A 144,179-nucleotide genomic window follows, 5' to 3' on the forward strand; every position below is an offset into this window, starting at 1 on the left:
AGAAGGCAGGCAATCAGACCTGACAGCAAAGAATCATGGGAGATCAGGGAAGGTTAAATGAGGCTGACAGTTGTGATAATGATGATTATACTATAAATTAAGATATGATGATAAAGGAGAATAAAAGACACAATCTGAAGCAATATTTGGTTTAACATGTCTCTCTTTTTCGGTACTGTTAAATGGCCATAACATTTATCACGCCGAACAAGAATGGACATTTAACTACCATGATAAAATAGGACAGCATCAGATTGAAAACCCAACAAGTTGTGATTATTGTGTCAGGCACTTTTACACTGGTTGAAAAAACTAGAGATAGAGCATATGTTATAATCATTCATGCATTATTCTGTGGACTGAAAAGAAAATAGATCTATTTTGGAAATGTCTTTCAGCCTTCTAGGTTAAAAAAAAAAAGAATCCAACGGAAACAGTTAATATATTCTTCTGCTTCCGAGATAATTTTTATCAATGAAACAATAGGAAGTTAAGTGATAGTTCCTCCCTGTCGCCTCCTAATAACAAATATGTATGTTTATTAGGAGCTAATTCAGAGCATCTATAAAACCTTATTCCGCGTCAGTTCCATATTGTATGAAACAAGAACAATCAAAGTAATGAAATATTAATATGTTATTTTTCTTAGGTTTCATTTCTTAGTATCAATAAAATTAAATGGGCTTCCAAACAGCTAGAAACAAATCAGAATCAGTATACTCTGACTGTATGGCACAATATATGTCATAGACTCTCCTTAAACCTTTTATGATAAGTAATACAGGCATTTTTAGACTAGATTTGCCTTTGTCCCATGGGTGTATATATATAAAAGCATTTTTTATTGTTAAAATGAGAATGACCAGTGTTTAGTGTGTGGCCCATGTGCTCTGCATGCAGGTTCACCTATACAGGTCTCTGAATACTCTATCCTTCTGAATAGAGAATGCTCTGTGCATGGATAAACTTGCCACATGGCAAAAGAATGGAGAGGTTTGGAAGAGGAAGTGTCAAACCTTTTTGTAAACTCATATGCTGTAGAATTAAGTTGAACCTGATTCATAATCTCTTGCATTTCTATTGATATATAATCGTATTTCCTACAGATATCCAATTTTGCTGCTATTATTACAATTCTATGTGGAGGGACATATGTATATGTATACAGTGGGTGTACATATTATGGGCCTGACACTGCGTCCATTGCCGTTGATGGCAAAACTCCCATTGATTCATTGATCCAAAATTATGCTCTCTGTGTGTATGTGTACATGTGCGTTTTATATTCATGTGTATATATAATATACATGTACATAACACACATATACTATGGATACTTATAATGTACTCGCATGTATGCACACATTGACAATGTGCACATAGTAAAGTTGACTTTGGGAGATTGGGAGATTGGGGAGATTATTTGCTAAATGACCCTTTCCAAATTAAAGCTCTCCTTTTCGCTCAAGGATAAAAAAAATTCTCTAATTTCTACACATTATTTTAAAACAAAATTCAAAAAATGTTGGAGACCATAACAGACATTTTAAACGTTCCCGGATTCCCTGTTCTCCAACTCTCCTGCATAGTCTCAGATACTAAACCATCCCCACAGTGGAAGTTGATCATTAGTGGTATAAGTGAGACTGATGACTGTGAAACTTCTCCAGTGCAAGCAGTGTAGTTGTAGCCATGATGGTTCCAGGGTACTAGGTGGGTGAGGTAATATCTGTGATTGGACCAATTTCTGTTTGTGAGAGGCACAAGCTTTTAAGCTAACATGGAGCTCTTCTTCAAGTCTTAACTCTTGAATGCAGCAATTTGCATAACAAATTAAACAAAGTTTGTATGTATCAAACCTAACATTAAGTGCTCATGCTCTGGAAGTTACTCAGACACAGCGGTGATGGGAGCCATGTAAATGCCTAGACAAATGGAAATCTTTGCTGTGACTACAGCAATTGCCTTTTCTGCCGTAACTGATTCAGTGGAAATAAAATCGGAGCTATTCTGTAGCATACATAAACAACCCAGATGACTGCTATAGTATTTTTTTTGACTGGAAATGACCTATTCTCTAATGCACTTCAAAACAGTATTTTTATTATTTGATCAGTACTATTTACCACAGAGTACTGAAAATTGCATATATTCCTCTCATACAGATGTAAATGGAAGGTATATAGATTAGTTTATAAACCTGTCAGTCTGTCATGGAAATGCTTATGCAACCAGCACTGTCTGGCACTACAGTTTGCTCTTCAGCAAGACCAAAAGGCATTCATTATTAGAGGACAATGGACGAGGGTGGAAAAAATACATCAGAGCATTTGAAAGAAATGGAATCAGATGGACTAACCTACTGCAGTATATTATGGACAGTATATTTGAATTTCTTGTTGGAATGATACATAAACACTTCAGTTTGTTTCACTGTTACTGCCTAAGAATAAAATCACTAGTGTCTTTATGGAGATAGTGATTTTGTTTTGCTATTTATCCTCTCTAAGATCAGGTTTTTTATGAGGTTTTTATTAAACAAGCTCAGCAGTACTGCTTCACTGACTTTCTTACTTGCTTGCTCCATCAGTTCAGGTGCATGCTGAGGATTCAGTCAGATGATGACAGTCCAAGAAGCTGCTGGGTTTTAGTTATTTTTCGATGGTATCTTTCTTTTAAGAGATGGAGAGGGAATAAACCCTTTGAGATCAGAAGGGAGGGCATATGGTAGAGCAGGGACTCTGGTTGTATGTTTTGGGGGGCTTGTTTTGCTGGAATCAAGTCACTGTGCAGAAGCAGCAGCTCAGCCTGTTACTGAAAGATAATAAAATACAGCGGATTCCCCTCCCCATCCCTTGCCCAAACATCAACATGTAGCCCTCCTGAAAGGAAAGCACAGTGATGCAATGTATACAGGTTTCAGAGTAGCAGCCGTGTTAGTCTGTATTCGCAAAAAGAAAAGGAGTACTTGTGGCACCTTAGAGACTAACAAATTTATTAGAGCATAAGCTTTCGTGAGCTACTGAGCTGTAGCTCACGAAAGCTTATGCTCTAATAAATTTGTTAGTCTCTAAGGTGCCACAAGTACTTTTTCTTTTTGCAATGTATACAGTATGTTTGCATGTTACAAAACAACAACCAACAAAACAAGCCTACAAAAGTTGCTTTGCAAAATTTTCTATGACTTGACCTCATTGTTGTACCATTGGGCCTGCTGAGCTGGAAGGCTATCTGGACCAATCCTGCTAGCTTGACTCACAGGAGCAGTCCCATTGGAACCAATGGCAGAACTGAAACCTGATACTGAAGTCAGTTGCAAAATTCCGAAGGTGAAATCCTAGCTTCACTGAAATCAGTGGGAATTTTACCATTGACATCGATGTAGCCAGGATTTCACACAATTTTAATAGAAACAGGCATGGCACCGTTAGCTCTTAGTCTGTAAGCTCCATGGGGCAGGGATTTTGTCTTCCACCAAGATTTTTTTTTGACAGCTCCAAGCAGATAGATTGTACCCAATAAAGAAATGATGCTAATTGTTCTGGTGAAATCTGAAATACTTAACTGAGTCTCATTAGACCATTTATAGAAATGCAATTGGATGTGAGGTTTATCATTCTGAGCTAAGGTTCTAATTTTGGCACATAGGAGGCTACAGGGAAGAAAATATCTTGTACTTATTCCATTTTATTAACTTTGTTTTGTTCACTTGAGCCTAGTACTGTGTTAGACTTTGAATAATCACAGCTGTACAGGTAGCTCCAGTGGAGTGAATGAGAGGCTTTTTTCAAGGGCTCTGCTCCCTGCAGAAATGATTTGTACCTCTGGCTGATTGTCACTAACAGAAAATGAGAAATAGGAACATTCAATGCAAAGTAATGTGTTCTGTACAATTACTGGATTAATAATTTTATTCCATTACTGTGTGGGGAGAGAGGACATCAGGTTGAAGATCTGCAATTCTAGTATATTTCTAAGCGTCCTGTTAAGAGAGTGAGCAAGGGTCAGGAAACTTAATTATGCCATAACTAGATAGAAATTGCCAAGTGATAAAAAGAAACATCCAGCCAGATTCAGCAGGAAATTACAGCTTTAATAATATAGCATAATGCCTACTTCTATACAATTATTGGAGAGACCCTGAATGATTTTAAATAATAGGCTTGGGTTTCTAGTAACGACAGAAAAAAAAAACCCACTCAGAAAATGACATTTTACATTTTGCTATAAATATTTTTCTATTTAAAAAAGCATTATTAAATTACCAAAAATCTTATATTTACCCACATTATCTGTCCTGGAGTTTGTTAATATTTTTAAATGAGGAACAGGAGATACGTTTATTGTAATTTACATTTGTCAAAATTAAGCCTGAAAAATCCTACTTTCAGTCCACTATGCTTCTGTATTTAATTTGTAATTTGGGAATGGGAAAAAATACATTGAAATATTCTATATTATAACGTAGCACTGAGGAATGTTGGTGCATTCTGAACCCATTCCCCACTCCAACCCCCCGACCCCGCAATGTGACCATGTTTGTGGCTGATGTATCTCTGAACTGTATTCTTTCAGTACAAGCACTTATGAACGGATTAAAGACGCACTTTCATGCTGACATACAGGATTGCTTTATAATCCTGTGGAGTCCTCACAGAAGATAAAAAAATAATACTTTTTTTAAAATAAACAAAATCATCCTAATGAAAAGTAGCTCTTTTTTTTCCAGATGTAATAGGATATTTAAAATATTAAACTATTATCGCTTATGATGTAAAGGCCCTTCGCAATTTATATGTGCATGTGTTTGTCCATTTATTTCTAATGGAAGAAGGAAAAGTCATTTCTAGTGCTAACCCATGAGAGCCCAGCATTTCATTTGGTATTCTGAGGATGCAGATTAATCAACCTGACTCTCCTACCCAAGGCTAGCCATTCCGCCTTGAAATCTGCATATCTGCATATTACTGTTCTTCCCTGAATTTAATTTCCTACAGGAGCTGATATTAATCACCCTGTTTAAACAGAGGGGATTTGGAGTCTATACAAATATGACATTTTTTGTGGAAGTTGTAGAATATTTTTCCTTTTTTATTTGAAGAGACAATAGCTCTGTGGTTTAATTCTAACTATAGTAGATTATTTTTGTTTATTAGATCTGATATATATTTGTTTATATTTTAATCATAAAATGTGCTGCACCATCAAAAATGTTTTTATATTTTCCCTTCTACTATGGCGCCAAATTCGGCTCTCAGTTACATCCTTGCAAACCGTGAGTAACTCCACTGGCATCAAGGACATTTTTCTGGATTTAAATGGGTGTAACAGAGCAGGATTTGACCCCTTGTGTGTCAGATGTTTCCTAATTGAGAAGTGTAAATCTCTCTATTTAGGTATTTATATGGCCCTCATCACCATAATACCTGAGCATCTCACAAACATTAATATATGTCTTCTTGCAATACCCCTGTGAGGTAGATATGTGCTATTATGCCCATTTTACAGATGAGAAACTGAGGCACGGAGAAATCGGTTAGGAAGCCTTGACTCAAACCCAGATTTTCAGAATCCTAGTCCATCATCTTTATGAAAGACCATTCTTTCTCCCACTGTCCTGCATCTAGTAAAGGAGAAAGGGAAGTCAAAAAATTAGGCCAAGCTGTGAGTTCACTTCATTGCAAGATTCTTTGGCCTCTAAAACAAGGACAATTTTATAGCAACACCAGCAGAAATTTCTTCTGCTTCCCCTCCCTAAATAAATCTTTCCTCATTTTGTGTTCAGAAGTAGAGAATAATGGCTTGAAACAATCCCTCGTGTAACTCCATTGATGTCAGTGGAGTTGCACAAGATATGAATTTGGCCCAATCTATCTGTCCCTCAGCCAGTGTTACTTGGCATATTTTATTTGGCTGCCTAAACTACAGTTATGGCCCAAGCACAAACAGGAATCAGAAGAACAACATGCTTGGAAATATGTGCTATATACCCTAGGAATCTTTGCCAGCTGGAAAAACGGAACATGCGTCAGTTACTGACTAGATATAGTGCCCTTGTTAAAACCAAAGCTTGCCATCCAGGTTTCTGTTTAGCATTATACCCGGGCCTCTAGTGGCACTGAAAGTTAATTTGGATTGTCATTTTTTTTGCAGAGCTATGTGATATAGCCTAGAAAAAGATGGGGCTTTTTGCAAGAATGTTCTACTTCAGAGGAAACCATGGACCTATGTTACAATGCATCTTTTCACTGCGACTGCTGTCTCTCATTTACATACTCCAAAACTTAATGAGAACAAATCTACGCTAACTATGTATTGAATCCTGCTTGTTTTCTATAGTGAGCTGTAGCTCATGAAAGCTTATGCTCCAATAAATTTGTTAGTCTCTAAGGTGCCACAAGTACTCCTTTTCTTTTTGCGAATATAGACTAACACGGCTGCTACTCTGAAATCTATAAAGATGTACACAGAAGCTTTGAACTTGTGCCATTCTGTTGGCAAAATCCAAAGTTACCTTATTTGTTGACTGTAAGCACATAAAAGTTAGGGGACATTGAGGCAATACCAGAAGGGAGGAAAATTAGATGTAACCTGTGACGATGAGAGATGTTCATTTATTTGTGCAAAGCTAAATTACAGATTTCAACCGGAGATTCACCTGTCCCTAATTTGGGCTCTGAACCTGCCAACAATTTGGGACAGGGGGTGAGTAACTTTACTCATGAGAGTTGTTCTACTGAAGATGTCAGTGGAGCTATTTATGTGAATAAAGGTACATACAGTGTTTGCAGGATTGAGTCATTGGAACGTAAGATGCTAGTCAGCTGCTTGCAATAGTTTTATCAAGATCATAGCGAATTTTCTCTACTAAGTTATCAAACTGAATGTGAGATTGACCTAAATAATATTTTGTTCTTTCTAAAATTATCAAATCTTGGAAATGATTATTATATTAAATAAGATTCAAACTAGCAACCGCCACTCCCTCCCCCCCAAAAAAACCTGAACAACAACAACAACAACAACAACAACAACAAAACCCAGTTGTTTTGACTATCTCGTTTCCTGGAGGATTTATTATCAAAGGCCTTGTCATCACTATGAAGAGATTACTGGTATTCATATCATTCTTCTTGAACACCTAGGCTGCTATATTTTCATTGCCTTCATTGTAAATCATTAGAGTATCACCCCAGGCAAATCACAGCTTAGCATGTTTATCTGTCTGTGCTAATAGCATTTTATTTGAAGTCTTAAAAGTAAAAGGGCGCTATTATATGACTTCACGCTTTATTGCAAAATGACGAGGTCCAGTTTCATTTGTTTTGCTTTGAAGTCTTAATGTCCCTTGGTGGTCGGATTGCAGTGTTTCCCATTTCCAACTTTGAGCAGGATCTTAAAGCAAGATCCTGTCTTCTATAGACAACAGGGAGTACTTGTAAAAATACTGTTTTCAAGATTAGCAGTGTGGTTTCCATGGGTGGACTACTTTTTACCATTATTTGTTTTTTTTCCTGCTTGCCTGAAAAGGAAGAGATTAGGTTAAATTGCAGTTTTGCAATTAACTTAGGCTACTTGTCTCAAGTTATTCAGAAGCTATGCGTGAACATTATTTAAGAGCATTAAAGAAAAATCAAACAAGGTTGGCCAAGAACTCAAACCAGTATACTCTGTCATTGCAGAAAAATGCAGCAATGTTTAACAGTTATCTTCTAGTCTGAATTCATGCATCGTGTAATTTTATTGACCTCAGTTTAGTTACACCACCATAGACAGGAACTCTGTTGCTTGGTCTTCAGACTGCAAGGGATTTCTGAGACATTACAAATGTTAAAAGGGGCCCCTATCAGTATATGCTGGTGGGAAAAATCATGTATGTTATTGTTAGAGAGAAATAATAACAGCAAGCCCTTTCCAATGCAGGGCTTAATTGTCTTCAGCACAGTTACACCAGCAGAAAATTTGGCCCATAATGTTTTTGATGCTATCTGGACAGGTTAGAGATACCTGACTTTTGGCTCTTTACCTGTAAGTACTACAGGCTGATTTGGAACTGAAAGGTGTTTAAATTGTGTGAACTCTGGGATAATTATGTAGGCTGAAATCCTAAGGATGCTTAGAGGGGACTTCTCTCTCAACATGTGTTTGTTGAAGGAAACGTTATTGCAAATGGATCAATAGGTAGAAGAATTAAAACATTGAGTGGGCAAAAGAACTTTCATTTTGGAAAAAAAAATGTTTTAGATCCAAAATTAACTTGAAGAAAGTATAGGTAGCTGGAAAACCCTCAAATATAATATGTGTGTTTGTGCACATGTCCATGCATACATGAATACATTTGTGTTTTCACACACAGAGTTCTACAGCAAAAAATGGTCATTTGAAAATATGCATTAGTTTAATAAACCTAAACTACAATTTTTGTGATAGCATATACTTGATTTTCTGTAAATAAATCCATCAAAAAGTAAAAAGGAAGCTGTGATGAAGCAAATGACTACATCTATAAACCTTGTAACAAAAATATATCCTAAACCTCTTAAAGAAACAAGAGGAAATGAGACATATGACAATGATATTTCTTTGATTTGGGTCTTATTCTACAACAAGATTCCTAATTTTTTTACTGGGAGGCAAGAAGAGAGCCCAATCTGCAGGAATCTGAGTAGAGGAGATGCATGTCAGAAAAAAAGATAATTGATGGTAAACGTCAAATATTAAATCTTGATCTGGTTATTACCCAGCATATTAGCTATGTAAGTAGCTTAACAATTACAGCTGTGATTGACTAGGTGGGATCCAAAATCCTAAATATCAACTGCCAGAAGGGATAATTATAACACATTAGCACCTGCATGCTTAGACAAGATTGACAGCTCCAGTCTAACATCTGCTTAATATCACTTTCATACTTTTCATAATTTTTCTTTCCTTTTTGAAAGGAGTAACAAAGATTTTCTTGAAGGATAACAATAACCCAGCATCCATGTTACACATTCAGTTGATTATTGTTGTTTGTTGTGTTTGGTCATGTTGTGAACTGACATATTTAAAATTATATAAAGAGCATTAAAATATTTTTTTGGGATTAGGCAGTCACAGTTGTGGTATACTTTTGACAAAATATACCTGTCAGCTAGAATCATCTGAAGAAATCCCATCATGTAGGCTGCTCTTCCAATGGCTGAATGGGGCAATGCAATTTTTTTTCTAATCAGATTGATTTGAATAAGAAAGATCTGCTAATCCCATAATTAACACAACTGAGAAAAGAATATTTTGTATACTGGGTGAGCACAGTGGTGGACTATCTCTGTGAGAGCTTCACAGATCCTTGGTAAAATTTACTCCTCTCTGCACACATTCTAATTACTTGGGTTGTGTGCATGCAAAATAATGTGTAACAGGATTCACACATCTCACACAGGGCTAGCCTATCAGCTGCAATGGTGGCTGCTCACACTTTGTACCTTCCACTGGGTCTACACAGTACAGATTCTATGAACCCCTCCACTGGTTCATTTCCAGTCCATTCTTCCAAACCATTTTATGAGCCATTCTATTTTGGTGTATCCATTTTGGTTCATGGGAGATGCAAATGCCCTGCTGCATGATGGCTCTGCCTGTGCTCCACAGTCCCCCTGCCCACCAATGGGATTTAAATGGTGCAGAAGACCTTGTGCTGGGCTAGGATATGAAGCAATGTTACTTTTGCTAATAATCATTCTTAGGTAAGCAGCATTTATCTAAGTGATAATATCACTGCCCTATGTTTCACAAGGCACTAATGCAATTCCTGAGTGGAAAACTAAGAGGGAATTGATTATTGCCTAATAAAAGAGGGTGGGCAATGATAGTATTGCTATTATAAAGTAAGTTCAGGTAAGCAATGACATCATTGCCCCTGTGTTTTACAAGCAATAGCCCAACCCCTGAGTGGATAAATTACAAGTCCTCTTGGTAGTGTCCTTGGTTCTGTGTCAGGGGAGTGGCGATAGCTGAGGCCACTTGAACTGTTCAGGAATTTGATGTCACGCCAGTCATCTTATCTGGGATGGAGGAAATGTGTCACAGAAGAAATGACTGCTACAGTAAACTGCACTCTGATGGGATAAATAATATTTTATATAACTGTCTCCTAAGCCAACTGATCACATAAGAAGTTTTTTAATCATAATTAAATGGTCAGTTATAACAGAACATTGGCTAATTTTGTTTTAAAACATTGAAAGAATGTGAATAGTTTTATTAGGAGGTGATCCTGTATGATTCTAGTCTAATATCTGTATTACCTTCTTTACTATTTGGGACCTGATCGTCCCTTTCTCTTTTAAGTGTATGAAAGAGCTGGATCTGATGCCATTGTTGGGATATGTCCTTGATTTTAACTGGCTATTCTGTCATTCTGATCAATAAAATACATAGCCATGGATCTCCTTGCTCTTACTAATACATAGGTCAAGGGTGGATTAAAGGAGGAGCTTCCCCAACACCAATCAGTTTGTATAGCATATATTGGGCAGATTAGAGTCACACAGCACTCAGCCAATGCCTATGCCCTTCTGTGATGTGGTAAATTGAGGCTATGGTGCATCTCCTTCTCCCTGGGTTCCCACTACTGAGTCAGAAACATGAATCCTGAATCACAAGAACCTTGACTTTCTCTTCCTCCCACATAATTTTTATGCTGCCCTCAATTTGCAGCTGAATTTGTCAATTTATTCTAACTGTGTATTTGCAGACATTTATAACTACTAAAATGAACATTGGTAATAGTGGGGAAGGGAGCAAGTGGGCAGCCTGATACTGGGCCAAGTTCCTCCTATATTCTCTGTAATCCTTCTCCACTTTGGTAAACCATATCCCGCATAGTCCATGTCCCAGATAGCAGGATTCACATTTTTATGATCACTTATTTGAAAATATTTATTTAAGGTTCTCCTCATGCAAGCTACTATGAAAAATTCCAATACATTCCACCTGCTAGAGGGTAAGAAAAATTCTTCCTTTGAATGCTTGTCTTATTCCACTCCTATAGTGTGACTTATTTCTTAATCTTAAAGTATACCATAGAGGAAACTTGGTATCATATAAGTGTTATACTAAAGTATTAAGATGATTGCAGAAATACCTACTACATTTTGGTACTACTGCATAAAAGTGATTTGCCAGTGATAATGCTTTCAGCAGATCTCTCCTTCAGAAGATGCTTAAAACTCCATTTTCACCCAGAAAGCCTTAGGAATATTCTGATTCACAAAACCCCTCTATCCCCTGAACACTGCTATTTATTTATTTGATTTGATTTGATTTACAGACTACCGAGGAATATATGCAAGAAAATTGACTTTGGAAATGTTTATTGTATGCATCATCTTTTCTAGTTATAAGCATAGCATTAGCACTATCAGGTCTGGTCTACAGTAATGAGATAAATCAATCTAAATTACGCTAGTTAAGTTACGTCAGTTACGTAATTTAAGTCAAAGTAGCTTATATCAATTTACAGTGGTGTCTACATCATGCTATGTTGACGGGAGACGCTCTCCCATCGACATAGCTTCTGCCTCTTGGGGAGGTGGAGTACTGAAGCTGACGGGAGAGCACTCTGCCATCGACTTATTCTGTCTTCACTAGACCCACTAAATTGACGTTTAAAGCGCTGATTTAGCCAGTAGTAAAAACAAGCCCACAGTTTAAAGGACTCTTAGTTTAAGATGTGACCCAATTTAAAATTGTTTTTTATCTTCTTTTGGATTTTAAAAAAAAAAACATTGTCACCAAAGAAGTTGCCTAAAACAATAAGACATAATTGTTGGGCTTAAAATGGTTCATGCTTTCTGGCCGCAGAAGTAACAGAGGAAGCATAAGTCAGTTGATAAATCCTCTTCTGTGGATAAAATTATGAGTAGTCTTGGAAGGATTAGATTTTTATCAGTAATAGCAGTAAATGGTGATTACACCACATACAAAACCGACAAAAAAAATTATAATCAAAATATGTAGATAGGCAAAGTCAGAAAAGTGCTGCTTGAGAACTGCTTGAGAGTTTGATTTAAGGATATTTACTTTTTATATTTTGATGTGATGAGAGTTTGTTTTTTAACAGTTATAAAGCTTTAACTCGTTGAATCTGAACGTCTATTGTCATTAAATAATTATTGTTTGACTCTTCCCATAATTTCCAGCAACTGTGACAATTTAAATCAACAAAAAGAAAAATGCTTAAAACCCATAATGCTGCACAACTGTGCAACTATAAAGAGAGAAACATCAAAAATGCTTAAAAATAAACCTGGATATAATCCATCAAAATGATAAAATAATAGAATTCTGCCAAGCCTAAATAGGAGTGCTCATTTATGGCTCATCTTAGAGGACCTCTCCAGCACCACAATGCTGCCAGGCTCCATGCTGAGGTATTTTTCAGTATTGACTAGAAGGGAAGAGTGCCACCTATAGAAGCATTAACAATTTGACCTGCAGTGCTTGGGTTTTCCTGAGAAGTCCACCATCCAAGTACTAATTCACCCTGACCCTAATTACTTTGTGAAATCTGATGAGATAATAATAATAATACTTAGCATTTATATAGTGTTGTACTCAACTGAAGTGCTGTGTGATCGTAAGCTAATTAATCTGATCAGTGCTGGCATGGAGGGCACATTGGTGGCTATGCCATTCCCACACTCTCAGAGCCACTGGCTGAGCCAAGGAGGAAAAGGTTGAGACACAGTTGAAGCCTGCCATTCATCTTTTGTGCAGATCCAAACTCCCCCTCTTCCCAGTTAACACTGGGAAAACACTGGATAGAATTACACTTTAAGGTTATAGAGATTGCTATACCCGTTCGGACTAATGATCAATCTAGTTTAATATCCTGGTACAGCGTGGCCATTAACAGATGCTTCAGAGGAAGCTGAGACCCCAATACTAGACCATTATGCAATACATACCAATGTTAGACGAATACATGGTACACAATCACACTCAGATTACATAATGGTTAGGGTCATAAAGAATATATGAGAATTAGGTTAGTTAATTTACCTAAGGAGTGTCACTTGCTCTCCCCCTGGCAATTAATGGTTGTCTTACCTCCTGGTGCATTATATGACATGCTATGTACATTTCTATCCCAGCTACTTTACATGTGAGTAAAATCTTTATTATTTATGTAAATTCAATGTCTAATTCTGTTTTTGAATCTTACTATTCAGTTAGTCTCCATAAAACCTTGTGGTAATGCGTTCTTTCGCATAATTATGTATATGTTTCATTTTATCTGTTTTCAATTTGTTACCTTTTTTATTTCATTGGATGTCATCAAGTTATTGTATTCTGAGAAAGGGTCAATAGAAGTGCATCTCTAAATATTCATTAACCTTCACTGTTTCATCCATTATTTTATGTGCCTCTATTTTGTTTTCTGTCAGAATGAAACAACCTCAATCTTTTTAATTTTATTAGTTTTTCATGCCATTAATCATTTCAGTTGACCTTTTCTACATAACTTTTAGATGGGGTGGGCAAACTTTTTGGCCCGAGGGCCACATCAGGGTTGCAAAATGGTATGGAGGGCCGGGTAGGGAAGGCTGTGCCTCCCCAAACAGCCTGGCCCCACCCTCTCCCACTTCCCACCCTCAGAGGCCCCAACCCATCCAACCCCCCTGCTCTTTGTTCCCTGGCTGCCCCTCCCAGGACCCCTCACCCCTGACCGCCCCCCCCAGACCCTGCCCCCATCAATTCCCCCCCCCCCCCCGCAGCTCCCTGTCCCCTGACTGACATGACCCCTATCCACACTGCCGCCCCCTGACAGGCCCCCCGGGACTCCCACGCCTATCCAACCCCCCCATTCCCCAGCCCCTTACCATGCCGCTCAGAGCGGCAGGACTGGCTTATTAGAAAGCCTGGGAGCTGGGCGGGCACAAGCCATGCTGCCCAGCAGGAGTGCCGGGCCAGAGCGCTCCCCACGTGGCAGTGTGGCTGTGGGGGAGGAGGGACAGCGGCAGAGGGGCTGGGGGTAGCTTTCCCAGCCGGGAGCTCAGGGGCCAGGCAGGGATGTGGCCCATGGGCTGTAGTTTGCCCACCTCTGTTTTAGATGAATTGACCAAAATTCAACATGGTAATATAATAATATAGTGGCACTGTGATATTTTCAGTATTATTATTTATCCCTTTCTTAAAACAGGCTAGTAACTTTTCTTTTGTGACCACTTGCAGACTGAGCCAGCCTCATTGATGCCTGAATCTTTTATCTTTTTAAAGTTAATTTGGAACCTCATAATATGTATGGGTAGTTTAAAGCATTCCTTCCAGTGTGCATAAACTTGCACTTGTATATACTGAATATCATCTGCCATTATGAAAGTCACCTAGCTTTGTATAATTCTTCTGAAGTTCCTAACAGTTTATATTGGACTTGACACACTGAATAATTGTGTGTCATCTGTGAATGTTATCACCTCATTGATACATTTTAAATAACATTTGTCATGTAAAGGAACTCCGGGGTAGCCCACCATTAATTTTTTATATATTGAAAATTGACTGTTTATTCCTACTCTTTGTGTTCTGTCCCTTAACAAAATCCAATTCACAACTTTACCTCTCATTCTGTGATTATTCAGTTTCTGTAGCCTCTTGTGAAGAATTTTGTCAAGGATTTTATTGAAAGTCCAAATAAATCACATTTTCAGTTCTTTTTTATTCACTACATCACTTTCTCAAAGAATTCTAATAGATTGGAGAGACCTGATTTGTTTTTATAGAAGCCATTCTGTATGACTTTATCATAGCCTGGCACTTGATGGGCAATTTTTATAAACTGAAATAAATAAATATCATGCTCATCTAAATGGTTTGGTTCTGGGTAACCTTCTTCAAGATGCAAGATGATCACAGGTAAAATAGCAGTGTGTGTAAGCTTCCTCACCAATAGGCAGAGCAAAGAATTCACAATGAATATGCATTCAATGAATTTACCCTCTCTGATTGTGGCATATGCATGAGTCAGACAATGATTTTCTGTTTTCTGTTCATGGTTCAAAGCTAGTATACAAGCATGCAGGTCACACTTTGCCTTCCACAGCCCAGTTGCTGTTTGAAGAGTGACACCAACACACTCAAGATCCCACATTTCCCCAAAACTGTCTCCCTGCAGTGTCCAGCTCTCTCCTGAAACACCCACAGAAGTTATTAAGTTCGCTGCTTCTTTAAAAAGACAGAAGCAGCAGCTTGTTAGCTTGGCTGGCATTAATAATCACTTCAATTCATGCAAAGCACTCACTTGGTTTGGGAAAAAGTAAAACAAGTGTAAGCAGAGTCTGGATGAGCTCTCCCTTGACATCTACTAGTGAGCTGTGGAAAAAGACATCAGAAACTGATCTCATTTGCATGGACACACCCACCCTGCCTAGGTGCTCAGCATGATGGGACTCTTTGCCCAAATGATCACTTGTGGCTAGTGTTGGATCCCCAGTCTTCTTGTTATTGGGGCAGGAGTAATAAAGGGTTGTTATCCTTGTTGTGTGAACTGAGGGCAGCAGAACTTATTACCACAAGTGGAGGGACTCACCCTCAACTGAAGAGCACTCGCTAGGCAGGGGACATGGGTTCAAAAGCCCAATGAGTTGAGAGGTGGTGAAGACAGATATGCGGAGCTGAGCTGAGCCTGTTTAGAGGGCCTAGACACCATTTAATCCTTCTTCTATCCATAGTATAATAAAAGAGCTATTTTAGACTCAATTGAGAGTCTTGTTACATGCTGCAGAGCTGAAATTACTGATACCTAGGTCTAAGTATTAAACCTACTTTAGGACAGTGTCTCTATTGCAAGAGATTGTTCAGTATGCACCAGCAATGAGGCTCCCCCACTAACAGCAGAAATCATTAAGAGCTGAAATCATTGAGAGCTGTGTTAAATGTGGGGGAGGTCCTGAAGACATCTTGGCGAGTGGGCAGCTGGCAGAGAGGCATAGCAAGCAGCCAGCAGGGCAGCTGGAAGAGAGGCACAACCAGCACAGTGGTTGGCAGAGAGGCATGAAAAATGGCTAGCAGGCAGCTGGAGGAGAGGTGCGACCAGCAGGGTGGCTGGTGGAGAGGTGTGGCAAGTGGCTAGCAGGGTGGCTGGCAGACAAGCTGGTGGAGAGGGCCAGAACAGATCCACACAGAGGTGTGGCAATCAGCCTTTGGGGAGATGAATGAGTGCCCAAGCAGTGCAGCATGTAAGGTGCCTTCTTCTCCCCCCCTCCCCTCCCTGCCTTCCACACAGGGTGGGAGGTGAACTCTGTGGATGAACCTGTGAACTCCGAGGCTGCACTGGCCAAGGATAGCAACTGTGAGTGGAGTACAGAGAAGTTAAAGGGACTTTTGGGTTGCTGTACTTAAGACCCTGAGGGGAAAAGGACACTGCCCAACTTACTTGTGGGGTGGGTCTTTTTGCTCATGGTTTATGTTTATGAATCCTAGTTGCAATGTTTTCCCAAATTAATGCTGAGTTAATTCCCACCTTTTATTAAAAGGTTTTGCTACATTCAGACTCTGTGCTTGCGAGAGGGGAAGCATTGCCTCTTAGAGGCAGCTAGGGGGTGGTGTGTAATTGTTCCAGGTCACTGGGTGGGAGCTCGAGCCAGTTTTATGTTGTATTGTTGAAAAGGAACCCCTAGATACTGAACCTGGCCCTTGTTGTTGCTGGCTCCACCTGGCAGAAGGGTTACACAAGTTTATTAAACTAAAAGTGATAGGTGTTAAATGAGTTCAAGTATAAGGGATAAAGATAAAAAGGGTTCCAAGCAAAAAAAAATTAAAAAAATGTTTCTAAGACTAAAACTTAACTTCAGCAAGTTACTATCTTTGCCTAAGCAGGTTTCTCACCTCTATTCAGTTCCCTGAGACTTCAACCCCCTGGCTGAAGGATCCACTTTTCTCAGCTGTACAAAAGCCCTCTGCTATCTGTCCAGTAGTGGATAACTATGGGGTTCTCTCCCTCTTCCTTTTGTAGTCTAGTAAACCTTTGGAATGTAGTCTTGAAAAGTAAGTCCAGACAAAGCTCTTTTTCCCAGCTGGCTGTGAATGCCATACTGTCTTGTGTCGACTCAATGCTGTCTTCTCCCCCGCTGGTGATTTTTACAATGCAAATGATCACTTCCTGCAACCTCTGAACCAAATGAATAGCCCATTGAATTTAGCCATATCTGGTCTGATGTGTGTTGGCCTCTTTCTCTTGTCTGGAGAGAACCTGTTTATCAACTCCCCCTGCCATGCGTGGCTTTACCACATTTTAGTCACATGTCTCCAGCATATATCTATAAAGCAAGAATGTGAATGAGCAGTGAGTTACTAGTTTACCACTGATATATTACTTGCCACCTTTTGGGTAAATATCATGACAACAGTGTGTTAGGTGTAGTGAGGATTTTGGGCCTGCCAAGAGTTGCTGACAGAGGGTAGTGAACTATCAGTGGGCCTCTGTGTCACAGCTCCAGTCTGATTCAATCTTTCACCTCCTTACTCCTAACAACAAGAGTTTGAGCTGGGATCTGAGATCCCCTGAGTGCCAACCCATTTCACACAGATAATCAGTCAGCCATCTTATGATAAATGCTTTCATTTATCAGTCTTTCCTAAACTAGGTCAGCACACTATAGTTTGATCGTTGTCATTTGTTTCCACTTGGCACTGAACTCTTTCAATCTCTGGAACACATCTTGTTTTGGCAATTTTTTCCATGAATTCCTTCAGTTAAGAGCTGATCTCTTCGATTTCTTCATTGACCTCAAATATTGTTGGGTTCATCAGTGCTGCTTGAACTAAATGTGTCTGTGGAAAGAATGTATTCCATTATAAATACAGTCATATTCATGTTTAGAACAAATGCATCTCCAATATCTACTGTCTCTTGTTTTGGTCTACAGTGTATTAAATCTCTTTCAGGAGTGCTGAAGTGGTGTTGCTTGCATATCAGACTTCACAGAGGCCTATGATGTCAAGGTTTAACGGATACAGCTCCCCTATTTTGGTGCAGTCATCCCATCTCTTTAAGTGCTTGGAAATTCAGAGTGCCAATTGGCAGGTGTTTAGACCATATTATGTCTCCTTTAGGCCCTTTTCAAACTTGTAATCAGCAATTACTGTGAATCTTTATTTGTACAAGTTCCCTAATAGTGAACGTGTACAAAAATATTGTAGTTATCTGATAACAGTTTATAAGTACCTACATAGGGAACAGAAATTTGATAACAGAGAAGTCTTTAATCTATCAGACAAAAGTATAACAAAATCCAACCTCTGCAAGCAGAAGCTAGACAATTTCAGAAAAAATTAACAGTGAGGGTAATTAACCATTGGAACAACTTACAAAGAATTGTGGTGGATTGTGTTTTGCTGGAAACTTTTAAATCAAGACTGGATGCTTTTATAAAAGTTATGCTCTAGTTCAAAGAGGAATTAATTCAGGGAAGTCCTTTGGCCCCTGTTATATGGGAGGTCAGCCTGGATGATCACGATGATCCCTTCTGGCTATATATAAGCTGAATCACATGTGGAGTTCCATTTAAAATATATCTTGAGTTCTGCAATTGGCATTTCATGACATAATACCTGTATTCAACATGTCAGCTCTGTGCATGTGTGACACTATGATTTGTCACTGAGGTGGGACAGGTTCCCACCCCAATCAAGAAGGGCTGAACACAGTTAGCCTCAACCTGGTGCTCCTGTGAGGTCTGTTGCACCTGCAGAGGGGCGATTCCTTAAAAGGGAGGATCCAAGCCCAGTGGAGGATGGCATTAAGAAGGATGCACAAGAACACAGAGCTCTCTGGCCCCACAGAGCAGGGGCTGCTTACTCAGAAAGCTGCTGAAAAGCCTCTGCCACCTGGATCCTCTGAAAAGGTAAAGGGACCATTGTTGCTTTGCTTTGCTTTTCATTAGAGCCCCAGGGCACTCAGCCTTGGCCTCTTGCATGTTCAGGGGGTTAGGAACCCAACCCCTCTTCATAGAGTCTATTTATCTTTTTTGCCTTGTGAAGGACAGTGACTGTTTTTTGGGCTGCAGGATTATTTTGTTTGCCTTCTTTTTATTTTTGGACTATGGTCATGCTTTGAAATGGGGAGAGATGCCCCCCCCCCAAGACTTGCAGCTGGGAGACCGCACCCCTCATTCCAAACTGGCACTACAGAAATGCCTTAAGCCAGAGAGGGGGGTCTCTGACAAGAGAGGCACCCATCCCGAGTCCATGGGGGTGCCCTAGAGATACAGCCTCTGACAAATGGGAGAGAATGTGGGCACTCATTTTCAAACCCTAATGCAAGGGTAAATTAAAAAGAGATTGAAAGCAAGAGAAACAGAATCCAGATGGCCTGGATCCAGAGTAGTGGTGCAAGTGGCCGATGGAGAATCAAGGACAGCAGACAACAGCAGTTCCAGCAGCAACTGCTGCAGTAGTGGGTCACACAGCAAGAGCGGCAGACAACCCAACAACCAAGCTGCTGCGTGAGATGGTGACTCAGTTGAAAGACTGCATCAAAACCTGGTAGACTAGTTATTGATGGGGCTACAGCCTGCCAGATGTCCAGCTGCCAGGACTATAGGCCCAGGCCCTGTGCTCCTCACCAGGATCCGTGAAGGTGACTAACATGGGGCCAGTCAATGACTGTGAAAATCTCTTGTCATTTCTGAGCAGGTGGAAGTCTTCTCCCAATGGTCTCCAGAGTACTGTGCCCTTGTGCTGGACCCCACCTGACTGGCCTGGCCCAGGCAGCCTATTGAGGGTTTGACCCTGTGGCTTCATGGAATTATGCATTGCCATCCTGGACTTTCTCAGTATTGGTGAGGAGATCCATTGCCACTGCTTCTGGAAAGAAACATATCCCTGCAAAGCCCAGCCATGAGTGGTAACCCAAGAACTGAAGGACCATTGCAGGCAGTGGTTACAGCAGGAGGAGCAGGCTGGAGCTCAAGGAGCCTCGTTAATATTGATCCAGCAGTTTGTACAAATAATCCCCACTGGGGGATGGGAGTGGGTACTGAGGCACCATCCAGGTCTTTAACTGATGGAATCCGGCTGATGGAGAACTTTAAGGTTGCTGATAAACCCTGGACATGCAGTGGGTTAGGGATCAGGGAAGGGGACAACTCAGGGTTAAGACGCTGACTGGCCTGACATGAAGCCTGGTCAGAGGAGGACACCCTCTTCTGGCAGGACTAGTACCCTGGTCTTCAGCCTCCTGGCAATTAGGACAGCCCTCCCAATCCCCACTCCGACTGTGGACAAGTCACAGCAACAGGCAATGAAGGGCCTGGATGAAACCTAACCTGGGACTTTGGCCCCTGGTCCTGCTACCAACTTAGATGCCCGACCCCACAGCAGGTGGGGTCACCTTCAAATGAGAGTATGGGCTCAGACCACAACATGATGAGCTGTTTCTTATGAGGGAAACCAGGACACATCCAAAGAGACTGTCCTGTGATGGAGTGCGAGTACACCAAGTGTGGACAGCAGCTAGCAGAACATGTAAGAAAAGACCCACCAAAATAATGGGCCCTGTATGGATCAATGGAATGAAAGTGCAAGGTCAGTTGGACTCTAGATGTAGTCAGACTTGGGTGCAGACTCCCTTGGCTGGAGTCAAAGGGACCTCCGTGGAGATAGTCTTCCTCCATTGCATTCATGAGGATGTGAAGGCCTTCCCCAGCAGATGACCATGGTTAACTATGGGACAATATATTGATGCCCTCCTGGTTGCTCTGTCCTCAACATTGGTCTATCCTGTTATTATTAGTCAGGGTTGGCAGTACTCTTGGAGATTATCCGTGAGCTAGGAAAACTGATGATCACCACCACATGGAACTTCCAACCCAGAGACAGAATATTATTGCTTCCCAGCACAGAATCCAAATTGCTAGTCAGGTGGCAAGGACTTTTTGAAGTGCTTCATCAAGTTGGCTTTGTGGACCAGGTGGAAAGAAACTGGGATCTCCCATGTGAAGCTACTTAAGCCTTGGAAAACCAAAGAGGGAATTTTAATAACTCTTTACCTGCCACACCCAAAGCCCCAAGTGCCTATTCACCAAGAACCAGTACAAATGGGCACAGAACTCCTATCTGAACAAAGAGACCAGATTTCACACATCGTTGCAGCCTTCCCCAATATATTCTCCTCTGCCTGGACCTGGACCTGGACCTGGACCTGGACCTGGACCTGGACCTGGCTGAAACACCATCACATCGAGATGGTCCCAGGACAGTGGATGAGAGAGAACCCTCAGCCCTGACCTTGAAAGATGTAGAAGATCATCCAGGAGGAGTTTTAGGCTGTGCTGTATCTAAGGGTAGTTCAGGGATCCCAAAGTGACTAGCAAAGTCTCATCATCCTTGTCCCAGAACCTGATGGTTTTGCCAAATACCTCACTACCTTAGATTTTACAAAAGGTCTTACACAGATGCCCTTGTCTCCTGAATCATAGGGAAAAACAGCCTTCTTCATACCCTTTAAGTTCTTCCACTTCTGGACAATATCCTTTGGCTTACATGGAGCAGCTGCAACATTTCAACATTTGATGGACAAGACACTTATGCCTCATCAGCAGTCTGCTGCTGCATATTTGGCTGACATTGTTATGTACAATGTCAACTGGGATGGCTGCCGGTGACAAGTACAAACCATCCTTGGCTGAATCGGTCTTGCGGCCAATTCAGCCAAATGCAAATTGGCAAATTAAGAAGTTATTTACCTGGGTTATAATGTGGGAGGAAGCCAATCTGGTTGTTAGTTAAAGGGCTGGCATTGCTGGCATGCCCCATTCCTCAAACAAAGAAACAGGTCAGACGCTTCTGTGGGCTAGCCGGCTATGACAAATGGCTTATCCTTGGATTCTCCACTATCACAGCCCCTTTGATGGACCTAATAAAAGGTGGTCCACTAAAGCAACAACTGTGAAAAGGTCTTTAACATCTTGAAAAATTGGATGTGCCAGGAGCAATTCCTCTTCAATGCAGATTTCTCAAAGGAGTTCATCTTACAGACGGACGCCTCCGATGTAGGCCTGGGTGCTGTACTGTTACAGATAGTTAATGGTGAGGCACACCCAGTTCTGTATCTAAGAAGTTAGCTGTTCCCCAGGGAGAAGGCCTCTTCTATGATTGAAAAGGAAGTGCTAGCAGTCAAATGGGCCATAGGATCCTTTAGGTATTATTTACAGGTAACCCCTTTCCCTTATCATGGACCATGCCCACATCCGGTGGCTAAGCACAATTAAAGAGATGAAGCTCCATATTATGTGAGGGTACTTATCTCTCCCACCCTATAGTTTTAGGGTACAACATCATGCCAGAGAAAACACAGCAATGTGGACTTCTTTTCACAGGAAGTGGGGGAATCAGCATTGGATGAGGGGGATCCTGAGTTCCTGAGGGGCGGGATATGTGGTGGGAAATGTTGCCACTACAGTCAAGAAGGGGATAAAAAGCTCCTCTGGGCACAAGAGGCCCCAACTTGGTGCACCTGTGAGAGCTGTTGCACCTGGAGAGGGGAGGCTCCTTAAAAGGGGAGTTCAAGCCCAGTGGAGGATGGCACTAAGAAAAAGGCAGAGCTGCATATCCAGAAAGCTGCTGAAGAGTATCTGCCACCTGTACCCTCTAGAAATATAAAGGGATCATTGATACATTGCTTTGGTTTTCATTAGAGCTCAGGGCTCCCATCTACAGCTTCTCAGATACTTAGTGAATTTGAAACCCAGCCTCCTTCACAGAGTCTATTTAACTTTTGCTTTGTGAAGCACAGCAAGTTAGCCCAGGCTAGTTTGGGGGCTGCAGGATTAGTTTTGTTGCCTTCTTTTCATTTTTGGACTTTGGTCACGCCTTAAAGTGCGGGAGAGCCCTCTCTGAGACTTACAATCGGGAGACCGCACTCCAAACTGGCTCTACAATGGTGCCTTCAGCCAGAGAGGGACATCTGTGATGAGAGAGACTCCCACCGTCACACTACGGGGGTCCCCTACAAGTCCAATCTATGACAATCACCCATGTAACACAGCCATCAGATCTGTATGTTGGATTTTAGCCAAGTAGGGCTTTCAAATTCTGCCACAAAATCGGAATGATAGCTTTAATATCATCAGTTCTTTTAAAGGCACTGTGTAGTTAAGCTTCTTAAAAATACAGATCCCCTTGGTAATTGTTGGATTTTTGTGAACAGCCATATGGATTTGATCCGAAGATTTCTTGGTGGTATTGACCTTGTTCTGTTCTTCCAGTCTTTAGAACTCAGTCAGGAAGATTTCCTTTGGCTGTTCTTTGCTAGCATGGTAACTGACCTGATATGTGAGGGGCTCATATTTTGCCAGCATATTGTCTCATGAGTCAATCCTTTCTCCATAGCTCTTTCTTCATATATCAATACTTATGGGCATAAATGCTTTCTTATAACAAAACAATGTGCCAAACACATTTTCATACTGTCATATGTCAGCTAATACTACTAAAAGACCAATTCAGTATTTAAGTTTAATCCTTATGTTTCTCTGTTACTTGTCATAGCCAATCTTACAGTGTTAGACATTGGAAACAAATTTGGTGTAGATAATGTTGATGTAAAAATTAAGTTAAATCCCATTTTAAGGTTCAGCCTATAACAGAACTGTTTAATCTATCAGTTATCTGTTAAATTACTTCATGACTGAAAGAACCTGCATTACCAATCTCTAATGCAGGAGCTTCTGAGTGGTAATTATTGACCAAATTTGCGTTCTTATTCTTAGTGTGTGGGGCGGGGGAAGCAAACCAAAAAATTGTGTTTTATTCGGGTGCTTGATTTTACTAATAAATATTTTAATCAGTAATTGAAGCTGAATAAGTATTGAAATGACTGCAACAAAATAATTAGGTAACAAAACCTGTCTGGTGCCTGGAACCATGCAAGTCCTCGATGCCTTATCCAGAGATGGCTGCCTTGGTTACACAAGCTATTGCTTCATATATATTTTTCACTATTATCGTTGCATGAAACAACTGAGGAGTGATCAGAGAACAAAGAGAAGGTATGACCCTTATTAGTGGATTCTCCCTGTCTTAAATGAATGCTATTAACATATAACATATTCTGCAAATCTGAAAGAAGTACTAGAACACTTAAATGCTCTGTGCTATGGCAATGAGGACCTTATAGAAGTAGATGAAAGAAAATTTGTGACACTGGCAATCCATTTCAGGCATGCATTTGGCAGCTTGATAGAAACTAAACTATGTAAAAGGAGTCCTTTCTCAGTACTGACTCATGAACCTCACCCCCCCCCCACACACACACTAGTCAAATGGGATTTGCCTGAATGAAAACATTGAGGGTTGGCACTAAGAACCTAGCTTTCCATTGGTTCTTGGGAAGGAGGGCACTAGGACTGTAACAACCCCTGCACACTCCAGAGAGTAGGGACTACAGCTCTGTCTGGTCTTTATATGGACTGTTCCAGGACCAAGACAAAGATTTCTTATGCATTCCCCTTCCCAACATAAAGGTCAGGCACATTCTGAACCAAAACATGGTGCAGTCAAGTCTGAAGTTCAGTCATTAGAACCCAGAAAGAACCTTTTTGAGTTCAGCTTTGTAACTGCCTCTGATTGTATCACAACTCATAATGAAAGTGTTTTTAAAAAAAGCCTCAAATTAAACAACAAATATTCATCTTAATGGTGTGCCCCTCCTACAATAACATTATTTCAATGGTCTGTTCTATAAAACACATTTTATCTCCTAACTCTTGCCTGAAGAGTATTCTCTGCTGAGTCCCACCCTCACCAGCAATCTACCTTCACTCTAGAGACATCCTCCTACACTCCCAGGTTCCTCAAAACCCAATTGTACCTGTCTCCGTTGGAGGAAATATTTGAACTCATCCCAAACTATTTGGCACATCTCTTTGAAGATGATATTACTGAACACTGAAGCTTTACTTTACTTAAAAGTTTCATAGTTCATACAAAGTTTGATCTCTTTTTCAACATTGGTGCAGTTTTAGAATACTGTTTCGTTTTCTGCCTCTCTCTTCTTTGACATTGTTCAGTAAGTGCTGTTTTGTTAAGAATAATATTTCTTCTGTCATGGGTATTCTTCTATAGTTGTTCCATCTCCAAATACATTTTTTTCTATATCCACATGTCAATCAACAGCTTGTCTTAGACTAGCAAATGATAATCAGTAGAACTAAATTAAAGATAACTGTTTTTATGCTGAAACTTAACTGCTGATGCTACAAGAGACAGTGTACAGGGCTGCATCAGAAATGGGGATGTATTCATGCTTATATTGCTCACATAAAATAAATGCACAGTGTGTCCCAGAATAATGTTCCTTAGAAAGAACAGCTCATGATATACACTCTATTCAATAAGTTCATGTTAACAATAAAGGGCAATGATCCAAAGAAAAAGTACAGCAGTAGTGTACTATCTGTCAAAAATAACAGTAATTAAGTCTGATTCTTACCACAACACATGATGGTTCTGCTCAGGCTAGCATGGTAATATGATGAGGCCTTGATCTCTTGAGTCTTCTGGACACTATTGTAATATGAATATCAAATAATCATGGGAACAGGGAATTTGTACCTGTCTAGAAGTCTTTTGCTAAAGAAGAACAATCCATAATATGGGATTTGTGGGTGTTCAGTATCTCTGAAAACCAGACTACTCTCATTTGGGTGCCTAAAAATTGATTTAAAAGTGTAACTTCAGGCACCCAGGTTTGAAAATTTAGGCCTGTCTCTTCTTTGACCTACCTAAATAAATTGTGACCTAATCTGAATGACAACCTTAATACTGAAACATAATGATCCTGAAATGGCATTGTCTCATCCAGTGAGAGCATAGGGATGCTGTAGTTACTGAGGAAAACCATATGGTGTTTTTTCTCACTAGTTCAGTTCTTTAAACTCTGATCATAAGTGTCTGATATGCATAATCACTAGATGGTTATTTTTTAATAACATTACAGTAAATCCTTGTAAATTCTGACTGGTTAATAACAGCTAATGGCCAATCAGAGTGGAGGGTTTTGCATAATCTCTGTACTCTTATTTTTTCAATATATATGTATCTCTTCTCTGACTAGATGCTATAAACCATTTGCTCTAATTGGCACCTACACGCTGAAATTTTACATTGGTTGCCAAAATGCCATCTCAGCTTCTCAGCCCTCAGCTGAAACAGAAAGACTCCAAAATTTGCAATGAAGAGAAGAAGGAATAAACCCCCAAGGAGAAAAAATGTGGCTGTTGTGTCACTGAAAGGGAAAATGTTTTAAAATTCTTTGACTCATTTTCCTTCTTCAGGCCCCCACCACAGTCCATGGGAGGTTTGCCAATGTCTCCACAGAGTTGGGGCGGGACCCCCCCTCTTGGGGATGGGTGGGGGAGGACAGAAGCTGAAAGAGCTCCCTCATAACTTTTAGCCCAGTGGTTATGTGTCAGGATGTGGGACTTCTCCCTCTGCTTGACGTGGAGCTGTGATGTAAACTTGAGTTTCTCACCTCTCGGGGAAATGTCCTAACCACTAGAGTCATTCTCCCTCACTCTCTGGACCAATGCATATTTCATTCTTTATCCAAAGAGGAACAGCCTCAATAGGAGAGACTGAGAGAAACCCATATCAGAATATCCCATAGCCCAGTGGCTAGGGCATGCACCTCATCAGGTAGAGGGGGGATGTGAACCAGGGTTTTGCATATCATAGGTGAGTGCTGTAACCACTGGGCTAAAGGTTATAAAGGAGGCTGATGCTGCTCCTATCCCACCATTGTGTGTGGAATTAGGGATTTTTCAAGAACACTAACTGAATCAAGCCCCATGGGCGAGATAGGCAGGGCACCACCAATCTTCCCCTTTGTCAAGCCCACCCCTATGAGGCTAAGGGCTAGAGTCACAAAGAAGAGTAGGTGTGGTGCTGCTGAGTGTCACCAGGCCTAAGTTTTAGGCACCTAGAAAATCACTGAGATTCACAAATCCTGAATTCGACACCTTGGCTCCCTATACAATGCATAGGGAGAGGTAGGTGCCTCAGAATGGGTTTCAGAAAAGCCAGCATGCTACATGGCTCCTCGCCTAAGCTAGCCAATGGGAGATGCCAAGCTGAGGGGTGTGTGCTAAGCCCCATCCTTTTCTTGCAAATAGGCCCCTAAATCAGGACTGCAGGGAGATGCCTCCCTCTACTTGGGATTCTCAGCTGGATAACCTCTCTTGGTGTTGGGCACCTACAGGGAGGGAGAGAGAGGGTTGCCAGCCTTCCAGGATTGGCCGTGAGTCTCCTGGAATGGGCAGTAGTTCAGTGACTACTGAAAGCAATCCAGAAGAGGGTAACAGGATCTTTTAAGAAACCGACATTATGTCATGGGGGGGGAGGGGAGGGCCTATCTCATGGAATAGCTTCTGTGTGTGTGTGTGAGTGAGAGATAGGAGTGAGAGAGAGAATGAACACGAAAGAGAAAATGACCACAAACCTTTGGTGTAGTGGGAGACACTTGGTTCAAGTCCCCCTTCCACCCAAGGTTTGGAAGGATCTGTTGCTCCTTCAGTCTCTCTTGATGCACTGAGGGTAAATAATGAAAGAATCATGGGAGGGGGAGGGGAGCATAAGTGAGTACAAGAATTTTCTGTAGCCCGGGGGTTAGAGCACTCACCTGAGAGGAGGGAGATCCCCATCTGCTCTCTCTGTTCCAATGACTTTTTAAAATTATTTATCCACAGTGGATAAAAGTTCTAAGGGAAGTCATCCACCCGCCCACCCTCTGCTGTTTTGTGTAAACTTCTTAATAGGGGCCCAGTCCAGTAGGGAACTCTGTTCTCACTTACCAGGTTAGCCCTTCCCTCCCTCAGGAAAGTTAGGTGGAGGAATGTGTATTTTACTCCAGCTCATGCTGCTCTGGGGATTAGGCACCAAATGCCAGGTGTGGGGCTGCAGTGCACGTGCTCAGGGGCAGAAACATAGATGCCTAAGGAAATTTTACTGCAAAAATTTAGACACCAAGTGATTTTAGGCACCTACAGGGGTCGGTGGCAGCTGAGTGAAAGTTTTGTGAATCCCAGTGGGGCCATTTCCAATTTGGCACAGAAGGTGGCAGTTAGGAGCCTAAGTCATTTTGTGACTCCAACTCTAAGTCTCACTGAAAGTCAGTGGGATTGAGGGTCCTTGGAGTAGGATTCACAATAGTATTTAGGTGTCTAATATTCATTGATTACTGTAGCAGTTATGTTTGTAAACCCATTTTTGAATCCCACCCTTAGTGCCTAGGTCACCCTTGAAAAGGTGATTTAGGCTCCTAAATCAGGTAGCCATCTTGGAAAATGTAACCCATCCTCCCATTATCAGTCTTGTTTATTTAGAAGAATGAATACTTGCTGTGGCCATTAATCCGATTGATTTGGATAATGTATGCCAACAATCCAGCCCCTGTTATATATCTGATTAGTGAGCTATAGTATCATTTGAAAATATAAGACAAATCCCAGAATATCAAACAGGGCTTGGCACGAGAAGCCAATACAATGATACAGTATCAATAGGAAACACTATGTCAATTAAATCAGCAAAAACTAATCCGTCTAGTTAGTTTATTATGATTTCCAGTATGCATAATTTCTAGCTGTCAGGTATTGTTGCTCTGGACTTGCACTTGGAGTAGAATAGGTACAGAGTTAAGCGCAGGCAGTGTAAAACCTTAATAGTAGTTTAGTAATAACAAAAATGCATTTGCCAGCTGTTGTATTAAAAACATGCTAAAAGAGTTGATATCAAACATATGGACCTTCTTGGTCTGTGAAAAATGAGCAGCTGTTCCAAATTGTTCAAGCTGTGATCTTGAAGGATGATAAAAAGTGATGTAGAAACAGCAGTGTGATAATCCATCGGCTCTCAAAGCCAAAGGCACAGAAATGGAAGAGATAGGAGAAGAGCTAGATCAAAGTTGAGAAACATATCTTAGAGCTGGAAAAACACACACTCACAGGTCTGCATCCACACACGTACACATGCACACTCTTGCACAGACTTATACCTACAGACATACACATGCAGCTCTGAGGTGCAGCTCCTCAAAGTTACTTAGGTGCCTAACTCCCATTGATTTCAGCTATTTTCATGTAATAATTAAGAGTCATTTAATAGTCTCATGGGGCCATACCCTCAGCTGGTATAAGACCAGATCTTAGGGCTTCATTTTTACACTCAGGAGAGTATAATTTTACATTGCAACTAAAAACCTGCAGCTGGCCCGTGCCAACTGACTTGAGCTCACAGGACATGGGCCCAGGAGCTGTTTAATTGCAGTGTACTGAAGCTTTTTGATCTTTATCTGTCATTATCTCCAGATCCTTATTTTGCTCAGTATTTTGTACCATATGATTATTTAGGGCAGAAGCCCTTTTCTTATTTTGTGTCCCTAATCTCATTATTTTATGTTTCTCTACACTTAATTTCATAAAGCACTTACCTTCCTCTGGATCCATTCTAGTTGAGTTGTTCTTTTTTGCCTTCTCCTTTCTATTGATTGCCCCTTCCTAGTATGTAGCATCCGCAAATTTCATTACCCTAGCGTTCCTAGGTCAAATCAAAACCTAATACAGAGTTAAATGGTGTTGTAGTAGCTACATCCTTTCAGAACACATTGGTACTCTTCGCATGTGCCTTTTCCCTTTGCTGACACAGCAAGTCTTTATCAATTTATATAGGTCTGCATCTGTAGCACATTTAATGACCTTGTGGAGTAAATATCAGTGTTGCACTATATAGTAAGCTTTTGTTGATAGTTTCTCACTTACAACTCTTTTGTTATTTGCTCAAAGACTCATTAGCTATTATTTTTGAATTATTGCCGGTTACCTTTATTTAAACCTTTGACGATTTAAGATGTATAGTTTGGGTTGGTTTCTTCTGTGACACCAGTAGAAATCAAAAATAACTGTACTCAAATAAGTGGAGGTGTACACAACGTAAAACTAGGGTAAGACGGAAAAGAGGCCATTATGTGCATGTGTGGGTAATATACTGATGGGAAACAGGACAGTGTGTAATATACTGATAGTATACTGTAGTATACAGATTTTATCAGTATGAGTTTGGAATGGCAATATTATTCATGCCCATGTCTTCTGTCAGTTATTTACTTCTGCCTTCTCTTTAAACTCTTATGGTCTCTTTCATTGACCTCTTACTTCATTATGTGTTCTAAATATATCGCATGTTTTATCTTATTCATTGCAGGGAGGTACTGACTTTATGTACCTTTCATGACTATTTCTCCATCCAACGTATAATGATAGATGAAAGGTATGATTGTTTAACATTCATTAATTTGTCTTTAAAGATTTGGAAAAGATAGATAACCTTTGCTCCTCATTTATCTTTCCAAATCTGAAGGAATTGTTTGATTTGCCTTCTTGCTATCCTTCAAAATAAATAAATTAAATAAATTGTTCCTGGTGTCATGTTGGAGTTTAAAATCTACTTTGAAGTCAAGAGACTGGAGTTAACTATTATATGTAAGTTTTCTTGGAGTAGGAGGAAGGAGAAGACTTCATGGAAGCAGCTATTTTCATGTAATAAATAAGAGTCATTTAATAGTCTCATGGGGCCATACCCTCAGCTGGTATAAACTGCTATGCTGATTTAAACCAGCGGAGGATCTGACACATGAACTCTTTCCCTCCATTCATTATTAGTTTATTCTGAATCAAAACTGAATTATACATTTCCATAGTCAGAGGGGGCATATGAATAAAAAGGAGCACATATTTAATTTTAAATACCTTATTCCCTGCTGTGGGTCTTCACAGTGCATCCTGTCTTTTCTGTGTCTGTCTTTGGATAGTCCCTGCCCCAAACTGCTAACGGTCTTCATATATTGTCTTGTATAGAACTGAGCACATTGTATCAGATTTTCAAAAGCACTCCATATTGGCCTAATTCTGCTTCCTTTGAAATCAATGGGAGTTTATCATTGACATAAATGGGAGTAGATCTAGCCAGTGCTAAGAGCTTTAGGAAATCATTCCTATTGTCAGCACTTAACAAGTAATAATAATAAATAAGAACAATCAGATTATGATGAGTTTTAATACTTTCATGCTGTGTGGCATTGGAATCTTAAGTCTCCTGTGACACTGACCTAAAGCAATGTAAACATGTGCTGCAGAACAAGAGGATTCCATTGTAACAGTTTCTGGCTGATTTCTCTGATCAGTGTGTCTACATGGAGAATACAAAAGCCCAAATCTCCATTCCTACAAACTCTACTTCAGTACATTTGAGTTCATGAAACCTGAAGGTACGAGGAAGGTGGTGTTCAGCAGGTGGCTCCTGTATGCCTGTCAGTGTTAGAATTTTTAAAGTAATGACATGGCAGCCTTCACTAAATCTCCTGTGGTCACCATAAAACTGCTTATAATCATTGATACAGGTGGTTTGAAATCTAGGCACTTGGTTGTGTTGTAAGGGATAAATGTCTATCCAGTGACCTGTCACACTTTACAAGGGATAGAATCTGTAAGCTGACATTGTACAGGTAAATGTCAATACATCCAAACATCTAATGTGCAGTTGAATTATATTATTTCAAATGAGCATTGCCAAATTCCGTGGCCTTTTAAAAGGCTCCTCTTAAGCAAATTAAAAGTCATTTGTGGATGAAGAATTTATTGGGCCATGTTTTTAAAAACACCCTCCATTTTTGTGCCTATAATTGATTATGGATGCAAAATTTGAGGTTGAATTATTGTGTGATGGGGTGATGCATTTTCTTAAATTACAAATTGGAGATCAGCAGTGGTGCTCTGCACAGCCATCAGATAACCCCTACGTTTTCAAATCCTGGATCTTTGACTTTGCTTTCTGCCTTTCCCATTTGCTGCTGTGGGGTTTGGTGGTTAAATCATTTTTGTACTTTTTTTAAAAAAAAATGTTCGCCTCTATTCACATTTTCAGTGCTAGGGCTGTGTCTTAAAATTTAAATATAACCTCCAACTTTCCAAGTAAAGTTAATTGTGTATATATTAGTGAGTTGTATTGATTTATCCACTGGCTTTACCCCATGGCTTAGGCTGGAGGAGAATCCGTATGGGCCTTCTGTGCCCTGCTTCAAGCTTAGAGAATAAGATTTGAATGTATAAAATATAGGTACAGGTGCCCATCCTATGCTCTGAGCACCCATCCTATGCTCTGAGCACCTATCCTATAACTTAAATCTCACAAAATAATACAAGTAGAAAATGACTGCCCATGAATATAATCACCCCAACTCCTACCCAACTACTTTCTCAATAGTCTGCAAAAAGCTGGGCTTTCATATCTCTGTCCTTAGCCATTTCCTCTCAAAAAATATGTTCCTTATCCTTTTTGAAATGTGCTATAAACAATCTACATATCTTATCTTTAACCATATTACTGGCCCAAATCTTGAGGTCTTTACTCAGCTTAACTGAAAAACAAACAACTGAGAAAAGACCTCGGGATTTGAATGAGTAAAAAAGAAAGCTAAATGATACATAACAGCCATAATGGGTCAAATCAGTGGTCCATCTAGCTCAGTGTCCTGTCTTCCGACAGTGAAAGTGGTACTTCGCTCCACAAATTGTCCAACTGAAATCAGTGGGACTACTAATGGAGTAAAGTATTATTCTGCATGACTAAGGATGGCAGATTCTGGCCCTAAGTAATGAGACAATAAATCATGTTGGTTTACCCTTCAAAAATGAGAACACATAATTTGTTCAGCTGCTGCAAGATCATTACTTGCCCTTGGTGACCTGAATGTGCTAATTGCCTAGATGGGCAACAGAGAGAGTGTAAAGCAGCCTCCGTAGGCTGCTGTTCCCCATTCTGCATATATATGGAATGGGCCAACCCTTGACTCCTTGCATCTCCCAATGCCCCAGCCCGGACAACTCAGCTAGTGTAGAGGAGGAAATAATGTGCCTGAAAAGGGCTGGTGCAGATCACTTCTTCCCCAGAGTAAGGAAAGAACCAATGACCAAATTGCAAGTCTCAGAGTCACAAATTGTTCTCCGGCCTACTCCTAGGTCAGCTCACCTTATCCACTGCCCCTTATCCAAAGTAAATTGTATTGTTACAATCTAGTCCTCTAGGTTTATGGAAAATCACACTCTACTATTGTAATGTATTTCCCAAATCAAATTTTCCTCTTAAAATAGGTCTGCTTTGCCAAATCTGTGCATGAGATTTACAAGAATGCAACAATGCTCCTACTTCCCAAGATTTAAAAATAACAAGACCGGACAAACAGACTTTTAAGTGCACTGGAGGAACCTAATTTGTAGGGTCCTTCAAACTGTCCATAGTTTTTAAGAACATAAGAACGGCCATACTGGGTCAGACCAAAGGTCCATCAAACCCAGTATCCTGTCCTCTGACAGTGGCCAATGTCAAGTGCCCCAGAGGGAATAAAAAGAACAGGTAATCATCAAGTGATCCATCCCCTCTTGCCCATTCTCAGCTTCTGTCAAACAGAGGCTGGGGACACCATTCCTGCCCATGCTGGCTAATAGCCATTGATAGAACTATCTTCCATGAATCTATCTAGCTCCCTTTGAACCCCGTTATAGTATTGGCCTTCACAACACCCTCTGGCAAGGAGTTCCAGAGGTTGACAGTGTACTGCGTGAAAAAAAACTTTGTTGTGTTTGTTTTAAACCCACTACCTATTAATTTCATTTGGTGGCCCCTTGTTCTTGTATTATGAGAAGGAGTAAAGAGCACTTCTTTATTTACTTACTCTATACCACTCATGATTTTATAGACCTCTATCATATCCCTCCTTAGTCGCCTCTTTTCCAAGCTGAAAAGTCCCAGTCTTATTAATCTCTCCTCATACGGAAGCCGTTCTATACCTCTAATCATTTTTGTTGCCCTTTCTGAACCTTTTCCAATTCCAATATATCTTTTTTGAGATGGGGCGACACATGTGCATACAGTATTCAAGGTGTGGGCATACCATGGATTTATATAGAGGCAATATGATATTTTCTGCCTTATTATCTATCCCTTTCTTGATGATTCCCAACATTCTGTTCGCTTTTTTGACTGCCACTGCAAATTGAGTGGATGATTTCAGAGAACTATCCTCAATGACTCCAAGATCTCTTTCTTGAGTGGTAATAGCTAATTTAGACCCCATCATTGTATATGTATAGTTAGGATTATGTTTTCTAATGTGCATTACTTTGCATTTGTCAACATTAAATTTCATCTGCCATTTTATTGCCCAGTCACCCAGTTTTCTGAGATCTTTTTGAAGATCTTCGCAGTCTGTTATGACTTCACTATCTTGACTAGTTTTGTATCATCTGCAAATTTGGCCACCTCACTGTTTACCCCTTTTTCCAGATCATTTATGAATATGTTAAATAGGACTGGGCCCAGTACAGATCCCTGGGGGACACCACTATTTACCTATCTCCATTCTGAAAACTGACCATTTATTCCTACCCTTTGTTTCCTATCTTTTGACCATTTACCAATCCATGTGAGACCCATCCTTCTTATTCCATGACTGCTTATTTTGCTTAAGAGCCTTTGGTGAGGGACTTTGTCAAAGGCTTTCTGAAAATCTAAATAAACTGTATCCACTGGATCTCCTTTGTCCGCATGCTTGTTGACCCCCTCAAAGAATTATAGTAGATTGGTGAGGCATGATTTCCCTTTACAAAAACCATGTTGACTATTTCCCAACAAATTATGTTCATCTATGTGTCTGACAATTTTGTTCTTTACTATAGTTTCAACCAGTTTGCCCGGTACTGAAGTGATGTGTACTGATCTCTGGTTGCCAGGGTCACCTCTGGAGCCCTTTTTAAAAATTGGCATCACATTCAGTCATTTGGTACAGAAGCTGATTTAAATGATAGGTTACAGATGACAGCTTAGTAGTCCTCCAATTTCACATTTGAGTTCCTTCAGAACTGTTGGGGAATATCATCAAGTCCTGGAGACTTATTGCTGTTTAGTTTATCAATTTGTTCCAAAACCTCCTCTAATGACACCTCAATTTGGGACAGTTCCTCAGATCTGGCACCCAAAAAGAATGGCTCAGGTTTGGGAATCTCCCTCACATCCTCAACAGTGAAGACCAATAAAAGAATTCATTTAGTTTCTCCGCAATGGCCTTATCATCTTGAGTACTCCTTTAGCATCTGAAATGTCCAGTGGCCCCACTAGCTATGTAGCAGCCTTTCTGCTTCTGATGTACTTAAAAAAATTATTTTGCTATTACTTTTCACACAATAGACAATTAGGGCCTTGCTCCCGATTCACAAACACAGTTAACTGGCTGCAAGCCAGGAGAAGAGTAAACAAAGAAAGAAATATGTACGGTTGTGGCACTCTGCAATTCATTGCTACTATTCACTGATATACAACAGTGTTCCTCACACTTTAAGCCCAAAAGAGAACAGCATTATTCATAAAATCATAGAATTGTAAGACTGGAAGGGCCCTCAAGAGGTCTTCTAGTCCTGTTCCCTGCACTCAAGGTAGGACTAAAGGCTTGTCTACACCGGCATTTCACAGCGCTGCAACTTTCTCGCTCAGGAGTGTGAAAAACACACCCCTGAGCGCAGCAAGTTTCAGGGCTATAAAGCACCAGTGTAGACAGTGCACCAGCGCTGGGATCTGTGCTCTCAGTGCTGGGAACTATGCCCCTTGTGGGGGTGGTTTTTTAGAGCATTGAGAGAGCTCTCTCCCAGTGCTCTGCCCCCACTACACGAGCCATGTTCAAGTACTGCCGCGGCAGCGCTTTAATGTTGCCAGTGTAAACTAGCCCAAAGTATTATCTAACATCCCTGAGAGGTGTTTGTCTAACCTGCTTTTAAAATCTCCAATGACAGAGATTCCACAAGCTCCCTAGGCAATTTATTCCAGTGCTTAACCACCCTGACAGTTAGGAAGTTATTCCTAATGTCCAGTCTAAACTGCCTATGATGCATTTAAGGCCATTGCTTCTTGTCCTATCTTCAGAGGTTAAAGAGAACAATTTTTCTCCTCCTCCTTATAACAACCTTTTATGTACTTGAAAATTGTTATCACGTCCCCCCGAGCATTCTCTTCTCCAGATTAAACAAACCCAAATTTTTCAATCTTCCCTCACAGGTCATGCTTTCTAGACATTTAATAATTTTGGTTGCTCTTCTCAGGACTTTCTTCAATTTGTCCACATTTCCTGAAATGTGGCACCCAGAACTGGACACAATACTCCAGTTGAGGCCTAATCAGCGCAGAAGTAGAGCGAAAGAATTATTTCTTGTATCTGCTTACAACACTCCTGCTAATACCTCCCAGAATAATGTTTGCTTTTTTTGCATCCATGTTACCCTGTTGTCTCATACTTAGCTTGTGATCCACTATGACCCCCAGATCCCTATCTGCAGTACTCCTTCCTAGGCAGTCATTTCCCATTTCGTATGTGTGCAACTTATTGTTCCTTCCTAAGTGGAGTACTTTGTATTTGTCCTTATTGAAGTTAATCCTGTTTACTTCAGACCATTTCTCCAGTTTGTCCAGATCCTTTTGAATTTTAATCCTATTCTCCAAAACACTTGCAATCCCTCCTATCTTGGCATTGTCCGCAAACTTTATAAGTGTATTCCTATGCCATTATCTAAATCACTGATGAAGATATTGAACAAAACCAGATCCAGAACTGATCCCTGTGGGCTCCACTTGATATGCCCTTCCAATTGACTGTGGATATTACTCTCTGGGAACAGTTTTCAAACCAGTTATGCACCACCTTACAGTAGCTCCATCTAGGTTGTACTTTCCTGGTTTGCTTATGAGAAGGTCATGTAAGACAGTATCAAAAGCCTTATTAAAGTCAACATATACCATATCTACTGCTTCCCCCTATCCACAAGGCTAGTTACCCTTTCAAAGAAAAGCTGTTAGGTTGGTTTGACATGATTTGTTCTTGACAAATCCATGCTAACTGTTACTTACCACCATATTATTCTAGGTGTCTGCATATCGATTGGCTTAAATATTTGCTCTATTTTCTTTCTGGTACTGAAGTTATTCTGACTGGTCTGTAATTCCCTGGGTTCTCTTTATTCCCCTTTTTATAGATTGGCACTATATTTGCCCTTTCCCAGTCCTCTGGAATCTCTCTCGTCTTAACATGACTTTTCAAAATAATCACTAATGGCTCAGATATCTCCCCAGTCATCTCCTTGAGTACTGTAGGATGTATTTCATCAGGCCTTGGTGACTTGAAGACATCTAACTTGTCTAAGTTATTTTTAACTTGTTCTTTCCCTATGTTTAGCCTCTGATCCTACCTCATTTTCACTGGCATTCATTATGTTAGATGTCCAATTGCTACTACATTTTTTTTAGTGAAAACTGAAACCAAAAGAGCCATTTAGCACTTCTGTCACTTCCACATTTTCTGTTATTGTTTCCCTCCCCCTCCCCCTTTGAGTAATGGGCTTACCCTGTCCTTGGTCTTTCCCTTGGCACGTAATGTATTTGTAGAATGTTTTCCTTGTCACTCTTTATGTCTCTAGCTAGTTTAATCTCATTTTGTGCCTTGGTTTTTCTATTTTTTCTCCTACATACTTTGTGTTTGTTCATATTCATCCTTTGTAATTTGATGTAGTTTCTATTTTTGTAGGATTCTTTTTTGAGTTTCAGATCATTTAAGATCTCTTGGTTAAGCCAGGGTGGTCTCTTTCCTATGCAGTGGGATAGTTTGCTCTTGTGCCCTTAATAATATCTCTTAGAAAAACTGCCAACTCTCGAACTGTTTTTCCCCTTAGACTTGCTTCCCAAGGGATCTTACCTACCAAGTCCCTGAATTGCTGAAGTCTGCTTCTTGAAATCCTTTGTCTTTATTCTGCTATTTTCCTCCTACCATTCCTAAGAATCATGAACTCTATCATTTCATGATCACTTTCACCCATGCTGCCTTCCAAGCTGCCTTTCAATTCTCAACCACTTTGTCAAAATCAATCTAAAACAGACTCTCCCTTAGTGTCTTTCTCCACCTTCTGAAATAAAAATGGTCTCCAATACATTCCAAGAACTTTTTGGATAATCTATGCCCTGCTGTGTTATTTTCCCAACAGATATCTGGGTAGTTGAAGTCCTCCATCACCACCAAGTCCTGTGCTTTGGATTATTTTGTTAGTTGCTTATAAAAAGCCTCATCCACCACCTCTCGTGGTTAGGTGGTCAGTAGTAGACCTTACCAAGACATCACCCTTGTTTTTTACCCGTTTTATCCTTACCCAGGGACTTTCAACAAGTCGTCTCCTATTTCCATCTCAACCTCAGTCCAAGTCCTCCTGAGCAAGTTGTATTCTTCTGTACTAATATTCCCACTGTGATGCCAACTGTGTCATAGTTGTTTTATTAACTAGCTTTTCTAGTTCTTCCTACTTATTCCTCATACTTCTCACATTAGTATACAGACATCTAAGATACTGATTGATTTCCCCCTATGTTCTCTCTTGTCTCTGCCTTATCCCTGCTACAATGGGCCCCATGCTCCCCCCCAGATTCCAACTCTTAATGATGATAAGAGACAGTTCATCAGCACAGTGACTTTCATAAGAACATGGCCAGATCTTCATTTGTCATGTTAGCCAGCATGTGAGGCAGAGGTCCAAAAATTAGCAGCTAGAAAGCTATAAGAAGTCAAAAATCCAAGGCTTTTTTAATCAGCTCCTGCAGTTACCGAGCATTAATCCACAAATGGCCTTCGATGGTTCATTATATGTGAAAAAGCAAGCAAACATAGCAAGCAATGCAAATTATCAGGAGGAGATGATGCCAAATTAGTAGTAAAGTTCTCCTTGCTCTTTAGCTGAGAGAAAATGATCTGTATGGCAGCAGTGCGATAACTCAGACAAGGACTGATCTTAAAGAGACGTAGTACATATTCTTCCATCAAAAGTCTATTTAGAGTAATTTAGAATATAGAGACAAGTAACATTCAAGTTTTACTAAAAAGAAGAAAATCCTTGATGGCAGGTGACTTGTCTTTTGCATCTAATTTCTCTCGAAAGGAAAAAAAAAAGGGGAATAGGGATATTTAAATAAAACAATAGTATGTACTGACAATGAAGCCAAATAAACTGCTCCAAAACATATATCATTTGCCATTAACAGCCAGTGTTCCCTTTGCTAACAGTATCAGACAGTGGTAGTGGAGTTACCACACTATTTTCCAAGCCTCAGAACAGGAAATAACTTTCATCTGTCAGACATAACTATGAAGTAGCTGTTGGTAAATGTTGCCTCTTGATGGTGAGGCATTGGTATACTGACTCTCAATTTGATCTGAAATAAAATAAAGTTAATAAACCACAGAAAATGAAATTAGATATAAGAGCCCAGTTCAATGCTCATTTAAGTGAATGTGAAACTTGCAGTTGACTTCAATGGTACTTAACAAGGGTTGCGATGGATTCCTCCATCCCTGGAAATCTTTAAATCAAGTTTGGATGTTTTTCTAAAAGATATACAGCTATTAGCCTTGAAACAGGAATTATTCATAGAAAGTCCTATTTCCACATGCTATGCAGGAGATAAGATTAGGTGGATACAATGGTCCTTTCAGGCTTAAAATCTATGAAACCATACAAACTTTCTAAGACTTTTTGTATCCAGTTCTCTTCCGTGTATAATAGACAAAGAAACAAACTCTACTTTTTAGAAAGATTCTGTCAGTGATCCATCACATCACGGCAATAGGTGAATATTAGTGACGTTTGTGATGCTCACTCTGAACCTCTCAAAGGACTCTACTGCCACAATCTCTATATCCTGGATTTCAGCGACTGTTGCTCAGAGTTCTAATTACTCTAATTAGAATGGCTTCTGGTAAGAGCACTCAGAATATTGGCTGACATAGTTTTATAGGTTCATCATGTTTTTGGCAGAACACCCCACTAATAACCATAACAAAGATGAAGTGCAGTAGGAATATTTAAATGAATAAATATATAAAATGGATGATCTCCAAAAGGATATTGAGCACTTTCCAGACAATTGTCTGTAACAGTCTTGCAGAAATTATAAAATGCCTATGTTGGCTTTTCTGCATGGGAGTCTATTGACCTGTAATAATTGTGAATAGGTATATATAGTACTTATCCTTTTAATATCTACATAGTTGCAAAGTATTATGTCATTTGACAGAGAGGAAAATTTACATACATATTATATTACATATAAGAGGACATTCTCCTATCCATGACTTTATCCTTTCTTACCTCATTTTCTTCCCTCTCAATGTTAAAATCTGGCATGGAGATTACCTGCACATCTCCCAACCATCTCCCCCAAATTCCTAGTTTAAAGCTCTCTTAATCAGTTGTGCCAGCCTCCATCCTAGAAGTCTATTTCCCCTCCATACTCAGGTGAAGTCCATCCCAAGAGAACAGACCATGAATGCTTCCCAGTAGCTGTATATCCCAAAGCCCTCCTTATAGCACCATTGCCTGAGCCATCTGTTGATAGTCATAATCTTGCCACACATTTGTTGCCCTTCTCTAGGAACAGGCAAAATCCCACTGAAGATCACCTGAGCCTCGATTTCCTTAAGCGTCTTCCCCAGCCTGGCATAGTCCTCCCTTGATACGTTCCAGCAAGAATCTAGCCATATCATTTGTTCCCACATGAAGAACAATCAATGGATTCTTTCCTGCTCCTGTTAGGATCCTCTTCAGCCTCAGGTCCACATCCCGTATCTTAGCACCTGGCAGACATCACACCCTTCTGTTCTCTGGATCAGCTCTGGTTACAGGCCTGTCTATTCTTCTCAGTAAGGAGTGCCCAATCACATAGACGTGCCTTTTCCTGGTGATCGTGTGATTCTCCGGTCTATCCCGTTTCCTCTGGCTGCAAGTCCTCTCGATTCCTATTGTTCCTTGCAATCCTCTGCACCCCACCCTAATCCTCAGCGGGGCTCATATTTGGTGTTGTTATCTCCACTGACTCTTCCCCTCTTCCTATAGGACTAGCTGCTCTTCTCTTCTTCCTTGCCCTTTCACCTTCAGTGACCACCTGCTGTGCCCCTTCTTCATTTTCCAACTCCGCAAACCTGTTCCTGAGCTCTATTTCTCCTTCACTAGCCCATGTTTTCCTCTTCCTGGTTCTCTTAGTTCATATACTTCCACTGTCCACTTTCCTCATACAGCAGTCTCACCTCAGAGTTCTTTGGTCCTGCTTCCATCTGGAGTCTGAGCTTTTCTCTTCAGCCTTCTCATGTCTTTGCTCCATCATCTGCTCAAACCCCCTTCTAAACTCAACCAGAGTCTCCACCTGCATCTCCAATCCTCGGATCTTTCTTCCATCAGCTCTATCAGGTGGTGCTTCATGCAGACAAAACTCTTTCAGGTACCCCCTCCAGGATCATGTACATGCCGCAGCTTCTACATCCAGCCATCTTCATTGTGCCTTCCACTGCTTGGGTCACTACCACTGCTGCCTCTGTGTCTGTCATCGCCTTCTCACCTAAATCCTTCTCCTCCAAAGAACTCCCACTCAAACTCCTCTTGGTTCAGCAGCTTGCACCACAAGCATGATTAAGTAACGAGCATTTGACCATGTGAGAAGCAAAGTACCTGTTTGTTTCTGATGTGTCACATTTATATTAAGTTGTTACATTACACTCTACTATAAGTTGATATGATACAAGGTGCAATATTATTATTAATGAATGGGAGATAGAGAAAAAAAGAAAGATATATTATACATTAAAGGTATTATACATAAAGATATATATACATTTTGGCTGTTAGTGTGATGGGAAGGGTTGCCTTTAGGTGTGGAGGCAGTGGCATGTCTGGCTGCATCTTTCTGTTTAGCATAACTTTCTATAGATACTTAAGAGGAAAACATATAACTAAATCTATAAGCTGTGCAGGGGTAGAATGATCCATTTAACTGGTTCATTCATAAGTATTAGTGATACCTAGCATTTGTCATTATAATTTTTGGCAAGGGACACTTGGGTATTATCAGACATCAAGGGAGATGGGTTTTTTTTTCAAATTGTGTGTCTCTGTGAGGATCAGCAAGGATCCCATAACCACATCAGATACATTATCTGTGTCTGATTAGAGATTTAATTTCAATATATCTCAAGCCATTCACCACAACCTTATCATTGCAGTATGTCTCACATATTTTTTTGTCTGTGATTTTTTTTAAATTTTCCCTGAAGTCTCATCTCCTCAGTTTTACCTCTATGGGCTGCTAGCTTGGAAAAAGCACTTTCTCACTCAGACAGTAGTGTAAAAGAGAGACTCAAGGAGGAGAATATTCATCACAGACATTATTACTCTCTACAAGTATTATGTAATGCTCTACAAGTGTTATTATTGTAGCATCAACCAGAATTGAGACAGAGGACATGCTGTTCCTGCTGCACTATGTGTCCTCTTTTCAGAGTAGCAGCCGTGTTAGTCTGTATTCGCAAAAAGAAAAGGAGTAGTTGTGGCACCTTAGAGACTAACAAATTATTAGAGCATAAGCTTCGTGAGCTACAGCTTACTTCATGTGTCCTCTGTCATTGATCTGCTGACTAGAGAAAGTCTACTAAAAGATCATAAGGCCAGTGTTAGTATCCTGCTTGATAATAGTACTGATCCTTCAGAAACAAAGGATTCTATTCCTCCTCTACTGAACTGGTTAAAGTAAGGAACAGTAGCATGGATACCAAAATCTACAGAACTGTGGGTTTTACATGCCCTCTCTGGTCACTTCACTATCCCAGTTAGTCTACTTCAGCTGTGAGAAAGGGGGAAGGTTCTAGCTGAAAGTCATGCTATTCTATTGTTCAGCACTTGGGAGGAACTTTCACCAAAAACAACTGCACCAGTAACAAGAAACCTGACTGCTATTGACCAGCTGAAAAATAATGCACACAGTCTGGCCCTAAAATTAGAAGGTATGGCAAACCACCGACCAGGCAGAAAATATAGTACAGAGACAGAGAGAGGAGAGAGGAGAAACATGCACAAGAAATAACAAAGTAAGATTCAGCTTGGGGAAATGCAAGCAAGTTCATGGTAGGCAATAATAATTTGAAGCACAAAGACTCAGTCTAAGGGAGAAACCTGGGAATTAGTACTAGTGAGAGAGCGCTAGGGGTGCTAATGCGGTGCATATTCAACACGCCTTTGCATTGTGGTATTTCTGCAAAAAAAAGTAGCCCATGCTATATTGGGCGGCCTACTCAAAGGCATCCACATCACAAAGCAAGGAGATCTAGTCCTTCTCTGCCCATGGAAAACTGAAGTCAATTTTGGGCATTGATTGCCAAACGATATTGGCAATTTGAAGGGAATTGAGAAAAGAGCAACATAATTGATCAAAGGGCTGGGTTGATTGATTTATGAGGTTTAAAAGAACTAAATATGTTAGCCGCTGATTAGCTGAGTAATAACTACGGTGGTGGTCATGGTGAGGTAGAAGGAAAGAGGTAGAATATCATAGGCTAACAAATAGTTGGAGGTTACAAACATCAAGAAGGAAGACAATGTATTCGGTGTGATTCACCGGTGTTTATTGTATTTTATAATCAGCACTAATGAAATGAAACTATAATGGGAACTCTTAAGATGAATGTTGGAAAAACCCCTTGATTACTAGGCCATGGAAAACTTCCAGGGAAGCAGAAAAGTGCAGTTTCTTGGCAATTTTAAACTAGCTAGTCAAATAACTAGAAAATATAGAGACAGCAATCCTGCATTTGCAGGGAGATAGAGTGGCTGATCTTTATTTTTTTCCCATCTCTACTTCTATTATTCTGTTATTCATACCTGTTCAGTAAGGTACTCAGTCCCTTCCTATTGTCTTTATATGTAGTGTTCTTGGATGATTTTCAATGTAACAGTAAACTAACGGTATGTTAGGTGTTCAGATTAAATGTAAGATTTCTGTAATATTTTTCTTGTGCCTGAGTCTATTATTCAAGTTAAAAAAAAATCAACCACATTTAAAAAATTGTAAACCAAAGAACAAATTGGAATCTAATTGTAATAAATGAATCATTCTGCAAATTCTTATCTGAAATGTACAATATTTCTGGCTTTCACTACCAGTATAAGTTTAATTAATTTAGATAAAAATTACTCAGAATGCAAGAAAAGGTGCTTGTCTAACTAGACATTCAGTTGATATTAGAAGATATGGAAAATTCATAATAATAAATGTCCCTTTCAACATCCTAACTGGTGAGAACATCCAGGGCAGAGGCCACTGGCTTTATTCTGACTATACTATTTAACAGAGCGTGGAAGAGAACAATCTAATAGGAGCAGCTTTGGCACCTAAGAGTAAACTAAAAAACTGGAGTAGTTAGTTAATATTTTTAGGCTAACCTTCCTTCTACTCCCATCAGTTGTAGAATCTCTGTCATGTCTGAGAGATGTTCAGAAGAGAATTTGATCATGAGAGGAAGGACTGTTGTTACAGCTAGGCACTGGACTAAGACACAAGAGATGTGTGTCCAATTTTCAGTTTTGCCACAGACTTCCTGGGTAAACTAAAGTAAATAATTTAATCTCTTTGTGCCTCAGTTCTCCATCTCTAATAGGAGGACAACAATACTACTTTGATCCCACATTAAAATACTTTTCCACCTTGCTTTCTCAGGGCAGGAAAAAGTAAGGGGCTACATCAACAAACCAACCAACTACCACTGGAACAAAACACCAGTTAACAGTTAGCAATAGCGGCTTCCTGTTCAGGGGGAAGTTGCAGTGGTGCCTTCCTTGCACTAGTTGGTGCTGTGCAAAAGTGTAACAATTACAAGCCCTTCCCCTCATAGAACCTAAAATGGCACTTCAGCTGCTACCAGAAGCATTGTGGCTTCGCCTTGTTGCAGGGAAAAACAAAAAAGCTCTGCCAAACGTTGCTAAGGTAAGACACCGGAGTCTCTACCTTTTGATCAAGGGCAATTGGAAGATGTCAGTTCTGCTGTGTGCATCCTGTAGTTGCTTTCTCTTATTCCTTGGGACTTTACAAATAAAGGGATTAATACAATACCCTTTTTCAAATAAAACCCTTCACAGATCTACCTCTTGGGTCTCAATAGTCTCTGTAATGGCTTGATCTGCCCCAGTTTACATGTGGTTTGGCAGTATTAATGCTGGGGTTGTATGGTTTTTTACTTTTAGCTATAGCATCCTAGTCATAAGGCATGGTAACAATATGGGTGCGTTGTGAGATTCTAGTGTGAAATGGGTTGGTTTTTATTTGGTGCCAATAGTATAACCACAATAACCCAAACCAGCATTCATTTTGCCCTCAGCCCCAAACTTGCTCCCCTCACTCTTGCTACCTAAACTTATGGTTTCACACTTATGTGCCACCTCAGCTGTTCCACTTCTTAAGAGTTCACCACATCTGTATGGACTTTAACAGAAAGGATGTGGGGAAGAAAAGATGGAGTGGGGTGTGAAAATGTAAGGGATATAATTCCTGAGGAGTCAGAAACCTGCAGCTGGCACCCAGGAAAGACCGCACTGAAAAGGTAGCAGAAAGGGACAATGGGGACTGCAATACCTGCCAGAAAGCTGAGGGGCCATTGGCTGTGCGCCTGATGGACTGCACCTGGAGCAACTCTGGAGAGGAAGTTCTCCAAGAATCAAATGGACAGAAGGGAGACTGTGTGAAGTCCTGTTAACACTGAAGTAAAAAGCCGGAAAATTTGGGTTGATGAATTTATGGGTGTGAGGGACAGATTCTGGGGAAGGATTACTTACCCAGTACAGTTTCTGAGGAAGAGTGTGTGAAGATTTGATCCTGTTTTGTTAAGAAGGCTTGGGAGAAACAACAACCCACCAACTACCACCACTGCTGGAAACTGCTTCCCTGGATTCTCTGAGAGGGCTCCAGACAGCATTCCTCAGTGAGGGAGCAGTCCCAGCAGGAAGAGGGCATTATAAGATGGCCTCAATCCTTACACATGGCACTTGAAGAGTGACTTTGACCTGAGCCCCTTGCATCAAGAAGGACCATAGAAGATCTATTCCTGCTAGTGCCTGCAGGAAGACTAGCTGCCTGAGCATGAGTGGACAAACAGACAGTTCGAAGTAGAGATGGTTCACTTGTTCTCTCAGTGGACTGCTGGGAGATGGAAACAGCCATAGAGAGGAGGGCCACACTAGAGCTTCACTCAGTCTCACCTTGCCCAAGATGGGCAGCAGAATGACTGGGAGGCTTATCTGATTACCTTTGAGCATGCTGCCACCACAGCAGGCAGTGAGAGGAATTCCTGGGTGGCACAGCTGGCCCCATACCACACCTCTTAATGACCTTGTTAAAAGAACCAGCCTCTTGACAAGTCACATGGTCCCCAAAGAGTGATCAAGCATTTCAGAGAATTAAACAGATTCTGTGCAACAAGCCAGATAGAGATCTTGTAGGTGTTTGTCTCTGTCAGATTGACAGAGCCAGAAGAGTACCCAGAAGTTACCTACTACAGAACAGGCCCAACAAAGAAAATAACAGAATGCCACAGCCATCACTAGTCTCTCGTTGGAGTCTGTTTTTGAAGGTTTTTTGTTGTAATATTGTGACTTTTAGGTCTGTAATCGAGTGACCAGAGAGATTACTCGATTACACATCTAAATTTCGCAATATTACAACAAAAAAGACTTCAAAAACAGACTCCAACGAGAGACTGCTGAATTGGAATTAATTTGCAAACTGGACACCATTAAATTAGGCTAACTTCTGGGTACGCTTCTGGCTCTGTCAATCTGACAGAGACAAACACCTACAAGATCTCTCTCAAGCGTTCTTACAACTACAATACCCACCTGCTGAAGTGAAGAAACAGATTGACAGAGCCAGAAGAGTACCCAGAAGTTACCTACTACAGGACAGGCCCAACAAAGAAAATAACAGAATGCCACTAGCCGTCACCTTCAGCCCTCAACTAAAACCTCTACAAACATCATCAAGGATCTACAACCTATCCTGAAGGATGACCCATCACTCTCACAGATCTTGGGAGACAGGCCAGTCCTTGCTTACAGACAGTCCCTCAACCTGAAGCAAATACTCAGCAGCAACCATACACCACACAACAAAACCACTAACCCAGGAACCTATTCTTGCATCAAAGCCCATTGCCAACTGTGTCCACATATCTATTCAGGGGACACCATCATAGGGCCTAATCACATCAGCCACATTATCAGAGGCTCGTTCACCTGCACATCTACCAATGTGATATATGCCATCATCATGTGCTGGCAATACCCCTCTGTCATGTACATTGGCCAAACTGGACAGTCTCTACGTAAAAGAATAAATGGACACAAATCAGACGTCAAGAATTATAACATTCAAAAACCAGTTGGAGAACACTTCAGTTTCTTTGGTCACTCGATTACAGACCTAAAAGTGGCAATTCAACAAAAAAACTTCAAAACAGACTCCAACGAGAGACTGCTGAATTGGAATTAATTTGCAAACTGGATACATTAACTTAGGCTTGAATAAAGACTGGGAGTGGATGTGTCATTACACAAAATAAAATATTCTCCCCCCCCCGCACCCCACTGTTCCTCACACGTTCTTGTCAACTGCTGGAAATGGCCCACCTTGATTATCACTACAAAAGGTTTCTCACACACAAACACACACACACCCCCACTCTCCTGCTGGTAATAGCTCACCTTACCTGATCACTCTTGTTACAGTCTGTATAGTAATACCCATTGTTTCATGTTCTCTGTGTATATAAAATCTCCCCACTGTATTTTCCACTACATGCATCCGATGAAGTGAGCTGTAGCTCACTAAAGCTTATGCTCAAATAAATTTGTTAGTCTCTAAGGTACCACAAGTACTCCTTTTCTTTTTGCAGAAACAGTCTAACACGGCTGCTACTCTGAAACCTGTCATCCTGCCCAGCAAGTCTTCCTGTGGATGCCTTAGCCTTCAAGTGGGCAATGGCCGCTCCTATGAGTCATCAAAGCATATAAGGGCTTGTGACTTGCTCATGTGACCCTGGACTCCATTTTATGCCTGTAATTTTCCACAAACTGAGACTGAGAGCTTTGTTTGGGACTCTAAAATTCCATCCACATCGGAGAGGGTATGAAAGACCCTGGAAACATCTCCGTTTTTTCCTCATTTCCATTTTCATTTCTCTTGGCTGGATTTCTAACAAGGAATCTCTAAACAAGGACTGATAACCCCCAAGGTGTTTGGATAATTTCCAGAGAGACTTTTGCAGACTAGCCGTTTATTCCATCACTGCTACAAACCTAATAAGAACTTCACAATAATTGTATGTATATGATCTATTAACTATTGTAACTCGCTATTTCTTTTATCTTAACTAAAATCTAAAGGTTCATTTTTAACAAAGTATTGGCAACAGCGTGATTATTGGGTATGATCTGAGTTATATGTTGACTTGACTTTGTGGCTGGTCTCTTGAAATAAGAAGAATCCTTTGTTTGATGAAATTGTTTTTCAATAACCACTCATTATAAAGTCTAGTGTCGGGGTGGGGGCGAAATAAGTGTTGGAATGCCTAAGGAGACTACATGTTTGGCTTTTATTAACCAGTATGATGACATAGTACTTTACTTTTGTTACTGGCTTGGTATATCTAATGATAGAATAACCACCATCTGGGGTGAGTTTGTCCTATTTCTCAGTAGTTTGTCCTGAATCTGGTATCCTCAGCTGTGACCCACTGAGGCACGGTGACAGACAGATTAGTACTTAGCCTTAGGTCTTTTTGATTTAGAATAGAGCATCAATCCAGGAAGCACCATCGGAATGCAGACTTTCAAGAACCTAAGAATAGTGGGGGCTCTGCAATGAATGCAATGACAGGGACACTTGAGGATGTGGGTTATGTGAAGGTATAAGGGATATCATTCCTCTGGGTTCAGGGGCCTGCGGCTGGCTGGCTGATTATCCCTGCCTGCTTCACCAGGGAAAAGACCTGTAACTTAACTAGCTGATCCTCATAAAAGAAAGCAGAAGGAAATGAAGGACAGGGACTGCAATCCTGCCAGAAAGCTGAGGGGCCAGTGGCTGGAACAACTGCAGAGAGGAAGTGCTCCAAGAATCAAATAGATAGAAGGGAGACTGTGTGAAGTCCTATTATCACTGAGGATCTGAGTTAGGAACCAGAAATTTCTGAGTTGATGAACTTACAGGCATGAGGGATAGACTTGGGGAAGGGACTACTTAGCCTGTACAGGGAAGAGTCTGTGAATATTTGATCATCTTTTTTGTTAAGAAGGCTTGAAATAAAAAAAATATGATGACTAATCCTGCTGGAAACTGCTTCACTGGATTCTGTGAGAGGGTTCCAGACAGCATTTCCCCACAGAGGTAGTGGGCTCAGCAAGAGCAAATCGAGTCCCAGCAGGAGAAGGCCCCAGTCCTTTTCCTAGGGCTCTAAGGAAAGTCCACTACTGGTGCTACTGCAGAGCAGGTGTCTGTGATGTCAGCTTGGCTGCCTCCTCCCTCAGGGCAACCTGGCATCTACATCGCTAGCTGTGGGACATCAGGCTCTGACTTCACAGCATCTGGTTCAGCCTGTGTCTTCTGCTGAATAGCCTTAGCCTCTTGTCATAGAATCATAGAATCATAGAATATCAGGGTTGGAAGGGACCCCAGAAGGTCATCTAGTCCAACCCCCTGCTCAAAGCAGGACCAAGTCCCAGTTAAATCATCCTAGCCAGGGCTTTGTCAAGCCTGACCTTAAAAACCTCTAAGGAAGGAGATTCTACCACCTCCCTAGGTAACGCATTCCAGTGTTTCACCACCCTCTTAGTGAAAAAGTTTTTCCTAATATCCAATCTAAACCTCCCCCATTGCAACTTGAGACCATTACTCCTCGTTCTGTCATCTGCTACCATTGAGAACAGTCTAGAGCCATCCTCTTTGAAACCCCCTTTCAGGTAGTTGAAAGCAGCTATCAAATCCCCCCTCATTCTTCTCTTCTGCAGACTAAACAATCCCAGCTCCCTCAGCCTCTCCTCGTAAGTCATGTGCTCTAGACCCCTAATCATTTTTGTTGCCCTTCGCTGTACTCTTTCCAATTTATCCACATCCTTCTTGTAGTGTGGGGCCCAAAACTGGACACAGTACTCCAGATGAGGCCTCACCAGTGTCGAATAGAGGGGAACGATCACGTCCCTCGATCTGCTCGCTATGCCCCTACTTATACATCCCAAAATGCCATTGGCCTTCTTGGCAACAAGGGCACACTGCTGACTCATATCCAGCTTCTCGTCCACTGTCACCCCTAGGTCCTTTTCCGCAGAACTGCTGCCGAGCCATTCGGTCCCTAGTCTGTAGCGGTGCATTGGATTCTTCCATCCTAAGTGCAGGACCCTGCACTTATCCTTATTGAACCTCATTAGATTTCTTTTGGCCCAATCTTCCAATTTGTCTAGGTCCTTCTGTATCCTATCCCTCCCCTCCAGCGTATCTACCACTCCTCCCAGTTTAGTATCATCCGCAAATTTGCTGAGAGTGCAATCCACACCATCCTCCAGATCATTTATGAAGATATTGAACAAAACGGGCCCCAGGACCGACCCCTGGGGCACTCCACTTGACACCGGCTGCCAACTAGACATGGAGCCATTGATCACTACCCGTTGAGCCCGACAATCTAGCCAGCTTTCTACCCACCTTATAGTGCATTCATCCAGCCCATACTTCCTTAACTTGCTGACAAGAATGCTGTGGGACCGTGTCAAAAGCTTTGCTAAAGTCAAGAAACAATACATCCACTGCTTTCCCTTCATCCACAGAACCAGTAATCTCATCATAAAAGGCGATTAGATTAGTCAGGCATGACCTTCCCTTGGTGAATCCATGCTGACTGTTCCTGATCACTTTCCTCTCCTCTAAGTGCTTCAGGATTGATTCTTTGAGGACCTGCTCCATGATTTTTCCAGGGACTGAGGTGAGGCTGTCCTTAAGTCTCGCCTCCACCCTGTTATTTTAAGTAAATGCATCTCTCAGGTACATGTTAGCCGAAAGAAAGTAAGTTCTGTGAACAGAAAAAGAATAGAACATCCTTTCTTGGCATGTTTAGTGGTTCTTGGCTACATTTTCTAGGAAAACCTGCAGAACTGATACACAGTTCCATTGTGAATTGGGCTTGTATTTAGATGACTTCTCCTTAGGTAAAGACTACACAGTAGTAATATTTCAAACTTGTGTCATTAATTATACTGCAAGTCCTGTGTGAAAATAAGTGGCTGTTAATAGTAACATGGACTTTTGTGTTACCTTGGCTGCCATTATATATATAAACTTCAGTATAGAATGCATTTTTGTTATTGGTTCCACATGGACTTAGACAGGAGCACCAGCTGGCACAGTGTACAGGGTACATGACCCAGTGATGGTGGGAGAATGGGTGTTTAAATATTCTGCTCCCACTTGAAAATTGCATTGCAATTTTGCAAATGTACTCTCACTAGGGAAAATCAGGTCCTGGAGTCCTTCTGCAGATGACTGAGAGTGCCAGCTCCCTGTCAATCTCCTCTATCTCTGTTCTCATTGGTTAATTCTACATTCAGATGGCATGACTAAATTTCCCATTGTCTGCTGCTCACCACAAGGAAAAGGAATGCCTGTGCTGTCTTTATGGAGATGCTGAGGAGAAAAAAGAACTCAGATGCATTAAGGTCTTTTTGCCCAGGCCTGATCCTGCACTTATTGGAATCAAGGGCAATAGGTGAAGGATCAAGCTGTAAATGCTGGTTTCCTGGTAAAGAAGTAAGCGTCTAGGGAGTCTGGTGCTTGGACTCTTGTACTGAAATCCTGAATGCTTCCATTCCAGTCTTATAAGGTGCCAATCAAATCAATGCTTGTAATAATAATTAATAAATAAGTAATAGTATTTTAAGTCTATTAAATATAAATACTCTACTGCAACATATTTAAAGAAATAGAATAACATTTTCAAGAGTGCCTAAGTGACTTAGGAGCCCAGGTCTCATGCAATTTGGGATCCTAAGTGCCCAAGTCCTTTGGAAAATGGGACTTAGGCTCCATAAGTCTTTTGTTTCAGGGCAATGTCTTTATTTTGTGAATATGCAGATCCTTTTTCCAGCATCTGCTTGGTGAGTCTTTGTGCTGGATAGAAATACATGTGCATTGAGCTAAGCCTCTTTGATTCTACATGGGTCTGATTCTCATTTATACGAAAGTATTCTTACACCCACTGTAAGGGCCTCCTTAAATTGCCAGAGAAGTGTTTAGGGGTCTTGTTGTAAATAAGAATTAGACTTCATCTGTGTTTCTTTGTGGGGGTCTAGCCAATTGGCCTTTTTTATTCATTTGTTTATTTTTTGGCTGATGAACTCAGTAGCTTTAAGGAGCACCACACTCATCCAGTTTTCTGCTTGGAGGGGAATTATAGCATCTTTCCTATAGTAATCATCTCTTTAAGAGGTTTCTAAAATAATGGAAAATGCCTGAGAATTCTAAATGGGCGGGTGAATTAAGACAAGAGGAATCTCCTTCGCTGATGCAGAGAGTAAACAGAGTACATCAAAAATGTACTGTAATTGCCTTACAGAAAAACTTCTAATAAACTGCATCACCATCAATGCAAAATCAGAGTTCACTGGTGGTGGTTGTTGTTGTTTTGTTTTTCTGGTTCTAATTTAACCTTTATTATTTTGTAACATTTCACCAGCATAAGAAGCCTACATACATCAAAGGGTCTGGTGAATGTTTGGGACAAGGTTATATCAAGCAAAAGAATGGGACACTTGGCATTAGAAAGAAGACTGGTGCACTTAAAGCGAACTGCTTTGTTTTAATCCTTTCATCTACCTCTTTAGCTTCTTTTTGTTTCAGCTGCCATAAACACTTGCTGTGAAGCCAATGTTCAGTACTAAAAGGATATTTTTTTTGTATTCCTCTCATTTCTGTTGAAACATGACACTCAAATTGGAGATAGGAGCAGAGATCAACAAACCCTGTCAGCTCTTGTCAACCCAGGTGTAACAGTGTGATCTTCTTAAATTGCTGCTAATCTGCCAAAGATCTCTTTATCTGCAGTCTCCATCATGCTGTTTGCTCACATTTGGTTAACACTTTAAATTTCCCTTTTGGAGGTGTCACTGTTTGCCATTTAGTAACTAAGAAGAACTGTGAGAGCAGCTTAAAGCACATGGATTTGGGAAGCTAGAAAAGCTGATTAGCTATTCAGGGAGAATAATCTTATTGAAAGTAGTAAGAGCTGTATAAAGAATGCTTTTCCCTTTCCTCGTAACAATCTTCTAATTATGTTGTCAAGCTTGCTGTCGTATTCTCCCCCTGTGCCATTAAGAAACCGTTTTCTATGTTAAGAAAGAGATTTCCAGATCATGATGATGTTTGCTGATTTTTTTTATTGTTTAAAGAATCTGTGTGTATTAAACCAAACATTAAAAAATGATTCATGTGCAGCATAATTATTTGAGATGAGGAGCTCAAGGCAGTGGTGGTGAGGAGAGAGGCGGGGTGGGTGGGTGGGATTAGTATTCCACATCAGTGCAAGAGGCTTTCACCTCTGTGGCTGGGATCTGAATCTAGCTGGGACCTTTGTGACTGAAATGCAGTCATAAATCAATAGCTGCTTGCGGGGTCAGAAGCAGGGCCAATAGATATCTGCGGCTGTATATTTCTGAGCAAAACTGAACAACATTTCCAGTCGATAGATGGACGAGAAGTTCAACTGCGCACAAATCTGTTCTTACATAGTACTGCTCTCTATATTTTGAAGGAAGGAATAAGAGTGATGAAAATGTTCTGAGCGGGATGAGCAGCAGGCAGACTCAGCCATACAGCTCATGGCTCATCTCCACAGAACTAATATGCAAGAGACCAAGAGATAACCTTGTAAACCCAGTCAGGCAACATTCTTTGCTTTCAAATGAAACTGAATACCTGTTCATTTACATAGTGGTTCAACAAGGAGCTTTTTTTTTTAACCCAGTATTTTAGATTAGTACATAATATATTCGTATCAAAAGACTTTGTCATAAGCTATGCTGTTAAAATGAATAAACAAAAAAAGCCAAGGTTTTAGTATAGCTCAGTTGGTAGCATTCCAACTTTTGGTTGCAGGCACAACTCTTGTATTAAGCAAAACCCGGTGTTGATATTGAGGCTTTACTGTTAAAGGTGCCATCGTTCTGATGAGATGCTATATCAAGATGCTTTCTTTCCATCACTTTTGGCAGTCCGCGTGAATATTTAAAGATCTCATGCATAGGTGGTAGAATTAGGAGATGAGGGGAGAGGGTTTGCCTTCTCAGATCTAATAGCTTTCATTCCATATCCCCACTGAATGAACTCACTCGGGTGGCAATCCTTCCCAAATTCAACGCTTTTTGCTTTTGAGACACAGGGCATTTTTTCCTCAAGGAAAGAAATGCTAAGTGTTAATAGAATATTCTTGAGTGAATACTAATAGCTCTGTGGTGCATGGCATAAACTTTTTCCTCCTGAAGATTGTCCACATATAATAAACTCTCACCATGCTTTTTAGTGATGTCATCATTGCAAAGTAATTCTTTATTGTACTTATATATGAATTTATAAAGCACCTACCATGATCGATACAACTATCATTTTATGTGTAAATGAACTCATTTGATCTTGACTCCCTGACACATAGTCAAAGTTGAGCCTCACAATGCCAATTTTCAAGTCCCTTTTCAGAGCAGAGCTGCACTGTAAGTCAACTAGTCTGTTAAAGGATAGGGGATCCAATGGGCGGATTGTATTATTCCTCAGAAAGTTCTGAAATCTTTAATTCCTGTTGAAAAACCATCATAACAATTTGTCATCCCAAAAGGATCAAGTATGGGCTCTGGCCTGAACCTGAAAGGAGGTCATGACCAGATCCTGTCAATGGTTTTATCATAACACCCTGTAACCCAGTATCCAGTGCAGACTTTGGTAGAGGGCCTCCAACAGTGACAAGTCTGCCAATTGTGGCAGCTCAAAGCACCTGCATCCCTTCCTCCCTGGCCTTGACACTAGCCATATAACCCCACTCAAGCACATTCAAAATGGTGCTACTAGCCTCTGTTTGCCAGAAGCTGGGAATGGGTGATGGGATGGATCACTTGATGATTACCTGTTCTGTTCATTCCCTCTGAAGAACCTGGCATTGGCCACTGTCAGAAGACAGAATGGGCTAGATGGACCTTTGGTCTGACCCAGTGTGGCCGTTCTTAGGGTCTAGGATCATCTTCCTGCTTCATTGTTCTGATCACATCACCCCTCATTTTGTGTCTCCCCAATGGCTCCCCTTCCTCTATTGCATCAACACAAGCTCTTTGTCTTTGCTTCTAAGTCCCTTTGCCATGTTGACCTGCCCTATCTATCTATCAGCCTTACTATCATGTCAAGCCTTTGCTTGGCCACAGATGTCTGCTTCTGCCTCCTGTACCTATGCACGTTCACCCATGCTGCCCTGCATGAATGGGAAAAGTGACCATCAAAAGTCACAAAGCAACCATCTTATCCTCTTTTAAATCTCTTCTTAAAACTTAACTCTGCTTTGATGCCTACCCATCACTCCCATCGGGCATTGGTAATACACGTGGCAAACTGAGATTCTGCTTTGCTGATAAACTGTCCATTTTTTTACCTCATCCTCCTTCTCATGCACATTCTGCTTGTCTGTTTTGTCCATCTGTTGTATCTTGACTGACACCTAGACTGTAAGCTGTCTGGAGGAGGGGCTGTCTTTGTTACTTATTTGTCCAGTGCCTAGCATAGTGAGACCCTGACCTTGACTGTGGTTTCTAGTTGTTAGCGTATTGTAAATAATAATATGATGATAATCACTATACTGCAAAGCTCTTGATCAAGGTCAATTCAATCCTAAAAGTGGCCATGGTATCCAAGGAGGGTCATGCTCAGGGCTTCCTTAGTGGTGTCAATTTAATGATGCCCCAATTCAAACTCCACCAGAAGGGTTTCTATGCAATCTTGGTGGCTGTTAAAGCTGCCATCTTTTAGTGGTGCTAGGACACTGCCTACCTTTCTGCCTGGTTGGAAAGACCCATGCTGGAGCAGGGATAGAAAATGTAATTTCTCAAACCAGTTGGGATGGACTCTTCTTTCTTATTTAATCTAGCACAGAATAATGGATCCAAGCATGCTCACCTGCATGATTCAAAACAACATAGATTTTAAGGCCAGAAGGAACCATTAGATTATTAGTCCAACCTCTTGTGTAAACACAAGCCATTAAATTTCACCCATTTGACTCCTGCGTGGAGCCCAGTAACTTATGTTTGTCTACAAGCAGATCTTTCAAAAAGCATCCAGTTTGAATAGTGTTTGTACAATGCCTAGCATAGTGAGATCTTTGGTCCATGACTAGAGCTCCCCGAGCATTGCAGTAATAAAATAATACATAATAATAAAGAGAAGCACTGTAACATGGCCATGAGACAAAGCCAAGAAGGAGAGCTTTTTGGGCAGAATGCTGGCAGTAAAAAGGCCTACAGCTGTGAGCAAAGAAACTGGCTTCCTGTTGTTTTATTCTTACTATTGTTGAGAAACAGGACATTGTTGTACTTTCATTGTGAATAAACAGGATTGCATCGAAGAAATACTTGACTCCATTATTAATTTCTTCTCCTCACTGAAACAATCTGCAAGACCCCAAATATTGGCTAAGACCTTGGATCAAAAGGGATAGTGATATACTGGTAAACTCAGTCTTTACTGCTAATTTATTTGCTGTATATGCATGTGGTGTTGAGAGATTTTTTCAGCCCACAGAAATAATTGTTGTGAGCACAATTCACTTGACCTCGATGCATGTTAGGAAAAAAATACACATCACAAAAACCACCATCACAGTTGGCACTAATTAACATCATAGATACATAGATACTAAGGTCAGAAGGGACCATTCTGATCATCTAGTCTGACCTCCTGCACAACGCAGGCCACAGAATCTCACCCACCCCGCTCCTGCGAAAAACTTCACCTATGTGTGAGCTATGGAAGTCCTCAAACCATGGTTTAAAGACTTCAAGGAGCAGAGATCCTCCATCAAGTGACCTGTGCCCCATGCTACAGAGGAAGGTGAAAAACCTCCAGGGCCTCTTCCAATCTGCCCTGGAAGAAAATTCCTTCCCGACCCCAAATATGGCGATCAGCTAAACCCTGAGCATATGGGCAAGATTCACCAGCCAGATACTACAGAAAATTCTTTCCTGGGTAACTCAGATCCTATCCATCTAATATCCCATCACAGGCCATTAGGCCTATTTACCATGAATATTTAAAGATCAATATTACCAAAATCATGTTATCCCATCATACCATCTCCTCCATAAACTTATCGAGTAGAATCTTAAAGCCAGATAGATCTTTTGCCCCCACTGCTTCCCTGGAAGGCTATTCCAAAACTTCACTCCTCTGATGGTTAGAAACCTTCATCTAATTTCAAGTCTAAACTTCCTGGTAGCCAGTTTATATCCATTTGTTCTTGTGTCCACATTGGTATTGAGCTTAAATAATTCCTCTCCCTCTCCGGTATTTATACCTCTGATATATTTATAGAGAGCAATCATATCTCCCCTCAACCTTCTTTTAGTTAGATTATAAACAAGCCAAGCTCTCCTTTCATAAGACAAGTTTCCATTCCTCGGATCATCTTAGTAGCCCTTCTCTGTATCTGTTCCAGTTTGAATTTCATCCTTTTAAACATGGGAGACCAGAAATGGCACACAGTATTCCAGGTGAGGTCTCACCAGTGCCCTGTATAACAGTACTAAAACCTCCTTATCCCTACTGGAAATACCTCTCCTGATGCATCCCAAGACCGCATTAGCTTTTTCACAGCCCATATCACATTGGCAGCTCGTAGTCATCCTATGATCAACCAATACTCAAGGTCCTTCTCCTCCTCCGTTACTTCTAATTGATGCATCCCAAGCTTATAACTAAAATTCTTGTTATTAATCCCTAAATGCATAACCTTACACTTCTCACTATTAAATTTCATCCTATTACTATTACTACAGTTTCAAAGTCATCCAGATTCTCCTGTATGATATCCCGGTCCTTCTCTAAATGGCAATACCTCCCAGCTTTGTATCATCTGCAAACTTTATTAGCACCACTCCCACTTTTATTTAAAAAAAGAACAATGCAACTTAAAACTCTTTCTATTTCTTACAAAAAGAGGAACAAAAAGAAAATACCGGTTAAAAAGAATGAGAGCAATAGTGCAATTATTGTGAGATAGGATAGCTTGGAAAACATTTTTTCAGAAAATTAAAAGGTTTTTACACATTTGTTTTTACACATTTTACAAAATTGTTTTACACATAAATCTTATTATTAATTATTATTATATTATTAGGTTTATTTTTTATCACTTAATATGAAAGAGTCTCCTGGGATCACTGCATACCTTGCATTAAATAAAAAGTGCAAGTATGCCTTGTATCATTTGAAATCCAGCAAACTCTCTTGTGTTTGCATCAAGATTCCTGAAAGGTTACCTCTCTGTGAGGAAGCAAGCAGAACACCCTTCTCGTCCTGCTGTTGTTCTTTTTGACCTGCCATGCCCTGTGATCCTCAGGATGATCCCCAGCAGTTCAGGGCACTTACCACTGCCTTCACACTAGGTGCAGCTTCGTTCGGGGTGTTCTGAAGGGTGTTTTTAAAGACAACAAGGCAGCAGGGGGTAACATTTTAAATGACGGATTTCTCTCTGTCCCATTCTATCATATGAATATTCTTCAGGTGTGTCTGACACTTGAAACATGGAGGGTGGCTCTTCTTCTGCTCATCGAGGCACTGAACAGGGGGATTGCTGAGACATTGCGCAGTTGGTGTCAAACTGGGGTTGAGCTCCCAATTCCTGTAAGGGCCAAAAATCCTTGAGAGCTAGAGGAGTTCCTGCATTGTTTCCCTCTAAGGAGCTGTGCGAACACACCCTTCCTGGTGTTTGCCTTTATTTTAAATTTAAATAACAGAACTTTGAACCTCAACCAAGCATTCTCTTTGTCTTGGTTGTGCCTTGAGTTTTCCTTGCAGGAGACCTCTGCTACTTCCCCTAATTCCCTTTGCCTCATCTCTTGGGTTGGAACGATTTGGACCAACAGCCATCAGTCAGGGTTCTAGCATGGATATAATAGGGTGACTATATTCCTACTGCAGGGCTTCTTGAACCGGCACCCTGTTACAGCAGGGAATACAAAAATTCAGTATTTGTCCCTCTGAAGAACGTGTATGTTGGCTGAACATGGTAAAGCTGAGAGACCCCAGAACTTTCCAGCCACTTACTTTGAAGGGTGGAAATCCCTAATTATGATATGAGGAACCTACATGTCTTGACCTCACCAGGAGCAAAAGCTGTAAAAGTCTAAAGCTTCAGGAGAGTAGTGACATGTCTTCTTTGAAGTTTTATATGATAATTTATAATGCCTATGATACATTTTTACATAAAACAAAGTCTACACATAGAAATAGAGCAGCATATGTTTGTTCTCTAAATGACATCACTCTATGGCATGCACGAATGACACCAGGAGGAAGAGGAGTTATTTAAGTAAAGGGCCAGTGTTGACACAAGAACAAATAGATATAACTGGTCAGTCACAAAGTTTAGCTTAAATTAGAACATAACATAAGAACAGCCATAGTGGGTCAGACCAATGTCCACCTAGTCCAGTATCCTGTGTTTCAAACAGTGCCAATGTCAGGTGCTTCGGAGGGAATGAACAGAATTGTAACTCTCGTTATAGTGTGTATGGTAACACCTATTGGTTTCATGTTCTCTGTATATATAAAGAATCTCCCTATTGTATTTTCCATTGCATGCATCCAGTGAAGTGAGCTGTAGCTCAAGAAAGCTTATGCTCAAATAAATTGTTAGTCTCTAAGGTTGCCACAAGTCCTCCTTTTCTTTTTGTGAATACAGACTAACACAACTGCTACTCTGAAACCTCACAAAATTGAATGACTGCGTAACAAAATGGCAGAAGAAATTCAATGTTGATAAATGCAAAGTAATGCAGATTGGAAAAACATAATCCTAACTATACATAAAGAATGATGGGGTCTAATTAGCTATTGCCACTTAAGAAAGAGATTGTGGAATCATTGGTGGATAGTTGTCTGAAAACATCCGCTCAGTGTGCAGCAGCAGCGGTAAAAAGCTAACAATGTTAGAAACCATTAGGAAAGGTAGATAATAGATAGAAATATCAAAATGCTGCTATGTAAAGCCATGGTATGCCATACCTTGAATACTGCATGTAGTTCTCATCACCCCATCTCAAAAAAGATATTTTAGGATTGGAAAAGGAACAGAGAAGGGCAACAAAAATTATTAAGGATATGGAACAGCTTCATATGAGGAGAGATTAAAAAGACTGGGACTTTTCAGTTTGGAAAAGAGATGACTAAAGGGGGATACGATAGAGGTCTATAAATTCATGAATGATGTGGAGAAAGTGAATAAGGAAGTGTTATTTACTCCTTCCCATAACACAGGGGGTCACCCAATGAAATTAATAGGCAGCAGGTTTATAACAGAACTTCTTCACACAGTGTACAGTCAACCTTGGAACTCATTACCAGGGGATGTTTTAAGGCCAAAACTATAACTGGGTTCAAAAAAGAATGAGATAAGTTCAGGAGAATAAGTCCATCAATGGCTATTAGCCAAGATGCACAGGGATGCAACCCCATACTCTGGGTTACCATAGCTGGGAGTGGACGACAGGGGATGGATCACCTCACTTGATGATTTCTGTCCAGTTTGCAAATTAATTCCAATTCATCAGTCTCTTGTTGGAGTCTGTTTTTGAAGTGTTTTTGTTGTAATATTGCAACTTTTAGGTCTGTAATTGAGTGACCAGAGAGATTATTTGATTACAGACCTAAAAGTCACAATATTACAACAAAAAAACTTTAAAAACAGACTCCAATGAGAGACTGCTGAATTGGAATTAATTTGCAAACTGGACACCTATAAATTAGGCTTGAATAAAGACTGGGAGTGGATATGTCATTACACAAAGTAAAACTATTTCCCCATGTTTATTTTCCCCCCGACTGTTCTTCACACGTTCTTGTCAACTGCTGGAAGTGGCCCACATTGATTATCACTACAAAAGGTTTTTTTTCTGTCCTGCTGGTAATAGCTCACCTTACCTGATCACTCTTGTTACAGTGTGTATAGTAACATCCATTGCTTCATGTTCTCTGTGTATATAAAATCTCCCTACAGTATTTTCCACTGCATGCATCCGATGAAGTGAGCTGTAGCTCACGAAAGCTTATGCTCAAATAAATTTGTTAGTCTCTAAGATGCCACAAGTACTCCTTTTCAATTTCAGAGTAGCAGCCGTGTTAGTCTGTATTTGCAAAAAGAAAAGGAGTACTTGTGGCACCTTAGAGACTAACAAATTTATTTGAGCATAAGCTTTCGTGAGCTACAGCTCACTTCATCGGATGCATTTGGTGGAAGCATCCGATGAAGTGAGCTGTAGCTCACGAAAGCTTATGCTCAAATAAATTTGTTAGTCGCTAAGGTGCCACAAGTACTCCTTTTCTTTTCAATTTTGTGAGATTCCTTTGTAACTCTTTACAGTCGGCTTTGGACTTAACTCTCCTGAGTAATATTGTATTGTCTGGAAATTTTGCCACCTCACTGTTTAACCCTTTTTCCAGGTCATTTATGAATATTTTGAACAGCACTAGTCCCAATACAGTTCCCTGGATGATACCACTCTTTATCTCTCTCCATGCTGAAAACTGACCATTAATTCCTACCCTTTGTTTCCTGTCTTTTAACCATGAGAGGACCTTCCCTCTTATTCCTTTGTTATTAGATGAAGGTTTCTAACCATCAGAGGAGTAAGTTGGAACAGCCTTCCAAAGGGAGTATTGGGGGCAAAAAACCTAACTGGTTTCAAGACTGACCTTTATAGAGGGGATGGCATGATGAGACTGCCTACAATAGCATATGGCCCATCTGCAACTGCTATTAGCAAATATCATCAACATCCTGTGATGGGACACTAGATGGGGACGGCTCTGAGTTACTACAGAGAATTCTTTTCCAAATGTCTGGCTGATGGGTCTCGTCCACATGCTCAGGGTCTAACTAATCACTATATTTGGAGTCAGGAAGGAATGTTCCCCCAGTCAGATTGGCAGAGACCCTGGAGGTTTTTTATCTTCCTCTGCAGCATATGGCACAGGTTATTTGATTTGAACTAGAGTAAATAATGCATTCTCTGCAACATGAAGTCTTTAAATCATGATTTGAGGATGTCAGTAACTCAGCCAGAGGTTAGGGGTCTTTACAGGAGTCGGTGGGTGAGGTTCTGTGGCCTGTGATGTGCAAGAGGACAGATTAGATGATCATGATGGTCCTTTCTGATCTTAAAGTCTATGAGTGGTTCACTACTCTGTGTTAGCAACTCTTCTCAGGCCTGACAAGCTCACTACACCTAACACATCGCTGTCATAGTATTTCTCTCTAAAGAATGTTGTATGGAGTACCAAATGAAAGCTTATATCATGCTGGTCTTCTTAAGCATAGCAAAATGTATGTATGGTTGATAATTAAGAAGTTGTTTGTATATACTGGAAATATGTTTAAATCATGTAACCAGGCAGGGTTAATAAACAAGTTTATCCTAGAAAAAGGAATGTTTAATTTACTTGTCTGTCTAGGTCTCTGCTATAAATGAAGCATTGCAAAAGCAAAACACAATGGGCATTGTATTTGCATGTAATCAACAGGAAAACCAGGCTGATGGGGAGCTGTGAAATCAGCATGGGAAGACACTGGAGACTAAAACCACAGGGGAGTGGCCTTCTCTGGAGTCAAAACAATGAATTTTAGGGAAATACGAAGAGCAGCAGAACACATTTTTTTATCCATTTCACTGAGAAATACCCTTAGTGGAAGGGGTTGGTTTCATGAAAAATCGTGGATCATGGTTTGACTCAAACCAGAAAACTCTTTAGAAAAGGTTTGAGTTGAGAAACTGCTTTAGAGAAGATTAACTTGCCAGAATTATATTCTAGTCTTGTAGAAGCATGTTATCTTTTTGTTTTATTGGTAACCATTCTGTTTCCATTATTCTTACTCAACACCCACTGACTCTGTGAATCTATGTTATTAAATGTATTGTTAGTTCATTATAAATTCTTCTCAGTGCTGTAATGTTAACGTAGAGTCTGAATCCTCAGCTGAACCAAACACGCTGGTGTGTGCACTGTCTCTTTGGAGACAGTGAATTTGGTAATTGCTGGGAGTATCCAGTGACAGGGGCTGGATATTACAGGGGAACGCCCTTCAAGGGCGCTCAGGGATTGGCTTAACCTGTGAGGAAAATTAAAGGCTGACAGAGCTCCTGAGGATATTTTTTGGGTTTCAAATAGACTGGAGTGACAGGGAGTTGACACCCAATTAGCACCAGCAAGTCTTTCTCTATGAGGCCGGGAAAGTAGCAAGATGATTCAAAGTCCTGAGGGCCCTTAGAATGCATCACATGGGACATTCTGAGATCAGGTGAGGCAGATACCTCGCCGATGGAACCACTACTCTTATCACTGTTACCCTCATGCTCTTCTCCCTGCTTGTTTGTCACACTGCCTTGTGGAGCCTTGTCTACATTAGATTTTAAGCTCTTTGGGCAAGGCCATGCCATCTTCTGTGCTTGTAGAAAACCTAGCACAATGGGATCCTGATCTAACTGAGGTCTTTGAGCATCACTGCAATAAACATAATAAATAATAGAGTAATAATGCAGGTTACCTTAGAAGAAGCATCTAGTATATCTCATCTGTGTAAGAGTGGAAAAGTTTTTGTGGTTGCTCTTTCTTAGATACCACAGTGATAATGTAAGGGGATTGTTGCCCCCTTACTAACATTCCGTGGGGGTGTTTGGTTGGCTAGCTCCCAGACTAAAGGGGAAGGGTCTATAGGGAATCAGGACCTGAGACTGACAGCCCCCAGGAACATGGGGAGAGGCCAATGCTCCAGGTCAGCCTGAATGACTGGGCGGGGCAGGCTAGTCAGAGAGTCAGGAGGTCAGGGAGGGTCCTGTCCTCCATGTGAGCTGGATTGCCTGGGTCAGACAGAGTGGGGCCGAGCTAAGGAGAAAACAGGGGCCCGAGCTGAGCTGGGGAGCAGAGCTGTGCCAGAGCCAGAGGGGCCAGAAAGCAGCCCAGGAAGCAGGTCAGTGCTGGGAGCAGAGTCACAGAAGCAGCCTGCAGAGCAGACCTGTCCTGGAGCAGAGCTGCAGCAACCAGAGGCAGAGGGGCCAAAGAAGCAGCCCAGGGAGCTGGAGGCAGAGCAGCAGAGACAGAGTGGTGGAGCTGGGTTTGGAGCAGTCCAGAGCTGGGTGCGGTGAGCAGCTGGGGAGACTGAGGGAGACCCTGGTCAGCAGGCCCAGCAGAGGGAGACGCCTCAGCCAAGAGGCTCTGCAGGCCAGGCTTGGATCGTAACCCCAACACGGCGGGGGCGACACTGGGAAGAAGGATCCTACCACTTAGAGCCTGAGAGCGTGTGGCTACCACCAGAGCGAGTGTCCAACCCACAGCATCCCTGCAGCACAGCCGGGGCCTGAGAAGAAGGCCTGGACTTACAAGGAACAGACTGGGAACTGCCTGATGTCCCAGAGACACTATTTGTGATGTTCCCTGCCACAGAGCGGGGTGATGTTTCCTTTAACCTTTCCCATTTCCCCTTATTCTTTTTAAAATTAATTGTTGATTAAATACTTGCATTTGCTTTAACTTGTATGTAATGGTCAGTGGGTCAGAGAAGTGCCCAGTGCAGAGAGAGTACCCCCGGAGTGGGGACACCCTAGCCCCTGTCCTAGTGACCACAGCAGGGTTGGGGGTCGAGCCCCCCCGGGAATCCTGGGCCCAGCCTTGTTGGGGTTACGAGGACTCTGCCAGACAGGAGATTGGAAGGGGAGCCCTCAAGGGCAGGGAGGCTACTGGGTAAAGGAAGGGGGAGCAAGGACTCAGATCCTTTCGCTAGCCCATTTCACCGAGTAGTGCAGAAGTCAGGAAAGTTCCCCACAAGAGTGGGACTATTCCCCCGCTTACAGTAAGCACTGTACATAACCAAGAAATAGATTAGCTTGAATTGTAAACATTTTTATTTAACCCCATCTAGGGTATCACCATTCAGGTAGCGTTTCTTTTTTAATTATATCTTAATGTAAAACTTTTTGTTTTAACTTTCTAAGGACATAGTAAGATTGCCTGCCGTGTGTGCTTATGTTTATGGGAGTGTTTGTTGAGTAGTTTTGCTAATTAGTCTCATATAATTCAGTGATGGGAATCGTATAAAATGCCTAGAGCGAGATATGCAGAATTAAGTTAATTATGTACTAAATTTTTCTTCAGTATTTCCTCTTAATTGTATTTGGAAGTTTATCATCTTTTTTTGTGAGTCCTTGATGCCTGTGGCTTTTTGTTCATTCTGTGCTCCTTTGTGAGGTAGTTGGCATTATCTGCGTTGGAGAGCCACTAGTACTTGCTTTGTGTGCCATTAGTATCATGCATTTTCAGTTAGACGTGTTAAAAGTCAATCCAGATATCTCTGCATTGCTGCTCTAAAACAACACGAGAGAGAGAGAGAAAAGCTATTTCTGTCTTCCTTCCCTGCTGCCATTTTTTTATTTCATTATTTAAGTGTAAATTCTAACTTAACTGAGCTACTTGCTCAACTTCTTTGTACTCAGAAGGTTAAATGTTATAAAGGAAACTTCTGTCCATTTTATTGTCATATTTTTTATGTTTGTACTCATAGGAGTTGCCTGTGAGTCTGGTGATAGCATGTTTGTATTTCACTATACCTGGTAGCATTTCTTCTTATTGTATAACTGATATGGTTCTAGATCTGACCAGTTACTGATGTACATGTTTGCTTTGCTGAAAATCCACCAATGGCCTGATTCAACTACAGTTGAACTCAATCGGAATCCTTTTATTGACTTTAATGAGAATTGAATTATACCCTAAAAAAAGTTTAAAGCCCACATTCATTCCCCCAACCCCCTCCAGTACACACGTATGCGCGCTCGCTCTCTCCCTCACACACACACACACACACACACACTCTCTCTCTCTCTCTCTCTTTGTGCACGGCTTGTCAGTAGGAATCCCCAGACTTGACAAGGTAGAAAGAGGATGACATAAGATTGTTATAAATTGAGTTTTCATAAAAATGGCCATACTGGGTCAGACCAGTGGTCCATCTAGCCCAGTATCCTGCCTGCTGACAGTGGTCAGTGCCAGATGCTTCAAAGGGAATTAACAGAACAGGGCAATTATCAAGTGATACTTCTGCTGTCATCTACTCCCAGCTTCTAGCAGTCAGTCAGAGGCCTAGGGACACCCAGGGCATGGGGTTGCATCCCTGAGCATCTTGGCTAATAACCATTGATAAACTTATTCTCCATAAACTTATCTCATTCTTTTTTTAACTCAGTTATAGTTTTGGCCTTTACAACATCCCCTGGCAATGAGCTCCACAGGTTGACTGCACTCTGTGAAGAAGTAGTTCTTTCTTTGTTTGCTTTTGATTTAAACCTGCTTCCTATTAATTTCATTAGGTGACTGCAGATTCCTGTATTATGGGAAGGAGTAAATAACACTTCCTTATTCACTTTCTCCACACCAGTCATGATTTTTTAGACCTCTATCCAGTAACGTAGCTGGGGGGAGGGGGAGGGAAGCAGGGCAGCGGCTGCTCTCCTACCGAGCTGAAGTGGTGCCTTTTTAATCACCCAGCGGCGCTCCAGGTCTTCGGTGAAGGGTCAGGTGGCTCTCCGGGTCTTCAGCGACACTTCGGCGTCCTTGACTCGCTCCGGTCTTTGGCAGCATTTCGGTGGCAGAGGGGTCCTTCAGTGCTGCCAAAGACCGGAGCAAGTGGAGGATGTGACGCCGAAGTGCCGCTGAAGACCCGGAGCATGCTGGGTGAGTACAAGCGGGTGGCGTCTTATTTTATCTCCGCTCCCCCTGTTTTCTCCACCTGGCTACGCCACTACCTCTATCATATCCCCCCTTAGCTGTCTCTTTTCCAAACTGAAAAGTCCCAGTCTTCTTAATCTCTTCTCATATGGAATCTGTTCCAGACCCTTAATCATTTTTGTTGCCCTTCTCTGTTTCTTTTCCAATTCTATCTTTTTTTGAAATGAGGCAACCAGAACTGCATGCAGTATTCAAAGTATGGGCATACCATGGCTTTATATAGTGGCATTATGATATTTTCTTATTATCTATCCCTTTTCTAATGGTTCATAAAATTTTGTTAGCTTTTTTGTCTGCAGCTACCCACTGAGTGGATGTTTTCAGAGAACTATCCACCATAACTCCAAAATCTTTCTTGACTGGTAATAACTAATTTAGATCCCATCATTTTATATGTACAGCTGGGATTATGTTTTCTGCCATCTTGTTGCCCAGTCACAATTTTATGAGATTCCTTTATAACTCTTCATAGTCTGCTTTGGATTAAACTACCTTGAATAATTTTGTATTGTCTTGAAATTTTGCCACCTTGCTGTTTACCCTTTTTCCAGATAATTTATGAATATGTTGAACTGCTCTGGTCCCAGAACAGATCCCTGGGGAATGCCAGTATTTACCTCTCTCAGTTCTGAAAACTGACCATTTATTCCTACCCTTTGTTTCCTGTCTTTTAACCAGTTCTTGATCCATGAGAGACCTTCCCACATATCCCGTGACTTCTTACTCTGCTTAAGAGGCTTTGATGAGGGACCTTTCAAAGGCTTTCTGAAAGTTCAAGTACACTATATCCACTGAATCACCTTTGTCCACATGTTTGTTGACCCCCTCAAAGAATGTTAATAGATTGATGAGGCACGATTTCCCTTTACAAAAGCTGACTCTTCCCCAACAAATTGTGTTAATCTATGTGTCTGATAAATCTGTTCTTTACTATGGTTTCAACCAATTTGCCTGGTACTGAAGTTAGGCTCACCGGCCTTTAATTGACAGGATCGCCTCTGAAGCCTTTTTTAAAAATTGATGTCATATCCTCCAGTCATCTGGTACAGAAGCTGATTTAAGCAACAGGTTATACACCACACTTGGTAGTTCTGCAGTTTCATATTTGAGGTCCTTCAGAACTCTTGGGTGAATACCATCTACTCCTGGTCTCTTATTACTGTTTAATTTATCAGTTTGTTCCAAAATCTCCTCTGCTGACACCTCAATCTGGGACAGTTCTTCAGCTTTGTCACCTAAAAAGGATGGCTCAGGTGTGGGAATTTCCCTCACATCCTCTGCAGTGAAGACGGATGCAAAAAATTCATTTAGCTTCTCTGTAATGTCCTTTTCTTTCTTGAGTGCTCTTTTAGCACGTCGATTATCTAGTGGCCACACTGATCATTTTGCATGCTTCCTGCTTCTGATGTACTTAGAATCTTTTTTGCTGTTAGTTTTAGAGTTTTAATAGTTGCTCTTAAATTCTTTTTTGGCCTACCTAATTATACTTTTACACTTAACTTGCCAGAATTTATGCTCCTTTCTATTTTCCTCAGTATGATCTGACTTCCAGTTTTTAAAGGATTCCGTTTTACCTCTAACCGCTTTCTTTTATTTTGTTGTTTAGCCATGGTGGGACTTTTTTGGTCCACTTACTAATTTGGGGGATACATTTAATTTGAGCCTCTACCATGGTGTTTTTTAAAAGTTTCCATGCAGCTTGATGGCATTTCACTTTTGTGGCTGTACGTTTTAATTTCCATTTAACTAGCTTCCTCACTTCTTCCCCTTTCTGAAGTTAAATGCTAGTGTGGTAGGCTTCTTTGGTATTCCCCCTCCCCCCATGTGGTTTAACTATAGTCACTTATTGGACAAGATCCTGTGCTCCACTTAGGACTAATTCAAGAATTGCCTCTCCCCTTGTGGGTTCCACAACTAGCTGCTCTAAGAAGCAGACATTTACGGTGGTCTTGCATCTTTATATCTTCATCCTGTCCTGAGTTAATATGTACCCGGTCAATATAAGGATAGTTGAAATCCCCTGTTATTATTGAGGGATTTCAACTATTCCCATTATTCCTTAGCCACAAGGAATATTGAAATTGTATAGTTAAATATGGCAACTCTTAAAAATTGCTATGGTGACTATAACCAAGGCACTGGAGGAAATGAATATTGACCTTTGCCATGTGACAGCATTATTAACCTTTTGCCTGACACCTAGGTCAGATGACTGGGGCCAGGAAATATAGGATCAGTCTTTCTTACTAGCCCTCTAGTATACCATATCTTTATTAAGGTGACCTATGCATAAGAATGTTGGATCATATTAAAGTAGTTTTATATTAAAATCACAAATGAGTTTGATTCCCCATAGTTTAAATTCCAGGGTATTACTAATTAAGAGATCTCTTGGTTTTTGGTACTGTTTCTCTCCCTCTATGTGTGAAACCTGCAAGCTGCTAATTGTGTTAGTACATTCTAAAACAGAATGTTCTCAAAGGTTTCAGAGTAGCAGCCGTGTTAGTCTGTATTCGCAAAAAGAAAAGGAGTACTTGTGGCACCTTAGAGACTAACAAATTTATTAGAGCATAAGCTTTCGTGAGCTACAGCTCACTTCAGCTGTAGCTCACGAAAGCTTATGCTCTAATAAATTTGTTAGTCTCTAAGGTGCCACAAGTACTCCTTTTCTTTCTGTTCTCAAAGCAATTCTTTGTAACAACAACTACTCACACAGAGAGAGACTCAAAGCAATACTCTGTAACAACAGAAACAGCACCCAGAGACTCCCCGTCCTTTTGTTATATTCATCTCGCTTTGTTAACAATTGTGATTAAAATAGAGATAGAGGATGTATGTGGATGGGTGCTTGGTGTGGATAATAACTGAATGATCAGGGAGGTGCCAGCCTAAGAATCCAGTGTCCATCGGCTGAAGAAGGCATCAAGTGGAAATAACCAAAGGACCCCCGGAGGGCAGACTGGAATCCACCCAACAGCCTCAAGAATGGGAGAACCAAAGAACAAGATAACATCTGGCAGCACGGAGCCGTCAGGAATTTGCCATCTGCTGATTGATTCAGAAACATCATGATGAAGCAATTCCCATAGACTGGCATAGGAAGAAATTCCTATAAAAATGGACTCTAGAAAGTGAGAACTTTGGGGTCTGATTCTGCAAACCAACTTCCAGGAGCATCAGATGAGCATCTGACAAGGCCCTGCTCCCTCCTCATGTCCAGGCCACCTGGCCAGTGGCTTGGCATGAGCAACTCTAAGGCTGGTAACTATGATAACAACCTTGCAGAACCCTGTGTGTGTGTGAATGAATGTGTGAATAAATATGAAATTGAATGGAATGTTATAGCTATAACTAACTGCTTACTATGATTCTTTCTGTATTCACAATAAATGTGGCATTTTGCCTTTTTTCCCTTTAATAAGATCCTGCTGGTTTTTATTTTATTGGTATAACAAGAAATCCCAATTTGCTCCCATGAGGTAACGTTATTAGTTGATCTGATATGATCTATATGAAGCCTTTTAATATTATTGCCCCTCCTTCCAACACCAATGTCCATTCTGACACCAGTGTCACTCTGTTGACAAGCAGTAGTAGATGTCCAGGGACTTGAAGATTGGGCTTCCAGTGATGAATACATGTGGAGACTGGATATATTCTAAGTTTTATTTTATGCACATATACTGGTCCTGGAATGGAGCAGGTCTCAAATAACATGCAGGCAATCACCTTATTTCAGGAATTTCAGCTCAACACCAATGCCTGGATCCCAGGGAGTGACTCTACTCAGAGACCAAACAAAGCAGACAGCAGACTGTCCTGCTGCTCTCTCTCTCCACAGGAATGGCTTCTTCTAGAACCTTACATAATGAAAACTAACAACTCGATGGTATGTCTTCCCAAGACTGAACATCTGATCACATCCTAAGAAAAAGAACTGGGAAGACTACATGTAACAAATGACACCTGCCATCACAAACATGGAAAAGCATTATCTTTCTAGGCCTGATCCATAACCTATTGAAGTCAGTGAAAGTCTTTCTACTGAATTCATTGGGCTTTGGATCAGGCTTTCTCTGAGTTTAAGCACTATCCAAAATAGTATGAGTAAGGATTAGTTTGCATTTCTTTCATTCTTTCATTATGAGCATATGGCCAATTTAAAATGCACCTTTTTTAAAAAAATGATTTTGTTTCACTGTTTATAACTGTGTACATGATTAATTCATTTCAGGATAGTCAGAATTATTTCTGTGATAAAACAAGATGTAATATGTAAAACAATAACTCAACAGAAATCATTTTTATTAAATCCTTCTGAGCACATACGATTGTTCCATTCATGCCAACCACAATATTGGACCCGGGAGAGAGTAGTATGCTCAAGAATTTTTTATTTGAACTCAACAAAAATCTACCAGTCTTCATCTGGCATTCTTTTTTCTTCTAAATAATAAATATTTAAGTCATCACATTCCATCTAATGAAAAAAGCAAAGTCAAACAAAACCTAGGCACAGCAATTACGGAGATCTTTATAATGTTTCTGGAACACAAACACATAAGCACCATCCAGCTATAACTAAAGATGGAGATGTAGAGACAAATTATCTACTGCTGCAAATAGGCATATTTTGTCCTAAGTCAGTGGAGCTGCAGCCATCCTACATCAGCAGAGAATTTGTCCTGTTTCAAGCAAAAGTCCCAGCCATTTTATGAACTTTGTGGTACATAGTTGTGTATTATCTACAGTATCTTTTAGAGTTATAAGAAAAGACAGGTATCAAATGTAGGGTAGAAGAGCCAAAAGGATATCTTAAATTGATGACGACAATAGAAATAATGATGGCAGCTAAGATTTTCCAAAGTGACTGATGATTTTGGGAAGCTCAGGTTTTGGAACCCAACTTGAGTCACCTCTAAATGGGCCCAAATTTCAGAGGGCAGGTGCTCAGCATTTTCTGAAACCCAAGCTCCTTAAGGTGTCTCAAGTCAGATAGCCAAATTCAACAGTCACTTTTTAAAATCTTGGCTGATGTTTCCAACAGGAGGCCTTATTCAGGAATGATCTGTAAGGCGAAAGATACACAGTATGCATAACAAATTTATTAGAGCCGATGAAGTGAACTGTAGCTCACGAAAGCTTATGCTCTAATAAATTTGTTAGTCTCTAAGGTGCCACAAGTACTCCTTTTCTTTTTGCAAATACAGACTAACACGGCTGCTACTCTGAAACCTGACAGTATGCATAGTAAGTGGATTGTAGATGCTTTTCCTTTAAAAATTTATTCTTGAAAAAGACCGTTAGCCATCATTGCTCACTTCGTTTTCTGTTTCCAGAATACTTTTAAATAACCTCCTTGTTTCATTGGCAGCCCATCAGCTGACACAACATCCTTTTTTATTTCCAGATAGAAAGGAGAGACGGTGAGGTGACCAAAAAAAGTGGTAACAGACAGCACTTATTTAGGAGAAAAGGCTAGAAGATATATAAGCCAACTGGAACACGTGGAACACTAAGATTAAGACAGCCTCCATATACCCCCTTCCCTGCCTGTGTCTGTCTCAGTCGTGCACATATTGTTCCCCTTCTCTTCTTTCTACATGTCCATTCAATGTGAAATATAGGTGGATTTACTTATTTTTTCTTTTGTTGGTAGCAGGGTTTTTTACTGCTGTCCATTTCCACTTAGGGATTTAGATTTTGTACAGAACGGATTTCACTTACTATACAATGCAATCGTCATAATTTTGACTTAGATACTATAATTTGTTTATTTATATAGCAGTAGCACAGAAAAGGGAACAGAAGATCCAGTGCGCCTGTGACTGATTAGCTGCCTCCCAATAAGGCTTATGGGAAGGTGTCTGGGCCTTATAAAGGGAAACATATCACCAAGAAAAGGGAGTTGTCTGCTGAATCCGCCAAGCATAAAAGTAAAGATGGGGGGGGGGAAGAGGGAGGAAGTGGATGAACCTGGTAAGAGGCATCCAGAATCCAGGGCTAGAGAAGAAGCTTGTCTCCAGGGAGAGATCCCTGAGAATGGATTAAATGGAAGAATGGTAAGGAAAAGGGGTGAGGGCTTTAGAACAAGATGAATCCCCCTGTTTGGAGGAGTGATAAGGTGGCACTGTATCAATAAAGAAGCCCAGGTTGGGCATAAGCACAGAGAATCCTCATATCATGGAAGCCCTAATTTGTTGGGAAAAAAGGAGGCAAGAAGGATGCTGCAGAGCTGCTCTTGGCCAGAAAGGGAGCACTACAGGCATGCCCTTCTACACCTGGCCTCGATGGCAGGACGTGTCACCCCCTCCCATCAAGGAGTGGGGATATCTGAGCAGCAAGACATGCTTGTCATGCTGTGGCTTGCTGTCAGAGGGCGCCCCAGCAGGGGCTCAATCACAGGCCCTAGTGTATTAGCTACTGAACAAAGAGATAAGCAAAGACAAATCCCTGTTCCCAAGAGCTTAGAACCTAGGACTTGATCAGATGCAACAGGTGGCTAAACGGACAAAGAGGGGTGAGGTAAAAGGACTAGACTTTTTCAAAATATTGCAACTGCTTCCAGTCCCAGCTAAAACTCAGGTGTGCAGAGACAAGCACAAATTAGAAAAGTGAACTGAACTTTCCAGAACATAAAAAAGAGACTCTGTTTCCATCTGAGTTTTGGGGGAGGATTCAGGTTCTTTCAGCTCTCCAAGGAGTCATTATGATAGTCAGCCATCAAGTATTGATCAGCCCGTAGTGTCTCCTGTAGTGGAGATTGGGAATAGGGCGTCACTTTTAAGGATGGCATGAAAATCAGGGGTCAGGTACTCAGGTGGTGTAAATTGCAGTGCTCCATTGACACTGATTTACACCCACTCAGGGCCTGGAACCCAGTACACACTTTTGCTGTACACAAATTGACTGATAGTGAAGGTATTCAGAATCCCTCTGATGTCGTGGGGTGGTTTCAAAAAGCACAGTGGGTAAAGTCTAGTGATGACTTGTTTTGCCTTTTCTGCCAAATCCAGTGATGGGCTGCCTTCGAATTCTAAGTCACCAAGCAGACTCAAGGGTTTCCAATTTCACTTTCTGGGATCCTTTCATTTTAAAGAGATGTAGCTACGTCTGGGAGTTTCTCTCAGTTTGTGACTCCTGCTGCAGCTGAAGCTGGCTCTGACGGCAAAACAACCATCCCCCGAAGGCTGTATTTCCTCAGAGGCTGTTCAGTACTGCTGCACAGACCTCCTGGACTCTGATCACAGGTGCAGACTGCTCCCAGACACTCTAGAAATGCTACTGTTTCTCAAATATCACTGTAACCAACATGCCATCTAACTCTTGTTCATTGCTTGGTCCTCTGACTTCTTCCCTTTTGCAGCAGTCTGATGGCAATACAGCTCACGAAGACAGGACATCTTTGCCCAGGCCCTGGAAGGGATGGTGATCTGAGGGGAATGGGAGTGGGTTATAGGAACTCTCTTGCCTTCAGCACCTCCCCTTAAAGGTTATGGGGTCGTCTTTTCTCTGGAGATGTCTGCATTCTACCTGTCCTTTCACTGGCAGAAGCATTTTCCTCAGTACAACACCAACTCTATTTCCATTGGTATGAATTATGAATCAGAGACAGTGGCACAGACCCTCTGTCACAGTAACTTGCCACTTTCAACTACCAACATTAAATGCTCCTTTTGGGGGTATGTTTTCAATTTTTAAATCATCTCAGGACTCATTTTATTTACTAGGGAAAGATTGCTACTTATCCGGTGTCGGCTGCCAGTAGTGCAGCTGGCTGTGACAGGGCTGGGAAGCATGTGGAGCTTTGGCTCCACCTCCTCTGTGAACCAGCTAGTGCATTGAACCAGCACAGTGGGGGAAATAGCCTGGGATAGATCAGCAGCAGATTATTTCCCTCGGGAGCACAATATCAGCGCAACGTATCTTCAGTCAAAATATGGCTCCTGCTCTGTTCCTGGAGCAATGCAACTCACTCTGCTCCTTGTTCAAGGCTTACATGTAATACATGTTGCTTGGCTCATACATACCAATAAAATCTTGCATTGAAAGTTTGTACTCTGAGAGAGTTAATTAGGCTGTATGTGCTGCACATGGCAGCTTTCACTTTAAAAGCACTGCTTTGTGGTGTAGCTTTACTGGTTTGGCTTAAAAAAATAGTATAATATTATTCTTTTATTGTAGCTTCTAAATCACGGCTGGAATACTTAGGTTAATTATCCCCATCCTCCTCCCCTCCCCTCCCCAAATTAAACAATGTTTCATTATCTGAATTTGTATTTGGTTTCCAATAATATTTCTACCTCCCTATGCAGTATCTTTGACAAATCTGAACAGAGTGGATTAGCATCATAATTATTTCCATGATATGCCCATAATTAGCCTACTGTACGCTGGGTATTTTACAGTCAGTTTCAGTATCATCTTCTAAAATGCTGTTTCCCATGTGGCTTTGCAGTACTTACTGCTAACTCCCACGATAAGGCCATCCCTTTTTTTAGAGCCCCCTCCTGATGAATGGCTCAGATGGCACTTCCCTTTATCTCCCATGTGCTGTATTTTGGTTCTTGTCTGTTCCTTTGCATTCTGCTGATCCTTTCAAAGTACTTGTCCCTCTAATGTGAACACTGTCTGAGAATCTGAGCTTCATTTCAAAGTGTTCATTTACAGTTCTCGCATATGCATATCAGCATCTGAGTGTTCATTTCATGTGTGCTCGTCTTAATTTACTAACCTTTAGTGGGACTATCAATAGCCAAGGATGCATTTTATGTTTTCATTCAGCACACCATGCTAATCATATATTATTTGTTAAAATCCTTCTCAAGAAGCAAAATTAGGCTTCTTTTCTAAGACACATATCTTCCCCACCCCCACCTTAAAAGAACAGTCCAGGGAAAGGAAAAAGGCTTAGCTGCTAGCAGACACTGCTGTGTTTTAATGCTGTTTTAAAGATTTTTGGGCTTTAGTTCAAATAACTTGCAAGATATAATTTTCCTTTCTCATAGCTTCTCAAATTGCCTCCTGAAAAGTTCAATAAAAGGTCACTTTTGGAAGAAGCAAATATAGAACGACATTTGAGGAAAGTATGTTAATTAATATGCATTGCTAATTGTAGAACCAACCTCCTCACTGGAGGCAACATTTTTCTCAGATCTGCTGGGCCAACCCAAGATAAGCAACAAAACTGACAATTTATCTCTGCAACAAATCAAGTTTCCCCATTCAGGAAAGCACTTAAGCATGTGTTAAAGTCCATCCCTATTTAATACAGCATTTAAACACATACATAGCTTTAAGGACTTGCTTAGTTTTAAGCACGTGCTTAATCCCACTGACCTCAGTGGGACTTCGGCATGTGCCTAACTTTAAGCATATATTTCAATGCAATCCTAAATTGGAGCCCTAAACTGGTGTTTTGCTATATTTCTCTAACTTCTGCATTTTTAGCTGTGCAGCACATCAGCACTGTGCTAAACATATTTTCTAGAGCTATGGACTGACCCAAATGGCAGCTCCCCTTAGTCCAAATTCCCCTAGTTTACAATCCCCAGTTTTGTCACTCGCTGAAATGAAAGCTAGGTGAGCGGCAAAAGGTATTCCAACTCTGGGGAAGGATAGCGATGAGCTATGGTGCTACAGATAGGGGAGTCACACAATCTGTGTCCATATATAAGACTGTAAATGTAAACTTTACACAGCAAGTATCGGCGGTCAAGAACATTGTGTGAGTCTGAGAGAATCTCTGGAGAAATTCAGTTCAGGTCAAATTGTTGGCAGCATGGGACATATATATTCTTGCGCCCATATTTCATGTAATTTAGAGAAAAAAGACATGTTGCTTGGACAAGTATGACAACGTTCGGAAAGATAAGAAATGTACCTTTGCATCAGTGGAGTTTAGACCATTTGGCATCATCTTTTATAAGTTCAGGACCAAATTCTGACTTAACAATAATGAAGCCCTGCTGAAGTCAGTGGTGTTGCAAGAGAGGAAGTCAATGCAGAATTTGGTCAGTAACTTATAAGTAAAGATTTTTGTTGAGTCATGAGTTTATAGTTATTGGAGCAAATTGTCTACTGCACAAGAGTTCCCATTTAGCTCAAAGTTATGCTGTCACCTGGCAATATTTGCGTAGTTTAGCATGACATCCTCTCCCCACCTCTTAATATGTCCCCTTGTGCCCAGCGGGAGCAGGGCAGAGGCAAGTCACTGAGCTCAACAATGCACAGATGCACCAGCAGAGAATTCCCTATGTTAGGAGAATTCTCTGCTGATGATTTCCATCTGCCGCTTTTTGCCACCTGCCTGTTGTAAAGGTTTCCAGATATGTCCCACTGGCTATAAATGCTTCCTCTTAATGGAAGCAAAGGGTTGTAGAAAAATTGTTTGATATTACAGAAAGAACGAGGAGTACTTGTGGCACCTTAGAGACTAACAAATTTATTTTCGCATAAGCTTTCGTGGGCTACAGCCCACTTCATCAGATGCATACAGTGGAAAATACAGTAGGAAGATATATATATATATACAGAGAACATGAAAAAATGGGGTTTGCCATACCAACTTTTAATGAGACCAAGCGATTAAGGTGGGCTATTATCAGCAGGAGAAAAAAAACTTTTGTAGTGATAATCAGGATGGCCCATTTCAAAGAGCTGACAAGGTGTGAGTAACAATAGGGGGGAAATTAGCCTGGAGAAATAGTTTTTAGTTAATGTAATGACTCATCCACTCCCAGTCTTTATTCAAGCCTAATTTAATGGTGTCCAGTTTGCAGATTAATTCCAGTTCTGCGGTTTCTCATTGGAGATTGTTTTTGAAGTTTATTTGTTGAATAATTCGACTTTTAGGTCTGTAATTGAGTGTCCAGGGAGGTTGAAGTGTTTTCCGACTGATTTTTGAATGTTATAATTCTTGATGTCTGATTTGTGTCCATTTATTCTTTTGCGTAGAGATTGTCCGGTTTGGCCAATGTACATGGCAGAGGGGCATTGCTGGCACACGATGGCATATATCATATTGGTAGATGTGCAGGTGAACGAGCCTCTGATAGTGTGGCTGATGTGATTAGGCCCTATGATGGTGTCCCCTGAATAGATATGTGGACACAGTTGGCAACGGGCTTTGTTGCAACAATAGGTTCCTGGGTTAGTGGTTTTGTTCTGTGGTGTGTGGTTGCTGGTGAGTATTTGCTTCAGGTTGGGGGACTGTCTGTAAGCAAGGACTGGCCTGTCTCCCAAGATCTGTGAGAGTGAGAGATTGTCCTTGATGGTGTGCTGGGAAGGTTGGGGACTGAAGGTGACAGCTAGTGGTGTTCTATTACTTTCTTTGTTGGGCCTGTCATGTAGTAGGTGACTTCTGGGTATTCTTCTGGCTCTGTCAGTCTGTTTCTTCACATCAGCAGGTGGATATTGTAGTTTTAAGAATGCTTGATAGAGATCTTGTAGGTGTTTGTCTCTGTCTGAGGGGTTGGAGCAAATGCAGTTGTATCTTAGCTTGGCTATAGACAATGGATTGTGTGATGTGGTCTGGATGAAAGCTGGAGGTATGTAGGAAAGTATAGCAGTCAGTAGGTTTCTGGTATAGGGTGGTGTTTATGTGACCATCGCTTATTAGCACTGTAGTATCCAGGAAGTGGATCTCTTGTTTGGACTGGTCCAAGCTGAGGTTGATGGTGGGATGGAAATTGTTGAAATCATTGTGGAAGTCCTCAAGGGCTTCTTTTCCATGGGTCCAGATGAGGAAGATGTCATCAATGTAGTGCAAGTAGAGTAGGGGCGTTAGAGGACGAGAGCTGAGGAAGCGTTGTTCTAAGTCAGCCATAAAAATGTTGGCACACTGTGGGGCCATGCAGGTACCCATAGCAGTGCCGCTGACTTGAAGGTATACATTGTCCCCAAATGTGAAATAGTTGTGGGTGAGGACACAGTCGCAAAGTTCAGCCACCAGGTTTGCCATGACATTATTGGGGATACTATTCCTGACGGCTTGTAGTTCATCTTTTTATGAAATGTTGGTGTAGAGGGCTTCTACATCCATGGTGGCCAGGATGGTGTTTTCTGGAAGATCACTAATGGATTGTAGTTTCCTCAGGAAGTCAGTGGTGTCTCAAAGATAGCTAGGAGTGCTGGTAGTGTAGGGCCTGAGGAGAGAGTCTACATAGCCAGACAATCCTGCTGTCAGGGTGCCAGTGCCTGAGATGATGGGGCATTATATTCTCTGAGACATAGTATGTGATCTTGTAATTAAGGATTGTGTCATAATACATATGCACAGGGGACAGAGTTAAGATTAGCCTTGTTGCCTTTTCTTTGTTATTTCCTAACTTTTGAGTACTTAACTGTGCAATCTTAACACATTATTTATATGGAATTATAGGACATAAAGGCACACAACTGGCACACCACACCTAAGCCCCAGTTAGAAAAGAATATGCCTAACATTAAGCGTATGAGTGGTCCCATTGAAATGTTAGGCACATGCTTATTAAGTATCTTGCTGAATCGGAGCCATAGAGGAGTCCATCCAAACCACCTTGCTTTTCTGCCATGTGCATAATACTGAGATTCTGATGTTTACTTTGAAATTAAGCTCTTATGGTTACATATTTGACAGTTAATATAGTTAGTTTAGCTGATTTAGCTAAGAGCTTCAGGCCATGTATCATTAAACTGCATACAAAAGAAGAAACTTCAGCGCTTGTTTTTTTTCTCTCACGATTGATAGTTTACTGATTTTTCAATAAAAAAAATAATTTAAAATGCAGAATTGATCCATTAGTAACTTCAGAGGTATTTCAAAAGGCCCTTCAGATTGGTAACACTGCAACTAAAGTATTTTTATTTATGTGTAATTCAATTAATCTTTAAAGAAAAATATCTGGTTAGATGCATATAAACATACTGGTTAAGCTGTATGTCTTCATTTCTTCCACTTCAGTGAGTGAGACTGTGGAGAACAGACTATAAAAACTGCACCAAAGAGCTTATTCTCTTTTTATTGCCTGTCAAATTATTGCTGTGACACCCATAGTTGGTGGTGAAACATTGTGATCCACTGCTTGCAATGAAACAGAGTGTGTTTCTCATTGAGTTTAGGTAATGTACCATAAAACATTGCATGAAAACACTAATTTTCTCAATATATATTAGTAGACATGGTGTTTACCAACGAGAAGTGAAGATGTTTTTAAACATAGTTTGTTCATTTGAAGACATGGCCCGGCTTTACTTAATGACTTTGTACTTAGTGTTGCAACTGCAGACTTGAGGCCTAACTACTGTGGGGCATTAGCAGTGGTATTGTCCCATCTATCAGCCTCAGTCTTGGGTGAAAGTCATACCCAGCATACTGTAGCTCTGTCACCAATATATTCAATATGTGATCACACCTCTTCATTATTATGCATCTTGTCAGGACTTCAGTGGAATTACACCAAGGATGAATTATGCCTATTCTGTCCTCAGCAGGTTACACAGTGTTTGCCTGCTCTTCTCTTGTATTCTGCATATCACATACAGCATCCAGGAACTTTGTAGATAGCTCCTTCAGTCTTACTGGTACCTCTCTTGGTTGTATAAACACTGCATCTGACATTAGCGCCATCTTCATCAACCTCCCTTGACTTTAGCCATGTTATTGAAGATGATCTTGGGGCTGTTAGCAAAGTGTTTTAAGCCGTTGTGCAGATAAGAGCGAGTTTTATCTGGACTGCATAAAAAGAGTCACAAGATCTAGTATTGTCAGCCTTTAATAACACTATCATTCAAACATTTTATTATCTTAATATCTAATAATATATTCAACAAGAGGCTCTTTGTCTCTTGTCCTTTTCCTTAAGATGCCTGTCTCTCAGTGTTAATTGTTTATGATCAGTAGAGGAGAAAATGCCATTTTTTGAATAACACAAAAGTTGATCTAAATAAATAGCATTACAATTAGTTTCAGAGTAGCAGCGGTGTTAGTCTGTATTTGCAAAAAGAAAAGGAGGCCTTGAGCTGTAGCTCATGAAAGCTTATGCTCTAATAAATTTGTTAGTCTCTAAGGTGCCACAAGTACTCCTTTTCTTATTACAATTAGTGTGATTCAGATTTTTTTAGTTTCTTATATTTCCTGGTGCATTATTCTCTTCCCTTCCCCGTCTTCCCTTGTGTATAGGTTCCTACAGTGCCCTCATTACTATAGGATCTCAGCGCCTTCCAGTGTTGTGTATTAAGCAACGTGACAATATCTGAGATCTGTTTGTTTCCTCTTTCCTCTTGTCCCAGGGGGAGAACTGTGTGTGGAGTGGAGAAGTGTTTTGTTTTTAATACACACACTGCTATGTGTTTAGCAGTCATTGATATTTCATATATTTCATTAAGAAAGCTGGCAATATGGTATATCCCCATTATGCTTTTAATCTAAGTCCTGGTAGACTAGGGTTGCCAACTTTGGTTCGACAAATTCCTGGAGATTTCATTACATGACATAATCTTTAATTAAAGATTAATGTTTAATTCCTGGAGAGTCCAGGACAATCCTTGAGGGCTGGCAAACCTATGGTAGACAAGCAACATATTTAATGTTGTATCTAAAGAAGGAATTTGGCTCCCTGGGATCTGGCAAATATCGCATCATATTTACATTTGTTTATTCATTTCTCAAAAGTTTGACTATCCCTGCTGCTGTCATTTCAGCTTCATATTAAAGCTATGAGAATGAGCCAGGCATTTTATCTTACGCTTATTTCTAGCTCGTAATGTAGAAATGAGCACAGATCAGCTGAGGTCTGTAACTGGTAGCCCCTTCATGTGCTCTAACATCTGGTAAAATTATTCAGTAATTCAACAACCACATTTAAAAGTAGTAGTTCAAAGGCCATTGTGAATTGTAGAATGAGGCGTTCAAAACTGAGGTGCACTTCAGCAGCAACAGTGTCAGAGTTTAGAGAACCATTTCCTGTGAGATGAAGGGCCTGGAGAGTGATTTATCAGTCAGGAGGGTTTTCTACTTCATATACTTGTTCTTCCAATCTCTGGCAAGGCCAATAAGTAAAGACTAATTTAAATTCATTTACAGGGGGTGGAAGGAGCACAGCTTTCTATATGTAAATTTCTCCATCAGTGACATTTTATTTGGTTATATAATGTTAAAGTGTGTTAAAGAAAAATTCAGCAAGTAAACACAAGCTGAAGAGAACAAGAAAGAAGGAGAGGACTTTAATACATTAACTGTATTTGAAACTGAATAGAAGGTCACAAAGTCACGAAAGCTTATGCTCAAATAAATTTGTTAGTCTCTAAGGTGCCACAAGTACTCCTTTTCTTTTTGCGAATACAGACTAACACGGCTGCTACTCTGAAAGCCTAGTTGTTATGGACCAGAAAGGCCATAGTGTACAAGTCAAACAAAGCTATTTTTAGCAAGTTATATCTGTTCATATTAGATGAAATTCACCCTGTGTGGAGCGCTACCAAAACACCTATGCTTCACTAAATGGACTCAAGTTGTGCATAGGCCTTGTGCTGGGTCTCCACGCAGGGGTATATTCCCTATACCCAGTATGTGCCTGCCTCATCCTGCAGCCATCACTCATGGGAGCAGTCCTATTGATTTCAATGGGACTAATGTGTGTGAGGGATATGGATTTGGACTTCAGGAGACAACAGCTATTCCATACAAGCCAGTTGCCAAATTCACCTCCCCCGCCCCCTTCCCACAGCTAGTTCCTCACCAGGGGGTTATCTCAAACTAATTTGATTTTTTTAATGAGATTATAAGTTTGGTTGATAAAGGTAATATTGTTGATGTAATAGACTTAGACTTCTGTAAGACATTTGACTTGATACCACCTGACATTTTGATTGAAAAAAACTAGAAAGATGGAAAATTAACATAACACTCATTGAATGGATTAAATGATGGCTAACTGAAATATGTACTTGTAAATGAAGAATCATCATTGATCAGGTGTGTTTCTAGTGGGGTCCCACAAGGGATCGATTCTTGGCCCTATTCTATTTAATATTTTTGTCAATTACCTGCAAGAAAAAAAGTCATCACTGATAAAAATTTGCAGATGACACAAAAATTGAGGGAGGGGTAAATAATGACTAGGGCTAAATATAAATGTATACATATGAAAACAACGAATGTAGTCAATACTTACACAGTAGGGGACTCTGGGACGCAGTGACTCTGAAAAGCATTTGGGGGCAGAGGGTGGATAATCAGCTGAAGATGAACTTCCAGTGTGATGCTGTGGTCAAAACATCTAATGCATAATGTCACCACCCAGGGCTTCAGCAGTCATACCTACTGGTCAGAGCCGGAGTCAAGCCAAGGATGAGGGCTAGAATCTGAGACCAGGGATCAGGAACAAGTCAGGACAGCAGCGATCAGGCATCAGGCAAGAAGACAAAGTCCAATGTAGCAGCCAGCCAGGAATTCATCCAGTTTTACAGGCAAATTCCTGTGCTTCTCTCAGGGTTTAAATAGGAAGCCTGACCAGAGGTTCTGGTGTTCCTCCACTCAGGGCCCAAGAGAAACCTCTTTGATGTAACTTCGGGTTTCATGGTTTCTCCACTCAGCTGAGTAGTAAGCTGCTAGGTGTGAGCAATGAGGTGCTAGTTGACTGTGGTCACACATTGAGATCTGTGGGGTCATGACACATAAACAGGAATCTTGAGTAGCAGTAGAGAGGTTATTTTATTTGGCACTGATGCAACCATTGCTGGTATACTGTGTCCAGTTCTGGTGTCCACAATTCAGGAAGGACGTTGATAAATTGGAGAGGGTTCAGACAAGAGCCATAAGAATGATTAAATGATGAGAAAACATGCCTTATAGAGAGAGAGTCAAGGACCTGTTGTAATAATTTGGGCCTACAAATTTACCCTAATTGTGAGTTCAACTGTAAAAAGTGAATGTATGTTCATAAGATCTCACAATAACCTACAACAACAAATGCTGATGGGAAAAGGTAAGAAAGAGAGACAGACTGAATTAGTCCAAACAAAAAGACCTAGTGATATAACTCAAGATCACACTTAGTAACTGTGACGGACTGTTTCAGCCCCGCCCGGGTACAGCAGGGGTTAACCCTTCTCTCTTAGCTGAGGAGGCCACTAACCCCTGGTATAAAAGCCCGCACAGCAGCTCAGTCTGGGCTGACTACTGACAGGGAATGAGGTGCATTGCTAGCTCCTGAGGGAGGACCGCTAGCACTCCAAGACACAGAGGCCAGCCCGTCGGAGATGGACCCTGACACACTGGCTTGGGATGGCATGGAGAGTGAAGAGACCGAAGAATCCCAGAGACTCGGGTAGGAAGTAACCCCGGGACCTAGTGGAGAGGGCAGGCCTGGGTCCCCCTATCCCCCGGGGTGGTGACCCCACTCACCAGTATTATGGACTCTGGCCGCTCGGCCGCACTGCCCTGAGAGCGAAGGCCATACCATTGACTCTGGCCACTGGGCCGCACTGCCCTGACAGGAAGGGCTGTAGTATCAACTCTGGACATTGGGCCGCACTGCCCAGAGAACAAAGGCTGTATTACAGATTCCGGCTGCTGGGCCGCACTGCCCCGACAGCAGGGGCTGTAGTACTGATGTTGGCCACGAGGCCAGACTGCCCTGATAATAGGGGCCATATCATTGATTCCAGCCAACAGGCCATATTGCCCTGATCACAAGGTCATTGGACTAAGGCCACAGGGCCACGCAACCCCGAGACTGGGGGCAGCACTACAGACGCAATCGCGGGGCTGGAACGCCCCCTGCCCTCACCCCCTCAAAGGGTAACGGGTGTATCAACCCTGCGACAACTGCTGGAGAATGCAGGCAGCAATCAGGAACTGCTAGAAGGACCCAAACCTGACAGATGAAGATCAAAAAGCTTCTGAAATGGCTACGAGAGAGCCAGCAGCAACAGCAGGTGCAGCTGCTCCAGCAGCTTGCCTCCCGGCAACAGCTTCAGATGGCGCAGCAGCAACAGCTGAGGCGGGATTTGGCCACCCAGCAACAGACGCAGCAGGATCAGCTAGTTCAACAGACGGCATCGTTGTGACCCCCTTCCCCTACCCTACCAGGGTTGAAGTCTGGGAGTGGCCTGACAAGTATTCCAGTACACCTAACAAAGATGGGTCCCAGTGGCGACCCGGAGTGTCCCTCGTGACCTTCGAGTGGGTCGCCATGGCCGCCCAGTGGTCACCTTAACACTGGGCCCCATTCCTAGCCCCTTACTTAACTGGCCCAGCGCAGACGGCATACCAGAACCTTGACCACCAGGAGACACTAAAATATTCTAAGGTGAAGGAAGCCATCCTGGACCAAATGGGCATCGACCCAGAAACATACCACCAGTGACTCTGCAGTGAGTGGTACCTGCTGGGGGCCAGACCCAGGGCCATGGCCCAGCAAATCAGGGATTATTGTTGGCAGTGGCTGGAACTGGAACATCAGACCAGGATCCAAGTGGATGAAGCCGTGGCCCTGGAACAATTTACCCAGATCCTGCCCACCGGGGGGAAGGAGTGGGTGCAATGGCATCACCCGGCAACCCTCACCAAAGTGGCTTCCCTGACAGAGGACTACATGGCCACTGAGGGAGCGGAGCGAACAAGCCATAAATCGGGGGCCCGGAAGAGCGAGACTGACTGCCGGGTCGGGGCCTCATAAGACCAAAGAGGGGAGTCCCCGCCCCTATGCCAGGCCACCGGTGTCCATGACAGCACCCAGTGGAAGGGACCCAATTGGGGCAACCCCTACCTGGAGCAGAGACGACCCACTGGGTGGACGGTGGAGCACACTTCAGGCCACCCCACCCACAGGGGGAAATTGTGATCGGTGTTATGAGTGTGGCCACGAAGGGCACTTCCAGAGAGAGTGCCCTTACATGGACTGCAATTTCGGGCAGGTTTGGGTGGCCAGTCACTGCGCCCAGAAGAGGGAGCTGATAAGATCTTGGTTCCTGTTCGGGTGGACGGGATACTAACAACAGCCCTGGTAGACTCTGGATGCAGCCAAACAATCATCCGTGCTGGCCTGGTCAAAACCACCGGCCTGGCCGGAGCATCCATACGGCTGCAATGCATTCATGGGGATGTGAAACCATATCCAACCGTCTGGGTGCAACTCAAGGCCACCCATCAGAAAGAACAGTGCCTAGTTGGGGTGGCCCTGAAGCTAGCCTACCTGGTGGTCTTGGGGAGCAACTGGCAGGGTTTCGCTAGTCTCCTTCAGGAGTGGCGCACACACCCCTTGGGAGCTAAGGAAGTACATCCCACGAGGAGGGGGTTCCTGGGCCTTTGAAGGCCAGACAGCCACACCAAAGGACCCTCGGGAAACCCAGAGGCAGGCCTCCCCCTGGCTGAATCTCTGACAAGAGAAGGGCAAGGATGCTGGACAATGATAGGGACTTCCTAGAAGAGCAAAGGGGAGACCCAATCCTTAGCTGGGCCTGGAAGCAGGCGGCAGGCCCCACCTGGAAGGAGGATCAACCTCAGGGTCTACCACAAGGACCCCGGTTTGAGATCCATAATGACCTTCTCTACCGGTTGGTCCAGGACCCGCAGACAAAGAAAGATCTGTGCCAACTGCTGGTCCCACGGCAGTTCCAGCGAGGCTTGCTCCGCCCGGCCCACTCGGTACCTGGGGCCAGGCACCTGGGGAGGGGGAAAATGCTGCAGTGGATGGCCCAAAGATTCTTTTGGCCCGGTATACACCAAGGAGTGCAGGACTACTGCACCTCTTGCCCCTAATGTCAGAAGGCTCCCCACACTCCTCTTCGCTGTGCAAGAGATTCCATAGTTTTCCCAGGTTTTCCTCTTTCAAACTCCTCTATGGGAGGCAGCCCAGGGGTATCCTAGACCTCCTGAGAGAAACATGGGAAGAACAGGAAAGCTGGGTCAGGGAATCTGTCTAGTACATACTATGGTTGTGGGAATGGCTCCAAGAGCTGGGTACCATGGCATAGGAGAACCTGTTACGGGCCCAACATGCTTAAGAGAACAAGTACAACAAAGATGGGGAACGAAGATGAGGACCTTCAAGACCAGGTCCTGTTGTTGTTACCCTCTTCAGAGTCTAAGCTGCTGGCCAACTGGCAGGGCCCCTTCGAGGTGACCAGACAGGTAGGGCCCGTCTACTATGAGATACGGCTGCCAGGGTGGCGGAGAGATGCACGGGTTTACCCTGTGAACCTCCTCAAGACCTGGAAGGAACGGGAAGGCCTGATGATTGTCCCAAACCCCGCCCCCCAGAGCCCGAGTTGGGGCCACTGGCCAATGAACCCACTGAGCCAGGGCCAGTGACAATCCCTGGCTTGATCCCGAACAGCAGGAACAGGTACGGCGGCTAGTATCTGTCTTCTCCACTGTCTTGTCAGCCCGGCCAGGGAAAACAATTGTGACAAGCCATCACATCACTACCTTTCCCAGCCAGAAGGTGAGAGATAACCACTGCCTGCTCCCCAACAATATGTCGGGGGTTGTCCAGAAGGAACTAGAGATGATGCTAGCCCTGGGACTGGTTGAGGAGTCCAGGAGTGATTGGCAGAGCCCCATAGTACTGGTCCCCAAGCCTGATAGAGTGGTCAGGTTCTGCATTGACTTCAGAAAGGTGAATGCCGTCGCCCCGTTTGATACATACCCCATGCCCCGGGTAGATGAATGGCTTGAGAGGCTGGGCGACATGGAATTTATCTCTACCTTAGACCTAACCAAGGGATATTGGCAGATACCTTTGACACCAGCCTCCAGGGAGAAGACTGCCTTTCCTACACCATTTGACCTCTACCAATTTACCATGATGCCTTTTGGTTTGCTTGGGGCCGCAGCCACCTTCCAGCAGCTCATGAACCAAATATTGAGTCCCCATAATTCATATGTCGCTGCATACATTGACGATATTGTCATCTACAGTGACGTCTGGGAGGAACATCTCCAGCACCTTGCCAGCATGCTGCAAGCCCTGGGAGACATGGGCCACACTGCAAACCCAGCCAAGTGTAACTTGGGGCAGTGAGAGGTGACTTAACTGGGCTACACTGTTGGTTGGGGAAAACTATGCCTCCCTAATGGACAAGTGCAGGCCTTGACAAGTGCAGGACAAGTGCGGGACTATCCTACCCCCACAATGAAGCAGCAAGTACAGCAATTCTTAGGGCTTGCAGGGTATTACAGCCAGTTTGTGCCCAACTTTGCCATGCTCACTGTCCCAATGATGGACTTGACGAAGAGCTCCCAGCCACGGAAAGTTCAGTGGTCAAAGGATCGTGAGGCCACCTTCCAGGCCCTATGAGAGCGGCTGACCCAGAAGCCAATACTGGCCCAGCCCGACTTCACAAAACCATTCACCCTCCAGACGGACGTTTCAGAGGCAGGGTTGGGAGCAATGCTGTCGCAAGAGTTAGAGTGGGAGGAGCACGCCATCCTGTACCTCAGCTACAAGCTGTTCCCCCAGGAGACCCGCTACTCCACAATAGAACGGGAGGCCCTTGCCGTTAAGTGAGCAGTTGACGCCTGAAGATATTACTTCTCGGGGAACCCCTTTTCTTTGGTAATTGACCACTCACCCCTCCGATGGATTAACAGTATGAAGGAAACTAACACACAAATCATGTGCTGGTACCTCTCATTCCAGCCCTACTCCTTCCGTGTGCTGCACCAGCCAGGGAAGACCATGAGAATGCGGACTACTTCTCTCGGGTGGGAGGAGGAGAAGGGGAAGGGGCACCACCCCCGGACGCCATCTTAAGGGGGGAGGGCATGTAACAGTGTATCAGTCCCGCATGGGCAAACAGAGGTTAACCCTTCTCTCTTAGCTGAGGAGTCCACACACCCCCAGCTCTGTTGGGCATGCTCCAGGTGGAAGCAGGGTATAAAAGCCAGCAGAGCAGCTCAGTTTGGGCTGACTGCTGGCAGGGAAGGAGGTGCGTCACTAGCTCCTGAGGGAGGACTGCCTTCACTTCAAGACACGGAGGCCAGCCAGTTGGAGACAGACCCTGACACACAGGATTGGGACAGCACAGAGAGTGGAGAGACCGGAGAATCCCAGAGATGGACAATCCCAAAGATTCGGGTAGGAAGTAACCCAGGGAGGTTTTGCGGGGAGATGGTACAGAACTGAAGCAAGGTTTGGCATGTTTCACTTGGAGCCTCGCTGAGCTGGTGGCAAGCAACCCCACCACCGATAGGGCCCTGGGTTGGGACCCAGTGGAGAGGGCGGGCCTGGGTCCCCCTATCCCGACACCCACCCACCCACCCGGGGTGGTGACCCCCCTCACCAGTATTATGGACTCTGGCTGCTAGGTTACACTGCCCTGAGAGCGAAGGCCATACCATTGACTCTGGCCATTGGGCCACGCTGCCCTGGCAGGAAGGGCTGTAGTATTGACTCTGGCCCTTGGGTCGCACTGCCCCAACAGCAAGGGCTGTAGTACTGATGTTGGCTACTAGGCCAGACTGCCCTGATATAACAGAGGCCGTATCATTGCCTCCCGGAAGCAGCCAACACGTCTCTGCAGCCCCTGGGGGGAGCCAGGGGTCTATGCGCACTGCCCCACCCCAAGCACCGAATCCACAGCTCCCATTGTCCGGGAACTGAAGCCAGTGGGAGCTGCGGGGGCAGTCCTTACAGGCAGAGGCAGCACGCAGAGCTCCCTTCCCCTCCCCCAGGGGCCACAGAGACATGCCTGTTGTTTCCAGGAGTGGTGCGGGCAGGGCAGGCAGGGAGCTTTCCTTTTCCCTGCTGCACCACCAGCCGGGAGCTGCCTAAGGTAAGTGTCACCCAGCCGGAGCCCGTACCCATCACCTACTCCCACATCCCAACCTCCTGCCCCAGCCCTAAGCCCCCTCCCACACCCAAGCTCCCCCCAGAACCTATACCCTGCACCCCCTTCTGCACCCAACCCCCTACCCCAGCCCTGAGCCCCCTCCTGCACCCAAACTCCCTCCCAGAGCCCTCACCCCCTCCTGTACCCCAACACCCTGCCCCAGGCTTAGCCTGGAGCCCCTCCCACATGCTGACCCCCTCGGCCCCAGCCCAGAGCCTGCACCCCCTCCTGCAACCCAACCACCTGCCCCAGCCTAGTGAAAGGGAGTGATGGTGGGGGAGAGCAGTCGGGGTGGGAGGATGGAGTGAGCGGGAGTGAGAGTGTCTTGGAGAAGGGGCAGGTCCTCAGGGCAGGGGGAGAAAGGGTGTTTGGATTTGTGTGATTAGATAGTTGGCATCCCAAGTGTGCACTCCTGCTTTTCAAATTACTTAGGCCCTAGTCTGAAGACCATCAAAGTCAATAGGAGCTCTTCCATTGATTTCAATGGACGTTTGATCAGGCCTCTATTGTGTGCAGCACCCTTAAAATCAGTATAGTTGCACCTGATTGTACAAGGCTGAATATGACCTACTGAAGCTAGGTAACACACATTCAGTAACTGTTTATCAGATTCTAGTTTTAGTCACTTTGATTAAAATTTTCCAAAGCATCTAAAGACCATTTGCAAAAGTGACTTAAACACATAAGAGCCTAAGTCTCACTGAAAATCAATTTTTAAAAATGGGACTTGGGAGCCGAAGTCATTTAGAAGCTTTGGAAAATTTTACAGGAGAACAGTTTTCAGTACATATTTACAGAATTGTCACGTGAAGTGGTTTCTAATATTGCTGGTTTAAAATTATATCTCAAGTTCTGGCCTTATCATTTTTCTGTAAGTGACAGGTTTTGGTATTTTTCATTGACACTTAGCTGATATAGAAAGTTTATCTGTGTACAAAACCCTTTGCACTTTTGAATAACAAGGATAATGCTTTCTCTTATGCAGATGTTTATAAACTAGATATGCAAATAATACAAGCTAACTACACATAAATAAAAGATCCATTGATCAGATCGGGATCATGTTGAGGATGTCACAGGCAAGCCAAACATAACTTTCTACCACCTGATTTTCATACTGCTTGGCAGGTCACTATTTATTTGGCATAGCTCAGAGGGTCACTATGGGCCTACTTCTTAAACTATGGTAGTTATATCTTTGGTGTTTGCACTTGTTTTTCATTGGCCCTTTCTTGCAGCTGTGGTTAGTAGCATTTTGCTCTCATTTTGTTCCATGTAACCTCTTTGCACTGAATCCCAGATGCATGTGAAATGGCCACAAAAGAACTATCTGGGTTAAATGAGTGCTGAACAGGTTTAAAATTAGTGCTTATTGTTTTGAAGCAGATGCAAGCCTCAAACAAATGCAAAATATCAATGCAAATGCAAAAAGGAGGGCAATTTGAAAATCAGATCCTAAGTACTTGATTCTATAGGTTGTTTTTTCTAGTAGTAATACCAAGAACAGTTCTGTTAATGTAATGGAAGCGCATTGAATAAATACTCTACCAGCATTTGTGTTTGGGGAGTTCATGAATCAGCAAAATAACTCAGGTTCTCTGCTATTCTCATTTTAATGGACTGTTCTCACTGTAAATCTACTCTGCTGGGAGCTGAATAACAATAGTTCACATCCCTACAATATATTATAAGAATATAATTATTTTGGGTGCATAATTTTCTTGCTGTTACAGTTTTTCTCTCTTTTGCACACATTCCTCTTGTAAGCTATTAATATTCAGGTTGGTGGCTCTGTAGTTGTATGCCTACAGTGGTAACATTTGGTGATTTTTCACTGTTCATATGTGACAACATTACTACAAATTAATGAGAATTAATACTGAAGAGGGATTTCTAGGCAGGGAACATTTTAAATGCACCAACCATAAAACATAAATCCACTTTTACAGAATTTTACTTTTTTACTGTGTTTTGTAACTTTAAGCAAAATCTAAGAACAAATTGGAACTTGGCATTTCAAGCCTTGTCTTCACTGCTAAAGATTTATTTATTTTTAAACCATGGGGTAACTAATGCATGTGAACTATCCCAAGGTAAAAACACAATGAAAACAAAGCATTTTGGTCTGACTGTGAACGTAAACTCACCACGGTCAACCCTTGGAAGGGATATGGGGCTGTTTACCTCACAGATTTATCTCAAGGGAAAAATAAAGAGACTGTCTTCATTGTGTTTTTACCTCAGAATAGCTTGTGTGTGTTAGCTATCCCAAGGTAGAAAACACACCTTTTTTAGCAGTAAAGACAGGGTCTCAGATTTGGATATAGGCCAGCTGGGACCCACAGCCTCCCCTTCCTCAAAGTTATTATGTGTAAGGGGACTGTTGCCCCCTTACTAACATTCAGTGGGGGTGTTTTGGTTGGCTAGCTCCCGGTACTAAAAGGGGAAGGGTCTATGGGAAACCGGACCCTGAGACTGATAGTCCCCAGGAACAATGCTCCAGGGCAGCCTGAATGACCGGGCATACAGGCTAATCAAGGAGTCAGGAGGCCAGGGAGGTCCCATCCTCTGTGTGAGCTGCAATTGCCTGGATCAGACAGAGTGGGGCCAAGCTAAGGAGAAAGCAGGGGCCCGAGCTGAGCTGGGGAGCAGAGCTGTGCCAGATCCAGAGGGACCAGAAAAGCAGCCCAGAGAGAGCAGACCCTGTCCTGGGAGTAGAGCTGCAGCCACAAAGCCAGAGGCACAGCCAGAGAGAGCAGACTTGCCCTGGGAGCAGAGCTGCAGCAACCAGAGCCAGAAGGGCCAGAAAAGCAGCCCAGGAAGTAGGTCAGTGCTGGGAGCAGAGTCACAGAAGCAGCCTGCAAACCAGACCTATCCTGGGAGCAGAGCTGTAGCAATCAGAGGCAGAGGGGCCAAAGAAGCAGCCTAGGGAGCTGGAGGCAGAGCAGCAGAGACAGAGTGGTGGAGCTGGGGCTGGAGCAGTCCGGAGCTGGGTGCGGTGAGCAGCTGGGGAGACCGAGGGGGACCCTGGGCAGCAGGCCCAGCACAGGGAGACACCTCAGCCAAGGGGCTCTGCAGGCCAGGCTTGGATCGTAACCCCAACACGGCGGGGGCAACACTGGGAAGAAGGATCCTACCACTTAGAGCCTGAGAGCGTGTGGCCACCACCAGAGCGAGTGTCCAACCCACAGCATCCCTGTAGCACATCCAGGGCCTGAGAAGAAGGCGTGGGACTTACAAGGAACAGACTGGGAACTGCCCTGATGTCCCAGAGACACTATTTGTGATGTTCCCTGCCACAGAGCGGGGTGATGTGTTTCCTTTAACCTTTCCCATTTTTCCTTATTTTTAAAATTAATTGTTGATTAAATAACTTGCATTTGCTTTAGCTTGTATGTAATGGTCAGTGGGTCAGAGAAGTGCCCAGTGCAGAGAGAGTACCCCGGAGTGGGGACACCTTAGCCCCTGTCCTAGGTGACCACAGCAGGGTTGGGGGTCAAGCCCCCCAGGAATCCTGGGCCCAGCCTTGTTGGGGTTACGAGGACTCTGCCAGACAGGAGATGGGAAGGGGAGCCCTCAAGGGCAGGGAGGCCACTGGGTAAAGAAAGTGGGAGTGAGGACTCGGATCCTTTCGGTAGCCCACTTCACCGGGGTAGTGCAGAAGCCAGGAAAGTTCCCCACAATAGCGGGACTATTCCCCCGCTTACATATGGCCACGATAACAGAATATTTGGGGACAAATTAGTACCTCTTAGGGGAGGGCCAGATATTACATTAACACACTAGTTCATCTGTGTTGATAGTTTTTATTTCAATGTTTTTACAGGCCCCTCAGACTCTAATTCATGTGCCTTACTTCTGTCCAGGGGGGCCAGCTCTGGACATTATCAGTGCTATAACCACACTGTGATAGTTTAAACCATTTTGAAGATTGGTCCTTGGGGGGGGAAAAGCATTCAAGCAACATAGTTGTGATAGCCTGTTAGGAAGACTGATCATTTAAAAAAATTTTTTTAAATAGCCCCTATCTCACGGGATAGCTCAGCTATTTCACCTGAAAGATTCTGCAAGGACCCATTCTAGAAATAGCTGACAGTTTGGGGAATATTTGCTAGGGGGATAGAGCTGTAGGGGTGAGAGGGTAATTCATTTTCCTTCTCTCTCTGCAGAGAATGCTGAGAATCCATCAGTGTGTGCCAATTACAGTGGTGGTGATTCTGAGGTGAATACCCGTCCACTAAAATCAGGACTGGAAATCACAACTAATTTCACAGAGGCCTCCAAACAGCTGTTTGATGTGATGACTTTCAGGGAAAGCTTTAATTTAACTATACCAATTAAAAAAAAAAGACCCACCTGAAGGTAATGGCAATTATACTCTCTTGTCATGTTTCAGGCAGCCTATAGATGCTCACTGAGATTAATTTCCACTGCAAACTATTCTTCATATCAGCTTCTCAGGGTTATCCATCTTACTACCACATCTTTCTGCAGTAGGTCTAGTTTAGCTTCTGTTGCTTACTTATTTTAATTTTTTCAGTTTAGATAGAAACTATTCTAGTGGTGTGCCATTTTTAGCTCCTTGCTATTTCACTTATACTGTTCTTTTTATCTATAAATATCTTAGACCTGAATAGAAGTAGAAATTAATATAAAAAGACAAGCTTTTCATATAAATATGTATATGGTACTTTGGAATATGATTATGTAGGGTCAGATTATGTCCGGCTTTATGTGGCTAGAGAGGGAAGAGATTATAGTGCATCTGCTCAGGAGGTAACCATAATTTGGCTACAAATGGGAGGCTTGTAAGAAAGTGAAGAGCACTGGCTAATACTGACTACAGCATACAGACCTCCACTGGTATAAATTAGCATAGTTCTATTGACTTAAATGCCCTTGACTTCAATGGAGTTATGCCAAGTTAGACCTGTGGAGGATCTGGACCCATATGCCCAATACCAGTCTAACATATTTTTAGAGGAAGCACAAGAACTATCTTTAGGCACCAGTTTCTTTAGCCTCCCCACCCCCCCTATTCCTCCAGGAGACTTTCTGTTAATTCCCATCCCACAAGGCTTTAGCCTCCTCACCCCTAAATGTTTCCTTTCTCTTTAAAAGAGGACAATGAGTCAATCTCACTGCTTCTACTCCCAGTCCTACCCTCTAGTTGCTGAAAGGGCACTCCAGGCAATGGGTACCATGTGTGGCTGCATCGTTTGCATAAATACAATGAGGTACCATGTGTGTCCAGGTAGGACAAGGACAAAGTCATGACCATGTGTCCCGGGCTCAGGCAAACAGAAGAACACTCGGGGAACACAGGGTATAATATTAATGAGTAGTCCCATTGATCTCAGTGTATGAACAGGTTGCAGAACTAGGCCTTGGTACATCTTTAAGTCCATTGCCCATAGCTAAGGCTACGATTTAGTCTTGGGTATTTTAAGTAAAAGTCATGGACAGGTCACAGGCAATAAACAAAAATTCATGGGCTGTGACCTGTGAATGACTTTTATTATATACGCCTGACTAAATATTAGCTGGGGGAAGGCAGGAATGCTGCTCTGTGAGGTCAAGGGGCTGCTGCTCTGGGAGGGAGGCTGGGGGGCCGTTGCTCTGGGGAGGGGCCAGGGGCCAGCTGCACTGGCCGCTGATCAGGCAGTCCCTGGGACCAGTTGCCCAAGACTGCCCAAGCAGCGGTTGGTGTGGCTGTCCCCAAGGCTTCCCCCCAGTCCCTCCAGCTGCTGCTCCAGCCAACCCTAGGACTGCTGCTTGGGTGGTCCCCAGGGCCAGCTGCTTGGGGCTGCCCAAGCAGCGGCTGGTGCACCTGGCTCCGGGGCCACTCCAGCAAAACTGGTTCATCTGACTGTGGGGCCGCCCCAGTGACTGGCTGGAAAGCCTTTCCAGCAGCAGTTGGTGTGGCTGTCCCTGCGGCTGCCTGCAGAAGTCACGGAGGTCACAGAAAGCCACGGAATCTGTGACCTCCGTGACAGACACGGAGCCCTACCCATAGCACTCCACCCAGTAACCACGGAGGCATTATACTTCCAGATGCCAAATAAATTAACATATAGGGTAGGTACTGTGGGCCAATAGTCAGTGATGTAATTGTCAGTGATGACCTATGTAATAACTGTTCATAGGATAGCACTTCGTCACACACAGGAAGAGACACATTTTCAAAAGGATGTCTCCCGTCTCTGCATGTGCAGTTTGTGGTCACAAAAATTACATCCATATTTTTGCCGCCCAACAATTCAATTGTTGATTATGTAGCTAAAGCCTTGTGCACTTGGATTTGTACCCACAATTTATTCAAAGGGCACAAAATACCGGTGCAACTTTCACAGACACAAACTCCACCTGTAAAAAGGGGACAGACCTTGACACTTTTACAGGATTGCAATTTAAATGATCTTTTAAAGTGATGATTACTTAAAATATCTTGGAAAATATACATTGTAAGGGGACAAACTGGAGCATTACCATATATGTAGGAATGACCTTACCACATGAGTACCAAAATGCACATGCTGAAGATAGTTATATAAGCTGCATTATTGCTGCTGTATCAAATTCAAGCATCACACAGAGGTTCTGCTACTTTCTCACCACCTGCAGTGTGGAGAAATGAATGTCTGGAACCACTGCAGATGGCTCTCTCTTTATAAAGATTACTTCAGATGTTCGCCCTCTCCATGTTTGTTGCAATAGAGTGTTCAAGTGTTTCCACAAAAACCCTCTTCAGCCTCCATAAATGCACTGTACTAAAACACAGTACAGATATATTGCTCACACAGTTTATGCCTGTGGGAGGGAAAAATAATAAAGCATGAAACAGATACAAAGGTTAATAGAGAGTAATGTCAAATATACAATAGTTATGTTGCAAGTACGTAGGCAAAAGTTTAAGGTGATTTGTCTCTACCACGATGATGAAAGTTTTATATTAAAACAAATAAACCCAAACAGTGGAAATAATAGTGACAAAAACCTTAATCTGTAGTTGTACGAAGCAGAAAAAAGTGAACAATTAAGGAGTGTTCTCTTATTGCAGTGTGTGAGGAGCTATGTGCATAATTTCAACTATTGCCAGAGTTATAAATTTAAATATTTGCATATTGAAATGAGAGTATTTTCATAAGGTACTGTTTACACAGCGGCTCATCATATAAACATAATGGGGAAAGAAGTGCATTCCCATGCAAACTAGCAAATCAAAAATACGAGTTAATCAGATCTTAACATGAATAAATGTTTTCAAAATGGAAAATCATGAACTACACCTTCTAAAATTGTTTGAAGCTCTGTGGATTTGCCTTGCAAAAGTTTTCTGTAGATATTGTCCATGACTTTAATCCTAGAGGTTTAACAACTCCCACAACTGAGTCTAGCCTATCGAGCACTACGAGGTTCCAGCTATGGATAATTTAGGGATGAGTTGAAAGACGTACATTTTTTCCATTTTTATAAATGCAAAATAGCCAAACTTTTTGCAAAAATATCTGTTTTCACTGCAAAAACATTAATGGAGAGAATATCAGACAAATGGTATATTTCAAGACCTTATATAAGTTGTATCTATTGTAGAATTCTGAAATGTGTGTGCTGTGCAATACATGCTGGTGAATAGATTGATTTAAAGTCCTTTTTAAAAATGAACTTAAAGCTCATAGAATCTGCTTGCTTGAGCACACTGAAGACTGAAATCCCAAAATCTACAGAAGTGGCATAGCAAGGGTAGCTAAAATACATTTCCCCAAACTGTCCCTCATCCCATTTAATCCTTGGCCTCTGTGTTAATACCATCAATTAGTTGCCTTGGAGGGAATGGTTTTTATGTCAGCTTTCTCTTAGTAACTGGACCGAGATGAAGGGACACCTTGCACCTTGACATAATTGATTATTAATGGTGCTACATTGTGTAAAACAATGATAATTTGATTGATACGATTACAAAAAAAATCCCAAACTGAATACTCTTACTTCATGACAAATTCATGGTAGCAATTAAATGGCAGGAACTCTGCTGTTTATTTAATGTACAACATGAGATTTCAGTCAGAAGACACCCTTGGCAAATCCAAATTCTGTGCTCATGAACATAAAGCTTGCCTAACACAATATGTAAGATCCACATCTAAATCTGTATATAATCAGGAAATTGTAACTATTGCAAAATATTATTAATTATTTATGAATTCAGTAGCACATAGAAATCCCAGTCAGGGATTGGGGGCCCATTGGGCTACCCTGGTACAGATATAATGAAAACATGGGCCCTGACCCAAATATCATATATAATTTTAAAGGGCAAGTATACTCTGAAGAGTGTCTATACATATGACATCCTGTAATTCCATAAAGAAAAGGAGTACTTGTGGCACCTTAGAGACTAACAAATTTGTTAGTCTCTAAGGTGCCACAAGTACTCCTTTTCATTTTGCGAATACAGACTAACACGGCTGCTACTCTAAAACCTGTAATTCCATACTTATCATTTCTCAGTAGTGTTCAAATATATCAGTTTGCCCCCCTCAGATTTTGGATGGTACACAGCTACCCAGTTGGTCCACCATTAAGACAGCTTTACTAAAGCAGAGAGACAGAACACCAATTTTTCGTCCAGCTAATAGTATTAAATGGATTGTAAGTATTTTTTAAACATTAATTGATGTTTTCTCTCTCTCCATCAGCTCTTAAAATACTCTTCTCCCTCTTTTTTCTTTGATGCATGGAAGTTCCAGGTGGGGAATTATGATTGGCACAGCTAAGAATGTTTGTTTATTAGTCAGAGGGAATGCTAGAATTTAAAGCTACATTACAATACTGATTGACAGTCCTCCAAACCACAGCTTCTGCAGAATTTTTGACCCTACCAAATACACTGTTCTGCCCACTGCACAGAAACTAGACATCAGGAAAAGCGTGTTAGGAAGTCAAATAGAGTTTAAATTGACATTTTCTCATGCAAATCTATATGAAATGGATATCCATGCTGCGATCATTCCTTCTCTATTTAACCCTGCAAAGACAAGACCAGACCTCCATACAATATCCCTACTAGGATGAACTAAGTATTCATAATCTAGAAATGGCAATGAACAGTGAACTGGCAAATTTTGCAGATGATACAGTTTATTGAGTTTCTTCAACTGTACAGGAGATCACAAGGAACTGTAGATGGACCTAACAAACCTACAAGACTTCGGAGCATGATGACATATTATTCATTGAAAAAGATAAGATGTAAATATAAGATCATGCTCATTGGGAGGAATAATTTCAGCTACTTATACACATTGCTGGTGTAACACCCTAACACCCGAATATTCACCACTGTCATGTAATTAAAATACGTTTTGTACAAAGTATGTCTTGTAAGGTATTATTCTAAAAGTCTTGATTTGCTAAACATTAATATCTTGTTGGATTGTATGTGTTATTGTCGTATGTGACGTTATAAAGTTTGGCTGTGTATGTGTTACTGAAACATGTTGTGAGGTTGAAAGCACCCACAAACAGCCTTTCAGATACAAGAGTAAAAAGGCCAATGTTAATGGCTTATTGAGGAAATGCACACAAACACAAGGATTACCCCCAAAACTGTACAATAAAAACCTCTCAGAGATAGCACTACAAAATGGGAACTGTTTGACCGAAGTCACAGCAAAAAAGCTCCAGTAAGTAGGAAAAAATATAAAAGGGGGACAATAACATCATGGGAAACAACACACCTGAAAACACCAGAAGGGCAAAGACGGAATTGTGGGAAGTGATGGTCCCAGACTAGAAAAATCTTTAGCCTGTGTATGAAAACCTGGAAGAGCCAAGGCAACTTGTGCCTTAAAAGTCTGCCAGCCTGTTTATCACTCAGGGTAAGAATTTGCTAATTTATATCCTATCTATCTAGTGTGTTAAACTCAGTTTGCGGTTTTTGTTTATTTACTAAGGTAATCTGCTTTAATCTGTTGGCTATCCCTTATAATCACTTAAAATCTACTTCTTATACTTAATAAACTTGTGTTTGTTTTAAATCCAGTTTGTGTAATTCATAACTGGGGGGTGCAAAAAGCTGTGCATATCTGTGCACATTGAGGGAGAGGGCGAATTTCAATTAGCTTGCACTATACAGTTCTTTGTACAGTGCAAGACAATACAATTTGGGGTTTACTCTCCAGAGCAGGAGTGCACTTGAGTGCTGGGCAAGTCCTTAGCTGAAAATCTTCCTATGCAGTACTGATTTCAGTATCTGTATCTTTCTTCAGCTTGCTGTGTCCCTATCTGTGTGTGTGCTAAAGGAGGCTTGAGGGCCTGGCTTAGCAGGACATGGTAAGGGAACCCAGGTTGGTGGAACAGGCGGGCTCAGTGGTATCCCTGTACATCAGGTGGCACCTGAAAAGGTGGGGTGGCAACCCCTGGGTTCTAAATTACATACAGCTACTCAGGATAAAGACCTTGGCATCACTGTGAACATCTCAGTGAAACACCTCTGCTCATTGTGTAGTGATGTTTTTAAAGGTAAATATTAAAATGTATAACGAATCAGAGGAAATAATACTGAAAATAATATAATACCATTAGATGGAGAAATATTGGTTTGGGGAGTAAGGCATGGATTGGGACTCAGGAAATATGCAGCTCTGCTGCAGACGTAGTGTTTGTCCTTGGGCAAGTCACTTAATCATTATTATTTTCCTTGTATTCCCCACCCAACCGCATCTGTTTGTTTTATTCGTCTGTTGTCTGTAGGATTTTTGTTATATGTTTGTACAGAGCCTAGCACGATGTGGTCCTGGCTTCTAAATGCTCCCACAATATAAACAATAATAATTAATCTCTCTTATCTCTATTCCCAATCTGTAAAATGGGGATGATATTCTTTTCTTTTTCCCACCCTTTTTTTCCTCTCTTGTCTATTTAGACTGAAGCTCTTCAGTGCAGAAAGCATCTTCTATTTTGTGTATGTGTGTGCACGCGGTCGTACAACACCTAGTATAATGAAGCCCTGATGTTAGGTGGGGTCCCCAGGTACTACTTGTAATACAAATAGTAAGAATATATTGATCAATGGTATGTCCTTCCCTAGAATATTGTGTTTAGTTATGATCATCCTGTCTTAGAAATGAGTTAGCAGAAATGAGGGGAGTGGATGAGATGTAAGTAACAAGAAAGATTGATGTCCTGGAAAGATTTCCTGATGAGGAGAGATTGAAAAAAGTAGGAAGACTGAAAGTTCAGGTTATAAAGGAGGCAAATAAGTTGGGATATAAGATATCTGTATGTGTGTGTGTGTGTGTGTATGTGTAATATATATATAAAATTATTGGTATAGAGGAGGAAAATTGGGCCATTTTGCCTTTTCTCATAATACAGAAATTGGTACATTTAAAAATTGAAAGTCAACAAATGTTAAAGTGCTATCAGGTGATATCTTTTTTACACAGCATAAACTAGTGGAACTCATTGCTACAAGAGATTAGTAGGTTTTAAATTGACCATGGACATTTATTTAGAACATCCACTGTTGCACAATCTAGGGCAGTGGTGCCCAAATTTTTCCTGTTCCCTTACCAGCAATTGAATCTGTTTGCACCCCCTTCCATTACTGCACAGCGAAGGCTTCCTCAGCAGAGGAGCTTGGGCTGATGGCAGAGCTGGGGGCAGAACTGAGGTTGGAGAGTAGCTGGAGATAGAGACAGGGCTGGCCTGTGGGCAGAGCAGGAATTTGTGGTTGGGGCCGGAGCTGGGTTGGGGGAGAAGTGAAGCTGCGGCTGGGGCCGGGGCAGGAGCTGGACTGGGGCCGGAGTGGAGCTGGGTGGTGCTCTCTTCCCATCCGCTGTGGGGGCTGGCCTAGGCCCTGCCATGCACCCCTCAAATGTTCCTCTGTGCCCTCCTGGGGGGGGGAGGTGCTGTGCAATTTGGGGACCACTGATCTAGGGTGAAAAAAATATTGAATCATCTCAACCCTCATGCTCCAGGACATAAATTAAAACTAATTGACAGGGGTTAGGGTTAAATTTCTCTTATGGAAAGGAGATTCCATTATGGATTTTTTGCACTTGCTTCTAAATCATCTGGCCTGGCACAGGATTCTGGACTATCCGGACTATTGGTCTGAGCTGATATGGGAATTTCTATGACCCTAAGTACTGATATATAACAGGGAAGTTTATTCTTGCACTATTTTTGACTTTGCTGAAACAAGGAATTAATTGCAATCTCATGATCTTTCCAACTTGATTTCCAGGCCAAAATAGTTTGGATGCTTATCTAAAATCATATTGAATCTCTGAATCTTTCTGTGTTTGCTGATCACTGGTTTGAGCAAAATTAAATTTAAAACGTCTATAGAAGGTTAGGTGCTCCCCAACCTCCGCCCTGTGTTTCTAGTTCAAGTTGTTTTGCTGTAAGGTGAACTCATAACAGTATCTTGAACAAAGTGAGTCTGACCCCAGTGTATTCTATTAAGGCTCTTTTGTGTCAGGCTGATCCTGTAGGGAGTTGAGCACCCCCCAAGCAGTGCTAAGTGCCCTCAACTCCCCTTGACTTCAGTGGGAGCTGTCGGGGTTCAGCATCTCTCAGGATGGAAGTGCTCAGCACATAGCAGGATCAGGTCCTATAGCAGCACACTAAATGCAAAATAAAAGTGCTTGCCTTCTGTTCATTTTGTTTAAATGACATTTCTTTTCTATAGCTCTGCTGAATCCTCTTTTCGGTTACCATTCTAACTAGCCTGTGGTTGTGAGTTTATTATCACAGTATCATGTACAATGTGAAAGTATTGGTGCTCAGGAGCACTTTCACTGGGTCATTCCGTTTATGCCATCAGCGTCTCCTTTTACTTTTGTGAGGCTGATCATTTGGGGATTCTTTCAGAAGCGACACTAACAGCATATTTTCCCCATCAATTCAGAATGCCTCACCTCTTCACCTTAGTCACTAAACAAAGAGCTTGTGCTTGCTTCATCAGACAACATGATGAAAGGATTATCTGACCACGAAGTGAACCTCTTTTCTTTCACAAAACAATGTATGCAAATATGATGTTCTATTTTTTTTTCAATTAAACTGTACTTTGCACATGCAAAACAGTGGAAAACTTTCCAGAATTATATAATGTCTCCATCTTCCTCATTTCAGTGAAAATTTTCTGATATTTCCAGTATGTAAATAGACTGGATTACAATGCTATGACCAAACAAGGCTGTGCAAAGCAAATTGATACAATCAGGTATCAGTTTATAAAACACTCAGGCTTCAAATAAAAAAAACAAGCCTCACTCACAAGCCTGGAATAGCTTCATGTTTCTACTAAAACAATCCGCATCAAAAGACTTACTAATATAATGTTTAAAAGGTTATCATTAGGCTTCAGAGTAAACAAGCCTGAGAGTCACGAGTCAGAGAATTTAAGGCCAGAATGGACCACTATGTCATCTAATCTGATCTTCTGTTTGACACAGGCCATCAGCACCACCCTGCACTCCCATACTAAACCCAGCAATGGAAATGAGCCCAAACTCAATGAGACCCACAGGACACTAGATTATTATGTGCCACAGGCAGAGAAAAGGATGGGCCAAAGTGAACCAATGCTCAAGAGCCCTTAAGGCCAGGGAAATGATTAAGAGAGATATACCCAGATAATCCTGGCAAGTGACTTGAACATGCTGCAGAGGAAAGTGGAAAACCCCCAAGGTCACTGCCAATCTGACCTACGGGAAAAGTCCTTCCGGATCCCACATATGGTGATCAGTTAGTCCCTGAGCATGTGAACAAGAACCAGCCAGCCAAGTACCATAAGCCCATGCTTGAGCCCCGGCTCATGTCTAACCTCCCTGGCTTCTGCACTGCAATTGTGCTAACCCAGGGATTGGACTCAGGGCCACAGGAAGGAACCTACAGGGTGGGAGGGTGTAAGCTCGAGTCAAACCAGGACCCAGAGGTAAAGCCCTATTGCTTTGCAGTGTAGACACAACCCTGCTTGACTCGGGTCCTGAGAGTCATCCAGAAGTATCTCACAAGTCCATGGGACAGCTTCCTAAGTCCTCTCTATCCCAACAATCTGCCATCCACACTGTTAAAAACACAAGCCCTCTGCCTTCCACCACGCGCCTTGGAAAACTACAGCAGCTCAGGTCAGCATTAACCCATTCTGTTCAGATCACTGATCTGCAAGCACACAATCGGAGAGCCTCCTGGGTTTGCAATGGGTATGGCAGGCTGTTCAAACCTGCTGAAATATTCAGGGCAGGCAGTAAAGTTTTCCCAGAGTACACTATAGTCCTACGGCTAGAGTGGCCACATTTCTGGGGGACACTAGGGATGCTGGTATACAGTTACTTTGACTTGGGTCTGCACACTGCAGTGTGGATGCCAGAGCCCTAGGTTTCAGATTGGATTAGAAAAGTCTCAAACCCACATTTCCCAAACACAGGTAGCTGGCTTGAGTCCCACTAACCCTGGGCTTACATTGCAGTGTAGACATACCCTGAGAGAGACAATGCTAAGTATCACCACAGAATCCTGATCCACCTTGCCCAATGTCCCATCTCCAGCCATGGCCATCCCTGGTGCTTCAGGGGCAGAAGATAAAAAAAACTTCCGAAAATACTTTCAGGGGGAAATTCCTTCCTGACCCATGCCAGTGGCTGGCTGAAACTCTGAAGCATGAGCTTTAGGAATGTAAAACAGACTGGAAGTAAGCCCCAGGGCTGTTGAGCCCTGTACTCCACCATCAGAAGCAACCCCATCATATAATTGAGCTCATAAATTTGTCCAGTTCTCTCTTAAAACTAGTTAAATTGTTTGTCCCCACAGCTCCTATTGGGAGGCTGTTCCAGAACCTCACCCTGCTGATGATTAGAAATCTTCCAACCTGTATTTGTTCATGGCCAGTTTATATCCCTTTTGTTCTTGTGTCAACCTTGTCCTTTAGCTTAAAGAGCTCTTCACCATCCCTGGTATTTACCCCCCTAAAGTATTTATAGAGAGCACTCATATCCCCTCAGCCTTCTTTTTGTGAGACTAAAGAAGCCAAGTTCTTCCAGTCTCCTCCCATAAGTCAGGCTTTCCATTCCCCGATCATCCTAATAGCTCTTTTCTGCACCTGCTCCAGTTTACATTCATCTTTCTTGAACATGGGTGACCAGAACTGTACACAATATTCCAAATGAGTCTTACCAGTGCCTTGTACACTGGCATGTGTGAAAGTGTGTAGAAACCCTGCACTGACAGGGAAGGGGCAAAGGAGTCTCTGTGTGCTGAGGTAGTCCTGCCCTTCTAGCCCTGCCAATCATACATGGTAGGGAAGAGGGTTTTAAAAGGAGGGAGCTGCATTCCACAAGGGGAAGCCCTGAGAAGGGAGTGGCTGCTGAAACTCCAGACTCCAGAGACACCTCGTCAGCTCTGCAAGGAGTCCAGCAACCCCAGAGGCAAGCCCGATAGGGAGAGACTGACTCAGCTACCTAGCTGTATGGACTCCTGTAAAGCAACTACCCAGGCTCCCCTGAAGTCAGGTGGTGCCATTGCCCTTTTTGCTTTTTGTTGACCCCATGAGGAACATGTGTTGTGCTGAGTCAAAACTTTTGCATTTCCCCCAACAGTAAACAATGTGAACAGGCCCCCAAGGGTGGGATTCACTGCAAAGACTGAGAGGCTGTGGCCTATACTCGGTTAGCCCTGTGGTGGTAACTGGGTGTAGCAAGGGGTCCCAGCCCACAGAGGTTCCCCCGAAAAGATAATATGGCCTGGCTAGAGTCTGTAGAGTCCATGGCAGAGCTCACCATAGCCAAGGATTGTCCCAGGCGCCACTGTCAGGGGCAGCACCAGTTGCCATCTGGATCTCTGGTGTTCTGCTAGACATGGCGAATGGGCTCCATAGCCTATTCCAAAGTGAGGTGAAGTTGCTCCCTGATGGTAAAATAGAGGAGGAACTCCATAAGGGAATCCTCATGGAAATGACCTTCCTCCAGGGACCCTGCCTGCTGTTTTCTCTAGGCCTGGCTTTTTTTTTTTCAAGTACTTTGATAAGGAAGTCACTTTGGGGATCCTGATGATGTGAACATTAGCTGCAGCTAATGGAACTTCCAGGACGTTGTTTTGCATCTTGCCTGAGAGACCAAATGATTCAACTTTAGAATATGTTCTGCCTGTAAAAGCATTTGCCCTGAAAACTCACGTCTTCTTACAAAGCCAGTTCTCCTAATTATGGAATCAATTAGTAGAGTTCAACGTAGCAGCAAATGAGAGCAAACAAAGCCACACAAAATCCTTTTCTATATTATAATTTATTTCAAAAACAAAACCCCCTGAAATGAACCCTTTTGGGCCTGTTCCTTTCAAACCCATTCCCCTTTGCTTGCTGCTCGTTTCACTGCCAGTATGTCTAAATTAATGATGTATTTGGCAGTCAGACAATTGATCCAATTGGCTATAATGTCACAGTTTGAAGCTGCTCATCAATTTTGAATTTTGCTCATTTTTATGGCTATGACATGAACACAACCATTGAGAGAGTTGGCATGTCTCTCCCTGCACACACACACCAGGTGCTCAGTACTGCATTGTGGCATGAAGAGTGACTTTGCGGTTGACATAGGAGCACTGTTTTCCCACAGCCTAGGGTTACACAATCCTTTCTGGAACAGAGCAAGATGAATATTCAGAAAGCTATATTCTCTTGTAGGTGCAAACCTGTACAGCTGAATTTAGTCTCTAAGGTGCCACAAGTACTCCTTTTCTTTTAGCAGAAAAGTAGTTTAACAGTGCAGGATAGGTGCCACAAGCGGCTACCTTCTGATAGTGAAACCAATGTCCAGGTTCTTCAAGACCATTTCCTGGAGTAGTAATTTACTCTGATCTAATGACCAGCTTCTGGTGTGGTGGATAAACCTACATTTCATAGAGATGATTTACTACTATGGATTGTAGTAAATAATTAACTGGTTTGAGGACACTTCTTCCAAGAGGCCTATAAACACTTCACAGAAAAGCCGGTGAGTTACAAGAGTAAAAAATCATGAAACAAACAGGCTAAACTTTGCTATCCAATTGCACTGCTTTCATTTCAGCCCAGCCCCATGCTCTATATATTTTCCATTTAGATCTAGATTGTACACTTTGTGCACAGCTCACTCCCGACCCACAGTCACCCACCCGAATGATGCCCCTCACTCCCTTCACGATGATGCACCTCACTCCCAACCCACAGCCCTCCCCCCAAAGATGCACCTACCTCTCGACCCACCACCTTCCACCCAGACATGGCACCTCACTCCCGACTCGCAGCCCCACACCCCAACAATGCATCTCACTCCTGGCCCACAGCCCTCACACCGATGATGCAACTCACTCCCAGTCTGGGACAGCATAGTTGCACCATCCCTTAGAGAGAACCTGGAGAGATTGTGAATCAGGAGTCAGAGCTGCTCAGTTGGCCTGCTGGGGTGGGTGCACTCTGCACCTTCCATTAAGGTGGTGCAAGTTACCTACCACCCACTATCCTGCTGAATCCACTATGCAGGCTTGCCTCCTCCGTGCTTTCACCATCCAGGCAACATAATGGAGCAGCTGATATGGGACACAATTAATAAAGAATTAAAGGAGGGTAATATAATTAATGCCAATCAACATGGGGTTTATAGAAAATAGATCCTGTCAAACAAACTTGATATCTTTTTTATGAGCTCATAAGTGTGGTTGATAAACGTAATAGTGTTAATGTAATAGACCGAGACTTCTGTAAAGCATTTGACTTGGGATTACAAGATGTTTTGATTAAAAAACTAGACCAATAAAAAATTAACATGGCACACATGAAGCTAGCTAACTGATAGGTCTCAAAGTGTGACTGTGAACAGGGAATCTGCCATCGAGTGGGTGTGTTTCTAGAGGGGACCTGCAGGATCGGTTCTTGGTCCTAATCTATTTAACATTTTTACTGCAAGAAACCAGAAAATCATCACTGATAAAATTTGCAGATCACACAAAAATTGGGGGAGCAGTAAATAATAAAGAGGACAAGTCGCTGATACAGAGCGATCTGGATTGCCTGATAAGCTGGGCACAAGCAAACAATATGTAATTGCAGAGGACTAAACATATATGTATATACCTAGGAACAAAGAATATAGGCCATATGTACAGGATGGGGATTCTATTCTGCGAAGCAGTGACTCTCGGAAAAAGAGTTGGGGACATAGGGTAGATAATCAGCTGAACATGAACGCCCCGTGTGACACTGTGGCCTAAAGGGTTAATGTGATCCTGGAATGCATAAACCAGGGAATCACAAGTAGGAATAGAGAGGTTATTTTACCTTTGTGTTTGGAACTGATATGATTACTGCTGAAACACTGTGTCCAGTTTTGGTGTCCACTATTCAAGAAGGATGTTGATAAATTAGAGAGGGTTCAGAGAAGAGCCATGAGAATGATTAAAGGATTAGAAGACATGCCTTATAGTGATAGACTCAAGGAGCTCAAGCTATTTAGTTTAACAAAGAGAAGGTTAAAAGGTGACATGATTACAGTCCATGACTATGTCTACACCACAAGCTAGAAGTGTGATTCCCAGCTTGCATATACATACTCATGCTAGCTCTCATCTGACCTAGCACTCTAAAAATAGTAGTGTAGCTGTGGTAAAACCCACAGGTTTCAACAGGGGTTATGCTCAGTATGGCTAGCCCATGCCATGGCTTCCACTGCTTGTGTTGGCTACACTACTATTTTTAGTGTGCTAGCTCAGATGAGAGCTAGAACGAGTACATCTGCAGGAGCTGGGAATCACACCCTAGCTCACAGGGTAGACATATACTACGAATACCTACCTGGGAAACAAATGGCTTGATAGTGAACTCTTCAGTCTAGCAGAGAATGGTATAACATGATCCAGGGGCTGGAAGCTGAAGATAGACAAATTCAGACTGGAAATAAGGCATACATTCTAAACAGCGAGGAATAAAACTGGAACAATTTACCAAGCATTGCGGTGGATTCTCCATCACTGACAATTTTGAAATCAAGATTGGATGTATTTCTAAGAGATCTCCTCGAGGAATTATTCTGGGGAAGTTCTATGGCCTGTGTTATACAGCAAGTCAGACTAGATGATCACAATGGTACCTTCTAGCTTTGGAATCTCTGAATCTATTAACCACAGGGAAGATCTCAGCAACTGCTGTTGTCATCTGCCCTTGTATGGGCGTGCAAAGAGGGATGGCTTCTTGTGCTTCTGTGCACCCATGCAAGGGCAGATCATGATCTGTCACTTTTATTATGAGCTCTTGGCAGTGAATCCTGTTGTTTTACATGTCTGCAACATGACCGGCACTCAGATGGTTCTATATGAAAATTAATAACAGGAATTAATGTGTGTGTCTGTGTGTACAGTTCCCTCTACTGTATGGAATCAGAGTGCTCTAGTGTCATAGGCCTTAGATTGCCCATAGCTAGTGAGGGTTCTCCTTGAGCTCAGGTAGTAGGTGCTCATGCTTCTGGAACAGAAGGATGAGTTCTATCCCCGCTGTCATTTTGAAATTCTGAACACGCATGCTGTGCAGTGCAGTGACATCCATGAAATTTCAATAGAGATAATAAAACAGTAAGACATGCATCTATGTCATGCCAAGACTCCTAGGCCATTTGCAATATCAAAGGTAATTCAACTAATCACCACCCTTACTGTACAGCTAAATTACATGCAACTGAGTCTAATGAATCAGTGATACGAGTGAGACTGAACAGATGGTGGATTACTTCACCCAACTGCTGTATAGGTTGATTCACCACCCACAGAGCTCAACCACAAAGTCCCCAACACAACTCTCACACCGAAACAAACCAACACCAAATTGCCCAGCACAACCCCCTAAACAAAAAGCAGCACCCACACAACAACACAGCTAGCACATACAATAACCCCAAGCACATGTAAGCCAGTGGTCTCAATGCATTCTCTCCTGCCATCTATTGATGAACTGGGGGAAAAGACCTCATGAGCAGACCTTATTTGCATTGACACAGCTACTTTGTCAAGTTGATCAATATTGGCTTCTACGCTGCCAAAATGATCAAACTTAGTTGTTTAGGAGTTAAAATTCACTTAATTCTTGGATGCAGGGGTAATGAAATGTTGAAACCTTATTGTACAACTAAAGAGGAGCAGAACAGTATTTAATATGCCCTAATTGAGGAGTCACCATAATGTAAATCTCCCTTGCTAGGCATGGGGTGCTGAACCAAATGCAAGTGAAAGATGGATGTGGAGGATTTTGGTTGTAGTGTCTAGATGCTACTTGGTCTTTCTTCTCTAGTCTTTAAAGGCAGAGTTGATCAGACTCAGTTGAGAGTTTTTGTTTCTTCTTAGAGTTCATTTACAAGTGAGATTCTCAGATAAGCTGGTCTAGAGCCTCTTTGAGCGGTTGTGGGGATAGTGTTGTAGTAAAAGACAATGTTGAGGAGGCAGTAGCAGCAAAGAGGTTCCTCACTATCTAGAGAGCTGAAATCATTAAGAGCTGGAACCTCGGGACATGACATCATGGCTGAAAGCAGTATGGTGGGTGATACAGCAGCAGCAGTCCTCTACCCTGCAAATCCTAGAGCTGTGTTAATTAATAGCTGGGCCAGGTGATCATGGCACTGTAGGACCGGACCAAGGACACAGCATAGCAGCAGAGGCGGTAGCAATAGCATCAAGCAGTGGCAAAGGTGGCGGTAGAATGCACCCCTGGACTCCAGGGCTTTGCTGACCTCGGACAATAAACAGTGAGTGGGGAGCTGTGGAGGGGAAGGGTTAGCAGCGTGTTACAGGGACATCCATCCACTGGACTTTCACACTGCAAAGTGAGAAACTGAGGCAGAGGACTACTGCCCAAGCTACTGTGGGGAATGTGTCTGACTTATTGTTTGCTCACCTTCGAGTCATTGCTGCTGTTTTCTCAAATTAATGCTATGCTCCCTTTCCCTTTTGTAAAATTTTTTTTTTTGTTATACATAGACTCGGTGCTTGTGAGTGGGCAAGTTCTGCCTAGTAGAGGCATCCAGGGAAATTATTTAGTTTTCCCAGGTTTCCAGGTGGAAGCTCGAGATGTTTCCTTTGGGTACTCAGGGTGTGAAGCACCTCGCTACAACTTTCCATTAAGTGTGAGGGACCCTTGTCTGTGCCTGCTGGGGGTCAACTCCTCAAACCCATGGGCCATCAGCAACACAAGCACACCTCTCTAGGCCTTGCAGGCCCTACTGCCTCTCTACAGGTTAGCAATTGGCACCAGCCTAACCCCCCAGGCCTCCAAGCATCTACCTACTGTAGGAGATATAGTACCAGACTAGATGATCTTCTGTGGTACATTGCCTCCTACGTTGCCACCTACTAATTCCCATCAAATATTATTTGTTCCAGGAATGTAACTATAGTAAAGATTCATGACAACAGCTAAGAGATTTCTGGAAGCTGTTTCACTGGAGGGAAAAAGGTTAGCAATAGCAAATGAGAGCACCCATGCTTTACACTCAAGATCAAGGGCTCTACAGCAACAAAGCCGACTATAGTATTGCAGACTTTTCATTGCTAGTGGATGTTGCTATGGGAATCAGGAGCTAGACAGGACTGGCAGAAGCTAAAAGGGAAGAGAGATCTGTCTAATTTAAGATGATCTTTATAATTTTAACTGCATAATCATTGGGAATGTATGTCAAAATTAGAACTATGGAACAATGTATTAACTGAAGGTAGTTTGAAAGTTAAATGCTTTATAGGTTTCATGGTCATAAAATATGTCTCCAGCCTTCATGATTTACAGAATATATGTATGTTTTACAGGCCTATGACAGAAAAATTTGTAGATCGTTCTTTCAAAATACAGTATAACTATTTGCTTCTTTCAACTTTGCAAACTTCTGCATCTGAATCATGCTGCTAATTATTTGACAATTTTGATAATTTTACCAAATTTTCACTTTTTACCATGAAAACTTAATGAAGTAAAAGCAGCAAGTTTTACTCAGTTCTGATGTTAACCTTCAGACTCATATTCTCAGTTCATGAGACAACATTGCTAATAAGAGATACAGCATCTTTTTGGCTAGTGTTATGTGGCATGTTATTTTTGCATGCCATGTTGCATCAGCCCACGGTAACTGTTTCTGGCCTTGTTCTCTGGCAATAGTTAGTGATAACTCATAGATCTGATTGGGAATGTAATCACATTTTTTGCTGACAAAGAAGATAATGAGCTAATTTCAGCCCTGGCATACATGGGTGCAACTCCTTTGGCTTCAATGAGGCGACTTGAAAAGTATTTAATGTGAGTTAGGGTGACAGAACTGGTGACAGCAGTTGTTATTTCTCAAAAACTATACAGTATGCAAATCCCTGTACTCTGATTGGTACTGTGATAATCATTAATTGTTCATAATGATTTCATAATCGGTGTTATTTCTCAGTAAATATATAGTGAATATGCAAATCACTCTACTTTGACTTCAGTGGAGCTATGCTTATTTACATCATCTGAGAATCTGGCCTACAATATCTTGATAATTTAGTAATAATAATACCCTGGGCTAAGACACTACAAGGCCTTTGGCCTTTGAGTTAATTTATCAGCACCATCTTGGTCCTTGGTAACAGTTTATTCAGCCCAGAATATAATTATTACTTCATAAACACCACGCATTCTCAAATAATATTATAATAAATTTTACTGTGTATATAAAAGGAGTAAAAGAGGACATGAACCAGTAGAAAGAGTAATTTTTAATGTGTGTTTCTATGGTTCTTATTTCCTTAAGATCAGATGATGTGTTCCAAAAGTGCAAACCCAGCCACAAACATAATATTCATAGATGAAGCCAAATTTCACTTCTTATTAAAGACTCCACATGATCACTGTAGCTACTATAAAGGGATGAGGAAGGGATGATTGTTCTGTCATCAACAAATTTGAGATTACATCAATAATAACCTGAGAACATGAGTTGTTTCTTCAACTGTCCCAGTGAGTTACTTACTAGAGAAACTTCTCACCTGGGTCCCAGGATATAAGATCCTATAAGATGAGGTGATATAAATTCACCTGTTGCTTAACACTTCAAAGACAAGTTTTATCCCAGTCATAGTTTGTTTTGTGGGGAAAGAGCCAGGAAGAGTGAGAGAAGAACATTGGCCTGATTCTCCACTGTGCTGTGACAGAATTACCCAGTGTAACTCCATTGTCTACTGTGGAGTTGAACTGACATAAAACTGGAGTCACATAGGGTAGACTCAGACCCTAAAAAAAGCAAAAGGAGAAACACTGGATCCCTGTTCTGTCCACACTATCCCCAAAAGAACCAAATCAGGAGAGGGACTTTTCAGCTTTTGGCCAAATAAAACATGTGTCAGATACAATGATTCATATAGTATCCATAAGAAAAATTGAGGTCAAATTTTCTCTGATTTACATCAGTGCAAATCTGGAGCAACTCCATTGATTTTGGTTTACTATATCTATAGATTGGTATACTTGAGAATAGAATTTGGCCTGTAGCTTTATGTAATTAAGTAATCCCTTGATTTTCCACATGAGACTTTTTAAAGTAATACAAGACAATAGTTGTGAAGAACTCAAGTACAGATTATGTCTGGCATGAATTATGAAAAAGTGGCAATTGATATTTGCATTCATGTAACTTCTGATGGGCAGGAATAAAGCAGTGACATTGTTGTACAGAAGTTGAGGTCCATCTATGGAAAAACCTCAGAACTAGCAATGTCTGGTATGTTCACAGAGAAACCACCCAAAATTCACCTGGCTTCTGGGTTGACTGTAAACTTGAAACTAAGATTGGGTTCAACAAGAGGTCATTGAGATTTACAGTCCTTTTGAGCAAGTCTAGGCTTTGTTATGGTTTTGCATTGAAATGGTGCAGAATTCATGGTTTCACATAGTTTTGATGTGTAAGTAGGTGAAACAGCTATTTCAATTGTTTGTGTTTTTCATTTGAGGCTGAAACTCTAATAGAAACTTGGGGATTGGTGGGGAGAAGACGTGTGAAGATCTGCCCAGATTGAAACCCAAAAGAAATTTCATACGCAAGTTGCTGGAGCAGAATGATTGAATTTTGCACAATTTAAAGTGACAAACTTTAAGATTTATGTTTTATGATTTCTGAAGAATATTAGAGGTGAGACTGTACTGGTTTTTCTGCACTTTGGCATTAACTGTTTACAAACAGTCATTTTATGTTAACAGAGAATAATGGGGGTGTAATTTGGTATAACTATGCCAATTTGCACCAGCTGAGGATCTGGGCTGTAAATGAAAAATAGCTTCACTGCGTAACCTATTCTGTGATGACTCTGTGCCTGATTCTGCAGCTCTTACTTACTGTGACAGACCCAGGTGTAATCTGGACTAGTGAGTCGTTGTGTCATGCCTGCCTTCTAACCTGGACTATCCTTTACGCTGCTGTTGCTTCCACTCCTGACCGCTCACAAACGGCCTCTCACGTATAAGTCATTTCCAGCTATGTCTGCATGCACGTGCCAACTGCTGGCCACACTCAGGCTTTCATTAGCCTGAATTACACAGAAGGGTAACCCCAGCACATTCCCAGTCCCAGACTTTCCCCAGAAATGTACATCTTGTATTGCCCAGCCCTCTCTTGAACAATACAAGCTCATACAAAACCTGTAATTTTTATTAATAGAAATGATCTGCACAAATCCTGTGGTCCCATATGGAGTTTCCCAAGAACATCCATTCAAACACACTGAATTAAATAAAACATAAATCAAGTTCATTAACTACATAGAGATAGATTTTAAGTGAATACAAGTAATGAGGCATAAAAGTCAGAATTGGTTATAAGAAAAATAAAGGTAAAACGCAACTAATGCCTAACTTAAACTAGTCAAAGCAAAGTTTCTCTCACTACATATTTCAGCAGTTCTACTGGCTGGACTTCTTTCAGCTAGGATCCCCCCAGTTCAACGCTGCTTCTTTTGTTCTTCAAGTATTGTGAATGTTGTGTGCAGAAAGAAAGGGTGTGTCTGCCTCTCCATTTTATAGTCCTTGCCTTCCTTTCAGAAGCATCTCCATCTGGGAATATGGTCACAAGCAGACGGTGTGGATGGGGACCCCATGCTGTTTCTTTGCTAAGATGTAGGTTTTTCACCCATGTCCCTTTTCCTGCCAATGAATAGCCACTTAGCAGGTGATGGCCTATTTGACCTTGTTTACAGCTGGCTGAGGCATCAGCTTGCCCTTTGGCCACTCTCCAGACTTGGAACATGTTTTAGTAACACCATACAATGTAATCTTATAATTTTACATACAACGTTACCACACATATTTTACTAGGACAATAATGATCAGCAAATTATGAGTTTTCAAATGATATCTCACAAGGCATACTTTGTGCAAAGATTATTACAATATTGTTCAAGAGGTGAATAAGGAGTACAGACCATCACACTCACCAACTTAAGTTCACTGCAATCACTCGCATGAGTAAGCGCTGCACGACTTGGCCATTCATTTTTTATTTAATAAAAATATAAGAAAAAAACATGAAATGATTCTTGGAATGTTCCAAAAGAAACTGAGTGCATTTAATTATAAGCCCTTATACAGAAGTATTGTCCTGCTCACATCTCCAGTAACAGGGATTTCCTGGAGAGATGTCAAGACAACAATTTTACACATTGTAAAATGACTGGAAAGTGACTAGTCTGAAAACCCAGAGGAAAATGATTTGCTCAAACAAAGACTGGATCCCGCTGCTTCCAAAGGAATACAATCTTACTAAAACTGGGTTTGCATATGTTTTGAAAATAAGATGACAGTAAGAAAGTAATTTATATTGAGAGTTTGATCCTACTTTAATTTAAGTCTTTTGAAGTTTTGCCACTGATATCAAAGAAAGCAGGACCATGCCCTAAGAAATACTGTACTAATCCCTTCAGTGTCCAAATTGGTGTTTGAGATACTGGGCCAGAAGAGAACATTTTGCCAAAGTTTACATTAACTTAATCAATTTGGGGATCTGTGGCTTGAAACATTCAGCGTTTTGTTTGTTTTGGTGAATTCTTATCAAAGTTTCTAGTTGTGTCATAGACTAAAAATTGAGAGGCCACAAAAACTTCAGATTTATTTTGTTATGGAAGTTTCAGAATGCCAATGCCTGTTTCCATTTTCAAGTTCTGGAGGAATGCATTTGGGAAGAGAGTCACTGGCAAATTAGAAATGTCACATCTAGTCTCCTGGAGCCTTCACCCAAGCTAACTAACCAATGGAGACCTATGCTTTCATTAAAAAGTCCCTCATCTAGGGGTTCTCAGAACAATTTTTGGTAGCCACCAACCCTCACTGTTGGCCGCTCCAATAATTTTTCCAAGCCTGAGCCCTGCCACCCTGGGCTGAAGCCTAGAACCGGAGCCCAGGGGCTTAAGCCTGAAGCCTGCTGAGCACACACAGTGGCCCCACATGTCTGCAGAGGTGCTGCCCAGAGCCCCTAGGAGGCTGCGTGGTGCAGGGTGCTGATCTCCTGCTGGTGGTGCTAGCAAAACACCAAGGCAGCTAAGAGCAACAGCTGGGCACTGCAGGAAGATGCTGCAGCTTTTCCCCGCCCCTATCTCCCCCAGGATGCTGTCATGCTGCAGAAAAATTCCTTAGTTGTTGCATGTAGACATGGTGGCTGCATTTGAGAAATGCTGCCTTGGTCCTTGTTTTTGCATAATAAGCCTTCAAGATGTAAACCAATTGTTAGGAAGCTTTATCCAGCAGATGCTTCCTTTAAAATAAAATAAAATGGAGGGAGAGAGAGTGAGCAATCACAGCCTATTCCTCATAACTATACTCACCAAGAGTCGATCCAGTGCTTGCTTAAGTCAATGGGACTCTTTCCATTAACTTCACTAGGCTTTGAATTGATCAGCTACTCCCACTCTTGGCTGACATTACCTCCCACCCAGCCCGTGGCAGCTGGAATTTGAAGTCTTGTCTTGTCTTTCAGCTCCCTCCACTAAGCATTGGACAACATCCTCTCAGCACTGAGGGAATTCTGAGGAAAGAGGAGGTGGCTGTTGTCAGAAGCCGCTCAAGCCCATTTTCCACACTAGGCAAAAGTTCAGTGTGCTGCCCCCTCCGACCCTCTTAGAAGTTTGAGACAGGGACCCACTCCCCATACTCCCCTGGCCCAGTCTCCCCCCATCCTCTCCCCCCGGGGCCAGGAACCTCCACCCTTGACAACCCTTCTGGATCCACACAGTTAAATCACAATGGGACCCAGACACCCCTTACATTCCGCACCCCTAGCTTACACACCCCTGCCCAGATGAGCTCCTCCCTCTTGGACTCATAGCATGGGGCACTGAAGTGCAAGTCCTGGGGAGCGGAGGGAGCCGAGGCAGGAGCTGGGAGCTGCTAAGGCAGCATGTCCCAAGGGCTGGGTGCTGACCTGGAGCCGGGCAAGTTGCTCTGTTTGTGACCAAAGCCCTGGCAGTACTTGTGGTGCCACCATGAACAGCCCCAAGCCTATCAGTGCCTGAGCTGTGGCTGCAACCTTACCCATGCTGGAGGTAGGAATGCTTCCATGGCAGCCTGGCTGTGGGCCACCTCCTACTGATCAGAGATCCTAGGGAGGGAGTAGGAGCACTTCCCCGGCAGCCTGGTGGGTGTCGCTTCTTGGAGTCCTAGCTGGCGAGTGACCTCTCCTCCAGGCAGCCTTGCCAGCCTCATCCCCTGCCTCTGCTGCCACCCATAAAAGGAACCAGGGGAGGTCCCAAAACCTGCAGCCCCTGAAATCTGCCGCCCTAGACAGCTGCCTATGTTGCCTGTGGCCTAGCGAGGCCTTTGGCTGCTCCTTGGTCATCTCCACCTGCCAGAATGGCCCTGGTGGGGGGCCCTGGGGGAGTTTTCAGCCACAAAGTACTGCTGGGCTGAGGCTGCTCTTACTTGTTCCAGGGACCAGACCGGACCTTCCCCCGCCGCCCCCTCCCCTTGGTCTTGTGCTGAGTCCCGCTCATTTGGAGCACGGGCTCGTGGCTTTAGTTTGAGGACTATACGTTATTTCTCAGTGAAGTCCCATTAAAGAAAGTTAAATAAAACTACTGCATGAACATGAGTGGATCAATCTGTGTTACACTATCGTCAGCTGTGCCTCTCTTCCAACTCACCAAATAGTTTGCTTTCATGCGTGCACATTTTTAATCATTTTTTTTCATTGCTGTATGTTTTGCAGTGAAATTAAATGCTAAATATTCATGAATGCCAGCTCCTGTTGCTTCCTCTGACCACACACAGTCAGATATTCAGAATAATTCTGTCCATTGGCGCCATGGTTCCCAAGACCCCGGTCTACATATATAATTACAAAAAAAGTTTAAGAAAAGTTATTTAGGTTGCAGAGTCAAGCACTGAAAAGTTAGGATATGCCAGATTTATAGTTGGCCACGCAACCCTATTTTGGTGCCTTTGTGGTCTTTAAAGCATTATGGTCTTTAATTTCATGAGTACATCCTATTTTTCCACAGGACCCCGCCTCATTTAGTGCACAGAATGGATGGCATTCAGGAAATGAATCAGGGTTGTGTAGTGATTGAGTAAATAACTTTATTTTAATGTAGTTTTTTTAAATGTAATTTCTTTTTTTAAAGAAAAAAGTAAAAATAATCCTATTATGAGTATTTGACATACACACACACATACGCCCATCATGCAACTTTAGCAGCACTTGAACCCTGAACCTGCATTACCGCAGTACAGATGTCTACCACTTGAGCTACAGACTTAATTACGTTACATGGCTTTTAACTCAGCCATACATAAACAGAATGTCATAGAACAAACAAACGACACCTTTCTGACTCCTGGGCTTATTCCCTATCAAAGTCCTGGTGCAAACAATGGGGGTATTAGACCTTCTCAAAAAAAGGTAACAAGAATCTTGTATAGTGGAAATTGTTAGGCAACCTAAATATAGGGGTCACTGCCAGCTACCTCTGTAATCCCTTCTAGAACATTGACTTTGTTTTATAATTCAGATCTTAAATGTTCTTCTGCTTAACATTCCCAAAGGCTGATTCTTCTCTCACTTGCATCATCATAAATTGGGAGTGGCTTCACTGAAGTCGGCGGAGTTACACTGGTATGAAACTGATGTAAATATAGGAGAATCAAGCCCTTCGAATCTAAATTTCAAACCTTGCATTCACATTAAGGAGAAAGGACAAGAGATAAAATACCTAAAGGATTCCAAAAAAGCATGATACTTGTCAGAAGTTTTCATAGTCAGCAGCTAGTTCTTAAGAAAAACAAAGTGTGCTTTTTTAAAAAAATGGTTCAGAGTGATGTACGGTATTTCATCCTAGCTGAAATAGACCTGTGATCAAATTTTAGAGTGTGTGACATTTACAATTTTTATATTATAGACAAGAAAAGCTCATCTCTGAATCAGTCTCACTAGATAATAATAAACTGGAAATTACAGCTAGTTTTAGTCCATTTCCAATAGCTTTGCTTTGGCCCTGAGGCAAAATTGAAATGCTGATATTTAAGGCTGGAACAGCTGCTAGATCTGAACTTGTGTATTAAATATTTAGAGGAATTAGTTAATTAACTTTAACATTGTTATAATCTCCTTAACAGAGTTCCAAAATAACTGGCTGTGATTAATAGACCATGATAAGAATTTTGATTAGTCATGATCTAGTGTGGTTTTTTTTTTTCAGTGAAGAATTTATGTACATTAAAATTACTTTGTTTGAATTATTTAATTGTAGATTTCAGTCTTTGAAAATGCAATCTTAATCCATTCAGTGATATACAAAGTTAGCTTCTTCTGTGCAAATGTTTACAAACTTGTCTTTATTTCCTTTTCTTCTGCCATTATATCATTTAGTTTCATGTGGTTTTAATGAGTGATTGTTTTCAACAGTTTCTGGGACTTTGTCAGCAATATTTCATTCTGGAATAAAAGCTAATGATCCATAAATTCTTAATGCCATATTTTTATAGCCAGTAAATTAGTCTTTAATGGGTTCAATAAGTTCTGTGATGTATGTCATTAATTGTTAATGGTATTTTAACTAGATAATTGTTGTGAAAGGTTGTTTATCATCACCATTGGTGGATGACTGATTCTGGCAATCTGTTCCACCTCATACTGCTGAACTTACTCTATCTACCATCATACACTGCACACAGATCAGGAGCCTGTAAAGCATAGATCAAATATCAAATTCAAACATTTCCAGTGGATAATGAACCATCACCTACAGACTGTCATATGTAATAAGGTCAGATTAGTTTTCATTTTTCAAACAGAAACACATTCAGATCATATTCCCAGCGCTATTTGCACATAAAGCCACATTATAAATGAGCCCTGTCTAAGTAGTAAAAATACTGAGTTTAGATCCAAGCCAATTCAGGCATTAAATTAACTGAAGATTATCCTATCCAATGATTTAGTGACCTGAGTAGCAAGTGAGGTTTGGATAGTCATTAGTCTTCTCTCTTTAGGAAAAGGAGGTAGTATTAGCCTAACTACATGAAGCAATTAGAGAAAACACTTCCAAAAAATGCTGAACAAGGTAGACACTTCAATATGTGAGACTGGCTGCATAGTTGACAGGAGTGAATATTCTTAACCCTTCTGACCTGAGTGGTTAGCCAATCTTCAGGGTCTTGTAGGTTGTTTCTGTTAGAAGGAGAAATTGATTATGGACTCAGATATTTCTTTGGTGCAATCCTGTTTATTTACAAAGAATGTACACGAGTCCTGTTTCCCTGAATACAGTAGGAGTGAAATAGCAGGAGGCAGTTTCCTGCTCAGAGTTCCAAGCCTCTTTCCAGCCAACACTCTACCAAAAAAGTTCTAGGCTTTCTATCATGAAAATACTACAAGTGCATTTCAGCTCTCTCTGGGCTTCCTTGCTGCCATTTCTATGTGCTTCTAGAGTGTTTCTGTTACTTCTCTGTCTCTCTCTCTCTCTCACTCACACTCTCACACACACACACACAGTTCCCTCAAACTATACCCAGGCCCCAGCATTTGCGATCTGCTCCCAGTCAAAATCCTGAACTCAGATAGCTCAAATTCCTGAATGGCCATGCATGTGACCTGTTTTATGGGCAATGGCTCCTATTGTTTCAGCTATCTATTCCATAAAGGAATGTAATTGCTTCTTTTACCTTTATCCTGAATGTAGAGCAGTTGGTAAGCCTTTGAGTTTCAATGAGGTTTCTCCCAACCCCCAGGATAACAATGCCCCCCATCTCATCTCCACCTATCATCTCAATGGAGTCCAAAATGGTGATGCTGTGTGTGGAGTCAGATATTTCTGAAAGAAAATAAATAATTTTCAAATTAACAAACTTAACTGCTTACATAGTGTCTTTCTGTCAGGATATTTTCACATCTCTGGGTGAAGATAAAAGGGGGGGAAACAGGGCCAACATCATGGTAGGGGTCTCCTACAGAACACCTAACAAGGGTGATGAGGTAGATGAGCCATTTCTAGAACAAATAACAGAAATATCCACCCAAGACCTGGTAGTACTGAGAGACTTTAACTACATCACTATTAAATTAGGTACAATATACTAGGGTCAACTTCATGTTTCAGAAGGGGAAGGAAGTAATTGGGGGAGAAGCCATTTTAGATTTGATTCTGATTAACAGGGAGGAAATAGTTGTTGATCTGAAGGTAGAAGGTAACTTGGGTGAAAATGACCATGAAGAAAAGGTAGAGAGAAAAGTAAGAGGCCAATATGGCTTCATCAGGACCTGAAAATCAAAAAGGAATCCTATGAAAATTGGAAAATTGCTATGAATAAATTGCCAAGGAAGAGTACAAAAGAATGGTGCAAGCATGTAGGGACAAAATCAGAAAGGCTAAGGCATAAAATCAGTTATACTTGGCAAGGGACATAAAAGGTTAGAACAGGTTCTATAAATACATTAGGAGCAAGAGAAAGAAAAAGAAAAGTGTAGGCCCAACTCTTTTAGTGGGGAAGGAGAGGTAATAATGGATGACATCAAGTAGGCTGAGGTATTTATTGTCTATTTTGCTTCAATATTCTCTAAAAAAGTTAAATGTGAGTGGATGCTTAACACAACTAATACTAACAACCAAGGGAAAGAAACACAAGCTAGAGCTGGGTCAGAATGAACAGGTTAAAGAATATTTAGATAAGTTAGACATATTCAAGTCAGAGGGGCCTGATGAAATTTGCTCTATTGTACTTAAGGAACTACCTCAAGCAATCTCAGAATCATTAGCGGTTACCTTCCAGAACTCGTGAAGGATGGATGAGGTCCCAGAAGACTGGAGAAGGTCATATATAGTACCTGTCTTTAAAAAGAGGAATAAGAGGATCCAGAAAATTATAGCCCCTCAGCTTAACTTTGAGACCTGGAAAGATACTAGAACAAATAATTTAAAATACATTTTTAAGTACCTAAAGGATAAAAGGATGATAAGTAATAGCCAAAATTGATTTGTCAAGAACAATTCATGCAAAACCAATCTAATTTCCTTCTTTGACAGGGTTATTGGCCTAGTGATAGGACGAAGCTGTAGGTGTGATTTATTTTGATTTTAGTAAAACTTTTGACACTGTGTCACATGACATTCTCATAAGCAAATTAAAGACATGCTCTAGATGAAATTGCTCTAAAGTGGGTATACCACTTGGTTGATAAAATGTACTCAAAGAGTGATTATCTCGTTGACTCATTGTCAAAGTGTGAGGACATATTTAGTGGGGTCCCAGAGTTGTCTTGTGTCCAGTGCTATTTGTTGTTTTCATTAATTATTTGGGGTGGAGAGTTTGCCCATACAATTTGTGTATGACCTCAAGCTAGGCAGGGTTGCAAGCACTTTGGAGGACAGGATTAGAGTTCAAAATGATCTTGACAAATTGGAAAATTGATCTGAAATCAACAAGATGAAATCCACAAAAGACAAATGCAAAGCACTACACTTAGGAAGGAAAAATCAAATGCAGAACTACAAAACTGGGAGTACCTGGCTAGGCAGTAGTACTGCTAAAAGGATCTGGGGGTTACAGTGGATCACAAATTGAATATGAGCCAACAATGTGATGCAGTTACAGAAAAGGCTAATACCATTCTGGGGAATATTCATTGACATCTCCTCTGTAAGACATGGGAAATAACTGCTTCAATCTACTCAGCACTGGAGTGACTTCAGTTGGAGTATTGTGTTCAGTTTTGAGCACCACACTTCAAGAAAGATATGGACAAATTGGAGAGAGTTGAGAGGAAAGCAACAAAAAATATACAATGTTTAGAAAACTTAACCTATGAGGAAAGGTTAAAAAAGTGGGCATGTTTAGTCTTGAAAAGGCTGAGGTGGGACCTGATAGTCTTCAAATATGGTAAGGGTTGTTATTTAGAAGACATTATTCAATTATTCTCCATGTCCACTGAATGAAGGAAAACACGTAATCAGCTTAATCTGCAGTAAGGGAGATTTAGGTTAGATATTAGGAAAAATTTTCTAACTATAATGACAATTAACTATTGGAATAGTTGCCAAGGGAGATTGTGGAATCCCATCATTAGAGGTTTGTTAGAACCTGTCATGGATGTCCTATGTATATTTGGTCCGGCCTCTGCATGGGGAAGGATGGACTGGATTACTTCTCCAGGTCCCTTCCCGCCCTACATTTCTAAGATTTCTACAATAACCAATCCAGATTGCTTTTACTCCCATCCAAATCTCCTTGGAATTTGTCTCTCCCTGCTCGATTTTCTTTCAGCCTCTTGGGAGGGGTCTCTTTCAGTGAGCCCCTGAAGAATGTAGAACCTACTCATTTTGTTCAATGGTGAACTCATTACTGTCACAATATTTTCAGCCTTAGTTTCCACAGCTACATTCCCAGCTACATTTCTGCAACCCCACATCCATTATTCTAGTGGATGAACCAGGAGCATTTGCACTTTTGAAAATTATGAAAAAAGAGAAGACAGCAATGTGTGTGAGGTAATATCTTTTATTGGACCAACTTCTATTGGTGAGAGAGAGATGCTTACTGAAGAAGAGCTGTGTGTAGGCTCGAAAGCTTGTCTCTCTCACCAAAAGAAGTTGGTCCAATAAAAGACATTACCTCACCCAGCTTTTCTCTAATATCCTGGGACCAACATGGCTATAACTAGACTGCATCTCTTCCTGAGCACACTCAATCCCTTGAGCAATCAGTCCCTTGCTCTATTGCTTAAGGCAGTGTTTGCAATTAGCCTCCCAGTAAGGCTGTTTGGACAGGGGATCAACATTATGATGCTTGTGCTCATGCGTATGTGTGACTGTGAAATCATAACATTGCTGATTTCCCATCCACCTGGCAAGTTGCCCCTCAGGAGCAGGAGCATCATTTGCTGAGGCAAGGGAAGTAGTTGCTTCTTCAGACCTTGGTTTGCCCCCACTACATGACTTTGTATAGGTCTTTGTGCTCCACTATGTCTTCGACTCCCCATCACCTCCTCAGACTTCGGACATAGTCAAAAGGAAAGAAAACTTTGCCCCCTCCCCAGAATTTTTTTGATGACACAAGAAGCTCCTCTGATCCTGCCATTTGCAGGGCTGTGCAGAGCTATGTGTAAAAGCGTCAGGGTTTGAGGACACAGACCTGCCTTGCCACTGAGCCCTGCCTTCATGTATGGCCCTATAGAGAGAGTCCCAGGGCAGCAGGAGGCAGTGAGGTGGGAGTCGGGGAAAAGCTGCTGTAGGGTCCGGGACCTGGACCTAGTAGCAACACTTCCCTGCCTCCCACTTTCTTGGGACTTCTCCTCTACTTGGGATATGGTCAGAAGAGAAGTACTGGTGGGTAGTGAGGCAGAGCTGGGACTGTGTGGGGAAGGTGGTGCCGCCTGGTCCAGAGAAGGGGAGAAGCCCCAGGGCCAGTCAGGTAGGGGAATGGGAAGTCAAGACAGTAATAGGAAATGGATGGAAGTTCTTTGGGGGGGGGGGTGAAGCGATGGCAACTGGTGTCCCTATCTGAGCAGCCAGGGAAAGGTATGCATTTTTGTGTGCTTTAAAGGTTGACTTTTCAACCTGAAGTTATCACATACACACATTGACTGAGGAACAGAGGTGAGTTATAATCAAAAGACAGACTAAAAAATGTGGTTTGATGTTTTGAGAATCTCATGATTTGTGGAACCAATCTCATGATTTTGGGGATCAGACGCCTGATTTTTGATCTCTTGAGATTGGCAATACTGATATCATCTGGGTATAACAAACGGGCAGAGAGAGGCATGCCATGACATACCCTTACCATTAGCCCCTCAAACATGGCAGGTAGATTATGCAGGCTGAAAGCCATTACTTTAAGTTGCCACAGGCTGTGTCCTGCTGTGAGAGCAATCATTTGCCTGTTCTTTGGATCCACTTCCATTTGCCAATAACCACTTTTAAGATCCAGGGTGGAAAACTAGACTGAACTTGTTACAGCATTCAGGGTGTCATCTATCTGTGGTAATGAATAAGAATGCTTTAAGTATCTTCTCTTAGTTTTCTATAATCAACACAGAATCTGGTGCTGCCATCTTGTTTCTTAACTGGCTCTATGGGGGAGGCCCAAGGTTGAATTATGCCTTCCTGATACAGACCACTGAGTAAATATAAGGCCTGTTCCCTCTTTGCTATTGGTAAACAGTGAGGTGACTGTTTAATGTGCTGTCATCCCCCAGTATCAATCTTGTTACTATTTAATGTGCTGTCATCCCCCAGCCCAGTGCAGTAAAACCTGTATCTTTGTTGGATCAGGGGAACAAGTCCTGATTCCTAACCAGAATGTCTCTCAGACTCTTCTGCTGTCCCTCATTTAAGTGTGTAGCACTGTGCTGGAACAAGTCCAATAGACATTCTGGGAGCTCACCTTCAACTCCCTCCACCTGGTTGTTTTCTTCTATATTAGCATTTATTAGATCCACTGGTTCACATTTTTACTATTTGCTGCTTGTCAGAAACATAAAGCAAATGTGTAGGAATCTGTCCCTACTTCAGATTCACAAGTATTCAGCAGCTAAAATTCCCCTAAGATCCTGGTTCTCAATGTGGGTCTCAACTGTTCCCCATCTTTCCTTTGCAGAAAAGGTACTACAGCATGCAGCTGCTATTAAAGTTTCTGCATCTGGAGGCAGGAGAATTTGCAAATAAATTACTTATAAATCATTTGACCCACATCTTTAAAGGGAATTACTACAGACTTACTATGTAGGACATCTTTCCTGGCATTTATTTCGCAATTATTAGTTATTACTTTGGGTGACCAGATTACCAAATTAACAGCAGAAAATTCACTAGTTAGGGGAACTACTTTGGAAATATTTAGTATTGTTTTGCATAACCTAATACTTCACCATATGTAAATCTCAAGGGAGGAAATAAGCCTGCCATGTTTTTAGCCTAAGCCTTTAATTTCTACTCTTGCTTTACTTCTCACACATAAGATTACCTTAATCTTCTTAATATTTATGTCCTATTTACAATATTCTGAGCAAAATAGACCCTAAAGTACTAATCAGTTTTTTATGAAAATTAGTTTAATTTTATTAGTACATAAATGGGCAGTATTTTCAGATCTAATATTTCAAGTTCTAGGCTGGAATTTTAAAAAGAGCCTAAGGGAGTTAGCTGTCCTACTCTCATTGAATTTAATTGGTATTTGGATACCTAACTCCCTTAGGCCCTTTGAAAATCCCATCTTTAAATATACAGTAAAACCCTGATTTTATTAACAGTGACCTTATGAATGACTGGTTATGTAAACCATCATTATCCCTTAGTCAAAAAGATACCTGTGTATGCATCTGTACAGTGAACGGAGGTCCCACACAGTCCGGGTGTATTGACTTTTCCATGCTCTGGTGAAAGCGCCTCAGTATCAGACAAGTCACACCTGGAAGAAGTTCTGTGTGAGCACTCTGTGTTCTAGTGTTCTTCTTCACAATAGACAAGAAATGTAAGTGAGCTGTACTCAGTATTCAAAAGAAAGTGGAGATCTCTGAAAGGTTGAACAGAGGTGAAAGCTGGCCCAGGGGGTTGGTGTAGTGAAATCCATGATTTTGCAACTGAAGAAAAACAGCAACAAACTCTTACATTTTGTCTCACCAATGGCTGCTGGAAATGTAATTTGAAGATGTTTAATTTCATGAACTCCCTATTAGTTCATAAAATAGGGATTCTGTTGTACCTCCTTGCTTAAGATATTTATAACATTTCTAATACTGATATACTGTACTTGATACACCGATATACCGTACTGAAGACATAGCTGCATACCTACTCATACTGCAGCCCTGAGTCACAGTAGCATAAATATGGGAAGTGGGGATGAGAAGAAGTGAGGGAAAAATTGCTTCCTCGCTGCAATATGCACTCTCTCTCTCTCCCCACTGGATCTCCCTCACACACCATCCTAAATCCACAAGCTGGCATGGAATGTACTGTGTAGATGGATCAGTGGTGGTACACTTCTGAAACAGATGTCCCTATCTGGCACATGAGTTTGACCTTGTGTTTTTTAGCTGACCAGTCAGGATCCAGATTTTCGGGGGAGAGAAGGGGATGGGAGAGAAATGATTCTGCACAGAGCAGGAGAGAGCGATAAAGAGTAGAAGTGCTCCCTCCACTAAGGAATAATTATTATTTATTAATAACCAGCTTCGTGCTTGTGCCAGAGTCAGCACTGCTCCACCTAACTACAGGAAAACTTGGAGCCACTCAAACGCCCCAGCCAGGTACCAGCACTTCCTGATCCTCCCACTTCACATTCTTCTGACTGATTCATCCTCATTTGACAGACTAGGAAGAAAGGGGACCTCTGTGGGCAGGAGGATCTGAGCTCCCCCAAGCCCAAGGCAGAAAGTGGAGGGAGAGCTCATCCACTGTGGAGGGCAAACTGTGCTCCCCTATAATCCTCCTTGCTTTAACTCTAGCCCTGCAGGGCGTCTCCAAAAATTGTTGGCAGCAGTCACCACCCCATTACCCAAAGGAACCCATAACCCCCTTCCCAGTTCCAGTATCACTTCCCCATGCACACCTTAACTAGCCCCTGGGGCCTCTCATGCTTGGGGTTGTACTAGCCACTTGCACTCACTGGTCAAAATAACATGGCTCCCCAAGATGCTCTTACCACTACAGTCTAAAGGTCAAAGTGGGATTTCACAAAATTACTCAAACTTTAGTGGGACTGTCATGGCCACTCTCACCTCTTTGTCACCTGCCCTGGCAGTCCACATCTAACGATCGGCAAGTCCCTCCCACTGATTGAATTTCTCACCCTCGCACCAGAACTTTTTGCTACTACAATTCAGCCTCCTGCTACCAGGCCAAAAGACAGCCCCTTGCATGGAAAAGGAACCAAGTCATCTTGTCACAATATGACCTCCAAATAAATCTCTCCACTCTCATAACTTCAGAAAATCACATACTGTCCTCCCTCCCCGTCCCCACAGCCAAACCTCCCACACCCCTAACTTTCTCCCATTGACAGCAGTGAAAAAGAAATCTGCTACAGTTCTGCCACTGCTGATCTCAGGCTTGAGGAGGAGCTGACTTCAAGGAATTCAGTGGGTTGGTGCCAGAATCCCAGCTTGGGAAGTGCAAGTGGGAGCGGCAGTGGTCCAGCAGCTCCCAGCCTTGCATCTGTCATTGGGCTGGGGTGAGTGTGGAGTCACCCATGGGGTGTCAAAGACCTGGCTGACGGCCTAGTGATCCCAACCCTGATCCTGGGAGACAACTTTGTGCAAGAAGTTCCAATACTAAAATCAAGTGTTGAGGTATAGCAAGTCAAGGCTAAACTGAATATTGTCAGACAGCTAGATACGTTATTTTCATGTTAAGACAAAAGCATTTTGCATCTGGTGAACAACCGGGCAAACGTACTGCATGTAGACTGAATAAAGGTGAAACCCAGCATTGCATACCAACCATCTAGGGTAATAATGGAGCAATAATCACCAAGCACTACAGAGGATTGCCATGGATTTCAAAGGCTGAGAACTTTTATAGCATTTGTGGGGATACCAATGGCACTAGTCTATCAAACTGCCTACACTGTCTGCAGATCCCCATGATGTTTCCAGAGGATAATATAGTGTTGGATGCACCTATCTCATTACAGGAATTGAAGGAGGCTATTTCATGTCTAACGCTTACAATCAATCCTCCTCTGACAGGACATTTTTACAAACATGCATTAAAATGTGTGCAAAATGTGAATGACAGGTGTACAGTCCAATCCTGTGACGTGCTCAGAACCTGCCACCCCACTGAAGTCAGTACCTTGAAGAATTGTGCCCTTGCATTGGTACAGTAGCAGTGGAAGTGGCTTGCAATGAGTTAGTGAAATTAAGTTAACATCCTAAAAATTCTTAAACTGTGTAGAATGTTCAAGCAACTTTCAACATGTTTTCCTCATTTTTTCCTCTCTCATTTACTAAAATAGGACCGAGTTTCTTTTATTTGCTTTCAACTTCCTGCTCATCTTTATCCTTGTGAGTAGTCCTTACTCATGTGCACAGTTACTTCAAAGTCAACTTACATATGAATAAAGGTTTGCAGGATTGGAGATTCAGGAGGTTTAGGTTCAATTCCTGGTTTTTCTCCACACTTCCTTCATGGAGAAGTTTCCTCAAGCAAACTACTGTGGTTCAGTTCCCCATCTGTAAAGTATGAATAACACCACTTCCATTTTATCAGCCTCTCTTTCTTCTCTGGTTAGATGGTGAGCTTTTTCAGGCAGGAACTATTTTGCTGTATTCATACAGTGCCTAGCACAATGGGGCTCCCACCATGGTTGGGATCTCTAGATGTTACTCTAATACATATAATAAATAACAGTTAAAACCCCGTTGAGGACTCCAGAATTTGGTCCTGTAATTGTTAGGCAGTGGCTCCTAGCAGCTTGCTTTAGTTCTTATGAATTAGAATTCCTTACAAACGGTTGTAATGATATTTCAGTATTGTTTTATCTGACAAAACCTGACATGAAACAAACTCTCTCCCATATGTTCTCTGAGGTAGCCTTACTCTCTCACATAGACTGGTGCACCTTCACTCGTTACAACACCCATTCCCACTTTCTGTTTGGCACAGGATTTGTGCCATAATGTTATAGATTCCTCTCACCACAGAGCAGTGTGGTCCTTCAGATCACTGTAAATCACAGATCATGATTTTCTTCTTCTCCCGCTAATTGCTGTATTTTTAAAAGCCATAATATAATGCTACAAATAATATTATAATATATGCTACAAATTATATTTTAGGTAGGATTTTCTATAGCATTCAGCAGTGGTTTAACTCTCTTCCCATTGAACAGGCATAGACTAAGGCCAATGTTGAAAGTTTTTAATAATTCCATCCTTTATTACTTAAACTGCTTTGAAATCCATTGACTGTAGTTGTTTCCTTTCTTTCTTGAAGACATATGGAATTTCTTCTGTTTGTATTATCCTTAGATCCTGTGTTTCTATAGGGACAGATGAATTCAAATCACCATGACATTAGATACCGATCGGGGAAACACAGTAGCTACTAACAGACCCTTCTTTCCATTCCCAGCTTCCTAGTATCTTGAAGGTTTAGTCTCTGCTCTATCAATCGTAGAGGCCCATTGTAGTAGGGCTAAAAACTGATGCAAGGTTAAATAGCTACACAAAGGCAGGAAAAGAGTGAACTGTATTCAGTATTTTTCATTTGTGCAACACCTCTGACAGTAAGTGTAACTGAAAGCAGAATTTTACCACATAGGCCAGATTATTCACAAAGGACTCCACTTTGAGTTTGCAAATAATTGTACCTTTATTTTTGTGCCTGCAGTTAATTGAAACAAGGATAGGTTACTACTGTACCATTTACCACCACAAAAAATATTGTGACCAGAAAATTATTTAAAATGTTCCCATTTTCTCCTTTTTGTTACCAGTTAAAGTTCAAAGAAAGACCACTAACAACATAATGAGACTAGCGGATAAGACAGTTGATAGGTAGAACTTGCTGTAGCAAGATAAAAAAGGTTATTAATTGTTCTGCTTTGACAAAGACCTAAAAATGGCCGTGAGGTGGTTCCATGTTTGTTGTGTCCCGAAAGCTCCATATGAAATCTGCTCATTTTACAAGTGAAAAGAAGGTTGGTTCTAACTTCAAGCTTTGGGATTTGAAAGTCAAACTGTGTTGTTGTTTTTTTCTGATTTGTAAGTGAAGTAAGGTGTCAGATTGCCAATGGTGGCTGGGAGATACATTCCTTTCTTTAAAGTTTAGGGGAAATTATGTGATCTGGTGTTAGTTGTTGTTTAGCAATTATGAAATTGAAATATACATGGGTAAGATGTTTATCGTCAGAGTTAAGGCTTTATGTTAGTTATCCAGGAGGAGGGTGGACAGATGTGGGTGATGTTGTAGAAGGGAGGCAGTGAGGTGAGAAGGGGAAATAAATTGAGTTAATAGAATGGTGAATTTTGAGCTGCTTATTTTCTCCTTTTTTAAATTAGTGTCAGTGGAATATGCAGTGTTGCAAACTTAGGTCTGGTTCACCACTTCGTTACTCTGTGGATTTCAGTGGAGTTTCACTAGTATTAAACTGGAGTGATGCAGTGGTGAATTAAACCCTTAATTCTAAATTAACATTTTTAGGGAATGAGGGGAATAATATTAACACTTACTGTATTATTGACATGGTACTTTGTGGGGAAAATTGTTCTGCCAGATTGAGGTCTGGCCTCCATTGTGTGAGCACAAGGGTGAAAAATGCATGCATTTTAATATACTTGCAAATGAAACTCAGGCACAAATCTTAGAAGTTGATATAGCTAGTTATGTGGCTTATGCTCATTATCACAGTTACCCTAGTAACAGCTAAAAAATTGTCCCCACAAATTTGGAGGCACAGAAATGTGGGCATACTTTGCACCTCCAAAAGCAAGGCTGGCCTTCTGAAAATTTAGGTCTATGCCTACTAAGTTCTTTAAAAGCTACTAGCCCAGCCCTATATCCTTCAGACACCCAAATCATCCTAGAAGCTTATGCTCAAATAAATTTGTTAGTCTAAGGTGCCACAAGTACTCCTTTTCTTTTTTGCGAATACAGACTAACACGGCTGCTGCTCTGAAACCTGTTATTATGCAAGGCACTGAATTTAGCCATATCGAGTGGAAATCTATCAACTTCATGCCACCGAATGCATCCGATGAAGTGAGCTGTAGCTCACAAAAGCTTATGCTCAAATAAATTTGTTAGTCTCTAAGGTGCCACAAGTACTCCTGTTCTTTTTTTCATGTAAATAGTCTAATTGAAGCCAGTGGGCCAGATCTCAGTCCCCAGCTCATGTGTGTTAGAAGGTATAGTCTGGGTCCATTAACTAAGTAAATCTGACAATATCCCTGATAGGTATGCAAATATTACTGCATAAGAAAAAAATGCCTTTACAGGAGGAACAACAAGGAATTAAATCCTCACCAGCTCTAGTTGAGTCAGAGGAGTGGGAAAACAACATTAGATAAAATACTAGTGGGGTTAAAGGACAATCTTGCCTGATGCAGATGGTTGGACTGGATGAATTAAGAGATGTTTTCCAACCCTATGATTCCATGATTTACTGCAAAAGGAAGCCATCAGGATTTGATTGTTGTATACCAAATGTGAAGGAATATAAACTTCTCATAAATGTAGACTTTAAACTGTGATTTGACTCAGGCTGTTGCACCTCTTTCTCAGAGGTGACTATTAACACTGCTGTTGACCTCCTCTGTTCCCTGCAGAGCTTCCTTTCAGGAAGTCACTGATGTTTCCACATGCTGAGAGGAGGTGCTGTTTTCTTAAGCACTGATTTCACATCACTGGGAGAGAGAGTCCATTGGGAGTGAAACCTGAAGGAGAGAGAGATGAAAAAGAAAAATGCCACATTACAGTACTCCAGCTCCATTCAATCACTGACTAAAAACAACCCTGATGATCAATCCACCTATAAAAAAAAAAAACACACCAAACACACACCACACTAACTAGAGAGAGGGAGTGGGGAAAAAGGTGGTGGAGAGAGGCCCCTCTCTAAACTCTGCCCATATTTCCAGGGTGAAGTGTGGAATTTGAAGCTATAAGTGCTGATGCAGGGTGGCAGGTTTCCAATACTACCGTTGTCAGTTTATCCTGAAAAGCTGACCTTTTTAAATTAACACTGAATCTTTTCTTTTTCTGTATTACAGCGTTTTGCCTTTTTGTGGAAACAGTTCTCTAATAGGTTTTCTCTTTGCCATTTATTACACATCAAGTGCTAGGTTTGGTTTCTAATAGTTCCTTTTCATCTCACTGCCTACTGCTGACTGTGGAAAGTGTAGGTTTGGCTCCATTGATGGCTCTCTCTAATGGCTGTGATTACACCCTCTGCATCTTCTTCACAGTGCCAGCCTTTCAACTGAACAGCACATTATCCCTGGATAAGACTCAAAGAGCAGCTTAATATCAGGGTTCTCTGGAGCTATAATAAATGGTTCAAAATGGAACAGATACAGCCACATCAATATTTCTGTATAGTCCATGCTGTAAAACACATCAATCCTGCATATGTGTATTTCTGAGTTCAAGCTGAACTTGATTTTGCCATATCACTGGGAAAGGATGGAAATAAACAAATGCCATACAAAATGTGAAGACCAGTGCAAGTCTGAGGCAACCAAGAACTAACTACCAAGGCACTTGTTATAGGTGGCAGAAAAATGATCTCTTCTCACAATACCAAACAGACCTGTTTGCTACTCACCATTTCCAAACAGGATGACATTAAATCAGTGAAAGTGAAAATAGGCTCTTGCAAGATATATTTTACACCGAGTGAAACTGAAGACATTTCCCTTATAACCAGCTCCTGGGAAACTTTTGTAAATGTTGTCATCAGTGCAAATAGAATTTATGCTTCTCTGTGGAAGGCAGAAGATGGGCTGAAGCTCAAAGAGGCAAACTCTGTTTATTGCCTGGGCCTTCCAGTGCCATCATACTTTAAAGACTTACTACTTATTTTTGACAATTTCAAGCATTCAAAAACGTGAGTCAGGATCCCCCAAAATCATGAGATTCAAAAGAGCTCGTTCATTTTGGATCCTTTATTTGCCTTCTCTGGCTATTGAGCTCTTAGGGTTCATGGTTTCAAGTTTTTCGCAGCAAACAGCAGGGCTACAACCTTACTGTTTTGTTAATGGAAATGCGGATTCTAATGTAATTACCTTATTCAAGAAGCTGGGGCTTTCAGAAAGCACCAAATATTGTGAGATTCATGATAAAATTTCAGGAGTTGGCAAAAAAAAAAAAAAGTTGCTGCTACTACATGTAGCTGAATCATGCCCTCCTGCTTGCAATGTTCATACTTAGGTCAGAAGTCCGTGGGCAGACAGGATGGGTTGTCCTACAGATGTAAGGAGGGATAGCTCAGATGTACTTGTAAAACTCTTTACATATATGACAAGAACTGGTATTTCTATCGAAGGCTAATAGAAAGAGTTGCATGGAAGTCTTCATTAAGGAAGAGTTTCTGATACCATTTTCTACACCAGGTAGCGTGCCTTCCTTTATGAGCAGTCCTATTGATTCTAAGTTAAGGATGGTGCAAACTGGCCCCAAGTAAGATTCTGATCCTGAAACTGAAAGCTTGTGAGTGAACTTCTGTTGGATTCTATATAGGTGCAGTAGTCCACCTGCACGCTGTTAATTGCGGGGTCAGGGCCCATGGGCTAAATCAGGAGTTGGCAACCTTTCAGAAGTGGTGTGCCAAGTCTTCATTTATTCACTCTAATTTAAGGTTTCACGTGCCAGTAATACATTAATGTTTTTAGAAGGTCTCTTTCTATAAGTCTATAATATATAACTAAACTATTGTTGTATGTAAAATAAATAAGATTTTTAAAATGTTTAAGAAGCTTCATTTAAAATTAAAATGCAGAGCCCCCCAGACCAGCAGCCAGGACCCAGGCAGTGTGAGTACCACTGAAAAAAAATCAGCTCACGTGCCACCTTTGGTACGTGTGCCATAGGTTGCCTACCCCTGGGCTAGATCCACAAAGGGATTTAGTTGCCTTCCTGCCACTTTTGATGCCCAAGTACTAAATGGAGAGCCTCCAAACCCCTGCTCAGGTACTGCCTAATCCTATAGGTGCCCAAGTTTCTGCCAGCAAAGTTTCCTAGGCACCTACATTCTGGCAGTGAGCATAGGCAAAGCCACCTAAGTCCTGACACACTGAACTGCTCAGCACCTAAGCTCCAGTGGGATCCTCAAACTAGGCATTTGCTCACCTATCTGCTGGGCTTGACAACCAGATCCTTTTTGCCATGGAGATGGGCCGGAGAGGGTAATTTTTGTTTAAGCCTGAGCCTTTTAAAACTTTTGATTTACTTGTTCTGTCCTGAGCCTCCTGCTACAGAAATGTTATTTATTATTAATTTTTATTATTATTATTATCTACTATTTTTATTATTATTACTCTATCGAGCATTATTCTGGGATGACCAAATGACTGGCATTAGCATAGGAAGGATGTATGTGTGTCAAGTTACATCTTTCAGTCATGCATACATTTTATACTAGGTAAAATGTCCTTTTGTTTTTCCAAATGCTTTACCATTTCAATCCAACACCTGACTCTTCTTTTATCTCTAAAACATGAAGCCAGCACTGAAATATCTACCAGGAGTGGAACCCCTTCCGAGTCAGTGACACTGTGGGTCATTCATCAGAGTCTGTGGCATCTTCTTGCTCCTTCAACCCTCCATTAGTGAAAATCTGGAATCTGACAACAGTAATAGAAACACAGTGCAAGTTTCATTTTGTACTAAACAGTCCTGTTCCTGGAGGTCTGCTCTCCCCCTGAGGCACGCACTTACCGTAACTGCCATTGGCGCTGTCAGGAGTGACGAGCGCACATCCCACAGAGGATGTATCTGTACAAGTCTGGATGTGCATTCCCCCCCCCCCCAATTGATTTATGCTTCATTAATAAAGGGGGGCTATGGTGACATTACTAGAGCTGACATTTATTATTCAATCAGAACCTGAGACTCAGTATGTGAGTGAAAGGTCCCCATGAAAAAGGTGTTGTGTGTCTATTTCCCAGAATGCCGATACCTCGCTTTGCATCCACCATCAGCAATGCAGTCATTCCAATAAGCTGAAATCAATCATATAATGAGTCTCACCATGTGATACTCATCTTTGAGGGGAATTAATAAAGCATTGTGCCTTCGACAGGGTGTTTATGCCATAAATTGACCTAGGAAGTGGTGTGGCCATACCCTGATAGTTATGGCTGTGGGAGTGGCAATTTAGGAATAAATGCATCTTTGTACTGTGACCAGTTCAAATCCTGGCACCTCTTGAAACTAAAAATATGCAGAGAAAAATCCTGCTGCTAATAAGGAAGCTGGAAACAAAACCCACAGCTGTCAGAGGAGAAGTCACTGGAGGCCCGATGGATGAACCCTCCCTTCTGCCCCACCAGGGCAAAACTTACCTGGGAGCAACAGGAAACTGATAAGCTTGCAGGTCTGAATAGAGATCAATCACATTCATAAGCCTTTCACCACTCAGGCCCAGCTTCTGTAGGCAGAAGTTCAGACTGATCAGGTTCCTCCTCCCAATATTCCTCTGTATCTTGCTGCACTGTGTCTAGGATCAGCAAGTTTCTCAATTATAATTAATGTTTTCATACATAATGCAGTCCAAAAATATATATTTGCTGTAAATATACAAGTTTATCTAAGACTGTTATTGGCATGTGGCCCATCTAGGACTGCTAGTAGCAAATATCTCCAGGGATCAGAGATGGGGCACTAGATGGGAAGACCTTTGAGTTGCTACAGAGAATTTTTCCTCAAGTGTCTGATGTGTTTTGCCCACATGCTCAGGGTCTAACTGATCACCATATTTGGGGTCAGGAAGGAATTTTTCCCCAGGGGAGATTAGCAAAGACGCTGAGGCTTTTTTTTTTTTTTTTTTTTTTGCCCTGCTCTGCAGCATGGGGCACAGGTCACTTCCTAGTTTGAACTGGAGTAAATGGTAGATTCTCTGCAACTTGAGGGCTTTGGTAACTCAGCCAGAGGTTGGGGGTCTATTACAGGAGTGGGTGGTGAGGTTTTCTGGCCTGCAATGTGCAGGAGGCCAGACTAGATGATCACAATGGTCCCTTCTGGCCTTAAAGTCAATGAGTCTTGGATATACTCTGGGGCTGAGGGCAGGGTATATTAAGTCATAAAAAAAAAACAGTGGAACTGAATGTGAAGACAATGGTTTGGCTTTCTGTATCTACTCCTTAGATTTTTTTTTAAATCTTTATTTTAATGCACCCTGAATGACACTCTGTTGAACACAAGAAAACCCCAATTATAGGCAGGGCTCTGAAAAAACTCTGCAAAATGTTTGCTATTGCTTACACTTTCAGGTTTCAGAGTAGCAGCCGTTAGTCTGTATTTGCAAAAAGAAAAGGAGTTTGTGGCACCTTAGAGACTAACAAATTTATTTGAGCATAAGCTTTTGTGAGCTACAGCTCACTTCGTCGGATGCATTCATGGATATTCCTGTTTGTGTCTTTTTGTAACTTAAGGTTTTGCCTAGAGGGATTCTCCTTGTTTTGAATCTAATTACCCTGTAAGGTATTTACCATCCTGATTTTACAGAGGTGATTCTTTTTACTTTTTCTTCTATTAAAATTCTTCTTTTAAGAAACAATGCTTTTTCATTGTTCTTAAAATCCAAGGGTTTGGTTCTGTGGTCACCTATGCAAATTGGTGAGGATTTTTATCAAACCTTCCCCAGGAAAGGGGGTGTAAGATTTGGGAGGATTTTGGGGGTGGGGGGAAGACGTTTCCAAACGGACTCTTTCCTAATAATAATAATACCGGTTAGATGTTTGGTGGTGGCAGCGAAAGTCCAAGGGCAAAAGGTAAAATAGTTTGTACCTTGGGGAAGTTTTTACCTAAGCTGGTAAAAGTAAGCTTAGAAGGTTTTCATGCAGGTCCCCACATCTGAAGTGAGCTGTAGCTCACGAAAGCTTATGCTCAAATAAATGTTAGTCTCCAAGGTGCCACAAGTACTCCTTTACTCTTTCAGTAATTATTTTAAGCACCTCACCTGTTGGTTTCTAAAGACTTGAAATATAGATGCAAATAAATCATGGATTTTAGGATTTTCAGGTGGGTAGCGATACACAGCGTACCTAGCAAAGGAGCAGGGGAGTGACAGCTTTCAGAGAGTGTAGTAAGAAAAGTCTCCTGTATATTCTGTCTGATTGGTAGCAATCCCTTTCCCAATATTTTGGTGCTTTCCAACGTGAATACAACAATGTGTGTTACTTTTTATATTCAGCATTATTAGACATTATCTAACCTATGCTAACGATAGCCATGTATGGAGGGTAAGTGGGAAAAGGAATGTATTCTAGAGGTGAGGAAACTGAGGCGGGGGTTAACTATTTCTTGAAAGCCACAAGACACTAGGAATCAGGAACTCCTGAATTCTAATCCTGTCTTGTGCTCAAGCTACATTATAAGGAATAACTGGTGTAGCCCCATACTGGGATCCCCAAGCATAATAGAGTCTACTTGCTCCTCCCGTCATTGTGGCTCTCTGTCCTTTGTGAGGGTCAACGGGCTCTGGGTTCTCTGTGCTGCTTGGGCTAATGGTTGCTGGTTGTTAAAGCCAAGTTAGAGCAAAGTGCCTCCACCCAGTGGGCAAGTGAATACATTTAAATTCAGTCCCTATGACTTCCAGACACAACAAATTAGAAGTAATCAGGATCAACCAAGCTTTTAAAAAAACAGAGTTAAAAGGTTTTGTTTCCAGCTTCCTTCTTCGCAGCAGGATTTTTCTCTGCACATTTTTAGTTTCAACAGGTGTGTAAAGGGGCTATGCCAGGGCTTGACCCTCTCCGGGGCAGCAGGGAGCCACACCGGCTCGCTACACACAGTTAACTTTGGGGAATTCGTCCGGCCACCGGAGTCTCCCTCGGCAGCCCTTGCGGTAACTGGACAAAGCACCATAGGCCCGGGCCCCTAGTCAGGGTGGGGCACCAAATAGTCAGTAGCTCAGGCCCTCAGGCAGGGCTGAGCAAATAGCCCAATGTTAGCAGGCCAGGCCCTGGGTCAGGGCAAGGGGAACAAAAAGTCAATAGCTCAGGCCCTCAGGCAGGGGCTGAGCAACACAGAAGGTGTGAATTAGCCCAGGCCTCCAAGGACCTGGAAGAGGGGGGAGACTGCCACCCACAAGTTGGGTGGCAGGGGGGACGCAGGCCCACCCACTCCACTGCATCCCAGCCTGGTGCCCTAGCAGCGGCAAACAACCCGCTGCTGGGTCAGTGGGGATCCTGACCGCAACACACTGACATGGGTTCTGGCAGAGTTACAGCCAGACTAGGGTCAGCTGCCCCCGGGCTGCTTCCTAACTCCCCTCCTGGTACCTGGCAGTGTTCTCCGGGGGGTCCAGCACCATGGGTTCCTCGGAGCAGCGGACAAGCGGCCAGCCTGGTAACCCCCCTGGATCGCTGGCACGGGGCAGGTCCGGTAACCCCCTGGATCGCTGGCATGGACCTGGGGCCATGGGGTTTTCCCAGTTGCGGACCAGGCTGGCGATGTCCGGCCTTCCCAGCAGCTGGTCCTCTAGTGAGCGCTGCGGGCCCACCTTTATACTTCCGGGTCACCGCCGGTCCCTCTGAGGGGCGGGCTCAGAGCTTCCTGGCTCCGCCCATTCTGGTGCCACACCACCTCGCTACAAGGTGCCAGGATTTGAACTGGTCACAGTACAAAGATGCATTTATTCCTAAATTGCCATTCCCACAGCCATAACTATCAGGGTATGGCCACACCACTTCCTAGGTCAAATTATGGCATAAACATAAAGGATAGGAATTGGTAAATGGAGAAGTCAAGAGATCCAGGTGGAACCAATACATGAATGAGCAACATAGACCCTATAACAACAATCAGCTCCTCCCTCAAATAAAAATATTCCTCCAATAACTAAATGTGGTTACAATCCCACAGAGCATATCAAAGGAAATGGTTAAAGCTCCGTCTGTCCCAGGAGGTTGGTGTGCACTGTTCTTGTGGGAGGTTTTATAGGGCTGGCTATATATATATACATATATATATTTGCACAGTAAAATAACCAAAGACAAGCTGCAGGCCTGCGCTGTGCAGTACCAGGCCCGCCTTCAACTCCCGTGAGCCTTCACCTGGCTGTGCACCCACCAACCAGCATTTTCCTCACCCCTAGAGTCCTCTCCAATATAGCTGGGTGAAATATGCCCCTGTACTCACTTTTAAAGCTGCAAAACAGCCCCTTTGCCATGTGGAGAAGGTGTGGCATTGCATAGAGAGGCAATGTGGCCTAGAGGCTAGGACACTGGATGGGGAATCAGGAGAACTAGGTTCAATTCATAGTTCTACTATTGGCTATCTGGGTGACCTTGGGTGAGTCACTTCCCCTTCCTGTGCCTTAGTTTCCCAATCTGTAAAATGGGGATAATGATACTGCTGCCTTTGTAAAGTTCTTTGTGATCTATGGATGAAAAGCGAGATATAAGAACTAGGTATTATTATTAATGGGTGAGGCTGGCAGATGATCTGGTCCCTCTGGAGATCTTCTCTCCCTGCTAGGCCCAGCTTGTAGCTGGTGACTGCTTGGCTGGAAGTCCTGGTTTCTGTCCCCATCTGATGCTACCAACTGGCAAACTGTTTCAGGGACAGCGAGCCAACCGGGGACACACCAATGAAGGTGAATACTTCTGATCAGCTGAGCTCCACTGGCTGACAGGCAAAATGCGGCTCTCTCCCCTGGTCTGCAGAGAGCAGCTCAGGAGCTATGATGCCCAGCAGCAGACTCCCTGCCCCCCAACACTGTTTCTGTACTTGGCATGGGCAGTTTAAGCCATATGGAAGCTGTTGGGGCCTCCAGTTGGTTGCGCTGGCCTGACAGTCAGGCCTCTGGACAGGTAACCCCTCCTCTTTTCCTCTGTCCCCTCTCCACTGCTGATTGATGCAGGAAGCTTCAGGTTCTGCAGCCTCTGTCACTGTGCTGCTCCCAGTCCATGTGAGCTACTGGGAGCTGCATTTCTCAGGCCCCGTAAAATGGCAAGGGAGCTGCCTCCTCCACTAGAACATTTGCTATGTGCCTGTGTGGAAGGACTGTGCCAGGTGCCATTCCAGAACCCACACCCCCCAGCTGGAGCCCTCACCCCCACCCACACCCCAACCCCCAGCCTGCAGCCCACTCCTACACCGCAAACCCCTCATCTCTGGCCCCACCCCAGAGCCCACAAGCGGAGCCCTCACCCCCTCTCAATCCCAACTCCCTGGCCCTGTCCCAGCCTGGTGAAAATTAATGAGTGAGCAAGGGTGGGGGAAAGTGAGTGATGGAGGGAGAGGGGATGGAGTGAGCAGGGGCGTGGCCTCGGGGAAGGGGCAGGGCAAGGGTGTTCGGTTTTCTGCAAATAGAAAGTTGGCAACCCTACTTGATGGTAGGCTACTTGTATCTCCAAGTAGGCCAGCTCTGCCTTCATTGCTGGTTAGAGCCACTCTGATGGCTGCCTTAATTTGCACTGCAGCTGCCAAAGGCCCTATGCACCTTGCACAGGTAAGATATAGCCACAGCTTAGGGACCACCCACCCTGCCTCATTCCATCATTAAAATGCCTCCCATCAGCACTTGATCCCCAAAATGACCCTTACCACAGGAACTGCTGTAGGGGGGGAGTGCAGAGCTTGGTGGGGGGGTCCTCTTGTGCTGGTGATATTCACTAATGGGAGCCTAACACCCACTGTATAGCCCATCTGCGCTGGTACAAAGGGGCCATAGACAATGATGAACTGGGCTCAGAGGCCTTGCTCCTTGTGGAGCTATTTCCACCTATGCAAAAGGAGTGTCAGATGTTTGCAAGTCAGAATGGTGGCATTTTACATCGAGTTTGCACAGGTGTAAATGGCTCCACAAGGATCAAAGCAGTGGAGACTTAGGCCACAGAGGCCCCCTGCATTACTCCAGTTTTATGCCTTTGTAATTCCATTGAAATTAATGGAGTTACTTACACTGGCATAAAACTGGAGAAACATGAGGGTAAATCAGGCCCTATATGTACTCAGTAGCCTTGAACAGGCCAGTGCTGAGGGGATTGTTGTAGGAGGGCCCAAAGCACTCAAGAAGGGAGCTCCTGCTGCTATTCCAACCCAGGGGCAGTTCCTTGAACAAAGCCCGATTATCTTGACTTTGTGTGAAGAGGAAGGGGACATACACCAATATTTGTAAACTAGGCAAGCACACTGTTTAGTAAAGTGGTGGGCCTAAGGGCTTGTCTACACTGGCAAGTTTCTGCGCAGTAAAGGAGCTTTCTGCGCTCAAACTGCAGACGTGTGCGCACTGCCAAGCCACTTTGTGCACAGAAACTCCTCAGTTTCAGCGCTGCAAAAAAACCCACCTCGAAGAGAGCTGTAAGGCTATTTGCGCTGCGGCGCCAGTACTCTCTTGCCAGTGTGAACACGTGATTGCTTTCTGCACTGTAATTGGCCTACAGAGCTCTCCCATAATGCTTCAAGTGACCGCTCTGCTAATTGTTTTGAACTCGGCTGCCCTGGAGATATGCACCCCTCCCCTTTCAAAGCACCCTTTCTGACAGCCTTTATGTGCTGTGCTGATCTGCTCTGGGACACAAAGCAAACCATTAATGTGGAATGCTTGTGCTGTTGAACACGGAGGCAGATGTGTGTGTGTGTGTGTGAGAGAGAGAGAGAGAGAGAGAGAGAGAGAGAGAGAGAGAGAGAGAGAGAGAGAGTGCTATGCAGAGAGCCCAGAAAGGGAGGCAGGGGCTAATGTTGGAGTTTCCCCCATCCCCTGCCTCAGGTCTGGTTGCTTCTTGCCGCTGTCTGAACTTACAAGACAGCTTGCTGACACACCCTCTGTCCCTCAAAACACACTGTTTCTCTCCATCCCCTCCATACACACACACACTCCCTGTCACACACTCTCCCCCACCCCCAACCCCTTTAGTTGAAAAGCAGCTGGCAATGTAGTGGGATGCCCATGGAACAATGGGATTGGGAAACCTGCAGCATGTGATGCTGTGCCTGCTCCATGAGGCATTGAAAATGTTTCCCAAAGTACCCTGTGGCCAGTTGCACAGTGGGATTGCTACCACAATGCAGAGCTGCTAATGTGGATGTGCTCCAGCAACACAAGGAGCATAGTGTGGACACGCAACAGCGGTTTAATTCCAGCGTTTTAATAAAAGTGGTATAACTTGTGGTGCAGAGTCTTGCCAGTGTAGACATACCTTTAGTTACAATGAAAATCTGTCTGCAATTCTTTTAGGAATCCTTATTTTCATTAATTTACAATAATTATATTTTACATGTTTTATCTGTCGGTCTCAAAGTCTTTTACAAACTAGATTAAATATTACTGTCTCCTTTTTACAGATGAGGAAACTGAGGCACAGAGAGTTAAATTGCTTGGCTGAGAGACTAGAACCCAGGTCTCCTGGTTGCTAGTCTAGCACTCTGCCCATGCCATGCCTCCTATTTAAAAAGTCTACGCACCTATTCTTTGAGCTACATGAAGAAAAAGGAAAGGAAATTAGGATAACGGCTTTCTTGCATCCCACTAACTATAAAGTTGTTTCATTTTCTTTTTAAGACCATATTTTGCAAAAAGTCCATCATTTTAGCAAAGCACTTCATAGTGTTTTAAAATGAAAACGATTTGACCATGAAACAGTGAAACGTTTAAATCATGTATTTTGCGTGAACCAAGGTAATTAAGGGGAGGGGAACTTCAGTAAGAATTTTGATCATATCATTATATGCAGTATAATAACAACATCATTACAAGTTGTAAATTTTGTGTCATTATCCATTGTAATTATCTGATTACATTCATTTACATTAACTTTGTAATTAGATGTAATTTCACACTTCTCAAGTTAAATCAGTTTTACGACGGCGTGGCAGTGCTTTCCCTCTTTATGGGGAAGATCCGGGGCTGGTCTCTGCCAGGATGCATGAGGAGCATCGCTGAGAGAGCCGTTCTGCCCCATGAAAGGGAAGGGAGTGCCTGCTTGCAGATTTGAGGAGCAGTGACACCAGGCTGTGAACAGAGTCCCATTCATTCCTCTTTGGCTGGAAGAATGGAGGCCATGATAACAAGCCTCAAGGAAAGCAGGGGAAATGTGGCATCTACATGGATCCTGCAGCAACATGGAAAATATACTCCCTGAACAAAGTAGGAAAAATAATCCGCACCCCATAATGTC

This window comes from Dermochelys coriacea, chromosome 1 (genome assembly GCF_009764565.3).
Source record: "Dermochelys coriacea isolate rDerCor1 chromosome 1, rDerCor1.pri.v4, whole genome shotgun sequence".
NCBI classification, from domain to species: domain Eukaryota; kingdom Metazoa; phylum Chordata; order Testudines; family Dermochelyidae; genus Dermochelys; species Dermochelys coriacea.